General features: G+C 43.6%; 1 protein-coding gene across 1 annotated transcript; it reads left to right on the forward strand.

The window, feature by feature from the left end:
- The first annotated feature begins 24,123 nt into the window (after positions 1–24,123).
- RAB8A (RAB8A, member RAS oncogene family) lies at positions 24,124–119,519 on the forward strand. The gene is made up of 8 exons (XM_073596236.1): positions 24,124–24,422; positions 53,790–53,850; positions 83,874–83,934; positions 94,547–94,624; positions 98,975–99,064; positions 99,886–99,951; positions 109,214–109,264; positions 114,819–119,519. The coding sequence occupies exons 1-8, from the start codon at positions 24,299–24,301 to the stop codon at positions 114,909–114,911; spliced, it is 624 nt and encodes a 207-aa protein (XP_073452337.1). The 5' UTR covers positions 24,124–24,298; the 3' UTR covers positions 114,912–119,519.
- Positions 119,520–144,179: the final 24,660 nt, after the last annotated feature.

Here is a 144,179-nt window from a genome sequence, read left to right on the forward strand (position 1 = left end):
CCGAAGCGGAAGCAGGTAGGACAGGAGAAAAACAAGGGTGGTACCCCAGGTTGGCACAGAACGGTGATTGCTTAGTGGTAGAATGTATTGCGTTGTACGCAAATTCTGTGCAAGGAAGTAGGGACGCCCAATTATCTTGGACAAAGGTGGAGAAGCAGTGAAGGTACTGTTCAAGAGTTTGGTTTGTGCGTTCTATTTGTCCATTGGTCGGAGGGTGGTAGGCGGAAGAGTAGTGGTTCTCAATGTCTAGAGCAAGACAGAGCTCCTTCCAGAATTTAGAGGTGAATTGGACCCCATGATATGATACAATATTGCTGGGGACCCCATGGAGGCGTATGATCTCCATGATAAAATCCGGAGCGTTTTCTGCAGCAGAAGGAGTGCCACTCATAGGAATAAAATGAGCCATTTTTGTAAGGCGGTCCACAACAACAAATATGGATGTAAACCCATCAGAGGGTGGTAGCTCCGCTATGTAATCCATGCTGATCTGTTCTCAGGGTCTGGAGAGAACAGGCAGGGGGGGGCATAGAAGACTCCATGATTTATTCTTTTCCGTTTTGTTGTGATTGCATACCGGGCAGGAATTGATGTAAGCGTGCCAGTCTGCTTTGAGGGTAGGCCACCAAAAAGGTTTGCAAAAGCAGAACGGTGGTTTTAGTCACCCCAAAATGCCCTGCTAACTTGTTGTCATGGCAGAGTTTGAGCACAGGAACTCTCAGTTGAAGGGGCACAAACACAGCATGGTCGTGGAAGAAAAGTCTCTCCTTTTCTTGCAGATGTTCTCCTGAGGGCAGTTGGTCTAGAGAGGAGATCAGTTTTATCCTGGACAAGGTCATCTGTAAGTAAGTAGGAAGAAATTATAGGCAGGGAGTATCGCATCCGTTGTTGGCGAGTTATCTGATATGGGATACATGCGGGATAGAGCATCAGGTTTACAATTCTTGGATCCCGGACGGTACGTGATATGCATTTGAAAATCGGGTGAAGAAGAGAGCCCATCTGGCTTGTCTAGGTCTGAGATGTTTAGCTGTATTGAGGTATTCCAAATTCCTATGATCAGTGTAGACAAGTATAGGGTGCAAGGCTCTTTCCCAAAGATATTACCATTCTTGCAGGGCCAGTTTATTAGCAAGGAGTTCCCGATTCCCTACACATACTGTAGTTCCTTTCGGCTGGGGACAACATCCTGGAAAAGAAGGCAACAGGATGCAAGATGACTGTGGTTTCAGGTCACTGAGAAAGGACTGCCCCAACCGCAATCTCTGAAGCATCGACCTTCAAAATGTAAGGCAGGGCTGGGTTGTGATGAGAAAGGACCGGGGCAGAGGTCAATTGCTTGTTGCGTTTGTTGAAAGCGGTTTGTGCTGAGGGAGACCACAGAAAACGGCAGTTTTGCTTGGTGAGTTGTGCGATAGGTGAAATTATTGAGGAAAAGCCTTTGATGAATCATCTATAAAAACTGGTGAATCCCACGAACATCTGGACGCTCTTACAGTTCGAAGATACTGGCCATTCAAGAACTGCAGTTACCTTCTGGGGGTCCATGGAGATGCCAGAAGTCGAAATAATGAGGCCAAGGAATTTCTATGTTGTTCTCTTTCTCAAACTCACATTTTTTTTCAAGCTTGGCCGAGGTCAAAGGCAAGCAGCAATCAAGAGTAGTCAAACACGTTTCCAGGTCACAACAGGTTCAGACAGATCACACACACTAGCACAGGAACAAGGGGGGACGGAACATAATCCAACAATTTGGCAGTGTCTGGGCTGGGCTTATATAGGGAAATTTGAGGTCACTTCCTGTGCGCCTCCTGGGTATTTTCCTGCCTTTTTCCATCAGGTTGAGGTCACTTCCTGTGCGCGTCCTGGGCATTTTCCTTCCCTTTTCCATCAAGTCTTCTGCGCAGGTGCAGGTTGGCGCCCTGAGGTGTTTTTGGCGCATGCTCAGTTGGCACGGATTTCCTCTTGTGGCAATGTGCCATTGGTGCATACGTAGTAGGCCCTGGAATCTTACACTCCCGTTGTCTGTTATCACTGCAAGGATCTTCCTCTTTGGTATGTCCCACTCTTGCAAGCATTTGTCCACACCTGAATTGATTGACTGTGCAGTGTGTGGCTACTTGTTGAAGAGCCAATAATATGTGTTCAGGTTTATGTTGTTCAACACAAAAGTAGCCTGCACTTATGGCAAGGAATGAAGCTGAGAGTCCTTTTTTGGTCCACAAATCAGTGCAAATAGATACTATCTGAGCAGCAGCCAGTCTCTTATTTTAGTTTTCTTTGGAACAGTTAGCTTCCTATCTACTGTCTCCATCATGCTAACAAAGTCCTCATCTTCAATTGTTCTGACTGGTAATCCGTTGTTCCCAATCCATCTTGCTATGGTCTCCTCCCTGGCATGTTGTTCCTTAGAGTCAAATTTGTATTTTGAAGCACCTAAAAGAGCAGTGCAAATAGTTTGCTGTGGTCGTGCACTGGCTTGACTTGGCCCATCATTTGAGGTTTTCTGTATCTGTGGGGTTGAATTAGGGGGAAAATTTTAAGATTTTACGTTCTCTCACCCCACACAGTCAGCTCCAAGTTGTCTCTCTATAATATACTACATGTATAGCCCTTCCCAGAGCCAGCCTTAGGCCTTTAGGTGCCTGTGCTGTGACAAAATTGACAGCGCCCCTCCCAGTAACCACTGACCACATCCTCCTACATATATTTTGGCAAGACACTTCTATTCAGGGAAAGCAGCAGCTGATAGATATTATGAAATCAAATCAAATCACTCGCTCCTATTAAAATTCTGTGACTAAAGTGCACAACATAGACAAACAGCTATTACTTCAGAATAAGAAAAAGGTATGAAATGTGACAAAAAATCCCTGCAACTTACATAAGATTGTTCCCAACAAAAGTGGAGTTAAGTGCTGCTGTGCTTACCTTTGTATGAATTTCAGGATGAGTTGTCCGCAAATGACGCTTCAAGTTTGTTGTATTTTTTACCAGTGAGTGTCACTCCACATGGTTTACAAAGCGTCTTGTTGTCCTTAAAGCAGTCTTCTAATCACCTCCTCCCAAATATTAAACCTCTCCCCAGACATACTTCTAAGCTAGCCTCTCAGGGATTGGCTAGATTGGCTAAATAGTCATAACTGCAAGGTTAACCCTTCCATACTATGTGCTGGAACATTCGTTCAACGTTCAGCCCACCTGCTGAAGGAAAAAAAAAAAAAATCATCTATGACCAGCTTAAACCTCTAGTACAAAACATTGTGAGCGGACAGCTTTTTATTGCAGAAGAGACGTACTATGTCCCTTCTGCAATAAAACAAACCCTCCTGTCTGACTCTGTTCGCAATTCTCTATTGAATGCACATTGATCTGCGCATGCACAGCTTAGCATACATTCTAGGCACTGTGGCTGTGCGCAGAGATGAATGACTCCTGTACACATCCACTGGAGTCATGTCATCCCTGGCAGCCAATCAAAAGGCTGAAAACCCAGCACCTAGAAGACAGTCAGCAGCTGGCAAGGGATCCATTGGTTGGAAAGAAGGTGAACATTGTGCAGACTTTAGTTCCACTTTCACATTGCATAGAAGAGAACAGTCAGGTTAAAAAGCAAGTAAAGCAAGCAGAAATATTTAAAGTGTCATTAACCACTTAAGGACCGGAAGGATTTGCCCCCTTAATGACTAGGCCATTTTTTGCGATACGGCACTGCGTCGCTTTAACTGACTATTGCGCAGTTGTACGATGCTGTACCCAAACAAAATTTACGTCCTTTTTCCCCCACAAATAGAGAGTTTTCTTTTGGTGGCATTTGCTCACCTCTGAGTTTTTTTTTAATGTTTTTGCAATATAAACAAAAAAAAGCGACAATTTTGAAACAAACAATATTTTTTACTTTTTGCTAGCTATAATAAATATCCTCCCCAAAAAATCTAAATTTCTTCATCAGTTGAGATATATAGATAGAGTGTGTATATATATATTTTTTTATAGCCAGTGGTGGCTGGTGTCTTTTTTGGTGGGGGGCACTTTGAGCGGCACTACCTCCCCCGCGGCACTAACACACTCCCCACCACCACCCGATGTCCTTACCCTGGATGCGGGATGTGAGAGCGTGGTGGGCTCAGGGAAAGCTGCTCCGGTGTCCCCTCCTGGAGCAACTTCCGCGGACTCTCTTCTCTCCTCCTCCCGGCACTAGACATCCAATAGGATCACCAGACATTTTGGCCAATCGCGAAACAGGTTTCTTGACTTTCATTCCCTGTTGCAACACAGCTGGGTGGGCTCCAGACGCAATGTCCACCCTAATTTGAAGCCTATTAGAGCCTATGGCTCTAATCAGTGCTTCAAAAAAAAAAAACCCTGGCAGCTGTAATTCATATGCCCGGTGACCCGAAAGGGGCCGGACACATGAATGGGGGGCAGCCTTGGCGGCAGTGGACAGATTCATGCTACACATGAATCTATCCATTATGCATATAGGGGGTGGCTGCACCCGGGCACCCCTAATAGATGGGCCGCCCCTGGCTATAGCGTCTACAAAATAGGGGATAGATTTATGGCATTTTTATTAGAATTTTTTTTTTTTACTAGTAATGGCAGTGATCAGCGATTTTTAGCTGGACTGGACATTGCGGCAGACAGATCGGACACTTATGACACTTTTTTGGGACCACTGACATTTATACAGCGATTAAAGCTAAAAATAGCCACTGATTACTGTATAAATGTCACTGGCAAGGAAGAGGTTAACACTAGGGGCAATCAAGGGATTAAATGTGTTCCCACTGTGGGGGTGGGACTGCCTGGAGAAGGAGACCGATCGCTGTTCCTAATCTTTAGGAGCAGCAGATCTGTCTCTCCACCCCTAACAGAACGGAGATCTGTCTGTTCACATTGACAGATCTCTGTTCTGTCTGTCAGAAGCGATTGCGGGTGGCCGGCGGGCATCGCGACCGCTGTCCACACGTATCGGCTCCAGCGTCGCTTCACAGGCACACACGTGCGCCTCCTAGAGCTCTTAAAGCGGCCGACGTACCATGAAGGGCGATTCACCCAGGGGAGCCAACCTGCCGCAGTATAACTGCGGCAGCTGGTCCTTAAGTGGTTAAAGCCAATTTTTATTTTTTTTAGTTTTGGATAGAGTGGGGAGGGATTGTACCTTTGTTAGGGAAATTCACCCTATTTGTCCTGTTTACCATTATCATTGAAAGTTTAAGTAAAAGAAAACCCCAAATTTTGGGTTGACATCAGAACAGTAATAGAGGGGAAATCTTCCAATGGGGACACTAGTTGTGGTCACAACCAGGGATCCCTTCGCTATGGGACAGGAAATGAAAGGAAATTTCCCTAATGGGACACAGATGGCAAAAAAAAAATTGACAGGGGTTATAATGTTCCCTTATGCTGGCCATACACTATACGAAAAAAAAAAAAAAAAAAAAACACACGGGCGAAATTTAGTCATTTAGACAGTTCGTTTGTTTTTCAGCCAGTTAATGGACACAAAATCGATAATCGTTGGGACGTTTTTGAGCCGAAAAAACGAAGGACAAGTTTGGAAATTTTCTGCCGAACGAACGATAAATTGAAAGGTTAATGTGTTTCCCATCTGAACTGTCTGCCCTGGGTATATGTAAAAAAACAAAAAAATGCATTCATGTCCACTGAACGATTTATTGGTCATTACATGATGGCACTATCGTTTGCGCTCACGGCCCAACGTTCGTTTTTGGAAAATGGGTTTGACCGATTTTTTGTATAGTGTGTGGCCAGCATTACTCTATCCAACATGGGAAAAAAAAAAAAAAAGGATTGCCTTTAGTGACACTTTAAATATATTTTTTAGAAAATATGCTATGTGAATGGGAACATGTAAAGAAAGACACTCTTTACATCAGGTGCCCGTGAAGCCTTGCCCAGCACAAAACAAGGCTAAAAGCCACTTTTTTTTTTTTACATTTCTTCAGCTACTTACAGGCCTAGGCAAATGATGTCATACATTCCAGAAGTCTTCAGGAGGGGAGGGGGGGTTTTCTCAGCTAAGCACACCCTTGCCTGCATGCCTGTGCTAAGGACAGATGGTTTCCAGGTTGTAAATGCTACACGAGTCATCTGCTCAAGATGGCCATGGACAGAAATGCTGTTTTTCAAAGTGATTTCTCAGCTAAATAAAGCATGGAGACCTGGATGGATGGGTGAGTTTGCTTTGAATATTACAAATTAGTAATATTAAAAATGAAATAAATAGCATTTTTGGTTTGTTTTTCTCAGATGCAATGTGGTTCCGCTTTAAGCACTTTCAGCATCTGATTTAACCGTTTACTGAGTATGCAGCTTCTTCATCTTTGACTCCTTGCCTATATTTCAGTTTAAGCTGCTGCCATGATGCAGGTTCCTATTTCAGGGTGGCCACTTTCTCTTTCACAGCAATCTATGGAGCCAGCCACCCTTGTATTCAGGAACTAGAGCTGTATCCTCCTACACTGTACCTCGTAGCCTAGAATGAAAAGGCACTCCCTGCTCCTCTCCAACAGACTGGAGACTAAGGATGGGCTCAGGCGTGTTCGCAACTCCACGTACCCGCGCCCACCAGGAACCTGACACTGCGCAGCGCTAATCCCAGGCAATGAGACATTTCCCGATCCGCAACTGCACAGATTGGGAAAAGTCACACTACCTGTGATCAGCGCTGCGCAGTGACAGCTTCCTGGTGGGCGCGGGCACATGGATTTGCGAACACGCCTGAGCTCATCCTTACTGGAGACTGCACTGTCCACTGTTAAAGAGGACCTCCCCTCCATCCCTATGCTATAAACCTGTCAATGATCAGTAGAGGGGAAATCCCACTTACCTACAGTGCCTTGAAAAAGTATTTGTACCCCTTGAAATTTTCTACATTTTGTCATGTTACACCCAAAAAGGTACATTTTATTGGGGTTTTTTGTGATAGACCAACACAATGGTGGCACATAATTGTGAAGTGGAAGGAAAACGATAAAAGGTTTTCAATTTTTTTTACAAATAAATATGTGAAGTGTGGCGTGCATTTGTATTCAGCCCCCTTTACTCTGATACCCCTAACTAAAATCTAGTGGGACCAAGTGTCTTCAGAAGTCACCTAAAAAGTAAATAAAGTCCACCTGTGTGTAATTTAATCTCAGTATAAATACAGCTGTTCTGTAAAGCCCTCAGCGGTTTGTTAGAGAACCTTAGTGAACAAATAGCATCATGAAGGCCAAGGAACACACCAGACAGGTCAAGGATAAAGTTGTGAAGTTTAAAGCAAGGTTAGGTTATAAAAAATATCCCAAGCTTTGAGCATCTCACGGAGCACTGTTCAATCCATCATCCGAAAATGGAAAGAGTATGGCACAACTGCAAACCTACCAAGACATGGCCGTCCACCTAAACTGACCTGGCAAGGAGAGCATTAATCAGATGCAGCCAAGAGGTCCATGGTAACTCTGGAGGAGCTGCAGAGATTCACAGCTCAGGTGGGAGAATCTGTCCACAGGACAACTATTAGTCATACACTCCACAAATCTGGCCTTTATGGAAGAGTGGCAAGAAGAAAGCAATTGTTGAAAGAAAGCCATAAGAAGTCCCATTTGCAGTTTGCGAGAAGCCATCTTGGGGACATAGCAAACATGTGGAAGAAGGTGCTCTGGTCAGAGGAGACCAAAATTTAACTTTTTGGCCTAAAAAGCAAAATGCTATGTGTGGCAGAAAACTAACACTGCACATCACCCTGAACACACCATCCCCACCATGAAACATGGTGATGGCAGCATCATGTTGTGGGGATGCTTTTCTTCAGCAGGGACAGGGAAGCTGGTCAGAGTTGATGGGAAGGTGGATGGAGCCAAATACAGGGCAATCTTATGCCGTGTACACACAACTGGACTTTGACAGCAAAGGTCCGACGGAACAAATCCGGACGATTCGATCGCGTGTGGGCTTCATCTGACCTTTTCTGTCGAAAAAAGCTGACGGACTTTAGAAATAGAACATGTTTCAAATCTTTCCGACGGACTTGAGTCGTATCGAAAAATCCGTTCGTCTGTATGCTAGTCCGGACGGACCAAAAATGACGCAAGGGCAGCTATTGGCTACTGGCTATGAACTTCCTTATTCTAGTCCGGTCGTACGTCATCACGTTCGAATCAGTCGGACTTTGGTGTGATCGTGTGTAGGCAAGTCCGTCTAGTTGGAACTCCGTCTGAACTCCATCGAAAAGTCCTTCGGAGTTCAGTCCATCAAAAAGTCCGCTTGTGTGTACACAGCATTTGAAGAAAATCTGTTAGTCTGAGACTAAGACTTGAGACTTGAGACTGGGGCGAAGGTTAACCTTCCAGCAGGACAACGGCGCTAAACATACAGCCAGAGCTACAATGGAACGGTTTAGATCAAAGCATATTCATGTGTTAGAATGGCCCAGTCAAAGTTAGACCTATATCCAATTGAGAATCTGAAAAAAAATTGAAAATTGCTATTCAGACGCTCTCCATCCAATCTGGCAGAGCTTGAGCTATTTTGCAAAGAAGAATGGGCAAAACGGAAAATTGAATTCAAATACTTACTGTAATTTTCCTTTCCTGACGAGCTCCATGGCAGCACAGCTGGGTATAAGCTCCGCCCCACCATGCCTCCAGGGCTTAACTCATAGAAATTTGAGCCGACCTACAGCCTCGGCATTCTGTAACTAGTCCTACCAAGCTGGGTGGGATCTGTGCTGCCATGGAGCTTGTCAGGAAAGCAAAATTACGGTATTTGAATTCAATTTTCCGTTTTCCTGACGGCTCCATGTCAGCACAACTGGGAACTAACTAGCCAAAACAGGAGAGGGATAATGCTACACACTCCTCAATTCTGACAAAAAAAAAAAACACAGAAGCCAGGATGCCTCTGCCAAACAACTGTCATTAAGCCACGAATATGAATATTTTGGTGCTCACGTAGCTGCCTTGCAGAAAGTTTCAGACACTCACCCTGCTGCCACTCTTAATGTCGAAACCCTTCTAGTGAAGGGTGCCGTGATTCTCCTGGCACTGCCAACCCTTTCAATTTGTAGGCCAAGGAGATGAGCTTTATCAACCAAGAGGCAATAATCTTGCTGGAAGCTGTAAAATCATTATGTGTTCCACCTGGACTGACAAACAGATGCTCAGCCTTCCTGATGGCAGAAGTCGCCTTGATTAAACATTTTAACGCTTGGCCCATATCCAATGGGATAATTTCTTGAGTACTCCCCAAAAGGAATATAGGAGGACAACCTCTTGTGTGATATGGACTCTGAAGGTCAATTCAGGCACAAGATTTGAGCACTGGCATGAGTACCACCCTGTCTGGGAAGTACACAGGTATGGGTTTATTAAACCTCCAAGGTCATGCTGACTCTTCTGGCTGATGTTATTGCCACCAGTAAAGCAGTTTCCAGTGAGGTACCACAGGGTCATTGAAGGCATCTAATGCAATAACATCCAACAGCAATGGGAGATCCCATTTCAGAAACAATTCAAAGTTTCAACCAAGTTGCATCTTGAAAAATAGTATAATTAGGTGTTGGATGCCCACTGTATGCCAGTGAAGGCGGAGATAGCCAAAATGTGTGCCTATAGCATACTTACCCATAGACCTAAATCAAGCCATGCCTGCAGGCATTTCAGAACAGACTTCTGAAGAATTCAGCGTAAAATCTTGATCAGCAATAATACTGGGAATTTATGCCATATTCTACTATAGGCACGGTTAGCGCTGTCCTTTGTTTTCGTAAGATTATTTACAATCTTCACAGAGCATTCAAATCCATTAGCCTCTGCCTCTCTAGACCCATCAGCCTGAGCCTGTCGGATGCTGGATGAATGGGACTTTGGATAAGATTTGATCTTACATACAAAGGGAGTCAATCCTTGACACTTATAAGGATGAGCAAAGTGTACCAAGGCCCCTTCGGCCAATCTGGGATCACCAGAACTGTCACCTTCCCCCGCTACAGCCTCAGCTGGAAGCTGAGAATCAGAGGGAGCAGCAGAAAGGCATAAGCTATCTTGGAGATCCACTCTGCAGTCAGCACCTCCACCCCGATTGCTTGTGGATTCTGGGCCCTGGAATGGAACTTCAGCAACTTGGTGTTGACTGGGGATGTGAGTGGTCTACCTCTGGAAGATAAATACCAAGCTCTGTTCTCTAAAGACTCGCAGTAGTCTGGACCATTCATTGTCGTCCAGACTTGTCATGGACAAATAGTTTGCCTGAAGATTTATCTGACCAGGCACATAGGCCGCAGATAGCTGCAGAAGATAGACTTGGGCAGATAATAGAATTAGAGAAATCTACTTCAGAAGGGAGAGACTGAGCCTTGTTTCCAGATGTAGGCGACAGTTGTTGCGCTATCCAACTTTACCAGGACAGGCTTACCCCAGCACATTTCAGACAATTTAGTTTCTTCATCCATAAGTTTAGGCCACTGGTCCAGAAACCCAACTTGAACGGAAGCGACAGTTAAACTGAGCCTACCTGAGCTCCTGGAGTGAGGCGATTTCTATGGCTCAATCTGAGACGTGAAGGATGAAAGATCTCCAAATATGGCCTAAAATGCTTGCCTTAATGGACCACGTGTCAATCACCAAAGCCGTACCTATGTCCACAGAGGAGCCACATAGTGCCCAGGCATGTATGGGTGGCACAATCCCAAAATGACAGAAAGCATCCTGACCATAGGCATGCACACGGGGTGTGCCGGGTGTGCCTGGGCCCACCCTAATCCCCCTGTGACAGCCAGGGCTTTTTTCTAGGGAAAATGCTGGGTTTGCTAATGGATACTCACTGGCAGTGACAGTGCTGCCAGTGAGACAATTTTGATTGATAAGTATACCCCCTAGACTCCCCTTATGAGAACTGCAGCCGCAGAGTAAGCTGACAGCTGGCCGCATTTCCCGATGCTCCCTCTATAGTTCCGGCAAGTGATCTCTTAGACCCCTTTCACACCGAGCCGCCTATAGCGTCGGCGGTAAAACGCCGCTATTTATAGCTGTGTTTTACTGTCGGATTTGCGGCGCATTTCGGCGCTTTTACCCCCACTAGCGGCCGAGAAAGGGTTAAAACCGCCCGCAATACGTTGCAATAGTGGCATTTTGCCGGCGGTATCCCAGCGCTGCCCCATTGATTTCAATGGGGAGCAGCGGTGGAGGAGCGGTAAACACACCGCTCCAAAGAAGCTGCTGACAGGATATTTCCTGACGTCCTGCCAGTGCAGTGCTCCGGTGTGAAAGCCCTCGGGCTTTCACATGGGAAAAAATGCTGCTGCTGTTTGAGTTCGGATTGCAGGCGCTATTTTTAAGGCTATAGCGCCTGCAAAACGCCCTCGGTGTGAAAGGGGACTAACTGTAGGTGGCGGAGTGATACAGCTGCACTCCGCATTCCCTCCAGTGCCTCTTCTGCTGCCATAGGATAGGAGGTAAGCAGCATCTAGTGGGGAGCATGGGCGAATCTAGGAGGGTAGCGTTTACTTAATTTACAAGACTCTGCCAGCAGAAATCCCCCCCCCCCCCCGCTCCACACTGCCTGAACAGAAGAGGAGAAAGGGCTCGATCCTCTCTGGCTCCTCCAACCCCCATCCCCTGTGTCTGCCCCGCCCACACTGCAATCCTTGTGTGCAGCCTGTGTCTGAGAAAGGAGATGTGTGAGGGGCGGGAGAGTTTATGTACAGCAGCTGGAAGATCCGTGGGGGCTGCTACACTTATTCTCCTGTGTGATCCTACAGATACCAGCCAGGTGAGTGAGCAGTCCCTCATCTCCCTCCCCTCTCTCCCCCATCTGCCCCCCCCCCCTCCAGGAGCTGCCAAGTTGCTTTCTTGTCCAGCTAGCACGTAGGGATGACTTAACTGTTAAGTCAGCTGTCACTGTGCGATGCTCTGATGTCAGCTGGCACACTGTGCCATGCTCTGATGTGACGTCAGGGGACACTGTGCCATGCTCTGATGTGACATCAGGGGACACTGTGCCATGCTCTGATGTGACGTCAGGGGACACTGTGCCATGCTCTGATGTGACGTCAGGGGACACTGTGCCATGCTCTGATGTGACGTCAGGGGACACTGTGCCATGCTCTGATGTAAGGGGCACTGTGCAATGCTCTGATGTAAGGGGCACTGTGCATAGGCGTGCGCACAGGGTGTGCCAGGTGTGCCTGGGAACACCCTAATCACCTCATGTGGTGCAGATTCCCCCTGTTTAGACCCCTGATATTTCACCAAAGCCTCCTAATGGGGTTCCTAAAAAATTGTAAAAAGAATTTTAAAAAATTATAAAAACTACTGACACCAAACTATGCCCTATTGACACCATCTATTGCTCTACTGACACCGCCTATTGCTCTACTGACACCGTCAGTATATATACACATGCACACATATGTGTTTGAGCTTTGGGGTGCACACCCTAATGCGATAGGCTGCGCACACCTATGGCACTGTGCCATTCTCATATGTAAAGAGGCACTGTGCCATGCTCTGATGTCAGAGGGCACTGTACCATGCTTTAATGTCAGGGGGCACTGTGCCCCTCTGTGGGCAATCTGGTACTGACACTGGCTAGCGGGGTCACGAACTGACACTGATGTCACTAGGGCAGTGATAATACAGTGATAATACTGTACTAATGACACTGGCTGGGAAAGGGTTAACATCAAGGGGTTAATTGCGTCTAACTGAAAAAGTGTGCTACTTTTACTTACTAGTCTGGCTGTTTTTTTCTGAAAAGGGAGAAATGGCGCAAGATCTCAACCAAACATGAGGAAAAGACAAGGAAATCAAAATAATGACCAAATGTACAAAATATCCAAAAAGACAGTATGTGGCTATGACAAGGCGTATAAGTATAGGCAATACAGGACACATATACGTTATACCTAGGAAGTCCCAAAAATAGCAATGAAATAGTATAAAGTTCAAATGGGAATGATACTATATAAAAGCCCATCTATATAAAGGACACCTGCCCCATCAGCCTATCAGATCTGAAGAAAATGCGGATGCATTGAAACGCGTCATCTGACACGTCCATACGCCATTTCCGCTGCTCTGTTCTTAGTGTAAGGTGCGCTTCACGCTGGTTTCCATCTGGTTCCTGCTTCCGGTCCTGGTTTTCAGTGCCCGATTAGATGCCGGCTTACCTTGTGGACGCCTGGGTTTCACCGTTTTCCCCACAGCCAAGAACCCATCAGCGGAGATTGCCACACTGCGGACTGCCTCTCCACCCTCTCCCCAGCGCCCTGACAACATCATTTGAAGCCTGCACCATGAACAGCTGAGATGACGTCTCTGGACTAGCTACATGTTCTTATGTGCCTTATTTTTACCTTGTCCTTGTGAGTAGCCACTTGGCCGTCCGTTTTTATATTTTTAATAAAGTTAGATTTTGATACTGCACTTAGATTGGCGCTTCTTGTTTTCTATCTCCACATGGCTGTTTTTTCTCCCTGCTCTTGAGGGACAAGAAAGGACCAGATTCCTATGTACACAGTTCTGTGCGTTTGTTTTGTGTGAAATATTATATATATATATATATATATATATATATATATATATATATATATATATATATATATGCACGTGTGTTTAAGCTTCTGTTTGGGGTGCACACCCTAATGCAATAGGCTGCGCACACCTATGATCCTGACATGGAACTCTTTACTGACTTCTTGGTTAATGCGTTGGTTTCCTAGTTTTTTGGTCTCCTTTAACTCAACAGACATTCATCTTAAGGCCAAACTGCAAAAAAAATGCAGTGCTAGCGTTTGTCCTTGAAGGCCACAAGATCTTCTGATGGTAAGGTCATGTATATGGCCAATCCCACAAGGGACACACCAGGGGCGGATCCAGAGTCTAGTCTCGGGGGGGGGACTGCCAGAAAATATATTTTTTGGGGTACATCTATCTGGGAAATGGCTGGTGTTGGCGCTTCAATCATCACGGCACCATTGTTGTTTTGGTGTCAGGATGATTGAAGCGCAATATTACTATTATTACATTGTTATAAAAAATTAAATAGTTCAACTCACCTTAATGCAGAATCAGTGGGAGCCCCGAGTATGTCACTTGCCACGTCGCCTGTCACCAGATGCAGATTGTCACTTGCCACGTCGCCTGTCACCAGATGCAGATTGTCACTTGCCACGTCGCCTGTCACCAGATGAAGATTGTCACTTGCCACGCCACCTGCCACATGTTGCGGATTGTCACTTGCCACGTCGCCTGTCACCAGATGCAGATTGTCACTTGCCACGTCACCTACCACATGTTGCGGATTGTCACTTGCCACGTCGCCTGTCACTAGATGAAGATTGTCACTTGCCACCTGCTAAGGTGGTCTCTTGTGTCCCAGAGACAGGCAGCAGAAAGATGATGTAATCTCTCTGCTGCCGCAGCTGCCTGCATTGTGGGGGGGAACTGCAGGGATGCAGGGCGGGCGCCGGGCGGTGAGAGATGATGTCATCTCTCTGGTCCCCCGCCCGCCGGCTCCCTGATTGGCCAGCAGCCCGCCCACAAACACATTGAGCGGCACATGTCAGCGGCGGCTCTCTCACTCACGGAGCCACCCGGCGGCTCTCTCACTCACGGAGCCGCCGGGCGGCTCTCTCACTCACGGAGCCGCCAGGCGGCTCTCTCACTCACGGAGCCGCCCGCCGGCTCTCTCACTCACGGAGCCGCCCGCCGGCTCTATCACTCACAGAGCCGCCCGCCGGCTCTCTCACTCACAGAGCCGCCCCTCTCACTCACAGAGCCGCCCGCCGGCTCTCTCACTCACAGAGCCGCCCGCCGGCTCTCTCACTCACAGAGCCGCCCGCCGGCTCTCTCACTCACAGAGCTGCCCGCCGGGTGGCTCTCTCACACACAGGGCCGCCCAGCGGCTCTCTCACACACAGGGCCGCCCAGCGGCTCTCTCACTCACAGAGCTGCCCAGCGGCTCTCTCACTCACAGAGCTGCCCAGCGGCTCTCTCACTCACAGAGCCGCCCAGCGGCTCGCTCTCTCACAGTCACTCACCCGCATTTCTCGGAGGGGGAAATTGCCCCGTTGCCCCCCCTGGATCCGCCCCTGGGGCACACACGGACCAGAGGGGTGATCCCAACCGCTGGACATCTTTCAGTTCAAAAGGGCATAACTTTCTGACAACATACTCCACTTGATCCATCCAATATAAGGGAATTGTCAAGCCGTCCTCTGGAGGTACTTCAAATACTTCCAAAGCTTCACTTTTATTTAAAGGCATTTCACCAACCTTACCAATCAGGACAAAGGTTGCCCTCATCTTCCTGTTCAGAAGAGACTGAAGAGGATTGATTGGCTTGTGAAGGCCCTGAATAGAAGACTGGACATTGCCAGAATAGATGGCCCTTGCGGAAGATGAATTCAGCAATTCCTTTAGAGTGTCTTGACCATATGCTTAATTGTGACAACTTGGTCACCATCATCTTAATCACAGACTGCCTGAACAAAGTAGGAATCATGTGTTCATTCACCTCTACTTGGGAAGAAGCTGACAAGGTTTACTTTGCCTGAGGAGGTTCTGAGACTACTCATTGGCACCATATATGACCCCGTCACAGAGTGAGTGGAAACGACTCCTTTAGAATGTATTGACCACATGCTTAATGAATGCGACAGCCGGTTAGGTGTCGTCGTCACCTTTATCCTTGGCCGCTTGAACAAGACAACATTCTTGCAGTCATGCGCGTCTGTCTTCTCTTTGGAAGAATCTGAAGCAGATTGCTTGCCTGGGAAGGCTGGAGATTGCTCGGTAACCCTTTCACAGGGTGAGCGGAAACACTTCTTTAGAGTGCATTGACCACAGGCTTAATGAATGTGACAACCTGTTAGGTGTCGCCATCCTTATTCTTGGTTGTTTGAACAAAGCAGAATTATGCAGTCGTGTCCATCCGGAAATTCGGAAAATGGTCCGTTTCACCTGGTATGCATGGTTGCCACCTCATCCCTTTAAACCTGAATGCATATTAATTACACAGGTTTTGTGGCTAATTAAGGTGGTAATTAAACTCACTTGGTGCCCTATCTGCATTTAATTAGCCTCAGAACCTGTGTAATTCAAGGGTGTTCGGGTTAAAAGGGATGAGGTGGCAACTCTACTGGTATGGCTAGGCAGCTTCTCATTACCAGAGCAGATAACCCTTTCAAAGGGTGAGCAGAAAATACTCCTTTAGAGCAGTGGTCATCAACCCTATCCTCAGGGCCCAATAACGGGCCAGGTTTGCAAGATAACTGAAATAAATCACAGGTGATATTTGCTTCTTGGTAATTGCAGTATTCTAGTCTGAATCTCCCCAAGGTAATACATAAAACCTGGCCTGTTAGTGGGCCCTGAGGACAGGGTTGATAACCACTGCTTTAGAGTGTATTGACAATGTGTTTATTGAATGTGACATCCTAATAGGTGTCATCATCCTTATCCCTGGCTGCCTGAGCCAGTGAGATACATACTGTCATGCCCATCTGTGTATTCCTCTTATAGAGAGTCTGAATAGAGATGTTTGCTTGGGAAAGCTGTGAGACTGCTCCTTGCCAGAGAATTAAACCCCTTCACAGGGTAAGGGTCGGTTCACACTGGGGCAACACGACAGCCGTCCTACTTTGGATCCGACTTTGCCCTGCGACATGTGTCCGACTTTCAATGAACGGGGATCCGACTTGGATCCCCGCCACTGTGTTTGGTATGAATCTTTAGGGGGAACTCTGCGCCAAATTTTAAATTAAAAACCGGCATGGGTTCCCCCTCCAGGAGCATACCAGGCCCTTGGGTCTGGTATGGACCTTGAGGGGAACCCCCTACACTGAAAAAACGGCGTGGGGGGTCCCCCCAATCCATACCAGACCCTTATCCGAGCACGCAGCTCGGCCGGACAGGAATGGGAGTGGGGACGAGCGAGCGCCCCCCCCCCCCTCCTGAACCGTACCAGGCCGCATGCCCTCAACATGGGGGGTTGGTGCCTTGGGGGAGGGGGCGCGTTGCGGGGGCCCCCCCCTCAAGCACCTTGTCCCCATGTTGATGAGGACAAGGGCCTCTTCCCGACAACCCTGGCCGTTGGTTGTCGGGGTCTGCGGGCGGAGGGCTTATCGGAATCCGGGAGCCCCCTTTAATAAGGGGGCCCCCAGATCCCAGCCCCCCACCCTATGTGAATGAGTATGGGGTACATCGTACCCCTACCCATTCACCTAGGGAAAAAGTGTCAATTTAAAAAAAAACACTACATAGATTTTTAAAGTATTTTATTAGACAGCTCCGGGGGTCTTCTTCCGACTTCGGGGGTCTCTCCGGTTCTTCTCCACGCTCTCCGGATCTTCCTCCGGGCTCCTCCGCTCTCTTCTGCCGCTCTTTTGCTAAAGCGGAGGAGCCCGGTCTTCCGTCTTCTGCCCTCTTCTCTTCTTCTGATGTTGACACGACGCTCTCTCCGGCTAGAATGCTCTCTGTGCGCTCTGCTCTGACTTATATAGGCGGTGACCCCGCCCCCTTATGCCGTCACAGTCCCTGGGCATGCTGGGACTATGACTGCATAAGGGGGCGTGGTCATTGGGTGATGACCACGCCCCCTAAAACGTCACAGTCCCAGCATGCCCAGGGACTGTGACGGCATAAGGGGGCGTGGTCACCACCTATATAAGTCAGAGCGGAGCGCTCAGAGTGCATTCCAGCCCCAGAGAGCGTCGTGTCAACATCAGGAGAAGAGGGCAGAAGGCAGAAGATTGAAGACCGGGCTCCTTCGCTATAGCAAAAGAGCGGCAAAAGAGCAGAAAATAGCGGAGGAGCCCGGCAGAAGACCCGGAGAGCGCGGAGAAGAACCGGAGAGACCCCCGAAGTCGCAAGAAGACCCCCGGAGCTGTCAAATAAATTACTTTAAAAATCTGTGTAGTGTTTTTTTTTAAATTGACACTTTCCCTAGGTGAATGGGTAGGGGTTTGATGTACCCCATACTCATTCACATAGGGTGGGGGGCCGGGATCTGGGGGCCCTCTTATTAAAGGGGGCTCCCGGATTCCGATAAGCCCACAGACCCCGACAACCAACGGCCAGGGTTGTCGGGAAGAGGCCCTTGTCCTCATCAACATGGGGACAAGGTGCTTTGTGGTGGGGGGGCCGCAGCGCGCCCCCCTCCCCCAAGGCACCAACCCCCCCATGTTGAGGGCATGCGGCCTGGTACGGTTCAGGATGGGGGGGGCGCTCGCTCATCCCCCACCCCCATTCCTGTCCGGCCGGGCTGCGTGCTCGGATAAGGGTCTGGTATGGATTGGGGGACCCCCCCACGCCGTTTTTTCGGCGTAGGGGGTTCCCCTCAAGGTCCATACCAGACCCAAGGGCCTGGTATGCTCTTGGAGGGGGAACCCATGCCAAGGGAACTGTAGACCTCAAACATTTTTTTTTTTTTAATGAAAAACTTGAGAGCACATAGAAATATAAAGGATATCCCATATCTCAATCGGGCCAGGGCTGGCTCCAGTAGTCATCCACAGGTGACTCCTCTACCTTCTCTGGAAATGCTGGTCTTTTGAGGGGGTTGGCATAATGGCACAACAGTAAAGCAAACATGAGAAGCCACCAACAGGTTATTGCCATGTGTGAACAGACAAAGTATTATTTTGTGTACCTGTTATGCAGAGTACTCCCTGTGGAGGAGCTCAGGCTATGCATAGAGGCTGCAGGGAGCATGGCACAACAATACCCAGCAATGCAGAATTCATTTGGATACAAAGCATTTTTCTAATTTAGCTCACCCATCCTCCGTCATCGGACCGTAAACACCGGCACAACGCGGGTGCGCGTGCATAGGGGAGACTCTGCCAACACCGCTGCCCACTTTGCATGGACCCAGCGGACCCCAGACAAGGCTGTTAGCCCTGATAAAAGCCACCCCCAAGGACCAGCAGCGGGGCTCCCTGGATTATGGGTCATTTAGCCGAGACACCAGGGACTGCGTCCAGCCTAATCCACACGCATGGGCGGATGGCCAGACGACCAGCCAGGTAGAGGAGCACACCTAGGTCCTGCGCGTAGGAGGAAAAAAAGAAGAACACCTAGGCTGTAGGTGGGCTCAAATTTATATGAGTTAAGTCCTGGAGGCATGGGGGGGGCGGAGCCTATACCCAGCTGTGCTGACATGGAGCCGTCGGGAAAAATGTAACTCTCTAGATGTGCAAAGCCGGTAGAGACACACGGTGGTTCTACAAAGTATTTACTCAGGGGGGCTAAATACAAATGCACGCCACACTTTTCACATATTTATTTGTAAAAAAATTTTAAAACCATTTATCATTTTCCTTCCACTTCACAATTATGTGCCACTTTGTGTTGGTCTATTACATAAAATCCCAATAAAACACATTTACGTTTTTGGTTGCAACATGACAAAATGTGGAAAATCTCAAAAGGTATGAATACTTTTTCAAGGAACTGTATATCCTTGTGACTTGTCTTCATATTTATGGATTTTTCTGTCTTGTCTGTGTGCTGCTTTGGTCTCTGTTCCTGTGCCGCCATTTTAAAAATGTTCGTGACATTGCGCATGCACGAGATGAAACACATGATGCCACCAGCTTCATTGTGCACATGCGCCATACAACACTATTGTACAGGCACCTGTTGGGGAAAAAAACCTTCCCAAAGATCTTGCGAGATCCTATTATTTGTTTTGTCACTAGCAAATAATGTAATTTCATACAGTGCATGCACTCTTTTTTTGGAAAAAATTCACTTTTTTGAATAAAAAAATAAGACAACAGTAAAGTTAGCCCAATTTTTTTTCATATTGTGAAATATAATGTTACGCCAAGTAAACTGATACACAACATGTCACGCTTCAAAATTGCGCCCGCTCGTGGAATAGCGTCAAACTTTTACCCTTAAAAATCTCCATAGGCGACGTTTAAAAAATTCTACAGGTTGCATGTTTTGCGTTAAAGAGGAGGTCTAGGGCTAGAATTATTGCTCTCGCTCTACTGGTCGCGGCGATACCTCACATGTGTGGTTTGACCACCGTTTTCATATGCGGGCGCTACTCACGTATGCGTTCGCTTCTGCGCGTGAGCTCGTCGGGACAGGGCGCTTTAAAATTTTTTTTTTTTTTTTATTATTTATTTTACTTTATTTTATTTATTTTATCACTGTTTTAAAAAAAAAAAAAAAAAAATTTGGATCACTTTTATTCCTATTACAAGGAATGTAAACATCCCTTGTAATAGAAAAAAGCATGACAGGTCCTCTTAAATATGAGATCTGGGGTCAAAAAGTCCTCAGATCTCATATTTACACTAAAATGCGCAAAAAAAAAAAAAAGTCGTTTAAAAAAATGACACAAAAAAAATTGTGCCTTTAAGAGAAGTGGGCGGAGCCGACGTAATGACGTTGCTCCGGCCGTCCTATGGTATAGAGACGGGTGGGCGCCATCTTGGCCTCACTCGTCTCTATACCCAGGCACAGAAAGGACCCAATCGCCTCCACCGCTACCAACGGCTCTGGTAAGCGGCGGAGGGCGCGGGAGAGCGGCGGGAGGGGGGGTGGCACCTCTCCCGCCGCCGATAACAGTGATCTCGCGGCAAACCTGCTGCAGAGACCACCATTATCGTACACAGAATCGCCGGCCCTAAAGATGGATACCTCGGTTGTGGCAGCAGCTGTTGCTGTTACCGAGATATCCATCTTTAAAGTGATGACGTATATGTACAGTGGCCGGTCCTTAAGTGGTTAATATGGTTGTAACATGTTACAAAAGGTGAACTTATCCTTTAAAAAATGTTAGTCAATTTCAGATCAGCGTGCAGAGATGCATGCTGATGTCAAATTTAGGAAAAGGGGGGGGGGGGGAAGGTCTGCTTTAACTATTTCCTGTGCAGACTAGGAGTTCAGGAGGGGCCAGCAGATTTGAAAATATAATATATCGTTTTGGATAAAGTGGAGAGGAATTAGAGCCCCTGTCAGGTTTTCATTGCTGTCTGTGTCCCTGTTAGGGAGAGTCACCCTCTCTCTTTGTCCTGTTTATTGAAAGTGAACGTAAAATACAGTTTTACAATTAGGGTTGTCACCAGAACAGAAATAGAGGGAAAATCTTCCAATGGGGACACTTTGGAGAGATTTCCTCTCACTTCCACTTTTGGCCATGGGGCAGGAAGTGAAGGGAAATCTCCCCAATGGGACATAGATGGGAAAAATAAACCTGACGGGGTTATAACCCTCCCTTTCTCTATCCATTTTTTTTTTTAAAGGTTTTGTCTTTAGATACACTTAAAAGTTGTAAACTGTTGGGGTGAAAGTTTGAATAGTTAGTAGGAATGTTTATTTTATTGTGCTCAGCATGTTAAAGTATAACTAAAGACAAACTTTTTTTTTGTTTTGGATAGTGGAGAGGGATTAGAACTCTAGTCTGTTTTTTTATTGCTGTCTGTGCTCTCTTCAAGGTTGATTTACCCACTTAGTTTGTCCTGTTTACCAATATCATCAAAAGTGAAAGGAAATCCTCAAATGTTGGGCTGCCCCCAAAACAGTAATAAAGAGGAAATCTTCCAATGGGGACTAGTTCTGGTGATCCTGGGATTCAATCACTTTGGAGGGATTTCTTTTTGCTTCCTGTTTTGGCTATGTGATAGGAAGCAAAGGGAAATCTCCCCAATGGGGACACAGGTGTAAAAAATAAAAATTGACAGGGGTTATTACCCTCCCTCTTAGATTGTAAGCTCTGATGAGCAGGGTCCCCTGATTCCTCCTGTATTGAATGGTATTGTAACTGTACTGTTGTCTGACCTCATGTTGTAAAGTACTATAAAGCAAACTGCTGGCGCTATATAAATCCTGTATAATAATAATAATAATAATAATAATAATAATAATAATAATAACCCTTCCTTACGCTATCAAAAAGGATAATAATAAAAAAAAGTTTTGCCAATAGTTCTACTTTAACTGCTACAATACTGGGCACTTTTATCCTCTTCCTGCCCAGGTCAATTTTCAGCTTTCAGCGCTGTCACACTTTCAATGACAATTGTCATGCTACGCTGTCCTGAATGAAAATTTTATCTTTTTTTTCACACAAATAGGCATCACTTATGGGCAATGATAGGCACTGCTGGGCAACGTTGGGGCTGCACTGATGATCAGTGCCCTGATTATCTGTACAGGTCTCCCCTGCGAGGTGATGCCACTGATCTGCTCTCCTCACTCTCTGTCAGTGTGAAGTGAGGAAAGCCGATTACCAGCACTTCCTTGTTTACATGAGATCGGCTGTGATTGGACACAGCCGATCACAGCCGCATCATTAGCTCTTTACCGAGATCGGGGTCAGGGAGACAGTGCGTCCACGATTGCTGCGCTGCATGCCCCCGCAGGCACGCGAGAACAGTGAGACAGTGGCAAGGTCATATGACGTCATCAGAACGAGAGGGGATCCCCCCGCGGCGCTAGGGTTGCCACCTCATCTCTTTAAACCCGAACACGTATTAATTACACAGGTTCGGTGGCTGATTAATATGGTAATTAAACTCAGTTAGTGCCTTGCCCGCATTAAATTAGCCTCAGAACCTGTGTAATGCACGTGTTCAGGTTTAAAGGGATCAGGTGGCAACTCTACGCCTGCCGCCATTTGACTAGACAAGCAAAGTTTTCCCCAGAGAGGGCGGGACTTTAAAGGCATAGATTGTCAACAAAAAATTGATAAAAAAGAATACATTTTATTTAAACAATATGTCAAAGAAGTGTTACAGAGAAATTTTTTTTGTTTGTATCACATATCATAGGTACAAAAAAATAATTTTAAAATGTTGCTAAATATGCATAAAACTTTTGGAGTGTACGGTGTCTCCAGAAAACTCAGAGAGACAAGATACACCCAAAGTGTAATAACATGTAAGCATTCGATAAATCCTACGCGTTACGGAGTGTTCCACACTCCTTCTTCAGGGATAGTCCGATATGCATTAATTTTGTGCATGTAACCATCTAAAATATAAAGAAATATATATTTTATCAACAACATAGCTAAATCAGTACTTATATCCATCAGATGCAGCAGGTGGTGCAGAAGATACGTCTGTGAAGCTACTGTACTCACGCGTCCAAAGAGCAACCAGAATCTGGGCAATAGAGCCAAGGGCCAAACTCGAATGAATCAATGGATTGAGATAAAAGAGACCAGTTCCAGTCTGATGGGAGAGGTGGGCACGGAAAGCAGCTGGACGCAAACCGGGACCGCAAACAGCTGGAGGCTGAGAATGAAAAGGAGCAGAATATAGAGAGGTCACCAAGAAAAAGGGATTTGGCCAAAGAATCAAAAAACATGGCCAATCATAGAAAATCTCTCTCTCTCTCTCTCTCTTTATCGAATGCTTACATGTTATTACACTCTGGGTGTATCTTGTCTCTCTGAGTTTTCTGGAGACACCGTACACTCCAAAAGTTTTATGCATATTTAGCAACATTTTAAATTATTTTTTGTACCTATGATATGTGATACAAACAAAAAAAATTTCTCTGTAACACTTCTTTGACATATTGTTTAAATAAAATGTATTCTTTTTTATCAATTTTTTGTTGACAATCTATGCCTTTAAAGTCCCACCCTCTCTGGGGAAAACTTTGCCTGCATTGAAATTTGGGATGCTGGCTGACCCTAGCAGATGAGTTATTATAATTACACCTCCAATCTTTTTAATAGCCATTTTACTATACGGCGAGCAGGAGATGGTTATGATAAAAATCGCAGAGGGTTTAATACTATGTTGAGCCACGCCCAAAATTTAGCGCAGTGTAGCCACTCCCATTCCTTGCTGCAGACAATATGCATGTTGTGCTTCATGGTAAATGCTGGAAGTTGAATAAAGTTCTCTATAAAGAAGGATAAAATGAGACGAGGGAGCGTGCTTGGTTCTGTGCATCCTCCTGCAAGCTGTACAGATAATTGAAATCTTCTCCCAGTGTAACATAAGCTCTCACCAAGGGACTGCGCCTTTAAACGATAACCCCATGACATTACAGAAACTTCATCCTCCCCACCAGCCAATCACAAGCTGCCGCTCTGACGTGCGCGCAGCCAATCAGCTCGCTCTTCTCAGTTTGACTCGTCCGCTTAGCCAGATAAACTTTATGCTGGGATCGGCCCCGGGGGTCCCCGGAGATGGGCTGGGCCAGAGTGACGTCAGAGGGACAGTAACCAGTCGCGTCTTTCGCCGCGCTAGATTGATAAGCCCGCCGGCCAATAGGATCCGAGCGCTGGTATTTCCTGTATAGTAGTTTTTAATATGGCGAAGACTTACGACTATTTGTTCAAACTGCTTCTGATCGGGGACTCGGGGGTCGGGAAGACGTGCGTGCTGTTCAGATTCTCAGAGGATGCCTTCAACTCTACCTTCATCTCCACCATAGGTGAGAGGCGGGGAGCAACTGGTGGGACTGACAGGGGAGGCAGTGCTGGGGCCAGCCAGCCGCACACTCAGGAAAGTCAGGGCAGGAGGCTACGTGTTCAGGCTGCTGGGGAGCTAAGGCAGGCACCTTCACATACAACCAGACGCTAAAGGGATTCTGTTGCTTGAAGAAGAATTCTTAAAAAAAAAAAAAAATTGTTTTGCAAAAAAAAAAAAAAAAAACCTACTATATGCCTTAGTGCATGGGTACACAACCTGTGACCCTCCAGCTGTTGTGGAACTACAAGTCCCATGAGGCATTGCGGTTACAAGCATGACTCCCAAAGGCAGAGGCATGATGGGACTTGTAGTTCCACAGCCGAAGGGACACAAGTTGAGTACCCATGTTAGTGGGTTCCTTGCTGCTGAATCTGACACTTCCTGGAGTGTCAAATGACCCAACGCCTGGTACCCTACTGAGCCCCCCCCCCCCCATGTCTGCGTGTGACAGATGGAGCATCCTTTTCAGGGTTTCTTTTCAAGTCACAGCGTTTCTTAAAGGGTTTCTACATACGGAGAGGTTTTTTTATGAACTAGCGCAAATTTCCCCGCACACATGCTGCTGTACGCAGCCTTCCATACAAGTGAATATCTGTATGCAGCGCTATTCTTGTCTTTGCATCCAATATATTTCCTGAATGCGATACTTCTACATTTGGGAGATGCATCAGGTGTGCATGCGCAGGTAAACCCCAATGAGAAAAAACTTCAGTGTTTACAAGAGTAATGCTGCATAGAGCTATTCACGTCTATGGCCAGTTGTACAGGGCACATGTGTCTCCCCAGGAAAGTAGCAGGACATTTATGTTAGGCATTAAACATATCTGTTTGCAGGAACCCTTAAGGCTCCTTTCACATCTGCACCTTGCGTGAACATGTGTTGCATTTGTGGTGCCATTAATTGTTAATGGGGGTGCCCCCCCCCCCAAACGAACAAAGTTCAAAGAAGGTGCAGGAGCTTCTTTGGCACATGCAGGGCATCCCATTCCAATGATTGGGCTGTCCTGCGTGTGTCAGGCAAAAAAAAAAACCCACCTAGTTTCATGGCACAGAGGTGTGAATGGGGCTTTAAAGTATATCCAAAGTCAAAACGTTTTTTTTTTTTCTTTCATTTTAAATAGCGGTAATGAGTTATACCCCATTTTAGGTGTTTGTTTATTTTATTTTTTTGGGGGACATTAGTGTCTCAGATGGCAGATACACCTTTAGGCTCAGGTCACCGTTGGCCATTGGCTCCTGCTGTTGTCAGTCACAGCCATGAGAAGAGAGAGGGGACGGGCCAGGGCTATGTGTGTAAATGGACATGCTCGGGAGGGGCGAGGAACCCGCGAAGACGAGAATTGGGGCTGCTCTGTGCAATACCGCTGCATAGAGCAGGTAAGTATAAGGGCTCTTTCACACGAGGGATCCGTATGTCCGTTTTTCATCCTTCCGTTTTCGGATGAAAAACGGACATACATGTATCCCTATGGAGCGTCGGATGTCAGCGGTGACATGTCTGCTGACATCCGACCCGCTCCGATCCGAAAAGTGTAACGGAGGAAAAACCTACTTTTCCATCCGTTATCGGATCGGGTGACGACGGACACTAAGGTCCGTCATCATCCGATCCCCCCATAGGGGAGAGCGGCGCTCTGACAGGTCCGTCGCTGCACAGTGTGCAGCGATGGACCTGTCATCTTTCTGCTCAGTGGGGATCGGCGGAGTGATCCCCGCTGAGCAAGCGGGTGTTCACGGGGCGGATCATCACTGATCATCACTGATCCGCCCCGTGTGAAAGAGCCCTTAGGCTTCTTTCACACTGAGGCGCTTTGCAGGCGCTAAAGTGCTAAAAATAGTGCCTGCAAAGTGCCCTGAAAGAGCCGCTCAGTGCAATCCAATGTGAAAGCCCCGAGGGCTTTCACACTGGAGCGGTGCGCTTGCAGGGCGGTCTAAAAAGTCCTGCAAGCCACATCTTTGGAGCGCTGTAGGAGTGGTGTATTTACCGCTCCTAAAGCGCCACTTCCGATTAAAAACACTGGGAGAGCGCTCCAAACCCGCTTGCAAAGCGGTGCGTTTTAACCCCTTTTTGGCTGCTAGCGGGGGGTTAAAACCACCCTGCTATAAGGGCTCTTTCACACGAGGGATCCGTATGTCCGTTTTTCATCCTTCCGTTTTCGGATGAAAAACGGACATACATGTATCCCTATGGAGCGTCGGATGTCAGCGGTGACATGTCTGCTGACATCCGACCCGCTCCGATCCGAAAAGTGTAACGGAGGAAAAACCTACTTTTCCATCCGTTATCGGATCGGGTGACGACGGACACTAAGGTCCGTCATCATCCGATCCCCCCATAGGGGAGAGCGGCGCTCTGACAGGTCCGTCGCTGCACAGTGTGCAGCGATGGACCTGTCATCTTTCTGCTCAGTGGGGATCGGCGGAGTGATCCCCGCTGAGCAAGCGGGTGTTCACGGGGCGGATCATCACTGATCATCACTGATCCGCCCCGTGTGAAAGAGCCCTTAGGCTTCTTTCACACTGAGGCGCTTTGCAGGCGCTAAAGTGCTAAAAATAGTGCCTGCAAAGTGCCCTGAAAGAGCCGCTCAGTGCAATCCAATGTGAAAGCCCCGAGGGCTTTCACACTGGAGCGGTGCGCTTGCAGGGCGGTCTAAAAAGTCCTGCAAGCCACATCTTTGGAGCGCTGTAGGAGTGGTGTATTTACCGCTCCTAAAGCGCCACTTCCGATTAAAAACACTGGGAGAGCGCTCCAAACCCGCTTGCAAAGCGGTGCGTTTTAACCCCTTTTTGGCTGCTAGCGGGGGGTTAAAACCACCCTGCTAGCACCACTGAAGCGATGGTAAAGCGGCGCTATATTTAGCGCCGCTGTACCGCCAGCGCCCGCACGCCTCAGTGTGAAAGTAGCCCAACATGTTTGTTATTTAAAAAAAAAAAATCGCTTGCCTTTTTAATATCACTTTAAATGTAGAGTTGATTGTACTGTATATGATGAGCCTTAGATAGTAGTCACCAGAAAATGTTTCCTTCTTTTCCTGTGTTCCAGTGGAACTTTAGGCTACTGAATAAAAATTGTCAGACAGGCTTTTTAATGCAGAAGAGACATACTTTGTTTAAAGTTACTTGCCTGCCTGTCCGCCTTTGTACTGTGAGCCACCCACACGCAACTCACTGTACAAATCTGGCAATGCTGAATCTGAATGGACTCCTGCGCACGTGTGTGCGTGACGTCATCCCTGCCCAGCCAATGACAGAGGCTGTCAATCAAGCCCCAGAAGCCAGCCGCCGGAAGATGTCTGTGGCCAAGCGGGGAGCTCAGGGGTGCCACATCGCTGGAGCTGAGGTGAATATTGTTCTGCTTTATGCTCACAACACATGTTACAGTCTGATTGCAAAGCCTCCATTAGATCTGTCAACAGCTATGTAATGTAAGGGTCTGCCTGATTGTATACAGAATGATTGGATAGTTTAGGTAAGTCCACATGATACATAGTTTTGATAGCTGTAAAGTTAATTGTACAAAAATTGTAAGGTCAGATTGTAACTTGTTTTTTTTTTTTTCGTCATAGGGGGTTCCCCTTAAAATCCATACCAGACATAAGGGCCTGGTATGCTCTTGGGGGGGAACCCATGCCGGTTTTTTATTAAAAATTTGGCGTGGAGTTCCCCCTCATGATTCATACCAAACACATGTCAGTATTGCTTGTCGCTCATTGGGAAAGGAAAAAACACATTTTTCCTTTCCCGATGAGCAAGCCAGCTGGCATATCGCGGTCGCTCTTCCTGGGTAAATCCTTTTCTTCTTCCTGTAAAGTTGCCCCACTATGAACGGGCATCCGACTTATAGGCGACTTCCATTGAAATCAATGGGTACAAGTTGCCTAGAAGTTGGATTGAAGTAGTGCAGGAACCTTTTCTGAAGTCGGAGCGACTGCAGTAGTGTGCATTAAGACTGATCCATTCACTTACATTGATTTTTTTCATGTATCGCGACTTGAGGCGACTTGGGGAGACTTTAAGTCAGATCCAAAGTTGCCCCTGTGTGAATGGGCTCTCAAAGGTCTACCAGACCCTAAAAAATGTTTTGTAACTGAAAATCTGGATTTCCTAAACATTTTTTGGTGGACCTTTTTGCACCATTGCCATTGTCTGTGTTCTAGCAGCTACACAATATATTCTAAGCATAAAAGAGAAACAAAAGTACTGATCTGCATACCAGTGGTAATGACTAGGAAATGTATAACACAGCACCTGATATCCTCCTCAATAAAACTAAGCAGCAAGTCCAAAGTTTAGCAAGTCATTCACACAATCAGAGCAACGTTGGCATTTTAGATCTGCTCTACAATGTCATCCATTCGAATAGATGCAATAAGTCGCCCTGCACACAAGTTTACTATGAAAATGTTTATAGAGGAAAATGACATCCTAGAGCAGTGGTAATCACCTTTCTTGATAAAGGGGGCTTTGGGTGTGGTCCCTGTATCATCCAAGGGCCACATATAATATTTAGTGAATATAAAACTTCAGAAAGGTGTTGTAAACCTGCAGACAAGCAATATGATACAGTCAGAGACTACCTGCTTGCTACAAGGGATGGCCAGAGACTGCAAAGTTGCTATAGTAGTTGTTGAGGAGTGGGGGCATACTTCAGGAGACATAAAGCACAATTCACAAAGCTAACAGCACAATAAGGCCCTCTTCACACATACATATATGCACATACACTGGATTTCTGACTGCATCTACGCTTGGGCACCCATTCCTAACCAAAGGTAACCACTTGGTGTGCGGCTACATGCCAACAGCACCAGCTGCTGTCTGCCTGTCAATACTTTATAAGGCTGGGTGGCTGCCACTATTCAAATAGACCTGTCAGTGCAGCCGCAAGAATCACCAATTACATTACAACCTGATTGTACAATCTCTGTTGGATATTCCCAACATAAAGTTAGTGCAAGGGCCTGCCTGACTGGGGATAAAATAATTGATAGATTAGGGATGCAATTGCTCAAATTACATTGCTTCGGTCGATCTAAAGTTGATTGTGCATCACACCATGTACTATACAATCGGATTATACAATATCCTCTAGATCAGGGGTCTCAAACTAACAGCCCTCCAGCTGTTGTGAAACTACAAGTCCCATGAGGCATTGCAAGGCTGACAGTTACAAGCATGACTCCCACAGGAGGAGGCATGATGGAACCTGTAGTTTTGTAACAGCTGAAGGGCTGCCAGTTTGAGACCCCTGCTCTAGATCTACCATCAACTATGCAGCACAAGGGTCTACCTGACTGGATATGGAGTGACTGGATAGATAGGTGTGTCCACATATTACATAGTTTTGGTCAACCTAAAGGAGATTGTACAGAGATTATACATTCAAATTGTATAGTGCATGGCCACCTTGAGGCTCATCATAAGCGTTACAATCTTTTGCTAGCGGTGGCCCGGTCTTCTCCATCGTCTTCTTCCCTCTTCTCTTCTTTAGATGTTGACACAGCGCTCTCTCCCGCTGTAATGCCATGTACGTGGTGCGCAGCGACTTATATAGACATGGGGCGTCACCGGGTGATGTGACTCCGCCCCTTATGACATCACAGTCCCATCATGCCCCAGGACTGTGACGTCATAAGGGGCAGGGTCACCGGGTGACATCACCCGGTGACCAGGCCCCATGCCTATATAAGTTGTTGCACACCGCATACATGGCATTACAGTTGTGTCAACATCTAAAGGAGAGAAGAGGGAAGACGACGACGAAGCCTGGGCCACCGCTAGCAAAAGAGCGTGGGGGACTGGGATCTGGGGGCTCCCGGATTCCGATAAGCCCCCTAGCCCCCGACAACCGTGGCCGTTGGTGCTTTGGGGTGGGGGGGGCCGCAGGGCTCCTCCCTTCCCCCAAAGAACCCACCCCCCCATGTTGAGGGCATGCGGTGCAGGAGGGGGGGGCACTCGCTCGTCCCCACCCCCGTTCCTAAACGGCCGGGCTGCATGCTCGGATAAGGGTCTGGTATGGATTTTGGGGGGACCCCCACGCCGTTTTTTTTGGCGTAGGGGATTCCCCTTAACATTCATACCAGACTTAAGAGCCTGGTATGTTCAGCTCCCTGTCCTGGAGGTGACTTCAAGTTGTGTTGTAAGTCACGCTGAAGTCGCCCCAAGTCGCGCAGTGATTCATACTCAAGTTGTGTCCAAGTTGCCTCCCAAAGTTGCGCTGGAAGTCGTGTTGCCCCTTTGTGAATGGGCTCTGAGGTTTCCTCTTCCTCCAGCTGAGGTTAGAAGCTGATTGGCCACCATGCACAGCTGCGCCAGAATGTGAGCGCTCTTCCTCTTACCTTGTGGTCCTAAGCACAGTCCTACTCGTTCATTATTCATAATGTAAAGCCCTGTAGGCAATGTCTATTTGTTTTGCAGCACTTTGTCCAGAACACTAAACTATTAAAATACCTTCTCCTCTCTTTGAAGGTAAAAATCTCATGTCCTTCCCACAGGGTCTGTTTTGTCAGAAGCCTGTTATTTCTTCAGCTTGGATTTTGAAGGCATAGTTAATCATTTTTTTTTTTTTTTTTAGAGATGATTCCTTTAAATCAGAGGTTGTGTACTGTATACACAGTGTTTCACTTTTTCCACATTTTGTTTTGTTACAGCCTTATTCCAAAATGGATTCAATTCATTATTTTCTCAAACTTCTACAAACAATACCCCATAATGACAACGTGAAAGAAGTTTGTTTGAAATCTTTGCAAATTTATTAAAAGTATAAAACGAAAAAATCACATGTACATAAGTATTCCCAGCCTCTGCCATGCCACTCAGACCCCTTTCACACTGGGGCGTTTTTCATGCGCTTTAGCGTTAAAAAAAGTGCTTGTAAAGCACTTGAAAGAAGCCTCATCTGCAATGCCAATGTGAAAGCCCGAGTGCTTTAAGAGCCCTTTCACACTGCTAGTACCCGAAAAACGCTGGTAAAGTGCCGCTTAAACTAGCAGCGCTTTACCAGCGTTTTTTGAGCGCTAGCGGGGCGCGTTTAACCCCCGCTAGTGGCTGAATAAAGGGCCGCTTTGCAGGCCCTTTCCATTGATTTCAATGGGAAGGGGCGCTTTAGGAGCAGTGTATTCACCGCTCCTAAAGCGCTGCAACGAAGCTGCTTGCAGGACTTTTTTTTGACGCCCTGCCAGCGCAGTGCCCCAGTGTGAAAGCACTCGGGCTTTCACATTGGGATTGCAGATGAAGCGTCTTACAGGCGCTTTTTTTTAACGCTAAAGTGCCTGAAAAACGCCCCAGTGTGAAAGCACTCGGGCTTTCACATTGGGATTGCAGATGAGGCTTATTTCAGGCGCTTTACAGGTGCGTTTTTTTTTTTTTTTACACTAAAGCGCCTGAAAAATGCCCAAGTGTGAAAGGGGTTTAAAAATTGAGCTCCAGTGCATCCTGTTAACACTGATCATCCTTGAGATGTTTCTACAACTTGATTGTAGCCCACCTGTGGTAAATTCAGTTGCTTGGACATGATTTGGAAAGGCACACACCTGTCTACAGTGCCTTGAAAAAGTATTCATACCCCTTGAAATTTTCCACATTTGGTTATGTTGCAACCAAAAACGTAAATTAATTTTATGTGATAGACCAACACAAAGTGGCACATAATTGTGAAGTGGAAGGAAAATGATAAACGGTTTTCAACATTTTTTACAAATAAATATGTGAAAAGCCCCCCCCAAATCAATACTTTGTAGAACCACCTTTCGTTGTAATTACAACTGCAAGTCTTTTTGGGGATGTCTCTACCAGCTTTGCACATCTAGAGAGTAACATTTTTGCCCATTCTTTGCAAAATAGATCAAGCTCTGTCAGATTGGAAGGAGAGTGTCTGTGAACAGCAATTTTCAAGTCTTGCCACAGATTCTCAATTGGATATAGGTCTGGAGTGTGACTGGGCCATTCTAACACATGAATATGTTTTGATCTAAACCATTCCATTGTAGCTCTGGCTGTATGTTTTGGGTTGTTGTCCTGCTGGAAGGTGAACCTCCGTTCCAGTCTCAAGTCTTTTGCAGACTATAACCGGTTTTCTTCTAAGATTGCTCTGTATTTGGCTCCATTCATTTTCCCATCAACTCTGACCAGCTTCCCTGTCCCTGCTGAAGAAAATCATCCCCACAACATGATGCTGCCACCACCATGTTTCACGGTGGGGATGGTGTGTTCAGGGTGATGTGCAGTGTTCTGCCACACCTAGCGGTTTGCTTTTAGGCCAAAAAATTTTAATTTTGGTCTCATCTGACCAGAGCACCTTTTTCCACGTTTGCTGTGGCTTCTCGCAAACAGGAGTTTTTATGGCTTTCTTTCAAACATGGCTTTCTTCTTGCCACTATTCCATAAAGGCCAGATTTATGGAGTGCACAACTAATGCCTCGTACACACGGTCGGACTTTGTTAGGACATTCCGACAACAAAATCCTAGGATTTTTTCCGACGGATGTTGGCTCAAACTTGTCTTGCATGCACACGGTCACACAAAGTTGTTGGAAAATCCGATCGTTCTAAACGCGGTGACGTAAAACACGTACGTCGGGACTATAAACGGGGCAGTAGCCAATAGCTTTCATCTCTTTATTTATTCTGAGCATGCGTGGCACTTTGTCCGTCGGATTTGTGTACACACGATCGGAATTTCTGACAACGGATTTTGTTGTCGGAAAATTTTATATCCTGCTCTCAAACTTTGTGTGTCGGAAAATCCGATGGAAAATGTGTGATGGAGCCCACACACGGTCAGAATTTCCGACAACAAGGTCCTATCACACATTTTCCATCGGAAAATCCGACCGTGTGTACAGGGCATAATAGGTGTCCTGTGGACAGATTCTCCCACCTGAGTTGTGGATCTCTGCAGCTCCTAATGTTCTCCTTGCCCGACCTGTCAGTTTAGGTGGACGGAAACATACAAACAGGATGGCGCACCGACCTTGTGCATTACCAATGATAGAATTTATTCATAAACTATAACAAGAAATCTACTCACAAACGAGCTTTAAAACAAGGCTTATCAATACTCCGGCAATTGCAAGCAGTATCTCTAATCGCCTACAATCTGGACCAGATATCGGGAGGGACCAGATGGTTCTAACCCTGCTTTAAACTTCTCCACAACTTTATCCCTAACCTGTCTGGTGTGTTCCTTGGCCTTCATGATGCTGTTTGTTCACTAACAAACTTCTAAAGGGCTTCACAGAACAGCTGTATTTTATACCGAGATTACACGCAGGTGGACTCTATTTACTAATTAGGTGACTTCTGAAGGCAATCAGTTCCACTATATTTTAGTTAGGAGTATCAGTAAAGGGGTCTGAATACAAATGCACGCCACACTTTTCAGATATTTATTTGTAAAAAATGTTGAAAACCATTTGTTTTTCTTCCACTTTGCAGTTATGTGCCACTTTGTGTTGGTCTATCACATAAAATCCCAATAAAATACATTTACCTTTTTTTGGTTGTAACATGACAATGTAAAAAATGTCGAGGGGTATGAATGCTTTTTCAAGGCAATGTGTATATATGGTTCCTCAGTTAACAGTGTATGTTAGAGCACAAATCAAGCCGTGAAGTCCAAGGAATTGTCTGTAGACCTCTGGGATAGGATTAAATCCGGGAACAGATCTAGGGAAGGGTACAGAAAAAATGTCTGCCGTATTGAAGGTCCCAATGAGCACAGTAGCCTCCATCATCCGTAAATGAAAAGAGTTTGTAACCACCAGAAATCTTCCTAGAGTGGCCAAATCTGAGCAATCAGGGGAAAAGGGCCTTAGTCAGGGAGGTGACCAAGAACCTAATGGTCACTCTGACAGAACTCCAACGTTTCAGCGGGATGTTTTTCAGCAGCAGAAACGGAGAGACTAGTCAGGATTGAGGAAAGATGAATGCAGCAAAGTACAGAGACATCCTTGATAAAAACCTGCTCCAGAGCGCTCTGGACCTCAGACTGGGGTGAAGGTTCATCTTCCAACAGGACAACGACCCTAAGCACACAGCCAAGATAACAAAGTAGTGGCTACAGGACAACTCTGTAAATGTCATTGAGTGACCCGATTGAACATCTCTGGAGAGATCTGAAAATGGCTGTGCGCCAACGCATCGGCACAAACCTGATGGAGCTTGAGAGTTCCCGCAAATAAGAATGGGAAAAACTGCCCAAAAATAGGTGTGCCAAGCTTGTAGCAGCGTACTCAGACTTGAGGCTGTAATTTGTGCCAAAGGCGCTCCAACAAAAGCTTTGAGCAAAGGCTGTGAATACTTATGTACGTGTTATTTATTTCGTACTAAATCTTTGCAGATTTAATAAAAATAAAAAGCAAACTTCTTTCACATTGTCATTATGGGGTATTGTTTGTAGAATTTTGAGGAAAATAATGAATTTAAAGAGGAACTGCTGTCTGCTCACATAATTTGTAATACAAACATCTTTGCCATTCTGAAGCTTCCCTCCAACCACTTTGCATATTTTTATATATATACTGTGATTCTGTACTTTCCAAACATTCTGAAGAAATCTCCCTCCACTGAGTTTGGCTGCAGCCATTTTAACTGTGAACAGCTTAAAGTGGTGTTCCGGCCAAAATTATACTTTTTAAATAAAAATACCCCTATAATACACAAACTTAATGTATTCTAGTAAAGTTAGTCTGTAAACTAAGGTCTGTTTTGTTAGTTTATAGCAGTAGTTTGTTCTTTTATAAACTTACAGCAGGCCGTGGCCATCTTAAGGCCCCTTTCACACTGGGGCGGTGGGGGCGTCGGCGGTACAACAGCGCTATTTTTAGCGCTGCTTTACCGTCGTTCTTGCAGCTGTATTCGGCCACTAGCGGTGCGGTTTTAACCCCCGCTGGCGGCCGAAAAAGGGTTAAATTCACTCGTACAGCGCGGCTATAGCCGCGGTATAGCCGCGCTGTCCCATTGATTTCAATGGGCAGGAGCGGTTTAGGAGCGGTGAATACACCGCTCCTTCACCGCTCCAAAGAAGCGGTTTGCAGGACTTTTTTCACCGTCCTGCCAGCGCACCGCTTCAGTGTGAAAGCCCTCGGGCTTTCATACTGAACAAACAGCGGAGGCTGTTTAGGGGCGGTTTGCAGGCGGTATTTTTAGCGCAATACCGCCTGCAAACCGCCCCAGTGTCAAAGGGGTCTAAGTGTGGGCATCTGAAGCCAGACTGTATTTCTTCCTGGATCTCATCCTTGCAGATCTCACACATGCTCAGTGCAGCACAAGCAGTGTAATAGGTTTCAGGTCAGGTTTCCATAGCAACGGCAGTGTCAGAGGAAGTTGCCGCCCCTTCCCAGAAGGCATTGCAAACAGGAAATGATGCGATGGGCCACGGCCAGGGAGGAGGAAGTGAAAAATGAATACAGCAGATATACAGTAGGTGCTGAGAAAAAAAATATCCAGTTCGTTTTACAGTGCACAATTTAGTGAGGGATGCTGAAGAGTTGTAAAAGTGGGTGGAACTCCACTTTATGTTCTGTTCACTTCCTGGATTTACACAGGCACACACACCTCCAGCTCTGCAGCTCTCATTGGCCCTCTTATGACTCCCCCCCCCCCCCCCCCCCCACACACTTCCTGGTAGACTCGAGAGAGAGAGCTGTGCATGATGTCATAAGCCTAGGCTTTTTACCAGACAAACAGGAAGTGGGCTGTATAAGGTATTTACTGGCAGAAAAAAAAAATTTTTACTATCCAAAGTTAAAACAACAAGAGCAGAAGATTTAATAGATGGAATAATCCATTTTGGAATAAGGCTGTAACATAACAAAATGTGGAAAAAATGGAGTGCTTTGAATACTTTCCGGATACACTGTATACCTATGCTCGAAATTACTTAGTGGGCCATGGTTAAGTGCTGATTTAGTGTGAAACATATTAGCTGGTTACACTGTTCCCTCATTTCTGTATTGTGGAGTTTCTTTTATGAAGAATGCTGCAATAAAGGTATTTTTTAATCAGCCAACCAGAATTTTTCTTACACCAAGGGGATACCATGGTGTACAATCATGGCACTAAGAAATCGATCCTGAACGATCTTTAGTCAGCATTTCTTTATTGCTGCTGAGTTCACAAGCAGCAATACTAGCTTTGTTTACTTTGCAAAGGGGCATTTTGTTTTACTTATTTTTATGTCAGTTACGTTACTGACATGGTCTTAACTGGGCTTCACAATGACTGTGATTAGCACATGTCTTAGAATACTGGGGTCCTCTGTTCAAAATCAGGTGAGCACACTACCTGCAAAAAGGTTGCATGTTCTCCCTGAGCTTGCTTGGGTTTCCTCCCACATTCTAGTGACACACTGGTAGGTCAACTGGATCATGTCTTAATTGGCCCTAGTAGATTTATGTAGGACTGCAACTAATGATTCTTTTTATAATCGATTAGTTGGCCGATTTTATTGTTTCGATTAATCAGATAATAACCTTTAAAAAAGTGTGGTGTATAATTTCGTTTAATATGTAAAGTTTTTTTTAAAAAAAGACAATTTATTCTTAATCTATATGCGATGGTACTGTAAATATAATTAACCAACAATATAGTTAGGGAGCAAAATCTCTAATCCACTCTGAGAAGAACAGACAGAAGAGGTATACTGTATATACTATTAGAGGTTAAATCTGGTAAAGATCATCAGACTCAGATCACATTTATAAAAAAAAAAAAAAAAAAAAAAATTAAAAGACTGTTTTGCCGATTTTCAGACAGAGCTGTAATATAATATGTATAACAGACTCCCTTGTCATAGGCAGGTTCAGGTGGCTTGGTAAAAACTCACTGCGCCTGCTGTCACTTATGCTGGCCATACAAAAACAATGTCTTCCTTCAAAAAAAAAATTCATTTTAAGAACCTTTGTTTAATTTTCTAATCATTGCTGGGGTCAAATCGATGTTTGTTTTTCGACCACGGTGATGGGAAAATTCAAAGGAACAAAACAGAAAACTTATTGGTCAATGGAGTTTTCAGACAGTATGCGGTTTTCATTCAGAAATGACATTCATTTTAAAACTGAATGTTAAAAGCAAGTGAATTTTTTTTTAAATGACATTCTTTCATTCGGTAAATGTACAAAGATTTTTCAGATGAATATTCTCGTCTGAAAATCGATGGCAAGCATAAGGCTCGGTTCACACCAATACGCTTTTTTTTTTTTGGCCAAATTGTTGGGCAGATTAAAAAACGCAAATTGCTGCAAAAACGCACTACATACTTTTTCTGCAGCTTCTCTATTGAACCAAACAAGTAAGAAGAGAAAAAAAAAAAAGCACCGTTTTGCGTTGAAAAAAAGTCCCTGACCCTTTCCAAATACGCAATGGTTTTACACAGAGCAGCCCTGATTCTCTTCTTCTGGGGTCCCCCACCGACGGTTCTGGCTCCTCCTGCCATCAGAGTGGATCAATAGCAAACTGCAAAGTATAGTATAGAGCTCCCCTTTAGCAAGGTAAAAAAATTCTGCCTTTAGAATCTCTCACTTCCTGCCTAGGACTACATGTCCCATGAGGCATTGCTCACACATTCGCAAGTTCTTGGGCACTTACTGACATGTATAGATGGGGTACTGAGCTGTATGTGTGCTTCACTGTATTTCCTGATATGTAAGCATTCTGTATGCAGGCCAATTATTCGATTATGAAAATAGTTGACAACTATTTTCATAATCGATTAGTTGTTTCAGCTATGTATGTATGTACAGTTGTGCTCATAAGTTTACATACCCTGGCAGAATTTATGATTTCTTGGCCATTTTTCAGAGACTATGAATGATAACACAAACCTTTTTCTTTCACTAATGGTTAGTCTTTGACTGAAGCCATTTATTATCAATCAACTGTGTTTACTCTTTTTAAATCATAATGATCACAAACTACCCAAATGACCCTGATCAAAAGTTTACATACCCCAGTCCTTAATACCGTGTATTGCCCCCTTTACCATCAATGAAAGCTTGAAGTCTTTTGTGGTATTTGTGGATGAGGCTCTTTATCTTCTCAGATGGTAAAGCTGCCCATTCCTCTTGGCAAAAAGCCTCCAGTTCCTGTAAATTCTTGGGCTGTCTTGCATGAACTGCACGTTTGAGATCTCCTCAGAGTGGCTCAATGATATTGAGGTCAGGAGACTGAGGTGGCCACTCCAGAACCTTCACTTTGGCCTTGACTTGGCCTTGTGTTTTGGATCATTGTCATGTTGGAATGTCAAAGTATGTCCCATGCGCAGCTTCCTGGCTGATGAATGCAAATGCTCCTCCAGTATTTTTTGATAATATACTGCATTCATCTTGCCATCAATTTTGACCAAATTTCCTGTGCCTTTTGTAGCTCACGCATCCCTAAAACATCAGCAATCCACCTCCGTGTTTCACAGTAGGAATGGTGTACCTTTTCATCATAGGCCTTGTTGACTCCTCTCCAAATGAAGCGTTTATGATTGTGGCCTAAAAGCTCAATTTTGGTCTCATCACTCCAAATGACTTTGTGCCAGAAGGTTTGAGGCTTGTCTCTGTGCTGTTTGGCGTATTGTAAGTGGGATAATTTGTGACATTTATGTAGTAATGGCTTTCTTCTGGCGACTCAACCATGCAGCCCATCTTTCTTCAAGTCCCTCCTTATTGTGCATCTTGAAATAGGCACACCACATGTTTTCAGAGAGTCCTGTATTTCACCTGAAGTTATTTGTGGGTTTTTCTTTGCATTCCGAACAATTTTCCTGGCAGTTGTGGATGAAATTTTAGTTGGTCTACCTGACTGTGGTTTGGTTTCAACAGAACCCTTCATTTTCCACTTCTTGATTAGTTTGAACACTGCTGATTGGCATTCTCCATTCCTTGGATATCTTTTTATATCTCTTTCCTGTTTTTATACAGTTTAACTACCTTTTCCCGCAGATCTTTTTGATAGTTCTTTTTTGCTTTCCCCATGACTCAGAATCCAGAAACGTCAGTGCAGCACTGGATGAAAGATGCAAGGGTCTGTCAGGAGTCCAGAAACCCATTAACCTTTTATGCACACACTAATTACAAGCAAACAGAGCCCAGGTGAGGGTGGTTACCTTTTTAATAGCCTCTTTGTGTCAACTTGTGTGCATGTTATCAGGCCAAAATCAACAGGGTATGTAAACTTGATCAGGGTCATTTGGGTAGTTTTTGTTGTCCTTATGATTTAAAAAGAGTAAACGCAGCTTATTGATAATGGCTTCAGCCAAACACTAACCATGAGTGAAAGCAAAGCATTTGTTTTATCATCCATATTCTCTGAAAAATGGCCAAGAAATCATAAAATCTGCCAGGGTATGTAAACTTACAACTTACAACAAAGCACAACTGTATGTATGTGCATCTTAGATTGAAAGCTCCTTAAAGGCAGGAAAAAGAGACACTGCTCCAGGTGAGACAATAAACCTTCTGCAGTCCTCCCATGCAGGTGCTTGCCACCATGTACACTGGGATAGGAAAACAATGAATGGCTGCACACCACCAAGGAACTGTTCAATAATTTATTCCACTAGGTATCAAAGACAGACCGCACACTAACAAAGGATACAGAGTAGCTGTTGACGTGTTTCACGTAATTCTGTGCTTACCCATAACCAATAACCAATTCTGTGCTTGTGAGTATTAAAAGAGGTATGAACTATGGAGAGAGAAACCTAATTTGCCCCTGTACAAATCATTAGTAAGACCTCATCTGGAGTATGCAGTTCATCCTATTGAGAAGAGGAGATTAAGGGGGGATATGATCAACGTGTAAATACATAAGTGGTCCATATTGTGAACTTGGTGTTGAGTTATTCTCTTTAAGGTCATCACAGAGGACAAGGGGGCACTCTTTACGTCTAGAGGAAAAAAGATTTAATCTCCAAATATGGAAAGGTTTCTTCACAGTAAGGGCTGTGAAAATGTGGAATAGACTCCCTCCAGAGGTGGTTCTGGCCAGCTCAGTAGATTGCTTTACAAAAGGCCTGGATTCTTTCCTAAATGTACATAATATAACTGGGTACTAACATTTTATAGGTAAAGTTGTTCCAGGGAAAATCCGATTGCCTCTCGGGGGATCAGGAAGGAATTTTTCCCCTGCTGTAGCAAATTGGATCGTGCTTTGCTGGGGGTTTTTGCCTTCCTCTGGATCAACTGTCGGTATAGGATTGTATGATATATATTTTTTTTTTTCCCTATTTTATTGCTTGAACTAGATGGGCTTGTGCCTTTTTTTTTTTTTTTTTTCTTTCCAACCTGGCTAACTATGAAACTATGACAATATAGGTGAAGTACCGCTGGTTTGCTTCCTCCCTTCTGCCTGTACTCTGTACCTGAGTTAGAGTTTTTTTTTTTTTTTTTTTTTTGGGGGGGGGGGGGCAGAAAGAGTACCAATTTTTTATTTTGTACCCACTCCCACTTCAGCAATCCTTGCATAGGCGAGCATTATGTTGCTTGCCCTGCCCCTCCCACAGATTCCTTCTTGGCTTCTTCCAAGTGCCAGTCTTTGGCTGTTTTTGATTGGCCTGTGCGGGAGTGCAGTCATCATGGTGCACTCCGCAGAGCATTGCGAATAGGCAGGTAAGTGTTCTTCACTGGAGAAGAGACATTCTATCTCTCTTCTACAATATACAGTAAAGCCTGCCTGATCACAATTTTGTAATTTTTTTTTCTTTCGGGTATTTCTACTTTAAACATTTGTTCCGCTACGTTTAAACAGAATGTATTTTAACAATTAAATTTAAAGTGGTATTAAACCCAAAACCAAAAATGTAATCTTTTGTAGCTTACCAATAGGATCTTGTGGCTGCATTTATTTTCTTTTTTAGGCTTTTTTTTTTCCCTCTGTTTTCACCTAGTGACCTGTGAACAGTGTAGCCTTTTATGAAGGAAAGAGACATCAGATTTTCTGCTGTATTTGTGATGTAAGGCTATACCTTTTTAATGTGATTTTAAATGAAAGCTTAAAGTATTACTAAACCCACAACTGTAAAATCAGTCTGTATATGCATATGCAGTAAAGCATGCTTGTTATATTCACTGTCGGGGGTTAATCATCTGCATTGGGTAAAAAGGCTGTTTGATCCTTTATGCACAGATCCTCCCCTTCTTGCATTGCCCCCAAAACATGTCCGCATAAGACAGAGAGGAGTCGGGCTGCACATGCTCAGTTTGGTGTGTATTGCTAGAGAGGTTTTTTTCTTGGGGGAGAGCGTGTGATCAGCACAGAGCCAATCAGCACTATTTAGATAGAGGGTTAGGGGTTCTGCATCCTGATAGGACAGCCAGTGCAGTATGAAAACTCCTCCTCCTCCTCCTCCTACAAGCTTCAATCAGACACTGATAGAAGTCACAAGACTGCTCTAACTGCTGATGAGAAAAGGTATTTAGCAGTTTATATTTACTAAAACAATTGCCTTTCCATGTTGTGTGTACTGTGGGAGACCATATATAGTGAATGCAGGGTCCTGGGTTTAGTAACACTTTTAATAAGAATGTACAAAAAAAACTTTTTAAATGATCTGTATTGTCTTAAAAATCCCATATACACTTCAGACAATGCTGACAGGAGAATACCCCCTGCCTAGCAATTGTCTGCTCCCGGCAGGGGAAGTCCTTAACGTATTATTGCTAGCAGCTATAGTAGCCGTTAGAGGTAATCGCAAGTGAGTCTGACAGGCTGGTTGTACAACTTGGTACATTTAGGCCTGTTTATACATGGTTTGAATCCCAGCCGTTTCCTGTCAAACAGTCTATGGCCAGCCTAACTCGGTTATGCCCTCCCGCCCCATTTCCTTCATTGCCATTGCTCCTCCCTAAATGGGAAGAAGATGCACAAAAAGGATTAAAAACCCCACCCATCCTCATTCAGTGTTCTTCCTGTCCCTTTCATGATAGGATCGAGCTAGACATGCACACTTAGATCCCTTTCATTAAAGTAATTGTAAAGTCTCGTGTGTGTGTGTGTGTGTGTGTGTGTGTGTGTGTGTGTTTTTTTTTTATTTTTTCTATAAAAATTAACTAACATGTTATACTTACCTGCTCTGTTGTAGTAGATTTGCACAGAGCAGCCCAGATCCTCCTCTTCTCAGGTCCCTCTTCTAAACGCCTGGCCCCTCCCTTCTGTTGATTGCCGCCACAGCAAGCAGCTTGCTAAGGGGGCACCCGAGCTGATCTGCAGCTCCCTGTGTTTAATCAGCCTTGGTGCTGCGGTTTGGCCCGCCCCCCTTTCTCTCTCCTGATTTGCTAACTGCTGCTGTGTCTCGGCCAACCAGGAGGGAGAGTCCTGGATTGCTGAGGTTCTCGTGGACATCGCTGGACAGAGAGGGTGCTCAGATATATATGAGGGGGCTGAGGGTGGCTGCTGCACACAGAAGGCTTTTTATCTTAATGCATAGAATGTATTAAGATATAAAAACCTTCTGCCTTTACAACCCCTTTAAGCACCTCCATCCATGCTAGACAGTGCAGATGGAGGAATCTACACTGCTGGCTGTTGTGTTCTGTCAGCCATGGCATCCAACCCTGCCTGAATAACCAAACAGTCACTGTATTTTGTTGGATGCTTTTATTCAGCTGACAATTTTCCACCAGCTCCTTCAATTTTGAAATCTACTTTTGTTGAACTAGAAGATGATGCTGACAGGGTCACTCGAAGTTCGAATTTCTTGTTAAATCCAGTTGAAATTCAAGCCATTTATGACCAGCCTATAATAAGATGTTTTTCCAGCCGCAGAGCATTGAAGGGTTTCTCTATACCAGGGGTGTCCAACCTTTTGACCTTCCTGGGCCACATTGGAAGAAGAGGGGCAGATCACAAGTTAATGTTTACTATTATAGATAATGTACCTATCTGAGTAATGTTCATTTTATTTGTTTTTTTTGTTATCCTTTTTTTACTTTTATAATAAAAAAAAAAAGGGGGGGGGGGGGCAACAGTGCGATATTTGACACTGTGTGTTGAAATGAATGCATCAATATCAATGGAAGTAGTAGCAATTCTCAAGGTGTTCATCAGATATTTTGGTTCTAATTTTGCCCTTCTCCGTGTGCTTCATCCTTCAAAATAGTTGCTCACAAATATAGGTGCTTCCGAAAACTGATGACATGAATAAGAAGTTATTATGAAGAGTGGGAGATTGTTCTTTGGGAAGATAAAAACTTATAAGTCCAGTAAAGAGACACTGTTTTTTTTCGCACGTGTTCGCTAAGTGTAAACACATTTTTACAAAAAAATTCCCCCAAAAATTCCACATTTTTAAGTAAGTTTACGATTTTGTGTTGAGCTGCAGTTATGGCTCTCTTGAGTTGCAGGTTGGGCACCCCTTCTCTATGCTAATCTCTCATGTTGAGTATTGCTTGTCTTTCCATCTTTCCATTCCTTCTTTTATACTATGAAGAGAGCTCAGGTGCAGTGGTAACGCTTCCAGTAGAATACCAGGTTGGTGTGTAGCTGGGTAGCAATCAAGGAAGGTTAGGCTGGAGTCTGAGTTTTACCTGTGATCTTTATTTATTTTTTCACCACAGGGTATGTAAATCCAAAGTTTTTCACAAAATTCTGTGGACTGTTCATTAGGGAATTGTCATCTTACGGTAGATCTCCCTGTATACACATAAATTGTGAATAAGAGAAATGTAATTTCTGTAAGCTATTTGAACTGTAGCTTTCAAGCAGGTCATTGGAGACTCCCTTCACACCATATGCTTTGGGCTGGGCTTGGCTGAGCAGCCTTGCTTAACACATTCCCAAGGCATAGACAAGGCACTATGCCTTGAGTCCCATATGTTCACTGCAGTGTTGTGTGCTGAAGAAAGGAAGGAAATGCGGTACCTCCTTCCTTTTTTTTTTTTTTTTTTTTTTTTCACTGGATCACAAAACGTTGCAAAGAATGAAGGTGAATAAAATGTCAAATTGTGACATTAAAATAAAGTTGAAAAATCAAAGTAGGAAAAAACAAACTGTCCCATGACACATTGGCATTGCTCCCTTTACAGCCCATATCAGTGGCCGCTGGGGTGAATTTGTGCAATATTTGTGTCACCTACGTAAAAAGTACGGTACAAGCCTCAATTTCGTGGGGGTTAGGGACGTGATGTTGGCGCTACCCAGAAGTCTCTACGCGTTTTGCATCAAATTATGCATCATCAGGAAGATTCCTGATGACACATAACTTGATGAGAAACGCGTAGAGGCTTCTGGGTAACGCTGACGTCCCGTCCTGTCCTTAAGGCCCCTTTCACACTGGGGCGGTTTGCAGGCGTTAAAGCTTGAGGGCTTTCACACTGAAGGGGTGCGCTGGCAGGAGAAAAAAAAACTCCTGCAAACTGCATCTTTGGAGTGGTGAAGGAGCGGTGTATTCACCGCTCCTAAACTGCTCCTGCCCATTGAAATCAATGGGGCAGCACGGCTTTAACCCTTTTTCGGCTGCCAGCGGGGGTTGAAACCGCACCACTAGCGGCCGAATACCGCTGCAAAAACTATGGTAAAGCAGCGCTAAAAATAGCGCTCTTTTACCGCCGATGCCCCCACCGCCCCAGTGTGAAAGGGGCCTTACCCGCATGAAACTGAGGCTTGCACCGCACGTCGGTTCCTGGAGATGCATTCCAACGAGAGAAGTAACTGATTCAGGCATAAACTGAGGCTTTTTGATTATTGCTTTCTAGTGAGTGTTCATTTTGGAAGGTGGAGGTACATCGCGGATTGGTGGAAGTCTTTTCAACACGGATTTAGATTTGTGCACGGGGTTTGGTTACCCATCTTTGAAGAGGACCACAGGGCCTTTTTTCTTTAATTATCTCTCTAGGTTTTTTACAGGTGTTTTTATTCTTTTCATGTTTTAACCCCTTCACGACTGACGCACGATGATATACGTTGGCAGAATGGCACGGGTGGGCAAAAGGGTGTACAGGTACGTCCCCTTTAAGAAGCGGCATTGTGAGTGCGCGCACCTGCCGCGTGCTCCGTGACAACAGGTCCCGCGAACTCAATGTCTGCTGGGTGCCTGCAATCATGTCACGGAGCAGAACATGGAGATGCCTTTGTAAACAAGGCATTTCCCCTTTCTGCCTGGTGACATGACAAATCACTGCTTCCTGTCATCGGGAGCAGTGATCGCTGTCATGTGAGTAGTAGCCCATCACTCCCTAGGACACACTTAACCCCTTGATCGCCCCTAGTGTTTAAACCCTTCCCTGCCAGTGTCATTTACACAGTAATCTGTGCATTTTTATAGCACTGATTGCTGTATAAATAACAATGGTCCCAAAATAGTGTCAAAAGTGCTCGTTGTGTCCACCATAATGTTGCAGTCACAATAAAAATCACAGATCGCCGCCATTACTAATAAAAAAATAAAAAAAATAAAAATGCCATAAAACTATCCCCTATTTTGTAGACGCTATAAATTTTGCGCAAACCGATCAATATACGATTATTGCGATTTATTTATTTATTTTTACCAAAAATATGTAGAATACATACTGACCTAAACTGAGGGAAAAAAAAAAATATATATTTTTGGGGGATATTTATCATAGCTAAAAAATTAACACATTAAGCACAAAAAATAAAACCACAGAGGTGATCAAATACCACCAAAAGAGAGCTCTATTTGTGGGGGAAAAAAAGGACGTCAATTTTTGTTTGGGTACAATGTCGCACGTCCGCGCAATTGTCAGTTAAAGCGACGCAGTGCCGAATCGCAAAAAGTGCTATGAATTATATATAATTGATGTAATTAGTATTCACTGCCACAGGTATATTTATTAATTGCTGGGGTGAATAGGCCCGAATTGTCACCACCATGCTCTCCTATATGCTGTGTTAGTGTGCTTCAGCAAACTTTCACAAACAAGACGTTCTGAATCCTGCTAGCAGCCTGTTTTAAAGTGGATGTAAACCCGAATTATTATTATTATTATTATTATTATTGTTTTTTTTTTTTTTTTTTTTTTTTTTTATGTCATAATATAGAGTTTAAGATTTCCTATCATTTCAGCCCAGTCTTGCCACAAAGGGTTAATCCATCTCAGAGCAATCCTCTTTTATTGTTCAGTGAGATAAATCTTGACAAACAGAGAAAAACTTTGTCAAATCCCCCCCCCTTGCTGTGAGTGACAGGTGATTTACATCTTGTGCACTAGCCTAAGACACATGCATGATTTTTTAATTCCCACCCCCACTCCTTTCTTCAGCAGCTCTGCAAGGATTGGCTGTTCCACACCTCAGCATGATTTGACATGCTGAAGTCATGTGGTTACTTTCCTGTCTTTTCACTGGATGTTAGAGATCATAGCAGAAGTTCAGTGTAAGAAATGCACAGGAGAAAATGCATATTGACAAGGAGTGTAGAGATGAGCGGAGAGGCTACTGACATCACGACTCCACCCACCGAGCTCCAGACAACAGACCCACCCACAGAATCTGCAGTTTTTCGGGTCTAATAACAGACAGAGGGGAGACATTTGACAGGTAAAGATACATGCAGGAGGCATGTATATCCTTATAGATAACCCCTATGGCAGTAGTTTAGAAAGGATGACATTGGGTTTACATCCACTTTAAAGGGTATATAAACCCAAAACAATGAACATCTTTAATTTGGTCCATCAAAGATACCATTGGAAATGTTATGCTGTATCTCTTCAGTAAGTGCCAAAAAGTCCCAGTTGATCCTTCTAGAAATCCTGTTAGCTGATATCTTCCTGAGCTCTCTGCCTGTGTTGACTTTTACCTATCACATTGTTTACAGTTATCCCTGAGGACTACAGAACACCTCCCTTCTATATTATGGAGAAGGGATGTTATTATAGACCTGGAGAGGGGGCAGTTACTGTAGTCCTGCAACAGAGGACGGGGGAAATTTTTGTAACCCTTTCCTTGGGTGACCATGCTGCTTCTCCAGTACAATAATTAGGCGTGTGTTGCTGGCAGAATTGTAAGCTAAAAATAAAGCAACTATCCGCCACATCTAAGGACTGGTAAGTCGCAACAGAATACACTTTTGGTCTTGGGTTTGGATAAATAAACATTTTTGATTTCTTTAGGCCCTTTCACACCAGCGTACCGATCGTGTCTGCCTGTCCGTTTTTCCAGACAGACCCGATCAGACCACCCATTGTTCTCTAGGGAGCCGGCATCCGATCTGGTCTGCTAAAAACAGACGGCTGGGGATATGTTTGCCATCCGTCCTGTGGATCAGATGACAGTTGGATGTAAACAGACAGTCCGTTTCTATCCGACCGCTCCATAGAGAACAGCAGGCTGTGTCCACTCTGCATAGTAGAGCGTACACGGACCTGTTATCCGCCTGCTCAGCGGAGAGATCCCCTGCTGAGCAGGCGAATCCACTTAACAGATTCTGCTTCATCTGAAAGGGGGCCTTATGGTGATTTCAATAGCTTCCAGTAGGACCCTAGCTTTTGTTTTGTAATCATTATTGGAAAAAAAGTACTGGATATGAAACCATTGCCATGTTCTACTTCTGTGCTGTTTTGGGGAAGGATTAGAACAGACTTTCTCAAGCTTTTTATCCTAGAGTAACTCTTAAAATATTTTTCAAGTCTTCAGGAACCCCAGCTTAAACAGATCCATTTGGGGGTCAGTGGGAAAAATGACCATTACATTGGTGGCCATTGGGAAGAGAATGCACCCAAGGTGGAAGAATGCTTCTCAGTGTAACCTCTCAGTGATGATTTCATTGCTGTCTGCTCCCTACCTTCTTGGCCAATGTATATCAAGAATGAAGGATAAATCTTCCTAGTGTAGTCCTTCATATTCCACTAAAGACATTTTTTTTTAGTGCCTGAATGTGTCCCCTTTGATGAGATCACTTGCTGGCTGAGTACTGCCCCCCCACCACCACCGCCCTGCCACGGTGATCTGAGTGAATGGATCCCCACAGCCTCTTGGGACACGTCACAAGTCCCACCAGGAGACTGCGGGGCTGTTCACAAGGTGCAGTATGGCCTGCAGTTGGCTGCCCACAGTTAATATGCAGGCGCCTGCACCCGAAGACTGGCAAAGAGCTGGGTTGGGTGAGGACATCGCTGAATCCTGGTACAGGTAAGTGTGTGGTGTGTGGGGTTTTTTTTTTTTTTTTTTTCAGCTACAGTATTTGTAGCTGCTGACTTTTACATTTTTGTTTACAGGGTGAAGCTCCTGTTTTAGCACTATGGGCAATCTGGGAAAGAAGGTCTATAGAAAAATGAGCAGCAACAATACTGTGCACTGTATGGGGTACTCCTCCTTTTGGTAACATTTCCCTACTACAGTACATAGGTTATAATACAGGTATAGCTGATAGCTTTTACAAGCAAACTTGCTTGTAATATTTGCTGTAGTGCATGGTTCATGTATGCAAACCCGGTTAATTGTCCACATAAAATACATTTGAGTTATCAGGTTATTTTAGTATTTTTCTGATTACTACATACACAACATAATGTCTATAGGGGTGTTGCCATGAAAGCAGATTCAAAAGGGTTTGGATGGGTCTGGTCACTTCCTCCTTAGCTGCAGTGTCAGCAGGAAATGCATAGTTAGCAGAAACTGCAACGTGTAAAGTGAGTAGCAAGCATCTACTTGTCCATATATTTTGTCCAAGCATATATGGCTTTGAGGCAAGGAATAAAGTATGGAATGAGTATATTTAATAATAAATTCATATACTTTCCCTGCATTGAAAGCTTTTCCAAAACTAAATTATGGCTATTTACACCAGCTAGAGCAAGCTGGAGCTATTTAATTGAAGATAAAGGCCCATTCGTGCTTTGCATTTTAAAAACATGTTTTCACTACTGTACAGTTGTGCTCATAAGTTTACATACCCTGGCAGAGTTGATGATTTCTTGGCCATTTTTCAGATAATATGAATGGTAAAACAAAAACATTTCTTTCACTCATGGGTAGTGTTTGGCAGACGCCATTTATTATCAATCAACTGTTTACTCTTTTTAAATCATAATGGCAACAAACTACCCAAATAACCCTGATCAAAAGTTTACATACCCCAGTTCTTAATACTGTGTATTGCCCCTTTATCATCAATGACAGCTTGAAGTCTTTTGTGGTATTTGTGGATGAGGCTCTTTATCTTCCCAGATGGTAAAGCTGCCCATTCCTCTTGGCAAAAAGCTTTCAGTTCCTGTAAATTCTTGGGCTGTCTTGCATGAACTGCACGTTTTGAGATCTCCCCAGAGTGGCTCAATGATATTGAGGTCAGGAGACTGAGATGGCCACTCCAGAACCGTCACTTTATTCTGCTGTAGCCAATGACAGGTCGACTTGGCCTTGTGTTTTGGATCATTGTCATGTTGGTATGTCCATACGCAGCTTCCTGGCTGATGAATGCAAATCTTCCTCCAGTATTTTTTGATAATATACTGCATTCGTCTTGCCATCAGTTTTGACCAACTTTCCTGTGCCTTTTTGTAGCTCACACATCCCCAAAACATCAGTGATCCACCTCCGTGTTTCACAGTAGGAATGGTGTACCTTTCATCATAGGCCTTTTTGACTTCTCTCCAAATAAAGTGTTTATGGTTGTGGCCTAAAAGCTCAATTTTGATCTCCTCACTCCAAATGACTTTGTGCCAGAAGATTTGAGCCTTGTCTCTGTGCTGTTTGGCGTATTGTAAGTGGGATACTTTGTGGCATTTGCGTAGTAATAGGTTTCTTGCGATTTCAACCATGCAGCTCATCTTTTTCTTCAAGTGCTTCCTTATTGTGCATCTTGAAACAGCCACACCACATGTTTTTAGAGAGTCCTGTTTTTCACCTGAAGTTATTTGCAGGTTTTTCTTTGCATTCCGAACAATTTTCCTGGCAGTTGTGGCTGAAATTTTGGTTGGTCTACCTGACCTTGGTTTGGTTTCAACAGAACCCCCTCATTTTCCACTTCTTGATTAGAGTTTGAACACTGCTGATTGGCATTCTCAATTCCTTGGATATCTTTTCATATCCCTTTTCTTGTTTTATACTGTTCAACTACCTTTTCCCGCAGATCCTTTTGACAATTCTTTTGCTTTACCCATGACTGAGAATTCAGAAATGTCAGTACAGCACTGGATGAAAGATGCAACGGTCTGTCAGGAATGCCAGAAACTCATTGACCTTTTATACACACACTAATTAAAAGCAAACAGATCACAGGTGAGGATGATTACCTTTTTAATAGCCATTCAAACCCTTTTGTGTCAACTTGTGTGCATGTTATCAGGCCAAAATCACCAGGGTATGTAAACTTTTTTGATCAGGGTCATTTGGTTAGTTTCTGTTGCCATTATGATGTAAAGAGTAAACACAGTTGATTGATAATAAATGGCTTCAGCCAAACACTAACCATGAGTGAAAGAAATGTTTTTGTGTTATTATTCATATTCTCTGAAAAATGGCCAAGAAATCATAAATTATGCCAAGGTATGTAAACCTATGAGCACAACTGTATATTTTATTGTTTGTATTTATCATGTGTTATATGCATGTTATGTTTTAAAAAATGTCCTTACAAACATATGAAATCTGAAACTTAAAATGTATCCCTCACAGTGGGGCTGCGCCTGCCCTGTAAGGGTTAGTTACTTGTTTTGTCTAGGGGAGAGGAGAAACCCTTTTACTTACCTGACCTTCTGCTCCCTCAATAGATGGTATTCCCCTAGTCTCTGGTGGTGGTAGACTGTTCTTCTTCTGCAATAACACATCCAGATCTGGACCAGGGACCCTGCATAAATCTTCATGTCAGGATCTTAGACCACTAGAGTGCGAGGGAACGGTCTATCGGCCGGAAGGAACGGAGGGGCAGTTTCAGCCTCACTACAAGGGATCATTTTTTAATTGCCTGGAGTTGGGCAATTCTCCTGTTTCTTGCTTACAACACTGTTCATTTATTCTTTTCCTTCCCTTGGTATCAAAGCGTTTTAACTTTTGTATTCGGTGATTGTGAAGCTCATGCATTTAGTCATTGGGAGTTACTGAAGCACAATTTCAGTTTTATTGGTGTGAATGATATAGTAGATGGCATTTACCATAGACGTTTATTAGCTGAAAACTGAAGCATAAAATCTCAACACTTTCCCATGCCCATGGAATCACAGGTGCTGTGCACAGCCACCAATACACAGGAATAGCTGTATTCGCGTGAACACCGTTTTTGCGTTTGGGGAAATGCACCGTACGCAAATGTGCAGGTAAACACAGATTTAGAAATGATCAGCATTTGTATGATTACAGCTGCTTATAGCCATTTACTTTCATTGTAGCTATACACGGCAGCTGTGACTCCCTGGGAGTGGGAAAGCACTTTACCTTTTGAGATATTTTCACTTAATAAACATCCATGTGCATGAGTCCTTATTGTTCACTGAAAACACTTAAAAGCTACATTATGGTTGCTAATAAAGTGTTAATATATAAAAAAAAAATTGTATGTATACTATATTATGAGTTGGACCGCACCGCCTTTGGCATCCAAGATGGCCTGAATTCTCCTGGGAATGAGTCTTGGATGGTGGATAATGGAATCTGATACCACTCTTCGTGCAAAAATCCGGGTGACAATCTTGCGCAATGTCCTTTTTTTTTTTTTTTTTTTTTGGTCTCTTTCAGTCAGCTGACCATGTCATCCACGCTTATGCTTATCGGATGACGTTTTCCTGGAAACTGTATATACTGTCATAATCTTTGATACTGTACCTTGCGACACTGCAAATAAATTGATAACTACAGTCATAGAGGCACCAGCTAAGCGGGCACCAACAATTTGCCCTCTTTGAAACTCGGTAAGCTCTGACATGACTCCATATCACTAGCAGCGCACTCAGTGATTGACGAAAGTGAGGCTTCCCACCTGTTAGCTAGGCGTCTCATCACACAGTGGAAGCAAAAGAATGTTACATCACTTCCGCTTTGAGCCTGGGTTCCAGGAATCGTGCTGGTTCCCGCATCTCATCTCCCTCGCAGGCAGTTCACACTGCCCTCTGCAAACCGCTGCAGGTGTCAATACAAAATTAACACCCCCAGATCGGTTCGCAGATCACAGTGTAAACTGTAAATTCAGACAGGAATCGGATCGCATGAGTGTGAACACTCATGCGATCCGATTCCAGTGCGGGGAAAAAAATGGTTCCTGCACCTTTTTCGTGCGTGTTCAGCCATACAATTGTATGGCTGAATTGGCATTGCAAAGACCTCACATGTGATCTGCACAACAATGCAGTGCAAATCACATGCAATGTCTGTCTTCGCAATAGTGTGAACCCAGGCTTATCGTGAAACATGTCCTCACTTTCACACACTACATATCATGTAGTGTTTCCATACTTTTGTCCAAACCCTGTGTATATATCTATATATCTAATCTCTATCTCTTTTCTTTATGTTGTGAACTTCTTTGGAAGTTGGGAACTAGGTCCAAAACTTAGAAAGCTGTGAATGTATTCTGTACATTTTGTTGAGGCTACATTCACATCTGAGCGTGGCGACGCGTTGCTACTCCGCCAAGCTTGTTTTGTCATGTCGCTGCTACCCATGTTTGGGATGCCATTAAGAAATGGCAGCACTAAAATTGGCTGATCGTTTCCTACCATACATCTACATCAAGGTTAGATACTGGAAACAAGAGCCCAGCAATGGTTCACTCGATAATTACCACAGAGAGCCCTAACGTTATATTGTATTATACTTATTGCTGAAATGCTATATACAAATTATTTGTACTAATGTTAATATAACTGTACAATTGCTCTTCTTTTTTTTTTTTTTTTTTTGATCCTACAATAAAAACTTTTTTGACAATAATAAAAAATAAAGAAATGGCAGCACTGCAGGTGCATCGGCGGTAAAGCGCTGCTATTTTTACTGGTATTCGGCCGCTAGCGGGGGCGGTTTTACCCCCCGCTAGCGGCCGAGAAAGGGTTAAAAACCAACGCAAAGCGCAGTGCCCCATTGATTTCAATGGGCAGGAGCGGTGTATACACCGTTCCAAAGATGCGGAGCGTCCTGCCAGCGCGCACCGCTCCAGTGTCAAAGCTCCGAGGCTTTCACACAGGAGACACAGCAGCGGCTGTTTCAGGTCGGTTTGCAGGTGCTATTTTTAGCGCAATAGCACCTGCAAAACGACCCAGTGTGAAAAGGCGTCTAAGCTGTCCTGAGTACCTGAATTGACACTATAAAAAAAATCCATAGACCCCCAATTGTTTGGGCATGCAATCAGAGGCTGTAGAAAATGTTTGCCTAAATTTTCAAGTCAACTTTAAAAAGTCTATGGATTCCATTTTGGTTGTAGTTTATTAATGATGATATTTATTTCTTGCAGGTATTGACTTTAAAATCAGAACTATAGAATTAGATGGCAAGCGAATTAAGCTACAGATATGGTAAGTTTTAGTTTACATGTCTTCACTTCAAAATAATACAAATATTTATTCTTCACATGTGTCAAGGATATTATGGCAGACTTTGTCAGGTTTTATGCTACAGGATTTCAAGGCTGCAGTGTTAGAAGCTGCATAATTTTTCAGAAACATGTTCTGTGTACTGTGCTTTTGCTAGGGAGTGTTAATTTACACAGGGAGGTTACAGTGAAAACGATCATAGTTCTAATGATGCCAGGTCATTTTTGGTGTTTGGCCTAATGTATGAGCATGTGTGTTCACATATGCGCAAGTGCTATATACCCCTTCCTTGCTTTTCTTTCAGCCAGGAATGTCTGATGTTCATACATCAGTACATTGTGCAAGTATAAAGTTGATCTAATCGAGCCAGCTGGTCTAGGAGGGCAGAGCTGTCCTTCAGTTTTGCATGGGGAGCTAGCCACAGATGGCAGCATTATGTGGTTCCTACACTAAATAAGTCCGGGATTGTTTGCTCATTGCGTGTTAAATAATCAGTAAGGGACATGGACAAATCGGAGACCAGTACACGATCCAGGAGGAGAGCATCATTTCTGGTGGTTCTGGTTCCAAGCCTCATTCACGACGAAGAGCCAGCTGATGCTTTAATGGCGGTTCCTTCCAGCAATGGCTGTCAGAATGCTACAGGTGGAAAAGCTAATGCTGCATTTTGGATTCTTCTATTCAAACTGCAGCTCGGGCGGATACAGGCGCCCTTGTCACCAGCAGGACACAAGCTGAAGGTTGCTGTACCTACTTGTTTTCATTTGTTCCTAGGTTTTCACCTATCCTGTAATCTGTCACCTGGGGCCCCTTGGTGTTGGGCTTAATGTGGCAGGGCACTGTTGAGCTCCCTCCTTTCTAGGGCTTCTTAAAGGAAATTTTGGGGTCCTGACTGATTTCCTTTCTAGACTGGTTAAATGTGATGACTTCTGTACCACTATTCTCCACCACAGATAAACTGTGCATTTAAAGGATAAGTTCTCCTTTTTTTAAAAAGAAAATAATAAATGCACATATTATATATTTTTTTTATTTTTTAGGGAGCCTGGAAAGCATTGCAATCACAATTAGCAGACGCAGAGCCCCGCTCGGCAGCGTTCTTTCCGGAGGGGGGGTTTAGGGTTGGTTTGGAGTCCAGCAGATTTGTTACATGTTACACCCTGAATATCGATGTAACATGCCAAATCGCAGTGGCACTGTCCGAATTGGTGCAGCGCCATACTACTTTTGGTGACTTCGGGGGCTATTTGAATAGACATCTGCATGATCCCGCACAGATGCCTGTCAAATCGCCCCCGAAGTTGGACTGCATTGCCGGTTTGAAATCGTGCGAGTTCAGCTGAACTTGCTCGATTTCTAACCCGCAGCAGTGTGAACCTAGGCTCATATACAAGTATGTAGGTGATGGGAAAGTTGCTGGCTGTATGCTTCTGAAGCAGACCTTTCCTATGTGCTTATTTTTATATATGGTGTTTTATATCCCCACCATAGCTCAGACCTGGTCAATGTTCAATTGTGGCTAGTCTTCTTCAGTTTGCACTTAAGTCTTCATATATAGTTTCCTTTTGATGTGCATTTTTATTTATTTTTTGCAGTTTAGATACACCAGTGAGCACAAGTATCTGAACGAAATAAATAAGTCAATAAAATTCTTCAGGTACCCTGCCCTGGTACATTGGCCATACAGGCTTTAAGGGCATTCATTTGGCCTTATTTGACCAAGGCCTCACTAGGGTTGGGTTTGGTTCTTTTATAACTGATGTGGATATTTTGGAATTAGTCATGTGTAGCTTTGAGGAGTTATTTTCTAATATGGCTTAGATTTTTCCCTGCAGTTTGGTCCTGCCTTGATTTTCTCTCTGTTGAGAATTTATCAGCACAGGATCCACCATATATGTGATATTTATGGTCAGAATTGTGGGAGAAAGTCTCTGAGCTATTTAAAAAAAAATTGTGAGGCCCCCACCCCCACATATACGATTGTACCAACGTAAACGCACGCGTCGGGGGCACCTACTCATGAAAACGTTGATTGTGATACACATGTTACATATCGCTGCGCATGCCAAAATGAGAGCAATAATTCTAGCACCAGATCTCCTCCATAACACTGAACTGATGACCCATAGAGGGCTTTTAAAGTGTCCCCTATAGAAAATATAGGGTTTTGAAGTTTGTCCCATTTTTTTTTTTTTTTTTTGGGTGCACTTCAGGCCTAAAAATTTTTTTACGTGTGCAAAAAACGCAAAAACTGCTCTGGCAGCAAAAGGGCTAAAGGATAAGTTCACCTTCAGGAACATGTTACATGTTCAACCCACTTTTAGGGTGACACATGTGACATGCTCCTGCAGCTGTCTGTGTGACAGCAGTATGGGGAGAAGTTCCCCGGTACCAGCTGTCACTTTTTGAAAAGAACACTACCGTGTGTTCTGTGAATTAATTAACTACAATTACCAACATCCTTTTTGGATGTCGACTTGTAGTTCTCAATGAACTACCATGGCACTGTTGAGCGCAATGTTATAAATATTAAAAGTTTAAGTCGCCAAAAAGTCCCTTTCCTTTTTAAAAGCCTCAGACATTCCTAAAAGCACCTCAGATTTTAAATTTTGATTCACCACTTCAGCCCTGGAAGGATTTATCCCCTTCCTGACCAGAGCACTTTTTACAATTTGGCACTGCGTCGCTTTAACCGCCTAATTGCGCGGTCATGCAATGCTGTACCCACACAAAATTTGCATTCTTTTCTTCCCACAAATAGAGCTTTCTTTTGATGGTATTTGATCACCTCTGCGGTTTTTATTTTTTGCGCTATAAACGGAAAAAGACGGAAAATTTTGAAGAAAAAAAAAAATATATATTTTCTACTTTTAAAAAAAAAATCCAATAAACTCAATTTTAGTCATACATTTTGGCCAAAATGTATTTGGCCACATGTCTTTGGTAAAAAAAATGTCAATAAGCGTATATTGGTTTGCGCAAAAGTTATAGCGTCTACAAACTAGGGTACATTTTCTGGAATTTACACAGCTTTTAGTTTGACTGCCTATCTCATTTCTTGAGGTGCTAAAATGGCAGGGCAGTACAAACTGCCCCCAAATGACCCCATTTTGGAAAGTAGACACCCCAAGGAAATTGCTGAGAGGCATGTTAAGCCCACTGAATATTAATTTTTTTTTGACCCAAGTGATTTATTGAATAATGATTAAAAAAAAAAAAAAAAATTACAAACAGTTGTCACTAAATGAGATATTGCTCACACATGCCATGGTTATATGTGAAATTACACCCCAAAATACATTCAGCTGCTTCTCCTGAGTACGGGGATACCACATGTGTGGGACTTTTTGGGAGCCTAGCCACGTACGGGGCCCCGAAAACCAATCACCGCCTTCAGGATTTCTAAGGGCGTAAATTTTTGATTTCACTCCTCCACTACCTATCAGTTTTGAAGGCCATAAAATGCCCAGATGGCACAAAACCCCCCCAAATGACCCCATTTTGGAAAATTGACACCTCAAGTTATTTGCTGAGAGGCATGTTGAATCCATGGAATATTTTATATTTTGCCACAAGTTGCAGGAAAATGACAAACTTTTTTTTTTTTTTTTTTTTTTTTTTTTTTTTTTTTGCACAAAGTTGTCACTAAATGATATATTGCTCACACAGGCCATGGGCATATGTGGAAATGTGGAATTGCACCCCAAAATACATTCTGCTGCTTCTCCTGAGTACGGGGATACCACATGTGTGGGACTTTTTGGGAGCCTAGCCGTGTACGGGGCCCCCGAAAACCAAGCACCGCCTTCAGGATTTCTAAGGGCGTAAATTTTTGATTTCACTTCTCACTACCTATCACAATTTTGAAGGCCATAAAATGCCCAGATGGAACAACCACAACCCCCCCCCCCCCAAATGACCCCATTGTGGAAAGTAAACACCCCAAGCTATTTTCTGAGAGGCATGGCAAGTATTTTTTTTCCGCTCTCATTTGTTTTTGAAAATGAAGAAAGACCAGAAAAATGTATTTTTTTTTTTTTTTTTTTCTTTTTTCAATTTTCAAAACTTTGTGACAAAAAGTGAGCCTGCAAAATACTCACCATACCTCTCAGCAAATAGCTTTGGGTGTCTGCTTTCCAAAATGGGGTCATTTGGGGGCATTTTGTGCCATCTGGGCATTCCATGGCCTCCGAAACTGTGATAGGCAGTGAAGAGTGAAATCAAAAATTTACACCCTTAGAAATCCTGAAGGCGGTGATTGGATTTCGGGGTCTCGTACGCGGCTAGGCTCCCAAAAAGTCTCACACATGTGGTATCCCCGAACTCAGGAGAAGCAACAGAATGTATTTTGGGGTGTAATTTCACATATTCCCATGGCATTTTTGAGCAATATATCATTTAGTAACAACTTTGTGCAAAAAAAAAAAAAAAAAAAATGTGTCTTTTTTTTTTTTTTTTTTCCCGCAACTTGTGTCACAATATAAAATATTCCATGGACTCGACATGCCTCTCAGCAAATAGCTTGGGGTGTCTACTTTCCAAAATGGGGTCATTTGGGGGGGGGGGGTTGAACTGTCCTGGCATTTTTACGCACAACATTTAGAAGCTTATGTCACACATCACCCACTCTTCTAACCACTTGAAGACAAAGCCCTTTCTGACACTTTTTGTTTACATGAAAAATTTTTTTTTTTTTTGCAAGAAAATTACGTTTAACCCCCAAACATTATATATTTTTTTTTTTCTAAAGCAAAGGCCCTACAGATTAAAATCGTGGGTGTTTCTTTTTTTTTTTCACACAGCATTTGCACAGCGATTTTTCAAACGCATTTTTTTGTGGAAAAAACAACTTTTTCTAAATTTTAATGCACTAAAACACACTATATTTCCCAAATGTTTGATGAAATAAAAAAGATGATCTTAGACCGTGTACATGGATACCAAGCACGACATGCTTTAAAATTGGGCACAAACGTGCAGTGGCGACAAACTGAATACATTTTTAAAAAGCCTGTAAAAGCCTTTACAGGTTACCACTTTAGATTTACAGAGGAGGTCTACTGCTAAAATTACTGCCCTCGATCTGACCTTTGCGGTGATACCTCACATGCATGGTGCAATTGCTGTTTACATTTGATGCCAGACCGACGCTTGCGTTCGCCTTTGCGCGAGAGCGGGGGGGGGGGGGGGGGACAGGGGTGCTTTGCTTTTTTTTCTTCTCTCTTTTTTTTTTTTTTTAATCTTATTTTTAAACTGTTCCTTTCATTTTTTTTTTTTTTTTTTTTTTTTTTTTTATTATTGTTATCTCAGGGAATATAAATATCCCCTATAACAATAGGTAGTGACAGGTACTCATTTTCAAAAAAAAAAAAAAAAAAATTGGGGTCCCTATTAGACCTTAGATCTCTCCTCTGCCCTCAAAGCATCTGACCACACCAAGATCGGTGTGATAAAATGCTCTCCCAATTTCCCAATGGCGCTGTTTACATCCGGCAAAATCTAAGTCATAAAATGCTCGTAGCTTCAGATTTCTTAGGCCATAGAGATGATTGGAGCCATTCTGGTCTCTGATCAGCTCTATGGTCAGCTGGCCGAATCAACGGCTGCATTCTCAGGTTCCCTGTTGGGACAGGAGAGCTAGAGAAAAACATGGAAGACGGTGGGGGGGGGGCATTCCCTCCCACTGCTTGTAAAAGCAGTCTAGAGGCTAATTAGCTGCTAGGATTGCTTTTACATGAAAGCCGACCGCTGGCTAAAAAGAATGATACCAAGATGATACCTAAACCTGCAGGTATCATTCTGGTATAACCACTCAAAGTCCAGCAACATACCAGTACGCTGCTGGTCCTTGTTGGGCATATATTGTAAACTTTTTTTTCATGCAGCCTGTGGGCTGAACGAAAAAAAGAGATTGATCGGTGGGTATGCCCACCATTAGAATACCTCCCTTCATCCACCCACTTCTAATGATGGGCATACATGCACCGTTTATATATGCCGAAGCATGGGGGCATCCGCCCCAAAAGGTAGGAGCAAATCGCTCCTCCGCCTCTGCTGCCCCCATGCTTCGGCATATGCCCTTTTTTTAACTGTGGTGGTGAAATCACCTGCTACAGTGCTGGAGTCACGGCTTTATGTATCGTGGGAGCAAACGCTGTTGCTGTCAAGATAGATAAATCCGCGCTGCAACTGAATGGCGTACCTGCTAAGCAAATGATGGTTAACAATAAAACAAAATAACATTACAGTATATCAGTAAGACTTACTGCAAAGCAAATACAAAAAAAAATAGTAAAAAATAAATAATTTTTTAACGCAACCTGTGCCTAAAATATATGTATGTCGAAGCTTCGGCATATATGCTGAAGTATGTAACTGTGGTGGTGAAATCACCTCCAACAGCGCTGGAGTCATAGCTTTATGTATCGTGGGAGCAAACGCTGTTGCTGTCAAGATAAATAAATGTGCGCTGCAGCTGAATTGCGTACCTGAAAACGAAAAAATGGTTAACCATAAAACACAGTAAACAGTAAAGTATAAAAAAATTGTATATCTGAAAAGAAAACATGATAAAACATAGTAACAATAAAACATTGCACAATAGAATACAGTAAAAAAGAGCATAATAATAGAGAGAGAACAATAAAACGACAACTATTTTTTATTTTTATTTTTTATATATATATATATATATATATATATATATATATATATATATATATATATATATATATATATATATATATATATATATAATACTCAACTAGTGTATGGTAGCGTTCAAAACATTCACCAATGCAAAGACCAGGATTGTCAAGACAGGAGGGACAATGATAGCGGGTGTCACGCCTATATCCGCGCTTGCTGCAGACACGACATCTTCTTTGGGGGGCTCGTTGGGTAGGGGTACTTGGGAGGACATAAGGAAAATGCCTCTCATGCAACCGGCTTACTGCATTTGGTTGGGGAAGGTGAGGTGGAGCACCGTCTGGAAACAGAAGGGCTCCGACGATCTCTTCCTAGAATTTAAGGAAGGATCCATTCCGTCCTGAAGCTCTGTATAGCACATGAGCGTTCAGCAAAGCCAATTGAAATAAACAGACACTTTCTTGTACCAGCGTCTGGCCTTAAGGGCAACTAGGTACGGCACCAACAACTGGTCCACCCCTCCCATGTTAAGGTTATATTCGTGGACACAGAGGGGTTTCTCTACAACACCAGTCGCCGTAGGAATTTGGACCGTCGTGTCTGCATGAAGGGAGGTAAGAACGAAAACATTCTTATTATCCCTCCACTTTATAGCGAGCAAATTATTACACTGCAAGCGGGCTCTCTCCCCCAGCCTAAGACGAGAATCTACAAGCCGCTGGGGAAAGCCCTGGCGATTAGGTTGCATGGTGCCACATGCTCCAATCTGATGATCAAACAGGTGATTAAAAGTGGCACGCTTGTGTAATAATTGTCCACGTACAAGTGGTACCCCTTTCCTGACTATCTCTTCCCTCGTAAACCATAAAACTACATGTATAGCCTGTGCCCTGTCACAGAGCTTATTCATCTTGACCCCATATCTGGCACGCTTGCTGGGAAGGTACTGTTTGAATGACAAGCGACCAGAAAACTTAATCAGAGACTCAACGCAGTCAACTTGATGGGGCGTAAACAAGTCTGCAAAACGTTGGTTGAAGTGGTTTACGAGGGGCCGAATTTTGTAGAGCCAATTGTATCCAGGGTCTCCACGAGAATGACAGAGTTCATTGTTGTTGAAGTGCATGAACCGCAAAATCTGCTCGTATCGTGCCCTGGTCATGGAGGCAGAGAACAAGGGCATATGGTGAATTGGGTCAGTGGACCAATATGACCGCAACTCACTCTTTTTAGTTATGCCCATGTTGAGGGAAAGGCCCAGAAAGATCTTAAATTCGGAAACCATAATTGGTTTCCAATCTCTGGCAAGGGAGGACTAGGGAATAGTGGCGATGTGTTGACCAGCGTACAAATTGCTTTGGTCCACAATAGATCTATAGAGATCTTCGGTGAAAAATAGCGAATAAAAATCAAGTGATGTAAAATCAACTGTTTCCACCTGAATGCTGGGTTGGCCAGTGAATGGGGAAAGTACGGGTGCTGCAGAAGTGGTGGGTTGCCAATTAGGATTGGCGAATGCAGCAGGAAGGGCACTATGGGCCTGTGTTCGTCGTCTTCTTGGTGGCAACGGGACACTACTTGTGCTTGCCACCTCACCAGCTTGAACTGCACTTATGGGACTCGCCACGTCACCAAGTGTTACTGCAGTGCTGGATGTACGACCAGGGTGTACTAGGCCGCTGGTGCTTGCCAGTTCACCAGAAGGAATAGCGGCGCTAGTACTGCTCTGCTCCATACGAGGGACCTGCGATTCTTGCACCTCAAAAACAACAGAAGAAGATCGGGGTCTGGTATGCCTGACCTTGGCAGGGACCACAACTCCGCCGTCAGAGCTATCTGTCATGGAGCCGCTGTCCTCTACAGGATCATATTCTGAGCCTGAATCTGACAGATGAGTGACTTCCTCTTCACTACCTGTCATGCTCAGAAACGTGTAGGCCTCTTCGCTACTGTACCTTCGATTTTGCCATTTTGGGCTCTAAATTTAGTGGTACACTAGTGAGACTCACAGGTAAAAAAGCTCCTGACTGTTAGCGACTGTATCAAAACGCTACCAAAAAACTGTTAGCGATCGCAGGGATCAGGCCTGACTCTGTGAACGCTGCAGTTATGTGTGTTTAGTGTTTTGTAAGTGACAGTGATCGATCGATACTGCACTTGGGTGGGCTGGGCTGGGTCGAGGGGCAAAACGCAGGCGCTAGCAGGTATCTGGGCTGATCCTGCTAACACTGCGTTTTTGGGAACCCTAAACTGCTGGGGACGCTAGTATAGATCTGATCAGATCAGATATTGATCCATTCAGATACTATACCACTAAGGGAGGTGTATGCTGCAGCGTGGGTGTTAGCGGTACTGGCACTAACCTGACGCTGCCTGGGGCGACGCAGACCCTATCTGACCCTAAAACGTAACTTATATTGCCCACCGGGCGATCAGGGGGTTAAACCTTTGTTGGGTAATAAACGGCGGGTGCCCTGACACTATAAAAAATAAACTAACTAACCAGCGTCACCCGTAACAGTTATACAGTGATCATAGGTGAAAGGGTTAACTAGGGGGCAATCAGGGGGTTAAAACCTTTATTAGGTAGTATATGGGGGGTCCCTGACGCTATAAAATGCTGATGGCGAACCTAAATACTTGCCTCCCTAACTAGTGTTACCAGTGACACTAATACAGCGATCAGAAAAACGATCGCTTAGTGACCCTAACAAAGACACAAACTGACACCAATGCAATAATCAGAAAAAAAAAAAACTGCTATTGGTGTGACAGGGGGTGCAGGGGGGGTGATGGGGGGGGGGGGGGGGGTGAAAAGTGTGCCTAGAGTGTTAGTGATTGTTGCACTTACTTGGATGTCTTCTCTCCTCGGCGCCGGAACGAAAAAGACCAACAACATCACTTCCTCTGCCGCTGTTTACATTTCAGAGGCAGAGGAAGATTGTCCTTGGCTGGGAGTGATCGCGAGGGGGTGGCCACGAATGGATGGCCTCCCCCTCACCTCGGATTGCTCAGGGAACGATGCTGACCGCCTCAGGCACCTGGGGGGGGGTCTGGACAAGTAGTTTAAAAAAAAAAAAAAAAATTCCACACCCCTGCAAACATACCAATGTAAGTGGGCTAGATACCCGTTTCCGCCATATTTTATTGAAGAGGTTAGGGCTCTTCTTGGGTTCAAAAGTACATTTTATACAGAGGAAGACTGTCATTTTAAGCCAGGTGGTCAAAGTAGGGCGGGTTGTTCCTTTCCAGGATAAGAGTATGGTCTTTTTAGGAAAAAAAAGTACAATCTACGTAACAGACCTTTTGACATGTGCAGAGACAGGAAGCTCGCCAAAAATATCCAGTAAACAATTTTTAGGATCTAATATATTAGGTAGACCCAACACAGTGGAAGGAAAAGAATACACCTCAGACCAAAACGCATGGACTACAGGGCAGGACCAGAAACTGTGTATGAAATTGGCAGAGTCTCCATCCTCTAAAGCAGGGGTCTTCAAACTACGGTCCTCCAGTTGTTCAGGAACTACAATTCCCATCATGCCTAGTCATGTCTGTGAATGTCAGAGTTTTACAATGCCTCATGGGAAGTGTAGTTCTGCAACGGCTGGAGGGCCGTAGTTTGAGGATCCCTGCTCTAAAGCATTCAGATGTGGGGTGTAGTCCCATCTTGCACATCCGGAGAGGAGTAAGGTGACTGTGATTAAATCTTTTCAGTTGTATAATTTTATCCCTGGTGGATATCACTGAGCTCCTATAGGTGTTGATAAATTTGGTTCAGTACTCCTCTGTAGGTTGTGTAGTCAAAGTTGTCCAGCAAACCTAGAATCAGCCATTAAAGTAGTATTCAGAAATTAGTTTAGTGATGTCTGGCCTCCTTGGTAATTTCTCCAGTGGAGCTAGGGATAAATAGGGCGGGTTTCAGACCAAGGGCCTGGCACAACTGATGATAATAGAATAAAAAGGAGGGAGGAATGTTAAATTCTTCTTGTAATTAAGCAAAGGGCTTAAAGCGGAGTTCCAGTCATTTGTTTATTAAAAGTCAGCAGCTACAAAAACTGTAGCTGCTGACTTTTAATAAACACACCTGTTTCACGATCCAGTGGTGCACTCACCCCAGCTGTGTTCTCCCCGTGTACTCCCTACTCCCATCTCTACTATGGGCACCCGGCTATGGTGGCCTGCGTACATAGCCGGGTGTCCACTGCACATGCGTAAGTCGCGATGCGCTCTGTGACTGGTTCTGAAGTCTTCTAGGACCTGTCGTGTCCCAGAAGACTTTGGGAAGGGGAACTTTCGCTTACATTTGCCTAAGGCGACCAGAATGGAAGAGGACGCAGGTACCCGTCAAAATCGGGCACCTGCTCCTCCCTCCTTCTCCCCCTCCTCAAAATCTCATTTTCACAAACGGCCTTAAAGCGGAGCTTCCACTTTTGGGTGGAACTCTGCTTTTAAGGCCCTGACCAGTATACAAGTGACTGATGTATTTGATTCCTTGGGAGATCCAATGTTTGGGATCAGGAATCGTGAGGAGTTTAGAGAAGGGTTATGCCAAAGTGGATTATTGGGTGAAGTAGACCACAAAGCTTTCATGAAGCGAGTCACTGTAGTAATAAAAAGGGACAAAGTAGTCTGTATCATAATGGTCTCAGAACAGGAGGGGACTTGTCTCCTATATACAATATAATGCAAGGATTCAAAGGGGTAGACTATAGCAGCTTCGGTAGTGGTTAGCTTGAGAAGGGTGCATCCAGTCATGCATGACTACCAATTGAGAAGCTAAATGAATAAAGCCAAAAATTAGGGAACGTCAGAACCGCTGAATGGGAGGGAGGTTTTAAAACTTCCAGAGCAATTTTAGGGACTCGGCGATAATCCCGTGCAGATGGTGTCCATTTGTTTAAAGTGGGATTTTGGTACTTTACAGGGAGAGTTACCACTCGCATATGATGGCTTCAGAAGAAATTACTCTTCACCAGGTTACCTCTACTTATAAGATCTAAAGGGAGATCCATCCAGTTTGGTTCGCTGCTGCAATTGAGTGTTTAAGCTGCTGCAATTGAGTGGTTATGGGGCACAAATGATTTGCGGTGTAGAAGTTCAAGGGCAACTGCACTAAAACCCCTAAATAACGAAAAGAGGGAACCACCTGGAGTTGATGAGTCAGATGAATCACCGGCTCCCTCTCCTGGGTCTAAAGGAAAGAGACTGGATTTAGTCCAGTTTACTCGGAAACCTGAGAATGAGCCTAATCTTTCATTTCATGTAACAAGGAGCATAGAGATGTGTCAGGATCCGCTAAATATATGAGAGTATCATCAGCATATAGTGAAATTGGGGCAGCAGTCTCCCCCAAGGCAAGCGGATAACAAAACAACAAAATGGTTGTGGAGGAACGTAGGTACAAAAACTCTGGTAAGGAGACAAGCCAAAAAAAATGGAGAAAATAAATAGGGGCAAATGAAGACAAATGTCGAGGAGAGGCCTTATAAACAATTGGGCAATGAAGCCATCAGTGGATCTGGGCGAAAAGCCTGGAATAGGGAAGATGCAGATGGGCCAGCCGGCTGCCATAGGAAATAAATCTCTTGAGTGTCTCTGTGGGCGACAGTCACATACAGTCAGGAGGAGGCTTGCTTTGAAAAGGTCAAGAAATGGGCCTTGCTCGCTGAGATGACCCAGAGTCTGGCTGGTTACAACATGACATACTGACGATCCTGCTCCCGCAATCTGGCTTTAACAGTGGTAAAGGAAGCTGGCTGACATTGCACTTCAGCAGAAAAATCCAGAAATATGAAGATCAGGTTGCCATTGAAGCGGAGTTCCCTTCGCACTTCAGCAGCTCTTAGAATAACTACTTTATCCTGGAAATTGAGGATACAGGCTATGAACGGCCTAGGTAATGCAACCTCTGGAGGGGGGTGCAGAGGTGTATGGTGTGCACGTTCTATAGCAAACAAAGCAGGGATAACATCTGACCCCAATGTCTCCTTTAGCCAGGTGTACAGGAAGCGTTCAGGAGAGGTCACTTCAGATTTTTCAGGAAAGCCCACAAAGTGTAGATTATTTCGGCAGGACCGATTTCTCAAAATTATCTATTTTAGCCCAGAGGGCTGCCAGCTCACTTGAGGCCTCACGCATGAAAGTGGTAAGAGAAGCGAGGGTGTCCTCCATAGTACTGGTACGCTCCCCCATAGCCCAGTGCGTTCCTGCAGATTCTGCACATTCTCGTTTGAGTAGAGAGAAGTCAATGTGTATAGTCTCTATCTGCGCAGTTAGAGCAGCCTTGCAATCATGTTTGACTGACGTGTTGTGATAAAGTGGGATCAGATGAAGGAGATTCAGGCTCGCCTACATCATCAGGATCAGTAGCGGGACTGGAGCAGGCAGTGGAGCCGATTTGGGAACTGAGGACCACAGGATCCGGAGGTTGAAACAGGAAAGGTGAGTCTTTCTGTGTATCCAACGGGAGGGAGGAAGCAGCTGCAGAGCTGCCTGTGCCAACTTGCCGAAAGTACTGATCTAGCTTTTTAGTCACCGGGGGCGGCTTTTTTCTGTCCCATTTTCAGCATAGCCACGGTTCAGAAGGTGCATACAGCCCAGAGGCAGCGATCGGTGCCAAAAGTGAGTGGATCAGGGCAGGATAACTGATAGGATGGCGGAAAGCACGGAGCTCCGGGATCAGTGAACCATTTGGTCCACCATCGAGCCACGCTCACGACTTGGTGGGCTTGCCGCAATTTTCACACTACTGAGATTTCTGATGGAGAAAGAGAATATTTGGGGGCGGGGGGAAGAAATGCACTGTTTTTGCTGTGTTTCCATTGAAGTCAATGGGCACTGCATCGCACCAAACTAGCACAGGACACTTCCCCAAAGTTGCATTGGATTGATGAGAACGGGCACCATTGAAATTAATGAGACTTCCATTGTCATGCAATTCTGTGCTACCCAAGTCGCATCTGAAATCGCACCAGTGTAAACCAGGCCTTACTGTCCCTCCCTAGACTAGTAAGTTCTCACTAATCCTCTCATGTGCTGTCCTGAAAGACGATTTGGGAAAGCCGGACTTAGACTTTCCGGTAATTCTATTCCCATGAATCTTCCAGGACAGCAGGTTTCCCGCCCTTGTGTTATGTTCTTTTTCTGTTTGCTTATGCTTTGTTCAGACTTTGTCCTTTCGTTCTTGTTTAAAACTGACCAGTTCAGCAGAAGGACTTCTTTTTAAAGTGTATTTGGTGATGTGTTTTTGTTGGAGGAGGCACCTATATCTCTTATGCTGCCCTGAAAGGCTTATGGAAATAGTTATCGATTAAGTCTAACTCCGGCTTTCACGTACAAATGTTTGAATATGTTAACCCAAGATTTTATATTTCTGATATGTGCCTACTGTACCATGTACTTGTGTTTTAAAGTATCCTGTTCTCTTTGTATTGCTTTCTTTGTGTGAAATATCTGGTGATCCTTCCAGTCCCCCTGCTCTCCTATTTCAAACTGACCCTGCTAGGCATGAGGGCACAGTGTGGTCAGTTTTCTGCCTGTGCTGGGAACTTGGCCTGCTCTCCAATTATCAGACTTCTGCTGACAGACAGCCCCCCCAGCCAGCCTAGATATATACACACACACTATATTACCAACTTACACACACATGGACTTTAATGGCATCCCAGTCTTAGTCCATAGGGTTCAATATTGACTTGGCCCACCCTTTGCAGCTATAACAGCTTCAACTCTTCTGGAAAGGCTGTCCACAACATTTAGGAGTGTGTCTATGGGAATGGTTTTTGACCATTCTTCCAGAAGCGCATTGTGAGGTCGGGCACTGATGTGGACGAGAGAGCCTGGCTCGCAGTCTCCACTCTATTTCATCCCAAAGGTGTTCTATCGGGTTGAGGTCAGGACTATGTGCAGGCCAGTCAAGTTCCTCCACCCCAAACTTGCTTATGCATGTCTTTTTATGGACCTTGCTTTGTACACTCCAGTGAAGGGAACTCCTTTAAAGCGTTTGCAACCCTAAAAAAAAAAAAAAAAAAAAAAAAAAAAGATTGATCCTGTTCCTTTTAAAGCATGTTATACAGCACAGTGCTTGTGCTGTGTAATTTGGCCCCCTTTATTACCTGACATACCTGGCTGATCCTGCCTGGTTCTGTCCCCCACCCCCCTTGTAACCTGACCACGGTGTATCATGGCTGCTGAGCCCTCACACCTTGGTCAGTTTACGTGCCTCCGTCATCCGGAGCTCTTTTCTGTCCTCTTCTTCCCCCTCCCTGCCTGTCAGCTAGTGACAGTGCTGCCCCTCCCCTCCTGCTGCTGAAATGACATTCCTACCATCCCCCTCTGTAAATGATTTGCTCCAGTGTATGGTGTTTTTTTATTTATTTTTTATTTTTATTTTTTTTAAATAAGCCATTCTATCTTTTTCATAGTGCTGCTCATGTGACCGGCCGCCTCTCTCCTCCTCTCCTCCTCCTGGCTGATGTCAGCAGGGGATTCTCAGCCCTGCCCGTTTGTTGCTGTCAGACCTGGAGAGGAGAGAAGCGGCCGGTCACGTGAGCTCCGATCGCAGCTATAAAATAAGGTATATAGTGGTGTATTTTTTTAAGAAAAAAAGACACACTGGGGTAGAGCTGGGTGATTTACTCCAAAAAAAAAAAAAAAAAATCTGCGATATTTATTTATTTTGATGGACACCGCGCCGGTCCTGAGGAGCTGCGGGCAGTAGTTTTTAGGTGAGGCTTCGGCCTAGTCCGCGGCGTCCGGCGTGTCAGCGCCGGTCCTGGTGGAAAAAAAAAAAATTGATTTGCTGAAAATCTGAATCGATTTGACCTCTCAACTCGATTCAAGATTCAAATCGATTTTTTTCCCCAGCCCTACACTGGGGTCTAGAGCTGCACGATTCTGGAAAAAAATAAGAATCCAGTATTGTTGTGGTGTGTGTGTGTGTGTGGGTTTTTTTTTTTTCCCCATTTGAAGTGTATTTTTCCCAAAATTGCGTTTGAAAGACCGATTTGCAAACACTGTGTGACATAAAATAGTGCAACGATTATATCACTAATATACTCGAGTCTAAAAATGTATGTACAAAATCCCAATCCATGCTGGCATGGGAACAGGAATTAGGAACAGAGTATACACCCCAACATTGGGGGAAAAAACACTTCGCCTTATACACACCTCTACAAAAAGTACCAATTTAGAAGAAATGCAACAAAAGATATCACTAAGATGGTACTAAACTCCACATAGGACAGCAAAAATATCCCCAGGTGCTTCTTCAGATTTCTGAAGGGAATGTGGAAATATGGGCACACTAAAGCAGACCATACACGGTCGAATTTCGAACGAATTTTCTTTCAAAATCAAAGTTTTTTTTTTTTTTTTTTTTTTTTTTTTTTTTTTTTTGTGATCCGATGATGCCACCATTGATTTTCGAAATTCGGCCGACCAAGCCTTCAATTTCACCGCTCGTTGCTACAGAAAATAATTTTCTTGGCCGGGAATCTTCTTTTCTCTCCGTAAATTTTCTTTTCTTATTACATTTCTCGCATGATTCTCCCATCATTGATTAGAAAATCGTTTTGTTTTTCTAAAGATTTCCAACATGTCCGATTCCTCAAATTTGATTGCCGCACGAAAATCGGTCGTTGTTGCAGCCCACTAATGGTGCGAAATTCATATGAAAATTCTTTCATACGATTTTCGAAAGAAAATTCTTACGAAATTCAAACCGTGTATGGCCGGCATAATTCATATACTCTGGTTTTGCCCCAAACTAAGAGCACCGTGGTCCCAAGTAGAGAAGTTAATGATGGATATCACAAGCATAAAACAATCATTATCTCCAAGAATGGCAATACTGTCCTTAGAATTACACGCTATTCCCCCAGCTTATAGCGTGGTGATCTCTCACATTTTACTGGCTGCCAGATTATCTATCCTAAGACGCTGGAGGGGAGTGCATGCCCCTACAATGTCGGAAGTAACTCAATCCATAAACCTAATGGATCATATGAAGTACTACATGCATCAGCTATAGGGAATTATGAAAGGGTTAAAAAACATTGGGATCCATGGAATGATTGGTACAAGAGGAGAGATTAAACTAGATATATAGGTAAATGGTACAACTTTGTAGCTCGCAAACGAAATGACCAATCATCATCTTGACTGTTCTAAGTTCTATGTTATGGTTATGTTGATATTATATCTCTACAGTTATGTTGTCAGGCACAGGCGAGCAATTCCGTGCCATAAACTACAGATAGCTAAATAGTGAGGGGCTGATGTAAATAACTAGTGTAATATCCACGGCGACAAAATAGAGTGATCGCAAGTGGGTATTCATTGAAACTTGTGCAACAACACAAGAATAACACGCTAATTCTTACTTAAAAAGGTGACTATTAATACTAATGTAAGAATACAATGCAATACAAGTTTACATGCAATGTAGCATAACAAAGAATGTTAATCTTTACAATGATGACACTGATTACAATGTACTGTACATTTTGTTGATTTTTTTTGTTTCTGTCAACTAAATTCAATACAAATTATTAAATTATTAAATTGTTCAACGACCACCATTTTATTCTCTAGGGTCATATATAATGTGTGTGTGCATGTATAAATGTTTGAGTATACTGAGTAAGTTTCTAGCAGAAAATACTGATTTTAACTTGTAACCAACAAGTGTCAGAAACAGGCTTGGTCTTTAAATGGTTAAGCTGCCCTCATTTACAGACCGAAGTCCATCCCTTTGATCTAAAAGAACCAAATGTTACATTGTTTCCTTTAATCTCCCAGCGCATAGCAATTTTGATTAACATTTGCAGGATAGTTTGTTTTTTGTTTTGTTGACAGCTGTGAGTGAGCAGAGAACGGCTCTGTACTTGTTACATGAATGATTTGTGGAAATGCCGGCTTAAGATCGTGAGGGGGGTTGAATCGAGATCACAATTTTTTAACGATTAATCGTGCAGCTCTACTGCGGTTTTTATTTTTTGTGCTATAAACAAAAAAAAGCGACAATTTTGAAAAAAACGCATTATATTTTACTTTTTGCTATAATAATAAATATCCCCAAAAATATTTAAAAAAACATATTTTTTTCCTCATTTTAGGCCGATACGTATTCTTCTACATATTTTTGGTAAAAAATCGCAATAAGCATTTGTCGATTGGTTTGCGCAAAAGTTATAGCGTTTACAAAATAGGGGATAGTTTTGTGGCATTTTTATAATTTTTTTTTTAACTAGTAATGGCAGCGATCAGCGATTTTTATCATGACTGCGACATTATGGCGGACACATCGGACATTTTGACACATTTTTGGGACCATTGTCATTTATACAACAATCGGTGCTATACAAATGCACTGATTCCTGTGTAAATGACACTGGCAGTGAAGGGGTTAATCACTAGGGGGCAGTGTAAGGGTTAAGTATGTCCTGGGGAGTTTTTCTGACTGTGGGGGGGCGTGGCTACGTGTGACACATTGCTGATCTCTGCTCCCGATCACAGAGAGCTGTGATCAGTGACACTGTCACTAGGCAGAATGGGGAGATGCCTTTTTTACATTAGCATCTCCCCGTTCGTCCTCGCCGTGAGGCGATCGCAGGTATCTCCGCGGCGATCGAGTCTGCGGGACCCGCGACCCTACTCACGGAGCTCCTGGCCGGCGCACGCAGTGGCATGGCGGCAAATTTGCCCAGCCGTGCCATTCTGCCGACGTACATCGGCGTGTACCGGTCGGGAACTGGTTAACAATCACTTTAAGGTGTCAGCATACCAAGACATTTTGGACAATTTCATGCTCCCAAATTTGTGGGAACAGTTTGGGGATGGCCCCTTCCTTTTCCAACATGATTGTGCACCAGTGCAGAGCAAGGGCCATAAAGACATGGATGAGCGAGTTTGGGGTGGAGGAACTTGACTGGCCTGCACAGGGTCCTGATCTCAACCCGATAGAACACCTTTGGGATGAATTAGAGTGGAGACTGCGAGTCAGGCTCTCTCGTCCACATCAGTGCCGACCTTACAAATGCGCTTCTGGAAGAATGGTCAAAAACCATTCCCATAGACACACTCCTAAATGTTGTAGACAGCCTTTCCAGAAGAGTTGAAGCCGTTATAGCTGCAAAGGGTGGGCCAACTCAATGTTGAACTTTATGGACTAAGACTGGGATGCCATTAACCACTAAGCCACCGCCCACCGTCATATGACAGCGGGACGAGGCTTCTATTGTTCTGGGAGGACGTCATATGACGTCCTCGCCCTCCCGAGCCACTAGGGGGCGCGCGCGCCCGCTGCGTCGCTCGGGACCCGGTGCGCGTGCCCGGCGGCCGCGATGTCCGCCGGGCACCCGCGATTGCCGGGTAACAGAGCAGGAGCGTGGATCTGTGCATGTAAACACAGATCCACGTCCTGTCAGAGAGGAGAGGAGACCGATGGCGTGTCCCTTGTACATAGGGACAGCGATCGGTCACCTCCCCCAGTCAGTCCCCTCCCCCCACAGTTAGAATCACCTCCTTAGGTCATACATTAACCCCTCGAGCGCCCCCTAGTGTTAACCCCTTCCCTGCCAGTCACATTTACACAGTAATCAATGCAATTTTATAGCACTGATCGCTGTATAAATGTGAATGGTCCCAAAAATGTGTCAAAAGTGTCCGATGTGTCCGCCGCAATATCGCAGTCACAATAAAAATTGCAGATCGCCGCCATTACTAGTAAAAAATAAATAAATAATAAAAATGCTATAAATCTATCCCCTATTTTGTAGATGCTATAACTTTTGCGCAAACCAATCAATATACGCTTATCGCAATTTTTTTTTTACCAAAAATATGTAGAAGAATACATATCGGCCTAAACTGAAAAAAATTTGTTAAAAAAAAAAAAAAAAATTGGATATTTGTTATAGCAAAAAGTAAAAAATATTGTGTTTTTTTTCAAAATTGTCCCTCTTCTTTTGTTTATAGCGCAATAAATAAAAACCGCAGAGGTGATCAAATACCACCAAAAGAAAGCTCTATTTGTGGGGAAAAAATGATAAAAATTTAATTAGGGTGCAGTGTAACATGACCGCGCAATTGTCATTCAAAGTGCGACAGCGCTGAAAACTGAAAAATGGCTTGGGCAGGAAGGGGGTGTAAGTGCCCTGTATTGAGGTGGTTAAAGTTCATGTGTGTGTAAAGGCAGTTACTTTTGAGGGAGTGTGTGTATATGTACAGTGCCTTGAAAAAGTATTCATATCCCTTGAAATTTTCCACACTTTGTCATATTACAACTCAAAACGTAAATGTATTTTGTTGGGATTTTATGTGATAGATCAGGGATCCTCAAACGATGGCCCTCCAGCCGTTGCAGAACTACATATCCCAGGCATTGTAAAACTCTGACATTCACAGACATGACTAGGCATGATGGGAATTGTAGTTCCTGAACACCTGGAGGGCCGCAGTTTGAAGACCCCTGTGATAGATCAATACAAAGTGGCACAAAATTGTGAAGTGGAAGGAAAATGATGAATAGTTTTCAAAATTTTTTACAAATAAATATCTGAAAAGTGTGGCGTGCATTTGTATTCAGCTCCCTGAGTCAATACTTTGTAGAACCATCTTTTTGTGCAATTACAGTAGGGGTGCGTATCTTCACTGGTCTCACGATTCGATTACGATGATCTGGTCAACGATTCGATTCCGCGATGCATCACGATTTACAGACAAGCTCCCACTTCCGCTTGGGGCGCCTAGGCGGCCCTTCCACCCTGCAATCTTCTGGGACACATCACAGTTCCCAAAAGATTGCCCGGCTATGCAGGAAAGCGCAGTGAGACATGCGCACCCGGCTGTGAAACTGCAAGCTGTCACAGCCGGATGCCCACAGTAGTATTGCCAGCGCCGTGGACAGCCACTTGTGCCCGTCAAACGCAGCCACTTGTGCCCAACTGCCCGTCAAACGCAGCCACTTGTGCCCATCAAACGCAGCCATCACTTCACTAATCCCCCCCCCCCCCACAATGCAGGGGCCACCTCTGGTGCTGACAGTTCTTTGGCATTCCTATTTGCACCTTCCAGCACACTAGGAGTTAACAGTTGAATGTGCACAGGATAGCCAGGGACCTTTCAGCACGGAGCCAGAGGTGTAAGAGTACACATTTGTACTCTACTTACTGTTTTTAAAATGACTTTCTTTTAATAAATGCTGTGTTACAATGAATGAAGTGCACCCCGCTGTCCTGTATGTGCTTTTTAAAAAAAAAAAAAAAAAAAAAATCACTTCATACCGGATTTCACAGTAGTACGATACATCCCGCTCATGTGACTCCCGGCCCCCCGCCTCTCTCCGCTCTCCTCTCGCGTCTCCTGAGTCCTGACGTCAGCGGGGAATTCTCGGTCCCGCCCGCCTCTTTTCTGATACGATAGCTATAGTCAGCGGGCGGGGCTGAGAACTCCCCGCTGACGTCAGGACTCAGGAGATGTGAGAGGAGAGCGGAGAGAGGTGGGGGGGGGGCGGGAGTCACATGAGCGGGATGTATCGTACTACTGTGAAATTCGGTATGAAGTGACATATTTTTTTTAAAAAGCACATACAGCGGTGCACTTCATTGTAATACGGCATTTATTAAAATAAAGTAATTTTAAAAATATGCTCCGAGCGCTTTCCCGGGAGGGGCGGGGCTAGTCGCCATGATGTCACCTGCAATCGATTTTCCAGTCCTTATGCATCGATGCCGCATCGGGGACACCCGAATCGCAATGCAACGATTTATTTCAACACCCCTAGATTACAGCTGCAAGTCTTTTTGGGTTTGTCTCTACCAGCTTTGCACATCTAGAGTGAAATATTTGCCCATTTCTATGCAAAATAGCTCATGCTCTGTCAGATTTGATGGAGTGTCTGAAAAGCAATTTTCAAGTCTTTCCACAGATTCTCGATTGGATTTGGGCTTTGACTGGGCCATTCTAACACATGCATGTGCTTTGGTCTATCCATTCCATTGTAGCTCTGGCTCTTTGTTTAGAGTCGTTGTTACATATAGTTACATAGTAGGTGAGGTCGAAAAAAGACATAAGTCCATCAAGTCCAACCTATGTGTGTGATTATATGTCAGTATTACATTGTATATCCCAGTATGTTGCGGTCATTCAGGTGATTATCTAATAGTTTCTTGAAACTTTCAATAAACCACCCCCCTGCTGAGACCACCACCTGTAGAAGGGACTTCCACATCCTTGCCGCTCTTACAGTAAAGAACCCTCTACATAGTTGAACCTCTTTTCTTCTAATTTTAATGAGTGGCTATGAGTCTTGTTAAACTCCCTTCCGCAAAAAAGTTTTATCCCTATCGTGGGGTCACCAGTATGGTATTTTGTATATTGAAATCATATCCCCTCTAAATTTGTCTCTTCTCCGGAGAGAATAAGTTCGGTGCTCGCAACCTTTCCTCATAACTAATATCTTCCAGACTCTTTATTATCTTTGTTGCCCTTCTTTGTGCTCACTCCATTTCCAGTACATACTTCCTGAGGACTGGTGCCCAGAACTGGACAGCATACTCTATGTGCGGCCTGGCCAGAGTCTTGTAGAGTGGGAGAATTCTCAATTTATCTCTGGAATTAATCCCCTTTTTAATACATGCCAATATTCTGTTTGCTTTGTTAGCAGCAGCTTGGCATTGCATGCCGTTGCTGAGCCTATCATCTATTAGGACCCCCAGGTCCTTTTCCATCCTAGATTCCCCCAGAGGTTCTCCCCCCAGTGTATAGATTGCATTCATATTTTTGCCACCCAAATGCATTATTTTACATTTTTTTCTACATTGAACCTCATTTGCCATGTAGTTGCCCACCCCATTAATTTGTTCAGATCTTTTTGCAAGGTTTCCACATCCTGCTGAGAAGTTATTGCCCTGCTTAAGTTAGTATCGTCAGCAAATACAGAGATTGAACTGTTTACCCCATCCTCCAGGTCATTTATGAACAAATTAAACAGGATTGGTCCCAGCACAGAACCCTGGGGGACCCCACTACCCACCCCTGACCTTTCCGAGTACTCCCCATTTATCACCACCTTCTGAACTCGCCCTTGTAGCCAGTTTTCAATCCATGTACTCACCCTATGGTCCATGCCAACGGACCTTATTTTGTACAGTAAACGTTTATGGGGAACTGTATCAAATGCTTTTGCAAAATCCAGATACACCACGTCTACGGGCCTTCCTTTATCTAGATGGCAACTCATCTCCTCATAGAAGGTTAATAGATTGGTTTGGCAGGAATGATTCTTCATGAATCCATGCTGATTACTGCTAATGATACCGTTCTCATTACTAAAATCTTGTATATAGTCCTTTATCATCCCCTCCAAGAGTTTACATACTATTGATGTTGGGCTAACTGGTCTGTAATTCCCAGGGATGTATTTTGGGCCCTTTTTAAAATATTGGTGTTACCTTGGCTTTTCTCCAATCAGCTGGTACTATTCCAGTCAGTAGACTGTCAGTAAAAATTAGGAACAATGGTCTGGCAATTACTTGACTGAGTTCCCTAAGTACCCTCGGGTGCAAGCCATCTGGTCCCGGTGATTTATTAATGTTAAGTTTCCCAAGTCTAATTTTAATTCTGTCCTCTGTTAACCATGGAGGTGCTTCCTGTGATGTGTTGTGAGGACAAACACTGCAGTTTTGGTTACTGAAGCCCCCCGATTCCCTCATGAAGACTGAGGAGAAGAATAAATCCAATACCTTCGCCATCTCCCCATCCTTTGTAACCAGATATCCTTCCTCATTCTTTATGGGGCCAATATGGTCTGTCCTCCTTCTTTTTTTTTTTTTTTTTTTTTTTATACTGTTTTTATATACTTAAAGGGGTTGTAAAGGTAAAAATTTTTTCACCTTAATGCATTCTATGCATTAAGGTGAAAAAACTTTTGACAGTACCGCCGCCCCCAGGCCCCCCGTTTTACTTACCTGACGCCTCGAATCTTCGCTGCTCGTCCTCGTCAGCTTCATTGCAGCTCAGCCTGGTCGCTGATTGGCTGCAGTGGATGGATTGAAAGCAGCGCAGCCATTGGCTCGCGCTGCTGTCAATCACATCCGATGACGCGGCGCGCCGGGGGGCGGGGCCGAGTGATACAGCGAGCGGCTATAGCCGCCGGCTGTATCACGGGAGCGCGCCCGCAAGCACTCACCACCGTGCGAGGGAGCTCGCATGAAGGTGGTAAATGCTTGCGGGGAGGAGCTGAAACAGCCGCCGAGGGACCCCAGAAGACCAGGTTCAGGGCCACTCTGTGCAGAACGAGCTGCACAGTGAAGGTAAGTATAACATGTTTGTTATTTTAAAAAAAATAAATAAATAACTTTACAACCCCTTTAAAGAATTTCTTGGGATTTTTTTGCTCTCCTCCGCTATGTGTCTTCCATGTTCTATCTTAGCCGTCCTTTTTTTCACTGTTACATTTCTTGTTGCATTCTTTATAAAGTCTGAATGCTGATAATAACCCTTTTAACCTTGTATTTTTTGAAGGCCTTCTCCTTTGCTTTTATATGCATTTTTACTAGAGGTCGACCGATATATCGGCCGATATTTGGCATCCGCGGATTGTGCTGATAAAAAAGGCCGATTGTAACTTCAGCCGTGACTTGCAAATGACTTCTGTAATAGAGTCAATGCAAGTTGCCTGAAAGTTATCTTCTCTCCTCCTCTGGGCAGCCTGCCAAGTCTGATAAGAAGATACATTTGTATCTCTTCAAGTTCTTTTTTATCAATAGACTGAACTCCGTGTAGGAATTCTCAGTTTAACCATTTAAAGACTAAATCTTTTCTGACACTTGTTGCTTACAGGTAAAAATCCAGTATTTTCTGCTAGAAAATCACTTAGAACCCCCAAACATTATATACATTTTTTTTAGCAGAGACCCTAGGGAATAAAATAGCGGTTGTTGCAATATTTTATGTCACGCGGTATTTGCGCAGCGGTCTTTCAAACGCAATTTTTTTTTTTTTTAAAATACAGTAATGAATTAAAAAAAAAAAACTAAGCAGTAAAGTTAGCCCATTTTTATTTTCGTCCAAAAGTTTTGATTACCAGTTTTTGTGTATTTAATATTAGTTTTTTTTTTTTTTTTTTCTAAATTATACATACAAGTGAACTGATTGGAGGTTTGTTTTGTTTAATGTTTAAATGTAAAAAATTTTCCGTATCACTTAAGGTTGCTTTTACACTGGAGCGGGCATGCGTTGATGGTAAAACGCTGCTAGTTTTAGCGGCGCTTTACCGTCATTTTAGAGGCACTATTCGGCTGCTAGCGGGGCGCTTATAACCCAGCTAGCGGCCGAGGAAGGGGTTAAATGCGCCCCTGAAGCGCCGCTGCCAAAACGCTTTGCAGGCGCTTCGGCAGCGGTGCGCATTCATTTCAATGGGCAGGACTGGTGGTATACACCGCTCCAAAGATGCCGTTTGCAGGACTTTTTTTTACATCCTGCCAGCGCATCGCCTCAGTGTGAAAGCACTCAGGATATCACACTGAGACTGCAGGGGAGCCGTTTTACAGGCGCTCTTTTTAGCCCAAAAGCGCCTGAAAAACGCCCCAGTGTGAAAGGGGTCTAACTGTTAGATTTTATGAGATGAAGGGGAAAAAAAAAAAAAAAATCGGCCAAATATATCGGCCCAAAAAAAATCGGCATCACATATCAGAATCGGCCACCGCGATTTCTAAATATCGGCATCGGCCAGAGAAAAACCCATATCGGTCGACCTCTAATTTTTACATTGGAGCTAAGCCATCCAGGACTTTTGTTCGCTCTTTTAAATTTATTACCCAATGGGATGCATTGGCTAATGCACTTATTTTAATATGCTCTTAAAGCAAACCCATCTCTCCTCCGTGTTCTTTGTTCCTAAGATTTTATCCCAATTTATGCCTTCTAGCAAGGTTTGTAGTTTAGGGAAGTTGGCTCTTTTGAAATTCAGTGTCTTTGTATTCCCCTTATGTTTCCTATTTGTGTGATTTATACTGAAGCCAATTGACCTGTGATTGCCGTTGCCTAAATTGCCCCGTATTTCCACATCCATGATCAGGTCTGTATTGTTGGTAATCAGTAGGTCTAGTAACGCTTTATTTCTAGTTGGTGCATCTACCATCCATAAAATTGTCCTGCAAGACATTTAGGAACTGGCGAGCCTTAGATGAATGCATGGTTCCCTCTACCCGGTCTATGTCTGTATAAAAATCTCCCATTATGATAACACTTCCCATCCTTTCTGCTAATCCAATTTCTGATAGGAGATCTGTCTCCCCTTCCTCCCTCAGGTTAGGGGGCCTATAGCATACTCCCAGTATTATTTTCCCCTTAGCTTCATCCCTTTGTAGCTCTACCCATAAGGATTCCACCTCCTCGCTAGCTCTCTTAGTGATGTCATCGCTCACATTCACTTGTACATTATTCTTGATATATAGGCATACCCCTCCCCCTTTTTTCTGCCCTTTTTTGTTCTGCTGGAAGGTGAACCTCCCTCCCATACATTTTTGCAGACTCAAACAAGTTTTCTTCTCAGATTGCCCCGTATTTGACTCCATCCATCTTCCCATCCACTCTGACCAGCTTCCCTGTGCCTGCTGAAGAAAAGCATTCCTACAACTTGATGCTGCCACCACCATGTTTTACGGTGGGGATGTTGTGTGCAGTGTTAGTTTTCTGCTACACATAGCGTTTTGCTTTTAGGCCAAAAAGTTCAATTTTGGTCTCATCTGACCAGAGCATCTTCTACATGTTTGCTGGGTCCCCCACATGGTTTTTCGCAAAAGTGCAAATGGGACTTCTTATGGCTTTCTTCTAGCCAGTCTTCCGTGAAGGCCAAATTTGTGGAGTGCACGACGAGTTGTCCTGTGGACAGATTCTCCCACCTGAGCTGTGGATCTCTGCAGCTCCTCCAGAGTTACCATGGACCTCTTGGTTGCTTCTCTGATTAATGCTCGCTTTGCTTGGCCTGTCTGTTTAGGTGGACAGCCATGCCTTGGTAGGTTTGCCGTTGTGCCATACTCTTTCAGTTTCCTAATGATGGATTGAACAGTGCTCCGTGAGATGTTCAAAGCTTGGGACTTTTTTTTATAACCTAACCCTGCTTTAAACTTCTCCACAACTTTATCTCTTTATCTCTGACCTTTCTGGTGTGTTCCTTAGCCTTCATGATGCTGTTTGTTCACTGAGGTTTTCTATCAAACCTCTGAGAGCTTCACAGAACAGCTGTATTTATACTGAGATTAAATTACACACAGGTGCCCTCAATTTACTAATTAAGTGACTTCTGTGCCAATGTGTTGGTCTATCACATAAAATCCCAATATAATACATTTACGATTTTGGTTGTAACCTGATAAAATGTGGAAAATTTCAAGGGGTATGAATGAATACTTTTTCAAAGCTGTGTGTGTCTATATGTGTATTTCCATTTAAAACCTGATTTTTTTTTTTTTTTTTTTTTTTTTTTATATAAGGTAAGGGTTCACATATGCTTTTGTATAGGTCAGTGTAAAAAAAAAAGTTTTAAACTGTACATTGTGCAGTCAATACTACAAGACAGATGTAAACCCTTTGCATACTGGTTTTAATTACAAGTGGCTCATCAGATTACTTATACAGCCGTGTGAAGTCATAGTGGTTTCAAATTCAGCAACATCAGGAAGTGCTGTAACTGATGAATGCTTTGTGGTATGGTAAATTCAAACGTATATCATTCAGAATTGTGTTTTTTGTTTTTTTTTTTTCTTTCTTAAACTTTAGTTGTATAAAATGAACATCCTGTAGTTGAACTACTAATAATGTCCATATAAGGTATATTCTGTTTTGTTTTTTGTTTTTTTTTCTTTTTATTGGAATTAATTAATTTGGATGAGTTTGTGTATAATATGCACAAAGCTGTATGAGAACACTGAAAATGTTCACGTGGTGCTTTTCTTGACCTTTTTAAAGGGCAACTGAACTATGGGAGCTGTAAAAAAAAAAAAATAAATAAGCAGAGGGTATTGCCTGTAATCTCTTCTTAATTACTTAGTTACCTAGTACCTTGTTCTGCACAGTGTCGCTGTGTGGAGGCAGCCATATTGGTAGAAGCAGGTTTTGATCCTCACATCAGAGCCTCTAGCAAGAAAAACAGAATAGTAGTGACATCACTAAATGTCACTTCAAATCTCGTGAGAATAGCAGATGCAGCAGCGCCTTACATCTCACACTGCATATATACAGCAATGAGGCTACAGAACAGGAGTGCCTAAGCACCGAAATGCATGGCTATTTCCAGCAGGAGTTCCATGAAAAGTTTATTTTTAAAGGTACTGCTTGGGTGCATTTGAACATTTCTAATTGTTCTCTGCAACAAAATAGAACTTCACTTTTTTGTGTTAGGGCCACAGTGGGTTGAATGGGGAAAAAAAGACTCTTCTACCCCCCCCCCCCCCCATCCACACACTCGATGTGGATGGGCCTACCCGCTGTCAGAATACACTGATCAACACTGCTGGCTATATCTGACGGTGCTGGTCGAGCGCTAAAATCTGAAAGGGTGGTTGTACAGGATTTGATCAACTTCTGTACAACCTCCCTGCCCATACTTGGATCGAAATTCATCCATGGGCGGCACAGTGGTGTGGTGGTAGCACTCTCGCCTAGCAGTAAGAAGGGTCGCTGGTTCGAATCCCAACCATGACACTACCTGCCTGGAGTTTGCATGTTCTCCCTGTGCCTGCGTGGGTTTCCTCCGGGTACTCCGGTTTCCTCCCACACTCCAAAGACATGCTGGTAGGTTAATTGGATCCTGTCTAAATTGTCCCTAGTATGTATGAATGTGAGTTAGGGACCTTAGATTGTAAGCTCCTTGAGGGTAGGGACTGATGTGAATGTACAATGTATATGTAAAGCGCTGCGTAAATTGACGGCGCTATATAAGTACCTGAAATAAATAAATAAAATAAATCCAGTCGCTGCTGGACCAGCTGGCTTTAGAGTGTGTTTTGATACACTGTAGATACTAAACCTAGGCAGAAGAGGAGTCCATGGCAGCCTTCGTCTGACACTAGGATGACTGTTTTTTTCTGATGGGAGGAGAAAGCGATTGAGACACACCTATCAATGAAAGACAAAGCTACACTGTTATAACAAGGATGGTGTTTCAGAGTCTTACAAATGCCCATTCTGAGTTATTATGCATAGCACAAATCTTGTCTCTGTCCAGTAATTTCCCTTAGGTACCTTTTTTTTTTTTTTTTTTTTTTTTTTTTTTATAAAGAACTTCCTCCTCCTTCACATACAGCAGTCTGCTCAGACTTTGATAGAAAAAGTATGATGGCGCAAAAACCAACTGACTGGTAACTATATACAAAAAGGGGGTAAATACAGTGAATATAAAAGGGAATAAAAGTCAGTTTAACATTAAAACAGTTTCAGTTCAAATTCCAATAGCACTGGCGGCTGCAACCCTAAGAGTAGAAGCACAACTCTGGAAGACAAAATAAAACAAAAACAAGGTGCGCCAGACTCAGTGCAGTATTAAGGTATTCGTTTAATAGGACAAAACAAGCTAAATGGCTACTCACAGCAGGAAAGTATTCTCAAGCAAATAAATGATCTGGGGCTTGGGGTCACTCTGTGGTCCAAGCCGCTATCCGTGTAGTAAATGGCAAGCCAGTTCTGAAGAACCAGTGGAAACTGTGAAATGCGTTATTTGGCTACCAAAAAAAGTCACTTCCGGTCGTCGTAGCTTGCGTTTCACGCTGACACACACTTCCGGTTCTGGGTTCCGGCTGCCGTTCTTCTATAGACAACTTCAGCGTGCTGGTTTCCAAGCCTCCCGGACATTCTCGGAGGCCTCATCGCCATTCCATCTTTCCGCAGTTTACCACCTACAGGCTTGCCATTTACTACACGGATAGCAGCTTGGACCACAGAGTGACCCCCAACCTCCGGATCATTTATTTGCTTGAGAATACTTTCCTGCTGTAAATAGCCATTTGGCTTGTTTAGTCCTAATTAAACGAATACCTTAATACTGCACAGGGTCTGGCGCACCTTGTTTTTGTTTTATTTTGCTCAGACTTTGATGTATATTTTAAAACTGTTATTACTTACTGTTGAAAGTGGTGGTATCTTGGTCATGCAAGTCAACTGTATACGGTTTTAATGCTAATCAGTCCATTATAAGAAAATTTTAAGTTTTTGGTTCTTGACCTCTTTTGCTGTTTTTTAGTATTTTATTCCCACTACTAACTGACTGCTTTGTAGTGAAATATTAAAATTATATTGTCATATAATTTATTTGATGTGTTTTCATATTCACGATGTTCCTATTTTTCAAGGGATACTGCTGGACAAGAGAGGTTTCGTACAATCACAACGGCATATTACAGAGGAGCAATGGTGGGTGCCAAAACTTTTTTAACCAATATGATTTATGTTCATGCTGAGCTGCATTAAAGCACCATTTTAGTGCACGAACTTGCATAAGGCCCCTTTCACACTGGGGCGGTGGGGGCGTCGGCGGTAAAACGGCGCTATTTTTAGCGCCGTTTTACCGTCGTTTTTGCGGCTGTATTCGGCCGCTAGCGGTGCGGTTGACCCCCGCTGGCGGCCGAAAAAGGGTTAAAACCGCTCGAATAGCGTGGCTATAGCCGCGCTGCCCCATTGATTTCAATGGGCAGGAGTGGTTTAGGAGCGGTGAATACACCGCTCCTTCACCACTCCAAAGATGCGGCTGACAGGAGTTATTTTCTTCTCCTGCCAGCGCACCGCTTCAGTGTGAAAGCCCTCGGGCTTTCACACTGAACAAACAGCAGCGGCTGTTTTGGGTCAGTTTGCAGGCGGTATTTTTAGCGCAATAACGCCTGCAAACCGCCCCAGTGTGAAAGGGGTCTTACAGGGCCTATAGGAATAAATGTAAGAATATGAATACATACATTTTTGTGCTTGGTAATGCACTTTTTAATACTTGGTTGAGGAATCCCTCTCATAGAGGAATCCCTCCTATAGAAACTATTCTAAGCTTTAAAAGAACCTATACAAAAATGCAATTTAAAAATGTGCATAAACAAATATTTTAAATATGCATCAGTACACAAAAATGCATGTTAAAATGCACGTTTGAAACACACACCGATGCAGAAATGTGAATAGGGCCTTATAGCTTGGCTTGACATTAACTCACAAAATACATTATAGGACATTTTTTCAAGCAATTAACCACTGGAATCGGGCATCTATTGTAAATTGGGCTGCATCCCATTTTGCAAAGGATTATAAATTCTGTAAGCATTTGTGACGTGCCAACAGTTGTATTTGTTATACGTTTCCACTTTTAACTGGTGCACACTTAAAGAAGTAGTATCACCAGCAGACTAAAGAGTTTGCTAAGCCTGGCATGGGATCCAGTGCACACGGTACTTGGTCTCTTTCAAATCTCTGCCAGGATTGTTGAGCAGCATTGTTGCTTGTTTTCTCCCAGGATTTTGGTCCTATTGGCAGGAGACGCCAACTCTTGAAAACCCCCTGTGCTTCTGACTCTGTCCTCCTTCCCTGTGGGAAGACATGAGCGTGACCCTGGGACGCATGGCAGCCGGCCACTCATTTCCATGATGGACATTCAGGACGGAAAAGCAGTGGCCGAGACTGCCCAAACTTGAGATCTCAACGGTGACTCCTTTGGAACTCTGTGCGGCAGTACATCTTTTTTAGGGAACACCAAGGGGGCTTGTGGGTGGCTGAGGGGTTTTCACTCTGGTAAAGGATGGCGGCTGTAGGAAGGTGGTGTTTCAAGTTTCTTCAAACCCACCTATTACCTCGGCCTCTAACTACTCTAAGCATTGTGACTTTTTTGTACTAATAGAGTTTTATGCCTAAGTGACCTCCCCAGAAGCCTGCTTCATGTGGCTAATAATGCAAGTGCAGCGACGTCACCCATAGGCTTGCTACTGATGCCCCTTATGCTTATAGGGCATCCATTGTTAGCTGTCCCTCCTCACCCCTGAAGCCGCCAGCGCTGGGAGCTGATCTGGAGCGCCCTAAAAATAGGTGAATATAAGCATCTTCCTTTCACAGGGCAGTTAGAATAGATTTTAGAATGGGGGTGGGAGCAGGTTTAAAGCGACATTAAGACCCCTTTCACACCGAGCCGCCTATAGCGTCGGCGGTAAAATGCCGCTATTTATAGCGGTGTATTACCGTCGGATTTGCGGCGCATTTTGGCCTCTAGCGGGGCACTTTTACCCCCCACTAGCAGCCGAGAAAGGGTTAAAACCGCCCGCAATGCGCCGCAAATAGAGCTTTCTTTTGGTGGTATTTAATGTTGTTTTTTTTTTTTTTTTTTTTTTTTACTAAAAAAAAAAAAAAAAAAAAAAAAAAGACCCCCAAACAACTAAGTAATTTTTCTCCTTCACTGATGTGTGCTGATGAGGCGACACTGGTGGGGCACGGATGGGCGACACTGGGGCACGGATGAACGACTCTGATAGCCAGCACTGACTGGCATTGCTAATGGGCACTGATTGGTAACACAGTTGGCGATATATTGTAATCAGGACACTGATGATCAGTGCCCTGATTACATGTTTAGATGTCCTCCTGCGTGGAGAAGCCGCTGATCGGCTCTCCTCACCACACGCTCTGTCACGCTCTGATTGGCTCGACTTGATTCCACGTCTTTAATGTTGCCTGGAAACAGGTGTAACAGGTGTAACAGCTCTGCCACCTTCTCAATCCATGGCTCCAAACCCGGTGCTCAGACTATGAGGTTTCCTATACGATTCCAATGCAATCCACTGGAGAAAGTCGGAAACCATATTTCTTGGACCTACCCGGTTGGAGGCTTTTTCGCCAGTGCACTGTGTTTAATGTTGCCTGTTTAGACAAAAACAAAGACCAGGTGGACAGGAAGCCTACAGCCTTTGAGGTGAACTTGGGATGTTCGTTCTTCTGCTGTGGTACCGGTCTTCACGTCTACTTGCATGGGCAGGAATGTTGAATGCTGGCTTAAGCCCATGTCTCAGCATGTGCCCCAAAAGGCCACAAACAAGCAGGTTTTAGATTCTTTGTCAGTGGTAGGTAGGGCAGCTACCTACCTGGTATGTAGCAGTGGAACAGTGAATGCTTCAGATAGATCATTAGCTTTGATTAAATAGGCCAGGAGAGCGGAATGGGGATTAATCTTCAAAATTCAGTTCACTAACCTCAAACAGGCAAAGGTTAGGAGCCAAACAAATGACTATTTATTAAAACAAATGCAGGGGCTGGACTTCTTTATTTCCTCTGAATCTACCAGAGATACAGTGAGGAGAGGCTGTCCAAATTTTATCCTCCTTGGGAAGAGGTTTCTAGAGCTTATAAAAACAGAAAATTGTACCATACTTAACGTAATTTTCTTTTCCCGGTGCCTATCCATGGCAGCATACCTATGACAAGCTCCGCCTTGGCTCCTCCCTCAGGATCAGTGAATATTATAAAAGAATAGAGTTAGAGCACCCCCAGCATTCTCCGTTATATAGAATACTAAGGGTGGGTTTGTATGCTGCCATGGATAGGCACCAGGAAAAGAAAATTACGGTAAGTATGGTACAATTTTCTGTTTTCCTGGTGCCTCCATGGCAGCATACCTATGACAAATAACTAGCTGAGAATGGGTGGGTTGATGCTTAGAAAGTAATTTTTATTTTGAACAAAAGGTTACTCCTTTGAGTAGGTAAATGCTGACTTGATGGCTTGCCTGCCGAATTCTACCGAAGAGAACCCCCGGGTCTACTCCATAGTGCTTCAAAAACGTATATTGAGAAGACCAGGTTGCTGCCCTGCATATGGTTTCTAATGACACATTTGCTCTCGCTGCCCAGGAGGCAGAAACAGATCTGGTGGCATGAGCATTGACCCCTGAGGGGGGTTCAAGGCCCCTTGCCCTGTACGCCTTTTGAATTGACTTCACTATCCAGGAGGCTATTGTTCTAGAAGTTGCCTCCTTACCCTTATTTTTGCCCCAGGGTATAACCAACAGTCTGGAACATTTTCTGAAGGGAGCCTGCAGATAACATGTATATCGCATCCATATTAACATGCTATGAAGGGAGCCGGATTTGGGGATCTGAGAATGTTTGTAGAGCCCAAGGTTCTGGGATACTAGCGGTAGAGGCTGTCTTGGGGATGAACCCACGAACTGTCCTAAGCTCTACCCTGTCCGGAAAATACTTGATAAGATCATGGTCTGCACCCAAGGCCTGTAGATCTGATACTCTTCTACCTGACACCACAGCGATTAGGAAAGATAACTTCAAGGTTAAATTCCACAGAGATGTTGATTCATTTGGAACAAACTGTTTGTTAAGGAATGCAGGACGACCGAGAGGTCCCATATGGGGAAGTTCTGTACTTTAGGTGGACGTATTTTCTTGATGGCCTTGAAAAACTGAATTATAGAATCCTCAGCCCATCTTCTGTTGGTGGCCGCCGAGATGGCTGCTACTTGCACCTTGAGAGTGCTTAATCCTAGGCCTAGGTCTAGGCCTGTCTGCAGGAAATCAAGTATCTGGAAGGGAGCTGGTAAGGTTGGATCAAATTTTCTACCAACCGCAAAAGATTTAAACTTATTCCACACTCTATCGTACAAGCCGTTTATCAACGGTTTTCTGGCCTTGAGCAGGGTTGAGATAACGCTAGATGAGCATCCTAATGCCTGCAGCTTCTCCCATTTCAGCATCTAAATGTGAAGGTTTAATCTGAGTGGGTCTGGGTGGACTTGAGGACCCTGTGAAAGAAGGCAAGGTAGCCATGGTATCATGATCGGAGGTTGGGTACTCGGGGACATTGCAGTCGGGAACCAAGGGTGCCTCGGCCAGTATGGAAGGACTGCTATTACTGTTGTGTCCTCTATTGTAAGCCTCACAAGGAACCTGGAGATAAGCAGCCGGGGAGGGAATGCATAGGCTAGACTGCATGCCCGTGGACTGGAGAGGGCATCTGCTGTCTCCGCCGGAGGGTGTGGGAAACGTGAGATAAATCTTGGTAGCTTCGTATTGCTTGCTGCGGCAGAGAGGTCCAGCTCTGGAAGACCCCAGAGGTCTACTAACCAATCAAAGGCTTTTGGATGCAGTGACCATTCGTTCGGGTCCACCAACTTTCGTGACAAGAGATCCGCTTCCGTGTTCAGATGACCTGGGAGATAAACTGCCCTCAGATCGAACAGATTCCTCTCTGGGCTCTACCTCTCTCAGGAGGGAGCTGCTGTGAATTCCCCCTTGACAATGAATGACACTGCAGCCTTGTTGTCCATTCTCAGCAATATCGCTTTCCATCTGATCTGTTGGGACAGGGCAATCGGGGCGAGTTACGCTGCCCGGACTTCCAGGACGTTGGACACTACTCCTGCTAAATTGAAGGCTCATCTCCCCTATACTGCAGTGTGGTTGCAGTGAGCCCCCCAGCCTACTGCGCTGGCGTCGGTGGTAAGCGTGATCCAAGAGATGTGACCCAAAGGGTGCGGTTTTACCAGCATCACCCTCTTCGTCCACCAATGTAGGCCCCTGTGCATTGGGTTTGTTAAGCGTATATGTTGGGAGAGATAGGACTTGTTCCATTGGTTCAGGAATCCTGATTAAAGTGCCAGTGGGCCCAAGGGACCATTTTAATACAGGATGATCGTCCCCAGTAGGCTCAGGCGATTCGACGCTGACAGGTAGGACTGTAGTCTCACTCTCTTCATTTTCTGGGTGATGGCTGACACTTTCTGTGGAGGAAGGGATACTGTCCCTTTTGGTGATATCGAAATGAGCGCCCAGGTAAATCATTTCTTGGGTAGGAGTGAGGTTACTTTTTTTGCTTGATTTACCACCCAGCCGAATTCTGCCAGGGTTGACAGAAGAAGTGTCTTTCAACGGCGCTGGATCTCCTGCTAAGAGTAGAATGTCTAAGTAGTGATACACTTCGAGACCTCTTTCTCGAAGTGGGGCCAGAAAGGAAATCAACACCTTCGTGAAGACTCTGGGTGATGTACAGAGACCAAAAGGGAGGCTCTGGAGCTGCAGGCGAGCCCTACTGCAAATCTGAGGTACTTTTGAAATGATGGAAGTATAGGGATGTGCAGATATGCATCCTGTAGGTCTACTGATATCATCCAGTCCCCTGGTTGGACTGCACGGATTATGGTCTGTAATGATTCCTTCTTGAACTTCTACTGACGTATGTGGAAATTTAAACATTTGAGATCTATTACAGGCCTCCAGGCCTTTTTGGGTACTAGAAAAAGGGTGGAGTAAAAAAACGAAAACTTCTGGTACTGGGGTACTGGTATGGCTGCTTGCTTTTTCTGTAGAGAATAAAGGAACTGATAGAGGGCCTCTGTTTTTTGTGGGGCCCCGACACACTTGAAGGGGTGATGAAATCTTTTGGCGGCTGGCTTGAGAATGTCCGAAAATGACCATACTGATATATAATATTTTTTTTATTTACTTACCTTTCCTGAACTTTGACTAATCCCAGGAGCTCTGAGTGGAAACTGCTGAGGAGAAGCAGGCCACCCTACTGAGGCTCCGACACCGGGCAGGTAAAGAAAAGACGGCGCAAGGCGCACGCTGCCCCTATACACACTGCCCTGAAGAGACCGAGCAGAACACAATTTAAGAAACCAGGAACCAAGGCACCTGCAGAGGGGAAAGACAAAAAGGAAATGGGGAAAGGATAGCTGCTTCCTCCATGCCCCACAAGCTGAAGCCTCATCCTCATAGACAGAACAAATGCCCCTGGTTAGGGTCCGCTGCATGTCCCAAAAGACCCTCAGAACAGACTTCCTTGCTTTTTAGCACCTTTAGCAGCCCGAGCCAAGGGACTGCAAAGGCTGAGACCGGACGGAAGCTGCCGACTGCAGAGGTAAGGACACCCGACCAAACATTCACTGACCAAAGGTATAATATAATAATAATATTCACTGATCCTGAGGGAGGAGCCAAGGCGGTGCTTGTCATAGGTATGCTGCCATGGATAGGCACCAGGAAAGGTTATTGCCTCGACTTTTAGCTCCTTCCCCTCAAACATGTTTTCTGACCATGCTTTCAAGAGATCCCTGCAAGGTGGCTGCCTTGACGCACTGCATTCAGATGTTTGCCCTTCAGAATATGATTGAAAAGTTGAACTTTTGAAACCAGAACTAAGGTTTTATTCCCATGTGTCCTTTGTCCAGAAACAGGGAAACAAAGCTTGAGGAAGTTTAACCATTTTTTGGAATACAAAAAGCATTTATCAGTCCACAGGTCCCTTTTTAAATAAGGTGTTCGTGATCACCATTTACTTGCAAGATGCCTATCTACATGTACCTATCGGACATATCAAAGGTTTTTTTGTTTTGTGATCCTTCTGGGTCAAAACATTTTCCTGGCAGTTCCGTGCCTTACTCTTCAGCCTCACAGCAGCACCAGGTATCTTTACCATGATTCTGGCCAAGTTAAAGGGGCTGTAAACCTTCTGTCAGCGCCCCAACCCCCCCCCCCGAGCCCCTGTTATACTTGCTTACCTGTGTTTCTGACGACGGGAATGAGCACACCAGCTCCGGCCGGTGTGTCGTGTTGGATATCCTGATATCTATCCTGATTGGATAGATTGATGGCGGCGCAACCATTGGCTTCCGCTGCTGTCAAATCGAATCCAATGACGCGTCTGCACGGGTGTCGACGAAGGAGAGCGCTTCTCCGACGGGGCACTTGAGAAGAGGAGGAGCCAGGAGCACCGCTGAGGGACACCAGAAGAGGAGGATTGGGGACACTCTGTGCAAAACCAACTGCACAGCGGAGGCAGGTATGACATATTTGTTTTTTTGTTTTTAAAAACCCTGAACCTTTACAACCCCTTTAATGTCTTATCTGAGGCTGCAAAAAGATATCTTTAAAGTGGTTGTAAACCCACTTTGAGGAAAAAAAAAAACACCTGTAAGACAAAGGCATATTGAGCTAGTATGCGTAGCATACTAGCTCATTATGTAATACTCATCTGAGATCGAAGCCCTCGCTGTGGTGCCAGTACACCGCTCCGGGGGTTACTTCCGCGTATCGCAGGTCCGACGCTGTGATTGGCCAGAGCCGCGATGACGTCACTCCCGTGCATGCGCGTGGTAACGGCAGACACGTGTCATTGCTTCAGTTTGTGTCAGTGCGCATGTGCCGATGACGTCGGCACATGCAAATACAGGGGATATCTCCTAAACCGTGCAGCACAAAGTGCTCTGTAAGGGTTTATAACCACTTTAATCTCCTAGCTGGACAATATTCTCCTGTTTGCGCCAACAGAAAAGTGGTGGTCCTGTTGACAGTGGAGCATTTGGGCTGTCTGATGAACAAAGAGATACAATATCTATAATTCTGGGCCAAACCAGGCCCTTTTTAGGTTACTACATCAATTCAGTAGCCCAAAAGATAATTTTTTTTTTTTCTCCCCAGATGAGAAACTTTTTCCAAGATACTAGCCCAATTTCTTAGTCTCAGCTGTAGTAGTCTCACTGAGGGAAATGTAATCTTTTGGAATTATTGACTTCTACCCCTATCTTGGGCCCAGTTGCATTCAAGAACCCTTCAGCCGTTTCTTTTCTCCACTTGGGATCGCAAGACGAGTTCTCTTGATCTCGTTGTTCTCCTTCCTTTTGGAGGTATGTCAGTCTCTTAACTGGTGGATAGATCCACTGAAGGTGCAGAAGGGCCGGTTTTGGGCCCAAATGTTTATTAAAGATCACTGATGCCAGCTCATGGGGTTGGGTGAGAGAGTCGGCAGCTACTAATACTGTAGCTGCTGACATTTAATAAATATGCAATTACCAGTCCAGGAATTCAGCGCTGTCCTTGACCGGGCCAGTTGCTGATCTTCGAGTCCTTGGTGCCGCTATTTTGGATGTAGGAAACCTGTTGTGACTTTGGGTGCTTCGCAACGGGCTTCCCACTGTGCATGAGTAAGTAGTGCTGCACTTACCCAATGGGTATAGATATAATTAGAGGGATCCTTTCTAGACCGGATCAATTAGATCTGAGGGGGAGTAGGGTTTTTAGTGAGATGGAGTGGGGGAGGGGAGGAAAATAGGGAGTGGGGTGGCAGCTTGGGGATGGAAGGAGGGTTCCATTTGGAGGGATGGGGATTGATTTAGAGCATCCCTAGGGGGGATTGGCATTTGTAATGTTTTTTTTGTAATATATATGTCCAATAAATGAATAATTTGGTAGCCTAAGAAGGTGCTATATTCTCTGTGGTGTTTTTGTTTGAAAAGCAGAACTCCCCTTTTTAGGTAAAGTTCCGCTTTAAGCTGCCAGGTGATTAGTCGGAGCAACTGAGAACAGAACAAAAAGGTTCTTGGGACATAAATGTCCTGTCCCAGGAATGGGATTTCATGCTGGGATATGCTTTCCCTCCTCTCTCTCTCTCTGGGTAGATTTAGATGTGCATTTAAATCGTCCTTTCCTTAGTAGCCTCTGAAGCGCAATCTAAGCACGGACCAAGCTTCAGACAGGCTGTGAGGATGCGATGCGACACCAATTCATCGCCTGTTTTAACTCAATTTTTGCTGACAAACATGCCATCATGCATGCGGTTGTGGAACAGTTACAGTGCTTCCCCATTTGCTTGAATGTATAATGATCGCTGCAGGCCAGGTGTAGAGATTGCTACATGTCGGGTAAACTTTGCCGCGGACTTCAAGCATTGCAAGTGCAGCATGTAAACACCCTTGTACACTGCCTATTGCAGCTTAAGGGGTGGGTGGCAAGAACATGGCTCAACCTTGCATTTTTGCAGCCCATCTCCCCATCCGCACGTCTAAATGAAGCCTTATTCCTTGAGTCTTACCAAAGCTAAATCTGTCCAAGTACAGCTGAAGAGCTTGGTTCTCGAAGATGCAGAGAATAGCTCTTCTTTTGCCATGACCTCTCCTGGTCAGGCTGGACCTTCTTTGGCGGAGGCCTATGCGCCACCCAAGGACAGTTGAAGACCTGGATCTTAAAGCAGAATCCTAAAGAAAAAGAGAAGTTCAGACCGAGTTAGTGACACCATCCTCCGTAGTAAAAGATGGTCACAAAAAAATGTACCCTGTTGTACGGAATATATTTATCTTCATGGTGCAAAAACAGGGGTTTTCTTTTCCCTCAACTTTATCATTTTGGAATTTCTTCAGGAGAGGGAGTAAAGCAAACACTTGGAATAGTGGGGGGGGGGGGGGGGGTGATTGGGAGAGGTGTACTTTTAATAGCCATGTAAATATATCTAGAGTAGCCTGAATCGCTCTTACCTGAAACTGATCTCTTAAATATCCATTACTGCAGAGAAATAGATTTAGAAGTTGACCTTTGGAGCTGTGTCTAAAGGGGTTGCTATAGATGTTGTGTGGATGCATCGAGAAATATAAAAGTATTTGCCATGGATGGATGGTATTTGTGGGACATTTTACAGTGCTTGCTTGTTATTTGGAGCTCTGTTTTGTTACTTCAAAGAAGGGTACAGAGGAGAGATGAGGAGGAAGTGGTTGCAGACTGAAAGGGGTACATGCTCAGTGCTGATTGTAACTCCCCAAAAGGAATGCTCATATTTTGGGCTTCAGCAAGGGGTAGCACTACAGCCAGCACTGACAGCAATAAATAATTGTATATGAAAATCCATGCATAGGTTTGAATAGGACCATGTCCACTGGATCCCCTGGGAGGGGGAGGTTAACCAGCATCTTTATCTTCTGGTAATACTTCTTGAAGCAGCTAAAACCATGTTTCATATTGGCACTGTACTATTTTAGAATTATGCTGTAATCTACTTCCTTCTTTATCTGTTTCTTTTGTGTAATGAAAACCATGCACTTTAGAAAGTTTAAGACATATTGGCATATAATCTGTGCATTTTATTGATCCACTGTGTGTGTGTGTGTGTGTGTGTGTGTGTGTGTGTGTGTGTGTGTGTGTGTGTGTGTGTGTGTGTGTGTGTGTGTGTGTGTAGATTTTATATAAAAAAAATTATTAACTATTGCATGTTTTTTTTATTTTAGGGTATTATGCTGGTATATGATATTACCAATGAAAAGTCATTCGACAATATAAAAAACTGGATACGAAATATTGAAGAGGTTTGTATGAAATAGCAGTTAAAAATGTTGAGAGAGCTTGTATAAAGACTGGGTGCCATCTCTTCCCAAGGGAATAGACAGGGGTATCCTCTTGCCCCAGGGATCTTTGCACACCTATGATGGAACCTATACCGACTGCGCTACGATCATCTTCTGAAATGTGATGGCTGCAGTTCGGTGGTATTGGTGGTATTGGAGGGCGGCATACGCTACATGCGAACTATCTTCTTTTTTTTCTATGGGTCCCTGGACCAACTATGATGGTGCCCTACATATCCTGGATTAATATGCTATTTGTTCGGGCCTTAAAGGTTTATAAGTTCACTGTAGTAAAAAAAAAAAAAAAACCCATCTTTTTGCAGGTAAAAAATGTATTTAATTTTTTTTTAAAACTAGGAGCCTGCGAAGCATTGCACTGCGATCCACAGATTGTGGATGCAATGTAGGGTTCTTGCAGACTGTGTAAGCTGTCTGTTCAAACTGGCAGGCAGCTGCACACTGATAGGAAGCATCAATAAACTACCAGAGCACTCAGAGTGGTAGTTCAATGAGAACTACAAGCCAACAGCCGCAAAGAACTTTGTGAATGAATAACGTGTTTTGGTTTTTTGTGTGTTTTTTTTTTTTGTTTTTTTTTTTAAATTATGACAGTGGCCGTCGCAACGGGGGGGGGTTGAGGGGAGTGGGGTGAATACAGGTGTAACATGTTACAAAAGGTGAACTTATCCTTTAAAGTAAATTGGACCAATTTTCAGATTATGCCTTTGGACCCAGATGCAGAAGCACTGGCAGATCCATCTGTGTCCTATGAGGGGGTTACACCTTTACATACTTGTGTGTCAGATTACCTACCGTAGTTCCTGATTACATGGCCTTGAATCTTCAACCGGTACTGGTATACATATACAGTATCTCAAAAAAGTAAATATTTTATTATATGTTTTCATGTGACGACACTGAAGAAATGACACTTTGCTACAATGTAAAGTAGTGAGTGTACAGCTTGTATAATAGTGTAAATTTGCTGTTCCCTCAAAATAACTCCACACAGCCATTAATGTCTAAACCGCTGGCAACAAAAGTGAGTACACCCCTAAGTGAACGTGTCCAAATTGGGCCCAATTAGCCATTTTCCCTCCCTGGTGTCATATGACTTGTTAGTTTTACAAGGCCTCAGGTGTGATTGGGGAGCAGGTGTGTTAAATTTGGTGTTATCGCTCTCACTCTCTCATACTGGTCACTGAAAGTTCAACATTGCACCTCATGGCAAAGAACTCTCAGAGGATTTGAAAAAAAGAATTGTTGCTCTACATAAAGATGTTCTAAGCTATAAGAAGACCCTGAAACTGAGCTTCAGCACGGTGGCCAAGACCATACAGTGGTTGAACAGGATAGGTTCCACTCAGAACAGGCCATGCCATGGTCGACCAAAGAAGTTGAGTGCACGTGCTTGGCGTCATATCCAGAGGTTGTCTTTGGGAAATAGACATACGAGTGCTGCCAGCATTGCTGCAGAGGTTGAAGGGGTGGGGGGTCAGCCTGTCAGTGCTCAGACCATACACCGCACACTGCATTAAATTGGTCTGCATGGCTGTCATCCAAGAAGGAAGCCTCTTGTAAAGATGATGCACAAGAAAGCTTGCAAACAGTTTGCTGAAGACAAACAGACTAAGGACATCGGTTACTGGAATCATGTCCTGTGGTCTGATGAGACCAAGATAAACTTATTTGGTTCAGATGGCATCAAGTGTGTGTGGCAGCAACTAGGTGAGGAGTGCAAAGACAAGTGTGTCTTGCCTACAATCAAGCATGGTGGTGGGAGTGTCACGGTCTGGAGCTTCATGAGTGCTGCCGACACTGGGGAGCTACAGTACATTGAGGGAACCATGAATGCCAGCATGTATTTTGACATACTGAAGCAGAGCATGATCCCCTCCCTTCGGAGACTGGGCGGCAGGGCAGTATTCCAACATAATGACCCCAAACACACCGCCAAGACGACCACTACCTTGCTAAAGAAGCTGAGGGTAAAGGTGATGGACTGGCCAAGCATGTCTCCAGATCTAAACCCTATTGAGCATCTGTGGAGCATCCTCAAGCAGAAGGTAGAGGAGAGGGTTAAGGCAGTGCTGGAAAGTAATAATGGCCACACAAAATATTGACACTTTGGGCCCTATTTGGACATATTCGCTTAGGGGTGTACTCACTTTTGTCTGCATTAAAGTTCCATATACCTGTCTGACTGCACTATACACTGAGCTGCATGAGCCCAGCTCGGTGTAGAATTTAGACACTGTCGGGTTGACTGAACACCCACACATGCACGGAAGCTGTGTCATCTCAGCCTAGCCAATGGAAACAGCCAGGGATTGGTACCTGGAAGTTGTCAGATTGAAGATTACAGCGGCCAGCAGGGAGCTCTGGGAGATTAGAGCTGGAGAACTGGTGAGTATACTTCTGCTTTAAGACCAACAATTCAGCTGTAATATTAGAGATGGCACAATTGGGTTCTTTTGAAGACTCGCAACACCTCCTTCGAGCTGTGAATAGCCCCATGCAACCTCACTCTAATGCCCCGTACACACGGTCGGATTTTCCGACGGAAAATGTTCGATGGGAGCTTGTTGTCGGAAATTCCGACCCTGTCTAGGCTCCATCGGACATTTTTCATCAGAATTTCCGGTGCACAAAATTTGAGATCTGACAACAAAATCCGTTGTCATAAATTCCGATCGTGTGTACACAATTCCAACACACAAAGTTCCACGCATGCTCAGAATCAAGCAGAAGAGCCGCACTGGCTATTGAACTTCACTTTTCTCAGCTCGTCGTACGTGTTGTACGTCACCGCGTTCAGCGATCAGCTTTTATGTATTATGTAAAACCGTTCTCCCAAAAGGAAAAACTGTTGCTATAACTGCTTATAAAGTATTAGCTGGATTTCAGCTTCAATTTGTTAGTGTATCTAAATCTACTAGTGCTTCTCGCACTCCCCCCAGACAAACCATGCTTCAGTCCAAATGTGCCCCCTGTGCTCCTTCATCCAGAATGGGGGCACTCTAATACAGGAGGTGTTACTGGCCAGATCACCAGGTGAAAACAGAGGGGGAAAAAAACCCTTAAAAAAAAAAAAGAAAACGAATGGAAATACTTTTAACGTGGACTTTTGCTTAAGTGGTAACTTGGAGCTATGTCGGCAATCTTGCAGTATGGTTTGGGACACCGAAAGATGGCAATTCTTGACAATTAGGTTATAGGTACTTGCCTCCAGGAGGTGGACACTGGCAAACAGAAAAAAAAACAAAGACCAGTTTCTGTATAACCCCCTTTCATAACATTTATGCGTCTGTTTGTTTTTTGCTAGTGGCCTAGGAGGTTAGGTGCTTTTTTTCTTAACTCTGAGGGAAAACTCTGTATTTTTTTCTTTTATCAACATTATCAGTATTTCTTGGATGCTTTGTCTCTTCAGTAAAGATGTTTCTCACAGTGCTTGAGCTGGTGTATACACAGCAGCGATCTGAATCCACATTAGGATTGAAGGTTGTACTGCTGGGCCTAAAATTGAGGGGCCTGCCTGGAAAGTGACCTTTGGGCACAAGGCTTTGCTTGTGGTGCTTTCCATACCTTCGTGTACTGTGTTACTTGGCTGCAGAGCTCTTTCCAGGTCCAGAGCCATAGCACAGCCTCTGGTATGACCCAGTCTCTGAAGAATCACTCTGTGAGTAGACCAATGGATGGAAGAAGATAAACAGGATTGTTTGTGACCTTCAGGCACTGCGTTCTATATTGTGGTGCTTCTTAGACCCTTGTGTACTTTTACCTGCAGGCTACTTTCCAATTTCAGAGTCGTGATACAACCTTGACCCAGTCTCTGTAGGCTTTCTCCCTGTAAATAAGTCTGTTTTGCAGTTCCCACATCTTGATGTGTATATTGTTTAGCAAACCACACTTCTTTGTAAACTCCGTATATAAAAGCTATATGCTGTGCATTCACACACATTAGGGGGTATAGTAAATTCAACGAGCATACAATTTAATAAATTGGCTCCTATGTGTAAAGTTTATTCTGAATTTTGTCTTAAGCTTTCTTTAATGCTGGCCATACATTATACAGTTTCCTTATTCAGTTTCCTTTAGCTTTGCCTTCAGCTTTGTAACGCAAGGGCCAGCCTGATTGAAAGTGTTTAGGTTTGACCTCATTATATGGTTTTGGTAAATCTAAAGAATAATTGTACAAGAAAATTGTAAAATGCATGGCTAACCGTAGCTGTCCTTCTTCCTTCCCCCTTTTTTTTTTTTTTTTTTTTTAATAGAATGGAAGTATGACTGTTGCTTTTGTATGTTTTGCAGCATGCCTCCGCTGATGTTGAAAAAATGATTCTTGGAAACAAATGTGACGTGAATGAAAAACGGCAAGTTTCTAAAGAGAAGGGGGAAAAGGTAGGAGAGGAGAGCCTTGTTAAAAATCCATTTGTAAGACCCAATATGTATATGCAATCTAAACAGTCCAAATCAAACTATCCTTTTTTATTTTTGTTTCTATTATGTAGTATTCACAGTTTTATACAGTGAAAAAAAGGTTGCATATTTAATTACAGCAGCCAGATTTTATTCTGTACTACTTCTGGGAAGGTGAGACTCAGAAGCTGAATGGTTGCTAACGGCAAGTTTAGTGTTGCTTTAAGGCTTTTTCTGTTGATTTTTCTTGCCATCAATTAGATTTATTTTTACATCTTCTAAATATGCCCCGCAATTGTACGGTTTCATTCTTCTCTTACTGCCGGTTCACACAGGGGCAACACAACGTACAGGCCGACTCACCGAGGCGACCTGCACACGACTTCAGGGGTGACTTGCAAAACGACTCCTGTATAGAAGTCAATGCAAGTCACCTGAAGTCGCCCCAAAAATAATACAGGAACCTTTTTACTAAGTTGGAGCGACTTGCGTCACTCCTATTAGAACGGTTCCATAGTACAGAATGGGATGCGACTTGTCAGGCGGCTAAGTCGCCTGACAAGTCGCCCCTGTGTGAACTGGGGCTTAGACTAGGAAAAAAAAAACGTTGCCAATTTTTAACTGGAAATCTGTAACAGCCTCTATAGTGCAATAAGCCAGTTCAAGGCCTACTTTATAAGTTCAACCAGGGGTGTCTAGATTGTTAAATCGATGTAAATCAACTGTAACCTCATATGGACATTTGCTGTTATAAAGGGAAGGGCTCTGCTCCAGTTATTGAATGTTGTTCATTTTTATTTCAGCTGGCACTTGAATATGGAATAAAATTTATGGAGACTAGTGCAAAGGCCAATATTAATGTGGAAAATGTAAGTAAAGTGTTTGTTTGTTTTTCTTCTGTAGGATTTTCATTGCTGTATCTCCATTGAGAAGATTTTGCCTTCTTTTCTGCCCTGCTGAAGGGGATTAAGAGGACAGGAAATCATGGGAAATCTCTCCAATGGGGGCAGAAATGCACTTTCTTTTTTTAGTAAAGTGGGAAAAGTTTGGAAACAGTTAGGTTTTTGTTGCGGTCATTGCTATCCTTTCCTGGTGACTCCCATTCTCTGCATTTCCTGTCCTGTGTCACAGGAAAATCCCATTATTGGAGTCATAATCAGCAATAAAAACCTGACACATGTTGTAACCCATTCTCACTGTACCTAAATCTAAGCATTGGTTGAAACTGGGCTTTAAAGCTGAACTCTGATATGATCTGTATTGCATACTTACATTGGTCCAGCTTGGTCCAAGGTAAGTGTGAATATCCCATACTTGATGGGCTGCTGGGGTAGTTGAAATTCACTGCAGTAGCTAGCTCTACTACAGTGCTATTTGTGACCTTGTGAGTGGCTGCCCCATTGCACAGTGACCAAAGGACGTCCTGAACTCTGCATTTGTGCCATTTATATAATGTCTTTTTTTTTTTTTTTCCCAAGGGGTTCTCTGGTCGGACAAGGTGGAGAAGAGCAGTGGCGATGTCATGATCTCCACCTTGTCCAAACAAAAAACTCCTTGAATACAGTGGAAAAATACAAGGCGTTCCATGAATTGTGGTGGTGCTGAGCAATCAACCACCCGTGTTCTTTGTGCAGAGGGAGAAGCCACTTGCATAGAAACTGAGTAGGAACTGGTAGATCGTGGTAGTACTGTAGTAGTGTGGACTACTCCAGTGATTTCCAGCTTCCCCAGCCAGCAGTCCATCAGGTGTGAGATATGCATACCTGCACTGTGCCAAGCTGGACCAATGTAAGTATGCAATACTATATGTAAATATATAATAATTTATATATAAATAATTCCTGTAGTTATGCTGTAACAAAGTGTTAGAATGTGCCAGCTTTTATGACACTGTATAAAACCCCAGGATTAGTGCTCCAAACAATGCCGGTGTTGTAGAATAACCACTTCAAGACCGCAATATGTACATATATGTTGTGGCTTTGAAGTGGTGTACCGGGATTATGGCTGAAGATATCGGCCATAACCCCGGTATTGTTTTTACAGCCGGCGGCTGGCTTTCTCATGAAGGCATTCCAAGCAGCTCATGAGCCGCTGGAATGCTTTTCAGAAGCGGCAAGAGGGGACGTTCCGCAGCACGCTTACCGGAGCTCAGGATACCATAGCAGGGTGTAGGGAGCATCGGGTGGCAGCCCAGGACGAAAGTTCTTGTCATGGCAACCTGGTGCCTGGGGTTTGAGAAGTCCCGATTTACTCAGGGTAACATCTTTCACGTTACAATAAAAAAAAAAACAGGGTATATATTGTGTTTTTGGGGGTTTCTTTCAATTTGTTAAGTGTATTTTATTTTTTCCCCAAAAATTTTTTTGCAAAATTTTAAATTAGTTTGCAAATACCTTTTGTGACATGAAAACAATTGCAACAATGTTATTCTCTAGGGTCTCTGCTAAAAAAAAAAAAAAAAAATATATAATGTTTGGGGGTTACAAGTACTTTTCTAGAGAAAAATAATAATTTAACCCCTTCCCGCCGAGCGTACGCAGATGTGCGTACTCGGCTTTCGGGGGTTATACCAGGATGATGCCTGCAGCTGCAGGCATCATCCTGGTACTGTTTTGTAGAGCGGGCGATCGGCTTTCCAAGTATAGCAACCGATGCGGCTAAAAGCCACTCGGCTGTTATACCGGAGGAGCGGGAGGGGACGTCCCCTCCTGCTGCCTCCCGCCGCTCTTACCGGGCCTTCTGATCGACCGGGACACCTGGTCGCCAATCCGCCGCCTCCGGCGGTTACTGACAGTCTGGAACTAAGCCATGAGCGGCTTCGTTCCAGCCTCCTAATCGTAAACGCGGAAGCGATGTCATGACGTCACTTCCCGTTTTACTTGGCTGCCAATGGCGCCGGTTTTAACAAAAAATATACAGTATTCAGAATCGCCGAAAACGGCGATCTGAATACTGTGAAGTGCAAAGGAGCTATTGGGGGGTCTTTTAGACCCCGATCCCTCCATAAAGAGTACCTGTCATCACCTATTACTGTCACAAGGGATGTTTACATTCCTTGTGACAGCAATAAAAGTGATCAAAATTTTTTAATTTTTTTTTAACACAATTTATAAATATAAAATAAATAAGAAAAAAAACTTTTTTTTTTTTTTTTCTTAAAGCATCCCCGCGAGCTTGCGCAGCAAAGAAAGCGTATACGGAAGTCACGCATATGTAAACAGTGTTCAAATCACACATGTGGGGTATCGCTGCGATCATCAGAGCGAGAGCAATAATTCTAGCACTAGATCTCCTCTGTAACTAACCTGGTAACCGTAAAAAAAATTTAAAGCGTTTGCCTATGGGGATTTTTAGGTACCGTAGTTTGTCGTCATTCCACGAGTGCGTGCAATTATAAAGCATGACATGTTTGGTATCTATTTACTCGGCGTAACATCATCTTTCACATTATACAACAAATTGGGCTAACTTTACTGTTTGTTTTTTTAAAAATTCATGAAAGTGTCCCTTTTCCCAAAAAGTTGCGTTTAAAACACCGCTGCACAAATACCGTGTGATAAAAAATATTGCAACAATCACCATTTTATTCTCTAGATTCCCTGCTAATATATATATATATATATATATATATATATATACTTGCATAAAAATAATGACATTGACTAATTTATTAATGATTACATAGCCACAATAATATAGCTTTTCTATGAGCTTGGAGTTCTGCTTAAAATTTATTTGATTACATGAAGTCTCCACTAGGGAGCACTGATAGACAATTTAAAGTTTTGCATGAGCATTCTCTGTGATTACTTTAAGCTCCTGAAATTCCAGCTATGTACAGATTTGCTGCAGCTACAAATGCACTTGATTAGATGACGTGTTTGCTTCTTTTTGCACATTGTACTATCTGCTTACACTGACTGTTAATTAGCAGGCATCCAAAATGGATAACATGGTTGAAAAAAAAGAATGTCTAGTCACTCTATAAAGTAAATCTTGTGGGCATCGTTCTTATTAACATTGCATATGTCATTGGACCATCTCGGTGAAAACCTAAGGCCTTGTATACATAACATTTTAAAGGAGACAATCCACCCGAAAGTTTTATCTGTTATGGGGGGGTGGGGGGAGTAGTATGATTGCTTCAGTCACTCCTTTAGGATATTCTTATTAGATACTCCACCAACAAGTGAGTGGTTCTCTTCCTATTTTTGGTGTTAACACTTCACCTATTACTTTTTTTTATTATACAAAATTTATGTGTGTGTGTGTCCATATGTATGTGTGTGTATATGTATGTGTATATATATATACACACAGTGTATGTATGTATGTATGTATGTGTGTGTGTATGTGTATATATATATATATATATATATATATATATATATATATATATATATATAATTTATTTAGTGTGTGTGTGTATGTACAGTTGCAATAAAAAGTATGTGAACCCTTTTGGAATGATATGGATTTCTGCACAAATTGGTCATAAAATGTGATCTGATCTTCATCTTAAGTCACAACAATAAACAATAACAGTCTGCTTAAACTAATAACACACAAATAATTAAATGTTACCTTGTTTTTATTGAACACACCATGTAAACATTCACAGTGCAGGTGGAAAAGTATGTGAACCCTTGGATTTAATAACTGGTTGAACCTCCTTTGGCAGCAATAACTTCAACCAAACGTTTCCTGTAGTCACAGATCAGACGTGCATAACGGCCAGGGGTAATTCTTGACCATTCCTCTTTACAGAACTGTTTCAGTTCAGCAATATTCTTGGGATGTCTGGTGTGAATCGCTTTCTTGAGGTCATGCCACAGCATCTCAATCGGGTTGAGGTCAGGACTCTGACTGGGCCACTCCAGGCTTTTTCTTCTGTTTAAGCCATTCTGTTGTTGATTTTACTTCTATGCTTTGGGTCGTTGTCCTGTTGCAACACCCATCTTCTGTTGAGCTTCAGCTGGTGGACAGATGGCCTTAAAGCGGGATTCTGACCTAATAAAAATAAAAGTCAGCAGCTACAAACACTGTAGCTGCTGACTTTAAATAAGTACTTACCTGTCCTAGGTGCCCGCGATGTCGGCCGCCCAAGGCCAACCCGTCCCTCGGCTCTCAGGTCCCAGCACTGCCATCCTAGGTAAGGGAAACAGGCAGTGGAGCCTTGCAGCTTCACTGCCAGTTTCCTACTGCGCACGCGCGAGCGGCACTTTGTGAATGGCCCCGTGGTGTTCTGGGAACACACACAGTTCCCAGAAGACAACGAGGCCGCTCACCGAGGAGCAGAAGACGCCGAGGAAGAGGCAGATTAGGAAGACTGCCTAGCAACAAGGGTTTAGGTAAGTTTAAAATTTATTTTTTCAATTTTTTTTTTTTTTTTTTTTTTTTTTTTTTCAGCATTTTTGGTGTAATTTTTTTTTTCAGGGTGGCCCTCCACTTTAAGTTCTCCTGCAAAATGTCTTGATAAACTTGGCTATTCATTTTTCCTTCGATTATACCAATCCGTCCAGGCCCTGACGCAGCTAAGCCGCCCCACCACCGTACTTCACAGTTGGGATGAGGTTTCGATGTTGGTGTGCTGTGCCTCTTTTTCTCCACATATAGTGTTGTGTGTTTCTTCCAAACAACTCAACTTTGGTTTCATCTGTCCACAGAATAATTTGCCAGTACTGCTGTGGAACATCCAGGTGCTCTTGTGCAAACTAAACGTGCAGCAATGTTTTTTTTTGGACAGCAGTGGCTTCCTTTGTGGTATCCTCCCATGAAATCCATTCTTGTTTAGTGTTTTACGTATCAGAGATTCGCTAACGGGGATGTTAGCATATGCCAGAGACTTTTGTAAGTCTTTAGCTGACACTCTAGGATTCTTCTTCACCTCATTGAGCAGTCTGTGCTGTGCTCTTGCAGTCATCTTTACAGGACACCCACTCCTAGGGAGAGTAGCAGCAGTGCTGAACTTTCTCCATTTATAGACAATTTGTCTTACCGTGGACTGATGAACAGCAAGGCTTTTGGAGATACTTTTATAACCCTTTGCAGCTTTATGAAAGTCAACAATTCTTAATCGTAGGTCTTCTGAGAGCTCTTTTGTGCAAGGCATCATTCACATCAAGCAATGCTTCTTCTGGAGCCTTCTGGCAGAATAAACAGACCATCAGTCTTTCGTATCTGAGCGGTTGTCTGCAGATAGATACTGACTGCTCTTACAACATCTAGAGAGTGTAACAACTCCTCTTCCGTAGACTGCGGAAAAAAGGACGGTAGGACCACATCTTGATTCAGATGGAATCCTGAGACCACCTTAGGTAAAAAAGTCGGGTGAGGACGCGACACCACCCTGTCTTTGTGAATAATCAAATATGGTTCTTTACAAGAAAGAGCTGCTAATTCTGATACCCTTATAGCCGAGGAAATGGCTACCAAAAAGACCTGTTTCTTTTTCAGAAGAAATAAAGAAGCATGGTGCAATGATTCAAGGGGTTGTTTTTGCAAAACAGACAAAACTAAATTCAGATCCCATGGGCACACAGGAGATTCGACTGGCGGATTCAAGCGCAGTGCCCCCTGGACAAAGGCCCGGACCAGGGAATGTGAGGCAAGTGGCCTTTGAAAGAATACTGATAAGGCCGAGATCTGGACCTTGATGGTGCTCAAAGCCAGCCTCGTTTTAATGCCCAATTGAAGAAAAGCAAGAATCCTGCTAATGGCATACTTTCTAGGATGCCACCCCCTGAATTCACACCAGGAAACATATGCCTTCCAGATTCTGTAGTAGATGAGCCTGGAGGCCGGCTTCCTAGCATTAACTAGAGTGAAAAGGACTGATTCTGAGAGCCCACGGCTTTTCAGAATGTGGGTCTCCGCAGCCTAACCATCAAATTCAGATTTCGTAAGGCAGGATGGAATATTGGACCTTGTGAGAGTACATCTGGAGACGGCAGAAGAACCCAAGGTCTTCCCACTGCCATCTTTACGATCTCTGCATACCAAGGTCATCTGGGGCAGGTCGGGGCCACCAGAATGACCGACTTTGCTTCCCCTTTGACCCTCCGAAGGAACCGCGGAAGAAGTGGAATTGGAGGAAAGGCATAGATCAGTACCGATCCCATGGAATTGTTAAGGCATCTGACCCTTGTGCTAGCAGATCCTTTGTTCTTGACACAAAGCTGTCCAGTTTGTTTGTTGAATCTGGACGCAAACAGGTCTACATCAGGGTACCCCAATTTTGACATATGGTCTGAAATATGTCGGGGTGTAGAGACCATTCTCCTGGACACAGCTGCTGGCGGCTTAGAAAATCCGCCTGCCAATTTTCTACCCCTGGCATAAAGACCGCAGACAGGCAAGGAATATGCCTTTTTGCCCAGAAAAAAATGTAATACTCCTCCTTTTGGGCATCCAGGCTCCTGGTGCCTCCTTGGTGATTGATACAAGTCACAGCCGTGGCATTGTCGGACTGTATCCGGACAGGATGACCCTGTAGTCTGAAAATCCAGACCTTGAGGGATAGATGAATTGCCCGAATTTCCAGAATGTTGATGGGCCACAGCCTTTCGGCTCTGGACCATCTTCCCTGGGTGGAAGCTTCTTCCAGGACTGCTCCCCAGCCTATTAGGCTGGCATCTGTGGTTACGATTTTCCAAGTAACTGGGACAAAGGAGGCTCTGGCGCACCCCTGGGGATAGGCACATTGGAAGATCCAAGGCTTGAACCCTCTTGTTCCAGGCAGAGAGGATGCTGCTTTGTAAAGGCCTCGAGTGAAACTGGGCGTAAGGGACAGCCTCGAAAGAGGCGACCATTTTCCCCCATAGTCTCATACATAATCATATGGAGGAATTTCTCCTTGCTGAGACTACCTGAACCAAATCATTTATGGCCCTGGCTTTTGATCTGGGTAAGAACACTCTGCTTTGGACTGTCTATGACCATGCCCAAATACTCCAGCCTTTTTAGGGGCTGCAAGGAGGATTTCTCTAGATTGAGGACCCAGCTTAGGTACTCTAAGTGCCTTACTGTGCAGAGCACATTGTGGCTTAGGCGTGTTACGGACTGTTCTATGAGTAGCAAATTGTCCAGATAAGCTGTCACAGTTATACCCTGATTTAGATTTGCCAGGGGCGGGGCTAGAACTTTTGTGAATGCTCGAGGAGCGGTAGCAAGACCAAAAGGAAGGGCCACAAATTAAAAGTGGCACGATCCACCGCAAACCTTAGGAATCTTTGGTGAGCGGGAAATATTGGCACATGCAAAAATGCATCTTTGCTGGTAACAACGTATATATTTGTCCAGATCATCCCCAAACAGGCGTTCTCCACAAAACGGGAACCCGGTTAAATATTTTTTGGGAGAGGCTGCAAAACCTGACAGGGGTACAGACTCATCCTGTGAGGCTGCCTCCAGTTTTGCAGGGGGGATGGTATCCTGCAGGCATGTCCAGAACCCCTAGATGTAGGCAGTGAATTTCTGGTGCCTCTCTTGCCTCCCCCTGAAGCCCTCTTACGAGGAGAAATAGTCCTAAGCTGCAAAGCAGAGGTACTAGTGTAAAGTGCAATCACTGTTGTGCTAGAGTCTTACAATATAAACATTAGCTACAAACTGCACAGCCTTAAGCCTAGTAGGTGTCTTAGGTTTGCCAGGATCTGATCCACTGAGGTGCTTACTGCCCACAGCTGTGTCTCGCCGCTTACAGGAACTCTGGCGCCTTGGGCTTTAAAAAAAAAACGGGCGCTTTGCACCTGCTCACTGGTGCGCCGTGCACGCCGCCGCATTCATGCCCCCCTCCTTCCTCACTGATCCTGCCGTAAAAGCGCGCCCCCTACGCGTGCGTGCGTAGGACCAACATGGCGGTGGCTGAGGCGAGGGGGGAGAAAGGAGACCCCTTGAGGACTGCGTGGGATCCTCCCCTTTCAGTTTATGTGGCAGAGCCTGCAACGGAGGAGTTGAGCGGCTTCACAGACTAGCTTCACTGAGCGTGTAACCTGGAAGGCATGTAAGTATACACCAGGTATGTCTTACTCCCTCTAGTGGCGGAATCCAGGTAAGACATACAACTACTCAGAAGATAATCCATAATGTGTAAACTTTAGGATTGTCTTCACTTACCTTATCCTCCCCACAGGAACTGCTGAGAACAGAAAGATTCCAGCCTTCACCCATCACGGCGGGTAACGTTGTGCCAACCTCCAGGGTTCTGGGTTCCTACTTGCAGGATCCTCTTCCATGGACTCTGCCAGAAACTTTTCATGCCACTGTTATGTTAGTACACCAAAGCCTGGATCCCAGAGCCCAGACCTTCAAGGAGAGACATCACAAGGCCCGGGTACCATCCATCTTAGGCGTTTTAGTATTGGCCCAAGGTATGGATCTGGTTGTATAGCTCCTAGGTCCTCGCAGAGACCATCAAACAGAGCTTTCTTCTTAGCACATCTTCAATATGACCAACCACCTTAGACACTGGCGAAAAAGCTGAGGTACTCTCCATATGGGGTTATGTAGGGGAGGAACTCGCCTTGTAATTAGGGTTACCAGTGTCCAATCACTTGAACGTACTATCTAACCCACTAAGTAATTACCAAGCCTCTGTGCCCTGTGATGTATGAACAAGAAATATATAATTGTACATACCTGATGGCTTCAGAACTCAAGTCCTGAAGTCTGTCCAAGTTCAAGAGAGCAGTAAGAAATGATTAGATGTGTTCTCTCCTGCAGCTAAAGAAAACTCAAATTACTAGCAACCAATCCCCCCGCTTTAACTTGAAAAAGGCCCACTCTTTGTTCAAACCAGTTGTGCTTCCTGTCTTGTGTGAATGAGGTTGGACAGTGTGGGAAGGGGGGAGTGCTGGGATGTTATGAAAGGGGACAGACCTGCCGCGCCTCCCATTTTGTGCCCTTATTTGAAGGGGGTGGCAGCAGGGAGAGGACACTCAGGCAACTATTTAGTTTTGGCTACGGTCCGGATAGGACTGTTACTGGGTACAGATCCGGACTGCAGTCCACCATTTAGTGATGCCTGACCTACAGTTGAGTATTAGTATTTTTTTATATTTCCCTTTCTTTTTGGGAAACATGAGAGATATACACATGCTTTAATACCCAATAATAATCATTCTTTTATAGGCTTTTTTTACGTTGGCACGAGACATCAAATCAAAAATGGACAAAAAAATGGTAAGCAAAATTTTTGTTTTCCAAATCACTTTTAACTGCTCGAGTACTAGCCTGTAATACCCTTTCATTACCAGGTCATTTTGAATGCTGTGATACTTTGACAATTATTCAGTCATGCAACTCTGTTCTCAAAAGAATTTTATATTGCTGTTTTGAGACCGAGCTTTTTTGCTGCTGTTAATAGCTTTTAGTTAATCTTCCCTATGTACCAATATAGCAGTAATGTTCCTCTATTGCAGCAATAATAAAGCTGTCCCTATGTTCTGGAGCAGGCATCACCTCAGCAGTTTCTTGAATAGAAAACTCCTCCATGGCTTCCTGTAATCTGTTCCAAGCAAATTGCAGGACAGCAGTGCTGTTAGTAGCGTGAGAAAGCTCTGCAGCCCCTGATGTAATTTTAAAGGGCAACTCCACTGTCACGGGGAAAAAAAGTTAGCAAATGAAAAAAAAAATATTAAAGCATATACAATATGACACAAGACCTATTGTAATTGAATGTTCTTAAAAAATTACCTTTCCTTTTTCAATCTGCAGCACTGTAATTTTCTATAAAATGCAATCTGGCTACCTGGAGGTGTTCTGTTCACAGATCGTGTACAGAACATCTCCCAGATATGTCATTCCCTGCTTGCGTGATTGGCTTACTGATTTTCCTAGAAGTCTGCTCTAAGATGCAAATAAGATTTTGGCACCCCCTGCAATAAAAATTTCATTTTTGGAGATACTGTCAAAGGGAAATCACGTCTAAAGGGAAGCATACCCTTGTCAATTTCCTCATTGGAACCCTGCAGATGCAGCAGCCAACTGATAATTATAAAACCACTCCCATACAAATTCACTCAGCACATTCCTTCAGAATAACAAAAGGTAGGAATCTGCAACAAAGTTTGTTAAAATCTCTGCAGTGTACATCACCCAGAGGGGAATGTGTTTGTTGTTTTTTTTTTTTTCCCCTCAACAAAAGGAGTTACTTCAGAGCAAAGTTGTTTAACCACTTGCCTACCAGACACTTACACCCCCTCCTCCCATTTTTCAGCTTTCAGCGCTGTCGCACTTTGACAATTGCTCGGTCCTGCTACACTGTATCCAAACACATTTTTTATTATTTTCTTCACACAAATAGCTTTCTTTTGGTGGCATTTAATCACTGCTGGGTTTTTTATTTTTTACAAAAAAGACCAAAAATTTTTGGAAAAAAATGTTTTTGACTGTTTTTTTTTTTTTTTTTCTGTCAGTAAATTTTGTAACCAAGTAATTTTTTGCCTTCACTGATGTGCACTGATGGGGCAGCACTGTTGGGCACTGATAGGCTGAACTGGTGGGCATTGATGAGGTGGCACGGATAGGCGGCACTGATGGGTACTGATAGGTGACACTGATGGACATTGATAGCAGTGATGGGCATTGATGGGCAGCACTGATAGGCGGCACTGATTGCCAGCACTGACTGGCATCGCTAATGGGCACTGATTGGTGGCACTTGTGGGCAGTGGTGGGCACTGTATGCTGGTATTGGTGGGCACTGATTTGTGACACTATATTTCTTTATTTTAATCAGGGCACTGATGATCAGTGCCCTGATTACATCCCTAAATGTCCCCCTGCGTGGAGATGCCGCTGATCGGCTCTCCTCACCACACACTCTGTGAGGCGAGGAGAGCCGATTACCGGCACTTCCTTGTTTACATGTGACTGGCTGTGATTGGACACAAGCCAATCACATGGTTAAAGAACCGCGGACGTGGCTCTTTACAGAGATTGGGGTTGCGCTGCGTGAGAGCGGCCATTCTGGGACGCCGTCTTATGACGTCATCCCAGAACAAGAGCCGCTCCGCCGTCATTTGACGGTGGGCGGGCGGCAAGCAGTTAAAGAAACAGCCTCATGGTCTCCACCTCTCCAACATCTGAGTTCCATCAACCACTGAAGTACTTTGCGCTTTTAAGATTAACAGTTTTGGGGCACATTCAACAGCTGCTGCATCTGCATACACTTCTATGGGCTGCCTGCTCAGAGCCCTGAAGTGACCAAATTGCAATAACAGTGGGAGGGTCTTAAAGGTGCATTGCTAAATATCAGGATGATTTTACCGTGAGACTCTGTGCACATGTGCTTGTTCTGGGAAGAAATGCACAAAGGTATGTTTCTGCTTGCGTTCTTGGAACACACAGGTTGTGCCTTGTTAATTGCACCCCAAATCCGGAAGCAAACGCACATTTTGTCACACACAACTCATGGCAAATGCAACAAAATGCACAGTATAAAAAAAAAAGTGCAAACTGGAACGTGGCAAAATGCTACATGGCCACATTTGTCACTCATAGGGTAGCCCAATAAAAGCAATAGGCTTCCCTATGCTTGTTGCAGGAAAAACAGGCCGAAAAAGTGTACTCTTGCTACGCTAGGTGTGAATGGGGCCTTAACGTTTAAATTGGAGTGTTTTACACCCTCCCTGACATGGAGCTGGATTGCAAGAACAATGAAAGCTGAGTGTCTCCGCCCACTTCCTCCCATGTACTTGTATAAAGCTGGCCGTTTTCACTTTGAACTTGATTTTCACCAAGGTGCTAGCCCCTGTTCTTTTCTTGCTTTTCTCCCAGGACATCTTTGTAGTGGGATATCTGAATGATGAGACGGTTCTCTCTTCATTGTTCAGAATATCTGGGCCTAAACTTTATAAGGCCCAGTCTAAAATTTTGGTCCCCCAGGACAAGCTCCAGACCTGCCTGGATCCTGCAGTCCAGCAGCAACCAACCTTTCGCTTTTGCATGGGGGTTCTGGGCTTAATGGCGGTCTTCTTTAAGACTGTTATGTATGTCCAATTTTACTAAAGACCTTTGCAACTCGATAGTCTGGCTGTGTGGGGCAGAAGGGCTTAGTTCCTTGACGGTTACATAGACTTGACTCGCCAAACCAGGCTTGCCCTGGGGTGGTGGGTCACAAGTCCAGCGCTGGAGTTGGGAGCATCCGTTCTCCCTTTTGGTCTAGATCTAGAAGGTTCTCCTAATGGATGCCAGCCTGTTGTTCTGTAGAGCGCTGGATACCCTCCCAGTACAAGAAACTTGGTCACTGGCGGAAGCTTGTCTCCCAGTCAATATTCTGGAGCTTAGAGTAATTTGTTTGTCCTTGCAATGCTTGCCTTTTTGACTGCAAGGTCATTCAATCCGTATTCGATTGGACAATGCTGACAGTGGCGTACGTTAACCAACCAGATTCTCTCTTGGGAGTAACTTCATGTTCCTGGCTTGTCTGCTGTTTATATTCCAGGTGTGAACTGTTTTTAGGCCAACTTCCTCAGTCCACATTTGGAATCCCAAGTGTTTAAGATGTATCTTAGGTGGGGAACTCTGAGTATAGACCTACTGGCAGAAAATTGATCAAGTTCGTCTCCCAAGTCCAGGGATCCTCTAGCCATCACAGTGGATGCTCTGATGGCTGAGTTGGATCAGTTCAACCTGATCTACGCCTTACCTCCTTTACAATTGCTTCCTCGTTTAATCTGTAGGATCGAGATGGGAGGGCTTTCTGGTGTTTCTCATTGAATCAACCTGGCCCAGGAGGACATGGGACCTTGGAAGACTTCAGGCAGACTCTGTGGCTCTTTACATATTGTCCTAGGGACTGATTGCTGGCCTGCTTCTCAGTCACTGGCTTTAATGGCTTGGCTGCTGAAGCCCAGATTCTAAGGCACAGGGGCTGTCTGCTTGGTTATACCTACACTCATGAAAGCTAGGAAATTGACTCTCTGCAAAGTTTTTACCCTTGTACCCGGACGGTATATTTCTCTTGGTGCAAGCCCAGGAAATTTCATCCTCTAAAGTACTCCTTGGGATGAATCCCGTCTTTGGTGTTTTGGCCATGTGTAGCATCAGGGGTCAATCTTATCCTTAGCAGTTCCTTTTCGGAGACCATTTGCCTATCACTCCTCAGTAAAGGCCTTTGTGCAGAGTGTCGCTCACATTTGTTGCCCAGTGACTCCCTGAGATCTTGGCTTGGTTCTGTTGGTTATTCAAAAACTACCCTTTGTATCTATACATACATACATACATACATACATACATATATATATATATATACACTCTGTCCACCCTTACTTGCAAGCTTGCATACATGTTGCCATCACTTCTGGGTGCAGAGCATACTTCACTAGGCCAGTTTCCTAAGAAGTGATTCTTGGGCTTTTCAACATCAGACAGTTGTTTCAAATATTAATAGGACTGCCACCTTGTCTGTTCTTAACATGTTTGTTAAAGTGGTATTAAACTGAAGGGCAAATATTTTATTCTATTGCAGCTTACCAGTTCTTAGATGTTAGTTTTCTTATTTAGGCTAACAGAACAAGCAATCCTGCAAATGTAGCAGTTATAGTATTGCGATAAACCATACACCACTGACTGGTGCTTAAAATGATCAACTTTCATTTACTTACGTAAATCCTTTGTCCCAAAAGGAAAAAAATGTTGCTGTAACTGCTTATGAAGTGTTAGATAGAGTTTGGCTTCACTTTGTTAGAGTAGCAAAATCTGCTAGTACATCCAACACCCCTGTCTCCCCCAGATTAACAATACTGCTGTCCATAGGTGTCTCTGTTGTGCCTTCATCCAGACTGGGGGCACTTTAATACAGGAAGTGTGTTACTGGCCAGTTCACCAGGTGAAAACTGAGGGGGGGAAAAAAAGGAAACTAATGCAACCACCACATCTAATGATTGGAAAGCTGCAATATAATACATTTTTTGGTTTTTAGTTTAATACCGCTGTAAGTTTGTTTTTGTTTTTTGTTTTTTTACCAGGTAGACATCTAACCCTCAGTTGATGTCAGCTCCAATGATGAGGTTCTTCAGGATGTTGTGTAGAATCTATTGAGCCCCCTCGGTTTACCTGTTGGTTATCATGGGCCTCTTAGTCTGTCTAAAATTCTAATTTATTTTTATCTTTTTAAATATATACTATATGGCAGTGATCAGCAACTTCTAATGGGACTGCGATAGTGCAGTGGGCAATCTGACACTGATGCGGGGGGGATTGAGTAACTATCACTGACATCACCAGTGACACTAATTCAGTGATCAGTGCTAATAATAATTAGTGTCACTGTACTAATGACACTGACTGGGACACTGGGGAGGGGTTAACCTTTAGGGGCAATCAAGAGGTTAACTGTGTGCCTAACAATATTTAGTGTGTGTACTGTGTGGTGTTTTACTAAGCAATGTGCCAGTTTTTACTCCCGGCTTTTCAGGGAGGAAAAAAAGGCACTTTGCTGCTGTCGGAGAGCTATGTGTTGTTTCTATTATTTGTTCAGCTGATCAGTGGGTTCTGGCCATGAATCAAAGGCCGGGACCCGCTGTTTGGCTTGTGCTGTAGTGAATGACAGCACAGCCTGGGTGGACAAATCACTTGTATTTACATGATTCTGCACAGCTGAGCTGCCCTGTACCAGTAAAGCTACAAGAGGTGGTTGGCAAGTGGTTAACAAAGCACATGATTTTAAATAAGGGGACTACTGGAAAGATTGTGATGAGTCTAAGTCTAACACCTTTATATTTTTTTCCAGGAGGGAAACAGTTCCCAGGGCAGTAATCAAGGAGTGAAAATAACCCCAGAACAACAGAAGAAGAGCAGTTTCTTTCGATGTGTTCTTCTGTGAGGGACCTTGCCTTAATGGAGTTTCTTGCTCCATCAAACTGGACTGTGCCTGTATTTGAATTCCTGTTATCACAGACCTAGAACCTTAAAGCACCAGCTCTGCCAAACCTTGGCTACCTGAATGAGAGTGATGAGCTCTGCTTTACTAAGCAGTTCTGGAATATGTTCTAAGTTTGTACATTTCTTCATTATTTTCCTTTTTTGAGATGAAAACCAGCGTTTTTTATTTTAATTCCAGGCCTGTTGTCTGTAAATCCAAGCATTCATATAGAGCCATATTTCCTTTTTTTTAACTAACCTCTAAATGTAATTGCTTTATATTTGGGTACATGCATATGATCTTTACACGCACAAATACAAAGGTGTGTGTTATCTACCCATACATGCACATATGTGTATGTAGAAATGTGCACCTTTTACATTGTATTTCAAAACTAGTCTTCCTTGTCCATATCTGATCGTAGAACCAAAAGTTATTTTTTGCTTTAATTTAAGGAGATCTAGACTTTTGTGTAAATAATTTAAAGAAATAATGCACATAAATAAGACCCATTTAGTTGTGTCTCAAGTGTATCCCTCTTTTAATGTAAATTGGCATTTGTACAGGGATAAGTCATATGGTTTGTCATGTTTTCTTATCTTTCGATTTGAAATATGACCTGTTAAGTTGACTTTCATAAAAGCTTTTACGTCCAGAAAATAAGAGTAATGGTCATTTTCATAATCTTGACTTTTACTTGAAAGTTCCAAGCAAGCAGTGTAAAAGCTATAGCTAATGAGAGGGTCAAAGATCTCTATAAATGTTTTTTTGCCATATACTGTGACTAGGACGATTACTTCCCCAAATTTTAGATGTCTTAAAGAGTACTAACAGATGTTTGAAGTTTACAGAGCTTATTTACAGACTGGCAATATCAGAATCTGACATTTATGTGCATTCATTTGTAATATGACTAACTATAAATAACCCAGAACAAAATGTTAAAATTGCTGCAGGTCCTTTCCTTGTAATCTCTCTATGGCTATGACGCACAAAGAAGGCTGCGAGGAATAGATATCCTTTGTTATAGAATATTTCCAACCTTCTGATCAATATGGTATTGGAAGGAGAAAAGGCAATGAAAAAAGTGGGTTTGCAAATTGTATGCATTACAAATCATGTTCATTCAGACATTGAAGTACTTCCTCTTTTTTTTTTTTCCCCCATTTCAACGATCGACAACTGTAAAGTGATCTTCAGTTACTTCTGACCTTTTTTGTAAAGACACAGCATTTTACAGTAAATGCAAACCTTTCTCTCTAGGGGAAAATGCATACGTCAGAAGCATTTTCTAGTGTAAGCAGACCTAATACAGGTGTGTACAGTGATTATTTTATTGCCCTTGCTTTCATCTCCTAGTGGTTAGAGAGGCAGATAGGAACTTAAATGCACAGCTAAATTATATATATATGCACTTCCAGAAAAAAAAGTTGGACTTGAGTTATATTTTAAAGCTCCAAAAACTGTTTTAGTTTTGGATAGAGTAAAGAAAAATGTAATCTGTCAGGTTTTTACTGACATTCTGGGGATCGGTTAGGGAGATTTACCCTAATTTCCAGAAAGGAAGCGAGGAAAAATCTGCAACGGACAGAGAACAAAATCATTTGACACAATTTCAATATATTTTTTTTTTTCATGTTTCTATGGAAGTGTTTTATTTCTGCTGGTGTTGCTGATGGAGACTTCCAGACTTCCTCCTTCCAGACTTCCTGTCTGGTAAAAACCGGACATATTAGAATTCTTCCTCCAATCTTTTAAAAACGAAGAAGTATTTGGGCTGAACTTTAGTTTGAATTGGCAAAATATTCTCTTTGAACACATAGGGGTCTTTAAATGTTTTATACAGGATTCACAAAACTTTTTTTTTTTTTTTTTTTTGGAACTGGGTTCCAATTTAAAAAAAAGTGTGAATCTGGGTAAAACATTTATAAATAGACCAACAATGGATCGTTGCAATGGATTCTTTAAAAAATTTGGATTGTTGATTCACAATTTGAGTTTTCCACTTTCAGGTGACTTATTTATTGGAATGGTTTTCCTGAAAACTGTTAAAAAGTAACCCGTTTCCTTATTTTTTAGTAAAGGTTGTACATCTTTTATGACCTAGTAAGTCATCAAAAGAGGAAAATAATCTTTAATGTATACCTTCTGTATGTAATTAAATTGGCACGGTGTATTATTTTAATTAAATGCTTGTAATATGAAACAGAAATATTAACAGCCCTAAAATATAGAGGATATGGATGTGGTCACATTTCATTTGTGGTATGGTGGTCTAATTCATTACAACTGGAGGAAGAAAATGAGAAAAAAGTGGAATTGCATTCATAACCATTCAGTCCTTTGCTCAGAAAGTCAAAACCTGACTGGTTGCTGCGGGCATTGCTCTTTTCATTTTCTACCGTTGCAGTGAATAAGCCCCAAAGCTGGAAATTAGATGATTCCTGCAGCTTTTTTTGGTGCTGTCACTAACGACTTCCATGAAAGTTGATAAACTTTAACATCATGGTCATAACATCTTTTGTCCCTTGTAACCTTCAGAAATCTGAGGTGACTACCATTCCTTCATAAAACTTCCATCTGTATAAATATTCTGTCTGTATGCGCATACTTTAGGCAGAAATTTTGCTGATGAATGTCATAAATTGCCATTTTCTACAGAGTGTTCTGTGCAATGCTCAGGAAAAATATATTTTTATTAAAAAAAAAAAAAAAAGAGAGCCCGACCTGAATCCCTAGAGTCTAGAAATATCACTTTTTTATAGCACAGTAACCTAAACCGCTCCTCCCTTATAGCAATGTTCAAATGCTTTATTTTTAGTATTTTCTTTTCTTGAATGTTTATATCCGTTCTCAATATTGATGGTTATCAAAATGTCATGGCTGCCCATGGCTCAGGTGTATAGTATGTTGCAATTACAGATTTTACCTATAATGTGTCTTGGCTGTGTATGAAACCGCTAACCACTCCAGTGATTTCACTGTGTACTTCAGGCTGTAAAGTGCTATAACTTATTTTTTGTATTCATTCCATACACCACATCTTGTATGTAAAAGGTGTTTGGTGTGCATTATACCAAATGATATGTTTGATTACCATGACCAAAGAGTGGAACTGGTGGATTTACAGCCTCTCACAAGTTTATTTTTCTTGCTTTATCTTAGTATAGGACCAATACCAATGCTAAAGGACCAGTTAATCTAAAATACATATGATGAATTGTATTTACATTTGTAGTAAAGAGGAGTGCAGCCTGTTCTATATTTTCAGGCATAGGCCACATTCACACCTGCGAATGGGCTCAACATTGTTTACATGCATGAACCCCAGCGGAGGTTCCCAGCTATCAGCTATTGGAGGCAGCCCTATTGAAAGCAATGGGAGGCTGTCAGCTCCGCAGCTAATCCAGACCACTGTATGTAAACGTTCATGAGCGATTTTGCTCATGACAGGTTTACTTTTAAATACCTGAAAGAATGAGTTCAGTTTACAAAAAAAACCCAATCTCGCTAGCCCTCTAATATAACCCAGAACCCTCCCTCCCAGGTGTTTACTTACCACTCCATGATAGCAGCAGCCTTCTCCAGTGTTTCCATTCTCATGCCCACCCTGCACAGTAAGTCCTCTTAAACTTGAAAGCCACTATACACTAGAGATGCTAGTACAAGTCCCCATTCGTGTATATGGGGAGTTACTGTACAGGTGCAGCCAGCATCTGAAAAGATTTCAGGCAAGAGGATGGCAAGCACTAATGAGGGCCACAGAGATCATGGAGAGGTTTGATAGTTATTAGTTAGATTTGATTTAAGTGAACTTTTACTTCAAGTGTCTGCTTACAGTGACATTTCATAGAACCGCTGGAAGTCTGCCAGTGATATGTCAAAAAATTCACAGTTTTATCTTTGCCATCTATCTTCAGTTCTAGAACCCTTAGGATTTTTCCATACAGCCATAAATGTTGCTAATCGCTATACCTTTAAACACACTGGGGGGAATTTACTAAAACCTGGAGCAAAGAGAATTTGAATTGGCTGTACATAGTAACCAACCAGCTTCTAGCTTCAGTTTGTTCAGTTACATTTTGAAACCTAGAGGCGGATTGGTTGCCATGCATAGCTGCTCCAGCCTTGCTCAGTTCCCCTGATTGTATTTTAGCTTTACTGGCCCTTTGATTAAACACTCCTTGCTAAAACACACTTTCTAGGTATTCCTTCTAGAGTGGCATTCACATGTGATGTGTACTTTATTCACACTGACCAAATAACCTAATTATTCCATATCTGCTTGGCAGCCTTTTTGCAGTACTAGAATCTACATGAGTCAGTCTGTTTTTTGTCTAGGTTATTGTTTGAGAACTGCATGCACCTATATTTGTCTTTCTCTTTAATTTTATTTTCACCAAATGTTTATGGCTTTCATCACAGTAACACTGCAGACTGTTGAACTATGCCAGATAGGGTAACAAGGTTCCCAGTTAGCCGTACAGCAGAATTTGCAATACATGCAGCTTGCACTTCATGTTTATTGCCTATTGTTTAATAGATAAAAATAAATATTTATAACAGTGATTTGGCTATTGAAGTTTCTTTAGTAAAAATGATGGATATGTTTTGATATTGATTACTTGTTCACAAATTAAATTTGTACAACCATATTTGTTTTGTGCTTGTTTAAATTGCAACTCTAGCCAAACTTTTGATGTGAAAAAAGCTAGAACATTTATCAAGCTTATTCAGTAAAAGACTGTAACTGGAGTTCCAAGTTAAAAGGAAACTTTCTTAATGAGAAATGTGTGAAGGCTGCATTGACGGAGCTTTTCTTTTAAACATTCTAGTTGCCTGGCTGTCATTTTGTTCCAGTGGCCTGTTAAATCGCTGACCTGGAAGTGTGCCGATCAGAATTGGCAGACTGCATATTAAAATCCTTAGAGAGGTTGTAAAGGCTGGAGGATTTTTACCCTTGTGTATTCTATGCATGAAGGTAAAAAAAAAAAAACCTGTGTGCTGCTTCCCCCACAGCCCTACTAATACTCACCAGAGCTCCCTTTTTGTTCCAGCGATGTGCACGGGAGCCTCGGCTGTCCCGGGACTCACTCTCCTCATTGGCTGTGACAGCAGCGGGTGCCATTAGCTCCAAATTGCAGTCAATGAGAAGAGAACCGGGCCGAGCAGCGGCTCTTTGTGACTTATGGACTCAGTGCAGGACTCAGGAATAAGCACAAGCTATTGGTGCCCTGGTCAAGGGGGAGGAGCCAGGAGCATTTGTGGGGGACCTGAGGAGAAGAGGAACTGGCTGCTCCGTGCAAAATCATTCCACAGAGCAGGAAAATATCATGTTTGTTTTTTTATAAAAAAATGAACCTTTAGAATCGCTTCAATGTGCACATTCTTTTGTAAATTTCTCTTCGATATACCTAAAGTATAACCAAAACCCCCTCCCACTCATTATTGCTGTCTCTTTCCTTGTTGGGGAGATTCTCTCTCATATTGGACTCTCTGTAAGTAAGGATAATTACAGTTTTTGGGTTAGCCACCAGAACAGAAAGAGGAGAATTATTCCACGCTGGGTATGCCTGTTGCTGTGACATTTAAGGGGAAGTGAAGGAAAATCTCCCTAATGGGGGGGGGAACCAGCAGTTTTAACTTTACTCCAGCCAAAAAAAAAATTCCTATAGATAAACTTTATACACCTCCAATTTTTCTTTGCAGTCATGCAACATGCTTTGTGAGAGCTGGTTAAACAGTGACAACTATTGACTGCTATTTAATGTGTCCTTAAAGTCCTGAATTTTCAGCCATACTAAGAAAGCTCTGCATTTTGACCTTGGTTTGGTCAGTGTTTTGGAACCACAAAATGTTATACAGCACCTTTTAGGTCACTTTTTCCCTTATCGTCTTTCAGGACAGCACTTGAGAGAGTGACTCCTCCCCTTGCCAACAGGAAACACCTCTTCCACCAAACTTTAAAAGGAGGCTCCTTTCCACACATTGTCAGTTTTTGTGTTTCCTCCGGAGGGAACACTTCGTGGGGAAGTCAGGGCTCTCAGGTGCTGTCCTGGGAGCTCAGGTTTCCTGGTTTTTTTCATCAAACACTTTTTACCTCATGAGAGCTGTTCCTCCCATTCCACAGCTGAGGTGAAGTGCTGCTGGCTGGGCTCCCTCTCCCTCTTCATATGGGCTCAGGGTGAGTCCGACTGTCGTGGGCATCGCTCCTAGGCGGCGGCAAGACAGGCGGTGGCCGTTTACTATATTTTTCTCTCAGGTCCACCGCCTGTTGCTCATTGCACCGCCGCCATATTGGGGATGGCAGCGGGGCTCCATCCGCCGGAACAGGCGTGCGGCGTCATTTCCGCCGGAAATCACAGAGGGAAAGGGGAGGAACGGGGCTGGTGCCTATTTAGCGGTTCTGGTCCGGCGCACTGGCGCTATTGGAGTCCGGAACCGGCGTTTAGCCACACAAACACAGCAAGCGCTCCTCGATGGAATCGATGGCGGCAGCGAGTGGGACAGGCACAGGCACCAGCAAGGCCCAGGTAAGGTGCAGTTGTATACTGTCTTCCCTGTACTGTGGGGTCTCTCTCTCTCTCTCTATCCCCCCCCCCGGTGGCAGGGGCCTGTCTGGGCACATAAAGCAGTTAGCTCTTACTGTGCACCTGTGGTGAGCATCCTTGGGTATAGGACAGGTTGTCTCACTGGGATGGTTTCTTCTTTTGTCTCATGGCAGGCCAAGAGCTCTGATCCAGTGGCAAAAAGAAAATGTCCTTCATGTAAATCCAAGCTACCTGAAGGATGGAAGAAGACGTTATGTCAAGCCTGTATTGATTTGCTAGTTAAAGAAGAAGCTTCTTCCGCTTGCAGCGACTTGATTGCATCAGTTAAAAAGGAACTTGATGCGACTATTCAATCATTTCGCTCTTCCCTAGCAAACCCATCCCTGAGTCAGCCTACTACCTCACAGTCCTCCCAAGGCTCACTTATAGTCCCGGTGATGGAGACTGAGGCATCTCCTACCCCAGAGGGACATTCCCCCTCTCAATCTGAGGATTCTGATGAGGGTGAGGAAGAAGAAAATTTACCTTCAAGATTTAAATTGTCTTTAGAACAGGTAGATGGCCTGTTAAAAGCAATCTATACCACACTGGGTCTGGAGGAGGAAAGAAAGGAGTTATCTCTGCATGATAAAATGTATGAAGGGCTTAGCGAGCACAAAAATCGCAATTTCCCAGTACACTGTTATTTCTGAAGCTATTAAGAAAGAGTGGGCAGAGCCAGAGAGAAAGCCTTTCTTTCCCAAAGCCTTAAAAAGGCGTTTCCCTTTTGATAAGGATCCAGCGGCGGTTTGGAACAAAAACCCCAAACTAGATGCCGCGTTTTCCCAGGTCTCGAGGTCTACAGATTTGGCATTCGAGGACATGGGGGTGTTGAGAGATCCCATGGATAAAAGGATGGACCAGCTACTAAAGAGGGCTTGGCAATCCATCATGGGAAATCTTAAACCTACTATGGCAACTACAGTGGTATCCAGAAATATGGAGTTCTGGTTAGAGCAACTTAAGGCCCATATCTCAGCAGACTCACCAAAACAAGAAATTTTGGATTCATTTTCAACTCTGTCTGCCGCTGTCGCATTTATATCGGATGCTTCAGCGGAATCAATTAAAATGACAGCTAGATCTGCTGCCCTAGCCAACTCAGCCAGAAGGGCTCTGTGGTTGAAAACTTGGCCGGGGGACGCGGCATCCAAAAACAAGCTGTGTGGGATACCGTTCCTGGGTGACTTGCTTTTTGGACCTGATTTAGATGCGGTTCTAGATAGAACTGCTGATAAAAAGAAGTCTTTTCCCATCAAAAAGAAAAAGCAGCCAGTTAAACGTTTTTTTCGTTCCCAAAGGGCTCAAGAACAAACCAAACCCCAGGAGAAAAGAAAAAATTGGGCATCGCAGAAGGGTAAAGGCAAAGGAAATGTCCTTTTCCATCCTCCTGCAGCCTCCGGTAAAGCACAATGACTTGTGCGTACCAGTGGGGGGAAGGCTTCAAAGTTTCCTTCCCCTTTGGGCCAGCATGACAGAAAGTCTATATATTTTGGACATGCTATCCCAAGGTTACAGGATAGAGTTTTCGGATCGCCCGCCAGAAAGATTCTTTGTAACAAACCTACCAAGGGATCTAACAAAGGCTCTGGCCATGAAGAACCTTTTAAAGGATCTGAGGCACCAGAGGGTAGTGATACCAGTATCCCCAGAAGAACAGGGTCAGGGTTTCTATTCACACATCTTTCTGATAAGAAAACCATCCGGAAACTTCAGTCTTATCCTCAACTTAAAACCCCTGAACAAGCCAGTCCTATACAAAAAGTTTTGTATGGACTCAATTTTCACGGTCAGAAACATTCTGACAAAAGATTGTTTTATGGCATCAATCGATCTGAGGGATGCTTATCTTCATATTCCTGTAGCACCTCAGTCCCAGAAGTTCCTGAGGTTTGCGGTGAATATGGGCAAGGAGATTATACATCTTCAGTTCAGGGCCCTTCCCTTCGGCCTGTCGTCAGCTCCTTGTATTTTTACGAAGATAATGGCGGAAGCTCTCGCCCCTCTTCGACTCCAGGGGATTGCGGTAATTCCATATCTGGACGACCTCCTCTTTTTTGCCCCATCCAGGGAAAAGTTGCAGGAGGATTTGAACAAATCCCGCAGTCATTTGGAGTCACTAGGGTGGATAGTGAATGTTCAAAAATCAAATTTCATCCCAGCTCAGCAAGTACTGTTTCTGGGTTATTTGATAGATTCAGTGGAGCAAAAGATTTTTCTCCCAGAAGAGAAAAAGATCAAGGTCCAAAGGGTAATAACGGCACTACAAACAAATCAACTGATTTCAGTCCGAAAGGTTATGTCGGCTCTGGGGACATTAACCTCTTCAATGCCAGCCATCCAATGGGCAAGGCTGCATTTCAGGACTCTCCAGAGGTTCCTTCTAAGGACATGGAACCACAGGACGGAGAGTTTGGATACAAAAGTAAAGATTCCCACCAGAGTCAAACGTTCACTTTGGTGGTGGAAAAGTCAGGTGGTACTGCAAAGAGGTCTTCTTTGGTCTTTTCCGACCGGGAAAGTGGTCACAACAGACGCCAGTTTGCAGGGATGGGGGGCCCACATGGGTCAAGCCTTAGCGCAGGGAACATGGTCCCAGTTCGAGGCCCAAAGATCCTCAAATTGGAGAGAGCTGAAGGCAGTTGCCCTAGCATTAGCTTTCTTCTCTCAAAACCTCATAGGTTGCCATGTCCAGATTTTGTCGGACAATGCCACGGCCATAGCCTACCTGAACAAACAGGGAGGCACAAGAAGCAGGGCCCTTCACTTACTGTCAGTAGAGATTCTGGAGTGGGCGGAGAACCACTTACTATCTCTATCCGCAGTCCATCTAAAAGGCACATTGAACGAAGTAGCGGATTATCTGAGCCGACAAAAAGTTCAGGAATCAGAGTGGAGTCTGAACAGGAAGGTGTTTGCATTAATCACCAGTGTTTGGGGCCTTCCGCAGGTAGATCTGTTTGCTTCAAAACAAAACACGCAGCTCCCGAATTTTTTCTCCCTTCAGAGAGACATTTGCTCTCAGGGGATAGATGCTCTGGCACATCCGTGGGATTTTCACCTGGGGTATGCTTTTCCTCCATTTCGATTAATCCCTCTAGTGTTGAGGAAAATACTGAAAGAGAGAGTATCAATCATTTTGATTACTCCATATTGGCCAAAGAGAGCTTGGTTTTCCACGATTCTGCAGTTGGCAATCAAACCATGTTGGCATCTCCCGCTCAGTCAGGATCTGTTGATTCAGGGGCCAGTGCTTCATCCAGGGGTAGACAGGTTAAAGCTCACTGCCTGGTATCTGAGGAGCAATTAATGAGAAGCAAAGGCTTTTCAGAACGTTTAACTGCTACGTTGCTTTCCAGTAGGAAAAAGGTAACCAGGGATATTTACGCCAAAGTATGGAAAGTCTATGTTTCTTTCTGTCATTCCGAACATAGGGGGGTTAAAGACCTAGTTTCAGTGCTGGAATTTTTGCAAAAGGGTGCAGACAAGAATCTGGCGGTCAGCACTCTTAAGGTGCAGGTGGCTGCCTTGGGAGTTTATCTGGAGAGATCCTTATCTTCAGAAACTCTGATCATGAGATTTTTCAAAGCACTTTCCAGGTCGAGACCGGTACCGGTGAAGCATTTCCCAAATTGGGATCTCTCGGTGGTTTTGCAGGCTCTGGCAAAAGAACCATTTGAGCCTTTACAGGCCATATCCCTAAAGAATTTAACTTTGAAGACTATTTTCCTGGTCGCAATTACTTCAGCAAGAAGGATTAGTGAACTGCACGCCCTATCAGTAAAAGAGCCTTTTTTGTCAGTTTTTCCTGATAGAGTTGTCCTTAAAGTAGATCCGGGGTTTTTGCCAAAAGTGGCAAGCTTTAGTAACAGGTCTCAAGAGATTACTCTATCAACCTTTTCTGCTAACCCTTCGGGTGCAAAGGAAGAGCAGTTTCACAATTTAGACGTAAGACGTATCCTATTACAGTATTTGGAAGTAACAGGAGGGTTTAGAGTTTCAGATTCATTATTTGTTCTTTTCTCTGGAAACAAGAAAGGCCAACAAGCATCAAAAGCATCATTGGCTAGATGGCTTAAGACAGCTATTTCTGTAGCCTATTCTCAAATGGGTTTATCTTCCCCGCTGGGAATTAGGGCTCATTCAACAAGAGCCCAGGCCACTACATGGGCAGAAAGAGCTGGTGCCACCCCAGATCAGATTTGTAAGGCGGCTACGTGGTCAAGCTACTTAACGTTTGTCCGTCATTACAGACTGGATCTCCTATCAGCAGGTGATCAGGCTTTTGGCAGAAAGGTTCTGCAGGCTGTGGTCCCTCCCTAGGGGGGTAAGTCTCTATTATCCTCTCAAGTGCTGTCCTGAAAGACGATAAGGGAAAATTCAAGTTAGACTTACCGGTAACTTGTTTTCCTTGAGTCTTTCAGGACAGCAGCATCCCGCCCTATTGTTTTTTCATATATATACTGTGACTAATCATATCTCGATTATGTGTTCCAGTTTGGGGCCGGAGGTTCTCTACTACTACTGACAATGTGTGGAAAGGAGCCTCCTTTTAAAGTTTGGTGGAAGAGGCGTTTCCTGTTGGCAAGGGGAGGAGTCACTCTCTCAAGTGCTGTCCTGAAAGACTCAAGGAAAACAAGTTACCGGTAAGTCTAACTTGAATTTTTTTCTGTTTTAGTGTCTTTGGTTTACAGCTTTGTTCATGGGAAGGGCTGGACACGTTGATTCAGACCAGCAGACAAGAATGTTTTTTTTTGTTTGTTTTTTGTTTGTTTTTTGTTTGTTTTTTGTTTGTTTTTTGTTTGTTTTTTCTGTATGTTTACTTTCCATTCGTGAAAACTAACCTCCATATCCTGCTTTGTTTGCAATGACAACTGCACTTCAGCAAAAATTGAATGCTCATTAAAGCTAATTTTAAAGTTTAATTCCAATTTTATGTGTATGGCTTACCGACCCAGTTAGACCCAGACCTAGAACAAATTAAGACTAAATTGTGCTGCTAAAAGACTGCTGTTCTTGAGAAAGGAGTTTTACTATATCCTGCTGCATTTAAAAAAAAAAAAAGGCTGCTTCGACGTATTAAAATGGTCTCTTAGTGTTGTAGACCTGTTGCTGCTATTAAAGTATCCATGAGCAAAGAAATATTCTGAGGCAGAGCTGCATAATTGGTCCTATACTGTAACACAAGACTATGTGATAACCACATCTGACCATTTATGCAACTTTCATCAATACACAGTCAATGGGGGGAGTGGTCCGCAAGTGGTGGTTCCAGACAGGTTTCACAACACTAGCTTCTTTACTTCTCAAAACGCACAACACATTTCTTTTTATTGCTGTTTGTGCATGTTACATCAATATCTTTCCTTAAAAGAGAAATATGGGGGGGGGGTTCCCTTTTATACTTGGGTGGATGCAGCATGGAACTGATGCTGCATCTGTCCCCCGGTGTCTAGACTGAGAACAGAGTCATCGAACATTACCGATGGCTCGGTTCTCGCAGATCCCTGAGAGGAGAGCTGCTATCTGTCAATCAGCAACTCTCCTCCTCCTTGCTCACTGGATCGCTGAGCTGTGGAAGGGTGGAGAGTGGCAGCCTCAGGCTCTAAGGTTCACTGAGACAGGCATCAGTCCAGGCACCTGGCGGATCCAGTCTTTGTCGTGCCTGGACTTATTCCTGTGACGTCAGCAGAGATGAACTTCAGCCCACTCTCTGCTAAAAACGGGTCACAAGAGTGCGAAACGAATTGCACTCCTGTGAGCCATAGGAGAATGGAGCAGGGCAATTTTTGCATTTCTGCTATGGGCCTATTTATTTTGCGATAACGTCATAACTTAAAGTGGAATGTTACTCATAACAACTTGATAAAGAACCATTTTAATTTTTTTTTTTTTTTAGCAAGGAACATACATTTCACATTAATAATTTTGCTACCAAATTAGTGCATGTGGTAAACTCTTCCTGTTTCTTCTTGCCAGGGGCTGCCATTTTGCTGAAGCCCGGAGCCCCTAAGCAGCAGCACATTTTTAGGCTGTCAGCTGATCTACCTCTAGTGACTGATTTTCAACACAATGACAAAAATGGAAAGCAAATGAGCATGTGCACAGCAGGGTGAGATCAGTACAGGCACTTATTTTTTTTTGCTTGAAGGTCATAATACATGGTTCCTGCAAGGCTTGGAATGTTTAGGATCATTCATACAGGGAAAGTTAAACCACGAAGTGGTAGTTTAGAAATATTCATAGGCATAGTCTTCATTAGACAGGTCAAGGTTATCCGCTTGGGGGGTCCCCCCTGAGCCCTCTAGGTCACATACCCATCTGCCGGGAGAGTGGAATTATTATCCGGGACCCAACGATTCCAGCCATCTGTTCGCTTCCTTAGGTGACATGAAGAATTGTGTCTGCCCTTTGTGTACAACTCTCAGCTTAGCCAAGTAAAGCATACTGTATGGCAGGCTACATTCTGTCAGGCGCTGCTTCACACTCTGGAAAGCTGCTCTTTGTTTCTGTGTGGCAGCAGAGAAATCTGGAAAAATGATTATGCGTTTGCTGTTGTACACCAGTTCGGGTAAACTTCATGCCTTACACAGTATGGTTTCCTTATCTCTAAAGTAGAGAGAGCGTGCCAACATGGGTCTAAGATATCTGCCCGGGGGGGGGGGGGGGGGCTCTCAGGGGAAGCCTGTGTGCCCGTTCTATGGCAAACAGATGAGAGAAACTGTCAGCTTCAAAGGTTTGTTTGAGCCAGGACAGCAGGAATTCCTCGGGATTTTTTCCCTCCGAGCTTTCTGGGAAACCAAGGAATCTGAGGTTGTTCCTTAGGAGTCTGTCCTTAATGTCACCCAATTTGGCTTCCTGGGCCTTGTTCTCTGACATATCTCCCACTTGTATCAGCAGAGGGTTGAGGTCATCTTCCACTGCGCTTATGCGTTCTGTCTGCGTGACCCTCTGTCTCACCTTCTGCATATCATCTTTGAGGATAGCAAATTCCACTCTGATGGTTTCTATTTGTGTGGACAAGGCCGCATGGCAGCTTTTGATAGTGTCCATAATCTGCAGCAACGTTGGTTCTCCCGTCTGTGTCCTGGAGCCGCCCTCCTCCGAGTTTGACCGGGGAGAGGGCAGGGGATTCGCCAGAGGATCAGTCGGATCCAGCCAGTCCGTGTCCCCCTCGGTCCACCAGCGATCCGGAGGAGCAGAAGCAGCGCGCCGCTCCGATCCCGAGCGGGCACCATCTTGGGAATCTTCATGGGCGAACTTTGCCAGCTTTGCTGCAGGCGTAGGGTCCACACTCGGGCCGTATTTTACCATAGCCATGTTCCCGGTGCTTCCCTCAATCGATGCCGGTCAATATGGGGTGAAAAGTCCAAGCCTGGAACCTGTCAGGATAATGAAGGATGGTTTCACAGTCGGAGCTCTGTAGAAAAGCCTCCTCACATACCGGAAGTTGGTCACGCCCCCCAGGCACTTAATTTTTAGGTACACTGCATGCTTCTGACTTTTTTTCTCCTGCAGGCATTTAGCAGCAGCAAAAAAAGATGAATGGCTGCGTTTCGCATGGGCGTTAATGCATTCTATTGGCCAGAATTCTGGCCTTTAGAATGCATTAACACGAGACTGTGCCTAGCGTTCGTGCACGTTAATGCACTTTTGAGCGTTTTTAATGCTCAAAGGCTCTTCTCAAAAATGCACAAGCGATTTTTGTTTTTCTTTCGGCTTGTAAATGCCCCTGCCCAGACATTACTGGTACGCAGTGTGGCAAATGCATCACTTATTCACATGGATCTGTGCATAAATAAACTACAAATCTTATCTGCCATGAGTGTGGCACTCGTAATCCATTGAATCTTCCTCCAGCTCTCTGACAGCCCATATAGAGGTATGGGCAGAGAGCTAGAGGAATGGTCTGCAGGAGCCTGACATTGCACTTATGATCCATTCATTGAGGGTGCAATGCTTTAAAGGCCCCTGTAAAAAAATAATAATTTATATAATAATAAATGCACTTTTTTTTTTTTTTTCCTGGCAAAAACATGCATTTATTTTTTTTTCATAAAGGTGAACCTTTGGCCTCACGCATACTGGACATTAAAATTGCTGCTTATACAGGAGTTTCTTCTTTAAGCTTGTAGAAGCAACTCTGTTAGCCTATGTGTCCATGCACATTTGGTGTTTACAGGCATATTTTAAAGGGGCTTTACAGGCTGAAAAAAAACAACCCCAACACAAGTGCGTTTTTGAGAGGAGAGTTTGGGCAGAAAAGTTGCTTGATCCGCCTAAATGCAGTATTTAGGTGCATGAGTCATTTTTAAGTTTACATTTTTCCAATGTTTTAGGGAAAAACACTTCTGAACACAAATGTGCTTTAAATTATGCTGCTTTTTTTTTTTTTTTTTCCTGCTGCTTAGTGTGCATGAAGCCTCAAAGTGGATCTTCACTGCATCTGAGCACCACAAACCAAAAACACTACAAAGCAAACTTCTCCCATCCATCCATGTCTCCATGCTTTATTTTGTTGAGAAATCACTTTGAAAAACGCTTCCCTAGCATTTCTAGCCGTGGCCATCTTGAGTAAGGGGAAATGATTCATGTAGCATTTTCTTCCTGGACTCCATCTCCTGTTAGCACAAGCATGCATGCAGGAGAGTGTGTTTAGTTGAGAAAAAAACCCTCTTCCTCTCCTGAAGACTCCTGTATCACATCATCTGCCTGGGCTAGAAACCAGAAAGTAACTGAAGAAATGTAAAAAGCAAAAGTTTAAAACATGCAAATAATATGATTTACTTTCCTATCTTTTTACTAAAGCTAGCAGCATGAGGATTAGCAATAATCAATACTAAAAAAATGATGAAAAAATGAATAAAAACCAAGCGCTGATGTGGATAGATATGTGTGATATAAATAAATTGTGCTTAAAAATATATATATACCAATATAGTTAATGCTATGATAAAATCAGTAGTTAAAGCTGCTATCAATATAGGGTGATCAGATAACCAAACAAATAGTACTAAGTATAAAATTGATGCGCTTTAAATAAATAGTGCACAATATGCTGCTGCGACTAAGCTTAAATCCAGGAATAAAAAATTCATACATGTGAATAAAATACATAAATAATTATAGTGCTAATACATGTGTTAAAATTGCCAAAATAAATCTTCAAATTGGTGATGTGACGGTGAATATAAATAAAATAATAATGACACTCTGAGTACAATGTCCAGGCAGAGATAAATAGTGGGGGAAAGTAAAAATAATTAAACAGTTCCTTCCCTTAATCCAGATTGATTGACTCACTGGGTTAGATCGTTTGTATCCGGATATTTCGTTTTTCTTGCATCCCACTTTAGCCATAATACTGCTGGTGATTCGGCTCTCAGGATAAAGGTTTTATGTAGATAGTACATAAGCAAAACAGGGACAAGAGATACACTCACAAACTCCCGGTCTATTAGAAGCATTCAAATATGCAGATTGCAGTCAGCCGCTGTGGACAAGGTTTCCCATAGAGAAACAGCTGCTGTTAACCTCCAGGTGTATTGCAGCACTGAACGTCCTAAGCTCCCCCTGGTGGGAGTGTATCTCTCAATCTGGATTAAGGGAAGGAACTGTTTAATTATTTTTACTTTCCCCCACTATTTATCTCTGCCTGGACATTGTACTCAGAGTGTCATTATTATTTTATTTATATTCACCGTCACATCACCAATTTGAAGATTTATTTTGGCAATTTTAACACATGTATTAGCACCATAATTATTTATCTATTTTATTCACATGTATGCATTTTTTATTCCTGGATTTAAGCTTAGTCGCAGCAGCATATTGTGCACTATTTAATTAAAGCGCATCAATTTTATACTTGGCAATAATCAATGTTGCTTGGAATAGTGAAGTTCTACTTTCTTTTATTTTATTTATTTCAGGTACTTATATAGCGCCGTCAATTTACGCAGCGCTTTACATATACATTGAACACTCACATCAGTCCCTACCCTCAAGAAGCTTACAATCTAAGGTCCCTAACTCACATTCATACATACTAGGGGCAATTTAGACAGGATCCAAATAACCTACCAGCATGTCTTTGGAGTATGGGAGGAAACCGGAGTACCCGGAGGAAACCCACACAGGCACAGGGAGAACATGCAAACTCCAGGCAGGTAGTGTTGTGGTTGAGATTCGAACCAGCGACCCTTCTTACTGCTAGGGGAAAGTGCTATCCACTACACAACTGTGCCTTTAAACAATTTGTGTAATTTCTATATTGTCCTCAGAGCCATATAAAAAGGGCAATTTTCCTATTGTGCTCTATGGGATGTGATCTTCATTAATCATGAAATTTAAAATTAAATCTGTTAGCAGATGTGTGTAGCTTTACAGCTTTAATATCACATGGCTGTAAATAGTGGGGGTGGCGTATGGACCTTGCAATGATATCCGTTTAGGGTGGCCACAGGGAACACATGATTTTGATTGTCTGCCTGCCCATCAAAGTAACCAACAAAACCAAAACAAGTTGGGACTCTTTTTGGTACTGACTAAACATGTCACCTGCAAAAGAACATTTACAAGTAAAACAACAATTCTTCATTACTGGTCATAAGTCACAATGTGAAGTAAAATGTGAACCGAAGAAAAAACAAGTATGATGAAACCATGATTAGAAAATATCAGAAGTTCATCTTCCGTTACGTTATGGGAAGCATATAAGGCAGTCCTAAGAGGCCACATTATCCGCCTGGCGTCCAAACGTAAAAAGGAAAGGGAGAGGGTACGCCATGACCTGGAGGATAAATTGGAAACAATAGCGAAAACCTTTAAACAAACCCACTCTTCAGCTAACCGCAAACTCTTAGATAAGGCCCGTACAGAGCTTGACTTAAGTTTGACGGATGAAGCGGAACGTACATTAAGATGGACCCGACAAAAATGGTATGCCAAATCCAATAAACCAAATGCAATATTCGCAAACAAATTGCGTACATTTGTTCCTAAGTTTGCTCCCATTGCATTACGTACCCGCCACAACACTCTTACCGGTAACCCACGAGTACTGGAGGAGTTTCGGTATCGTCTTACTAAATTATACTCTGCACCCGACCCTTCTCCTGCCCATGACCCAGAACCTTTTTTGACTAATTTATCTCTACCTTCCTTGTCTGAAGCCCATACATCCTTGATGGACTGGGACATACAAGTCTCGGAAGTCCTTCAGTGTATTAAAGAATTGAAGGTAGGTAAAAGACCTGGTCCCGATGGCTTTACGGCATTGTACTACCGGAAAACAGCAGATGTTATTGCTCCCCATCTAACAAATATGTATAACTCAGTCAAGGAAGGTCACCCATTTACGCCTAATTTGCTTACCGCCAATGTTGTCATGATCCCTAAACCTGATAGAGACCACTCATCTTGGGTAATTTCCGGCCAATTTCACTAATCAACATCGACATGAAAATTTTAACCAAAATATTAGCTAATCGCCTTAATTATTTTTTACCACGTTTAATAAAAAAAGGATCAAGTGGGCTTTGTCCCGAGGAGACAGGCTAGTGATGCCATTTGCCACCTCCTTCGAATCAAACACATCATCCACAACAGATCCCTGGAAACAATGTTTTTGTCATTAGATATCAACAAAGCTTTTGACACTTTATCGTGGCCCTACTTGATACAGGTACTTAAACGCTATGGATTCGGGGCCTCCTTTACGAGGTGGGCTTCCGCTATATACGATTCTCCTCAAGCTAAAGTGAAATACTGTGGGTTTGAGTCAAGCATTTTTCCTATTACAAGGGGTACTCGTCAGGGCTGCCCACTCTCCCCACTTTTATTTATCTTAGCACTGGAACCCCTAGCGGAGGCCATACGATCCCATCCGGACATAGCTGGAGTCGAGGTGGCAGGCACCTCGCATAAGTTGTCACTATTTGTGGATGACATCCTATTGACCATCACTAAACCCAGGATTTCCCTCCCAAATCTGTTTTCTCTCTTAGATACCTTTGCCACCTTCTCGGGCCTAGCAGTCAACCCCACTAAATTCAGAGCAATGTCAATCAACCTCTCCGCCTCAGTGATGGAGGTCCTGCAATCCACATTCCCTTTTCAGTGGATGGAGGCATTACCCTACCTTGGGATTCGGCTCACTTCAAATTACTCAGCTTTATACCAGGCCAACTATCCTTTACTTTTCCGCAAATTATCGGCCCTCCTGTCCTGGGCCACCCTTCCGCTGTCATGGTTCGGGAGGATTGCAACCATTCGCATGACGTATCTCCCAAAGTTGCTTCACTACTTTCGGGTCTTACCGATTCAGGTCCCTTCCCATATTCTTCGTATACATCAATGAAAAATCATGCAATTCATTTGGGGCCCAACAAAACCTAGAATTAAGAGACAAGTGTATGCTCGTAGAATTAATGGCGGCCTCTCGGTGCCCAACCTTCAAGCTTATTATACGGCAGCGACCATTGCCCCATTATCCCATCTCCACGAGGAACAGCAAATGCCATTATGGGCCACCATCGATATGGTGGACTCAGATCCGATACCATTGGCCTCCCTCCTTGGCTTCCTCAAGCCCACCGTCCTACCACTATAGGCCCATGTTTAGCTCACTCACTGCGTGCATGGGACTCCAATGCCCATTATTCCCACCTGGATGTGATAATCCGTTACAATTTTCTTGGTGGACTGAAAATGGCTTCACTGATGTCCATTCTATGTTCTCCTACCAAAATCATATCATTTGCAGCTTTACGTTCTTCCCATGACATTCCCCTTAGGGAACACTACAGTTACATACAAATTCGACACTTCCTTCAATCCTTAATAAGATATCAACCAACCCCCTATACGTTAACTCCGTTTGAAAGCATTTGCAGATCGCGGCCCCAGTCCCCGGGTCTGATTTCCTTAATATATACGGCTATAATAGGCTCCAAGAGACCACCCCTGAGACCCTATCACCTTCAATGGGAGGCGGAGTTGGTGAGGAGATTGGACCCGGAGGACTGGCAGATCATGACCATCTCACTCTCCAAATGCTCCAAAAATGTACTCTTTTTGGAAAACGCCTGTAAGGTACTTTATAGATGGTATTACACTCCAGCCAGATTGGCGAGTTTTATCTCAACATATTCCCCGCTGTGCTTTCGTGGGTGTTCTCATCAAGGTACAATGGCATGCATTTGGTGGCAGTGCCCCAGGGTTTGTAGGCTATGGGTCAGAGTTTATGCATTGCTTCGTAACCTCTTCAATACTAATATAAAGAGGGATCCTTTTGAAGGTCTATTGGGGAAACCGATTGCTGAATTATTGAGGACAGAACGCCATTTGGCATCACATATCTTTACTGCAACTAAATTAACCATAGCAAGGGCATGGAAGACTCCAGCTCTCAGTTTCGAGGCTGTCAAAAACCGGGTAAATGATATTATGGTTAACGAGAAACTGACGGCCGTGGCATCTGATTCACATGATAAATTCCTCCAAGTTTGGCAGCCGTGGGTAGTATACTCCCATCCATTTCGGTTTGATTCCAACCTACTCTTTCTCTAACATGGCTCCAGCCTCCCCACCCCGTGGACTTCTTTTCTTTTCTCTTTTCTTTTCTTTTCTTTTCTTTCTCTCCAAATATCTACCTTTTTCTCTATAACCTATCTTTCTATTTCATTCTTTTTCTCTTTTTCTGGTCCCCCCCCCCCCACCCCGCTTATTCTCTCCTTTCTTTTTCCTCTTCCCTTATTCAGTTTTAAGGGCCCACGGGATATGTTCTGTGGGCCATCGACACATATTGTGAGCCCGATTGGAAATATTTGTATTTATTTATTTTATTACAATTTGTTATATCTCAAACATACTCATCTCTTTTTACAGTTCTCACCACATTTCCTATATAATATTAGGCATTTAGTTTTATAATGGTGACGTAATTTAATGCCTCGCCATGGATTTGTTTGTTGTTACCACAAGAAGCCAACTGTAGTTTGGAGATCTGATACGGATCCTAACGTCATTTAATATTATGTTTGTGATGTCATAAGCTGTCTCAGTATGTTCACATAATGTGTCTTTCATTATTTACCTGTACTGACATGTTGATATTTCTGTTCAATAAAAACATTTGTACAAGAAAATATCAGAAGTTTATTTTCCTCACTAAAGAGTTATGTCGTTTAACATTCTTACTACTGCACCATACAAAACAATTTTACCTACAGAAACTTCCCTTTGTCATATTTTCCTTATTCCCTTTTCTGCTAACTGGAGAGTTCCAGACATGAAAACTAGATCAGCAAGTTTCAACTGTACCTATGAAAATAAGAAAACTTAAAGTTTATAATAAAACTCTATTTCTTTACTACAACTTATGTAGTTGAAGTTGAAGCAATAAATCATATTTTTTGTATTGCCATTGTTTCTGTTTTTTTTTTTTTTTTTCCCCCCCCAAGTGTGTATATTGACTGTTGTATTAACAAAAAAACATCTGCAGCATTCTGGAGGCCAATGCCTTCTTTTCCTCCCAGCTGTGGTAGGGTAGCACCTTTTGGTTTCAAAGCACCAGCTGAGCAGTAAGTCATGCTAGACACTTAAGGCTGGGTTCACACCAGTGCGAATTGGATGCGGAGAATAATTGGCATGGCAGGAGATTGATCGGCTCTCTATGGAGCCGGTTCACACATCTCTGGAGTGGCTCCGGTGCGAATTGCACAGGAGTCCTGTGTGTTTTCTGGTCCGTTTCATGTTCAAACTCAGCCACTAATTCGGGCTGAAATCGGACCTGAAACGTTGAATGGAGACACATCGGACCCCCTGCTCTGTTCCTCAGAGTGAACCTAGCTAGCCTAAAAGAACCAGCCCTGATCCTTTACATGGCTTTTGCTGCTTTCACATACCAGTGAGAACAACTGCTGCAACAACTGTAGAATGTTGAGTACATGAGAGGGATACCATACCCAGAACACCAAGTAATGGAATGTTCCTGTGGACCTTCCAGGCAATTGGTGGATCAAGCTTGACATGGAACCCTCTAACACAGACAACAAAAAATGGGGTGATGGAGTTCAGTTTACCGATTGAGTTTAGGAAAATAATTTCAAGTCATTGCTAGAAGCTAGAATTATTGGTGTCCCCCCCCCCCCCCAATCTAATTTTATTCTTTGCTTGGTACCATCCACAACTCTGCCCCAAGTTGCATCACCAATCTTGTCTGCAAAGTTCACCCAAATTGTCCTCAAGACATGCTCTCAAACTCATTTGTGTCCTCCTCCCATACTCCTCTCCAGGACTTCTTCAAAGCCTCTCCCATCCTCTGGAACTCACTATCTCAATCTGTTTATCTATCTCCTACTCTGGCTACCTTTAGGTGATTTCTGAAAACTCATCTGTGCAGGGAAGCCTATGATGCCTCCAATTAACTGAACTTTTATCTCTTACATCAGCTCATCCCCACAGTTGTACCCTTTTGTACCACTTGCCAGGGACAGATTTATGAGGGGACAAAAGGGGCAATTGCCCTGGGCCCCTCTAACAGAAGGAGTCCCCCTCTATACAAAAAATAATAAAACGTATAATAAACAATTTTGTAATACTCTGGACTGTTATAAACTGGTATAAAAAAAAAGGTTTATATATACCGCGCTGTCCCTTTAAAACTAACCAAGCAGCCAGCACAGCAGAAGATCAACTCTTACAGAAAATAACATACACTATAAAAAGTGCAGCGCTGAAATTATGAGGATCTCAGATATAAACTGAGAATAATTCGACCAATAATTATACAAACAATATACTGGAAAATAATGAAGGTGAATAATATATAAATCCAAAAGCACAATAAAATACAATAATAAAGGTGAAAAAATCTCTGGGATAGTGAAAATGGTGTAGATGACTTAAATAACAGTCACAATCATGCTATATAAGTCCATAAATTAAAATGACAAAAATGGCCCTCAATGTAGTGAAGATGATAAATTCTAAACAAATATATACCGCGCTGTCTATAAAAGAAATAAAAAAAAAAAACGAAAGCAGCCGCCGCGTTTCGACTTAGAAGTCATCACCCCAGATGATGACTTCTAAACACGCCGGGAGGATATGCTGAGACCACTGTCTTCTTTTATACAAGCGCTTGATTTTACTACTAAACACATGAGTGTATTTCCTTTGCTTTTCATGTAATAAAATTTCCATACGGAGTTACCCTCTTTCTTTTAATAGTGGGGCTGACTGCCTATATCTACTGAGTCCATCCATACCTTACACCTGTTCGGAGGTCCATCTGGAGGTCATATCTGGATAGAGCATCTGATCCCCTTGGTATATTATACCACAAAGCTTGATTGACTCACTAGGTCTACACCTATTCGAGTTCAATCCCTCTGGTAAGCAGCTTCTGGTGTCTTTGGTGGTGGATCTACTATCAACTGTTATTACATCATACATATTTGAAGTTAAAGACTGTCACTATACCCACATGTGGTTGAGGATTATCATCACACATGATTGAAGCTTGTCACTGACTTTTTTCTTTCTTGGACATCACACGTCCAAGTTCCTCTGTTTATAGACATCACATGTTATAATAGAGGACTGCTTGGAGTATTTTTGAGCACATCGTTTATTATTCAGGTTTTTTGTACTCATATTATTTGCTATGGTTTATATGATCACATAAGCGCTGCACATTTTACCCAATTTGTCAGTAGTGAAGATGATAAGCAGTGTTTGGTGAAAACATTTTGATAGAAGATCCACCACCTTAATTTCTTAAAAGGCTTACCAAAAAGATTGGACATAGATGGGTATACACCCACTGGGTCAATCAGGCTTGAAAACCAGTGGTCCTGGATTACAGCTGCCGCAAGAGACGCTGATTCCAGGGGGTCGAGGAACTTGCAATGATGTGTTAACAAGATTGGTCCAGAAAAACATCAATGGTGTATAAAAAGGAAAATAGGAGAGCACATAGTGTGATTCCGCAAAAACGTTTTATACTGTATGGTATAATGTATCCTTTTTCAAAAATGAATTTTGGCGGCTCAAACAAAACCACACATAGAGCACTATGACTGCGTGTTTGTGGTCATGTGTGACCTCAGAATGACGTTGTGTCATGCATTTTAAAAATGCAAAAACCGAGAATGTAAACCAACTCTGTGTGTATAAGGGGTCCCCCGAACCTGAAGTGCCCTGGGCCCCCAAGGTCTAAATCTGGCTCTGCAATTTGTCCCAACCTATTAGATTGTAAGCTCTTATGAGCAGGGCCCTCTTAACACTCTTGTATTGTAACTGTACTGTCCTCCTTTAGATTGTAAAGCTCTGCGCAAACTGTTGGCACTATAAAAAAAAATCTTGTATATTAATAATAATACTTTCTCTGCAGCTACAAAACTTTGATATGTGACATTTGTCCTGTGCATTGAACACACCCCTACAATATATAAAGGATTACTTTAAGGGTTTTGATCAACATTATTAACTTAGCAGTATTGTGTTTTTGGCTTTAAACATCTCTGCACATCAAAATGCAAATTTTGGACAATGTTCAGTAACACCAAATACCTAGTATTACTTGATTATAGCATAGTTTCAGTCTGCAGAAGATTCAATTGCGTACCTGTTACATTTTTTGTTTGCAGTTTCTGTGCTGTTCCATTGCTTTGCATTGACTATTGCTGCATGTGTAGGAGGAAGCCTTTACAGTGTAATGTGTAGGAAGGAGAGGAGGGTTGGATTTCCATCACTAGTGCCTAAAGACAACCTCCTATTTTTTTAAAGCTGGTCATACACCGAAATACAGCTGGTCCAGCAGGGACCTGGCAAATTTCAATCAGTGTGTGGCAGGTCTCGCTCAACAGAAGTGGATTGTTTGATTGACTTCTTCCAAAGGAACTCATTTTGCTGTGCCCACTGATCAGTGTATTCTCACAGGTGTGGTGCCACCATCAGAATACAATGTCCCGATGGGGGATTCTGCCATCCATCTCGTTTGTGTGGGTGGAGGGATCTGTTTGTTTTCTTTCTCTTTTTCTCATTCAGCCCATTGAATTGCAGCATGAATTGACAAACCTGATGTATTGTATTTAGTGTTGTTTCTCCCTTTTGTCACCTCTTCTGCTTAGAACACTCCATCTTGTATCATTTACAAATGTAGAATCCACTTTTAAAACATTTTGTCCAGTTGCTTTCTCATGGGAATACAAAAACTGTTACACTCCTAAAACATTGTTCCAGGCTACTGACACGTGATCTAACTCTTATCTCTTAGCTGTACAAGAGTCTTTGGCAACTTTAGAATAAACTCAGAAACCTTCTAACCATCATTGTGTGTGCCTTCTCTCTGTGTACATAGCTTGGGCTTTTATATATTTTGGATATATTTTTATAGTAATAGTATGCAACAGACAGATTCTCACTTTTGATAATGTTTCTTCTGTTCCACTACTATCATAGGTTTATATAACATTTTCTCATGAGCTGTTCTCTGTAATACAATGGTTTATCTGCAGTAAACTGAATTTTACTTGTATTCTTTTGGGTTTTTTGGGGTTTTTTTTTTTTTTTTTGGTCTGTCAGTCAAATCAGTCTATGTGAACTGTTAATTCTGTAACCATCTGAAACCCCATTACACCAGTGTTAATTTAATTGGCAAAAATATTGCTCATTGGTGAAATTAACACTATTTAAGTAGACTAAAATACTACTAAAACTATTTAGATGACTTAAATACAACTAAAACTAAAATGGCTCTTTAGTGATAAGGCTATGGGGTTTATTTACTAAAGGCAAATCCACTTTGCACTACAAGTGCATTTGTCAGTGCAGTCGCTGTAGATCTGAGGGGGACATGCAAGGAAAATAAAAAACAGCATTTTAGCTTTCACATGATTGGTTGATAAAATCAGCAGAGCTTTCCCTCATTTCAGATCTTCCCCGTAGATCTACAGCACCTGCAATTTCAAGTGCACTTGCAGTGCAAAGTGGATTTGCCTTTAGTAAATCAACCCCTATGACTACAACTAAATCGAAATTTGACATCCAAATTAAAATTTAAAATTTGACGTCCAATTAACACTGCACTACCACATAAGAATAAGGGGGTATCTATTGAGCTGCTTAAAAAAAAAAGAAAATGAAGAAAAAGGCTTTTCTTATTTTTTTTCTTAATATTTAATGTTGGTAATAAATTCAGGTAATATGTGCAATTGGATTACAGCCAATAGAGTTTACAGTTTTTTGGGGGGTTTTTTTATATTTTAAAGGTGCACTTCTGTTTGTCAAAAAACATTATAAATTAAACCATGTTTCGTAAACAAACAAAAATAAGGACGTTATATACTCACAATAGCTAAATCTGTGTCTGTAGTTCATGTTCAAACCTTGATACCATAAACAGTATGTTGTTAGAACAACAAGAGTATATAATGAGCTTGAAAATTCTAGAGAAATGCTTTAAAGGGGTTGTAAACCCTCAAGGTTTTTCACCTTAATGCATTCTAGTGCAGCACCCCCCCCCCCCCCCAGAGCCCCCCTTTTACTTACCTGAACCCGATCGTTCCTGCGTTGAGGATGAGCACAGCAGCTCCAGCCTCTGTCTCGGGTCCTCATTGAATGCCCCTATGGAATGCGGCTCTCCGTGAGGGCACCCGACGAAGAGGAAGAGCCAGGAGCGCCACTGGGGGAACCCAGAAGAGGAAGATTTGGGCCGCTCAGTGCAAAACCCTTGCACAGAGGAGATAAGTATGACATGTTTGTTATTTAAAAAAAAAAAAAAAAAAAAAAAACCGAACCTTTACAACCCCTTTTGACTATACCCATTCGATTTTAGTCAACTAAAATGTACTGAAGATTTTAGTCGACTAAAATAGAACTAAAATGGCATTTAGTCAAGACTATGAATTATAACTAAATCGAAATTTGACGTAAAAAATGAACACTACATTACACACAATCAAGTATATACACGTATATTGGTGGTTAGCACTAATGGTTATAGGGAACCAATTTGCAACCCACATACTGTATCTTCAGTGTCTGTACAGAAATTGCAACATATTTAAAGCCAGCCTTCTCTTCAGTCTTTCCAAGTTGTACAGGCTTCTCTCCTGTACTGAAATGTCTTATGCCCTGTACACACGGTCGGACATTGATCGGACATTCCGACAACAAAATCCATGGATTTTTCCGACGGATGTTGGCTCAAACTTGTCTTGCATACACATGGTCACACAAAGTTGTCGGGATTTCCGAACGTCAAGAACGCGGTGACGTACACCACGTACGGCGAGACTATAAAAGGACAGTTCAATACCAAGCGCAGCACCCTTTGGGCTCCTTTTGCTAATCTCGTTTTAGTAAAAGTTTGGGGAGAGACGATTCGTTTTTTTTCAGACTTGTGGTTTTCAGATCGTATTTCTGCTGTTCAGTTTGTGCTTGTGGGTTTGTATCTGGTCTTCAGTGCGTGCAGCGAGTTCCCATTGATTTGTCATTGTGTTCTTGTCCATTCGTTACTGATTTTCAGGTCGCTCTTCACAGGCCTTGCTGTTCTTTAGTGCGTTCTGTTACTTCGTTCTGACCAGCCGACCGTTTTCTAGCCATGTTACGTGTACGTACTCATCGTAGAGTTCGTGCTGTGTGGGGGCTTGGTGTTGGGGTTCTTACTTTGACACAAGCCCAGTCCATGAACAGGGTGGGGAGGAGTTCATGGACCAAGAATTGGTTGTTCCAGTGTGACCAATTCTGTCACATGCCTTTGTTCCGTGAGATCCGTGAGAATAATCCTGACGATTTCAGGAACTTTCTCCGGATGACGGACCCCGTATTTCACCGTTTGGCTTTCCTGACCCCATATATCAGCAGGCAGGATACATGCATGAGGCAAGCCATCACTCTGGAGCAGAGGCTCGTCGCCACCCTGCGGTACTTGGCGATGGGGGAGAAGCCTGCAGGACCTCAAGTTCTCGACAGGCATCTCCCCCCAGGCTTTGGGGATCATTATCCCGGAGACCTTTTCTGCCATCGATCAGGTCCTGCAGAAGGAATATATTAAGGTAAGATTTTTATCCTTTAACATCACATTTTATTGTATTTAATGTTTGCTAATGTAATGTATTTCTTTCCTTATTCCCCAATTACCATAATTGTAATATGCTGTGAATGTCCCCTTTGTCCTCATGCATGCTGGTTTTATTTGACATTTTTTTGTCCTGCATACATATTTGCCTTCACTTACCTCTCCAGCATGCTCTCCTGGGCTTATATCCACCTCACCTAGTCACTTAACAATGTATTTTGTCAGCTTCATAGTAGTGCTTTACCCTAAACACACCCTAAAATGTGTAAAAATGTTATTTGTGCTTTAAATTCAGGCAGAGTGCCAGAGGCTTTTTTTTTGGGCTCCCAAAATCATTTGGAACCCTCCTTCCCCCCAACCGCTAAGTCAGCTGATACCAATCCTCTATCTGCTGACTTTGCCAAACCCATACACACTATATGTGAGACAAAAAACACTGCGCTAAAATAAAGCTAACAAGAGCTGCAGTTTAAATGTGCAATACACAATAATGGGACAAAAACAAAGAAAAAAACTGCGCTAAACCCTCATAACATATGTTAGGGCATATATGAAAAGACGCCCAATTGATTATGGAAGTGTATGTGAATCCTCGAAAATTAAATTGAAAAGCACACAAATCAATAGTGAACAGTCAATATCATGAAATAAAAATCACAAAAATGTCAAAAACACAAGATAGTGAACCATAAATAAAAAAGTCCCAGAACCAAAAGAGGAAATCTTCTAAAGGATGGGAAGAGTCCCCAATTAGCTCTTCATAGGGATCAGTGTTTAAAAGTGGAAAATGAAAATGACACCCCTTGCAGTGATCCTCCACCTTTAAGAATGCATGCTTACCAGATAGTAAGCTCAATAAGCTCATAGATAGACCAAGGGCCAGATAACCGGAGGAGGAACACGTCGGTATGGTAACTACTAACTGAATCAAAGAGGCTGAATGTAGTTACCATACCGACGTGTTCCTCCTCCGGTTATCTGGCCATGGCTAGAATCCCCACAGCGGGGAAGAGCCTCTCATTGGAGGAGGAACACGTCGGTATGGTAACTACTAACTGAATCAAAGAGGCTGAATGTAGTTACCATACCGACGTGTTCCTCCTCCAATGAGAGGCTCTTCCCGCTGTGGGGATTCTAGCCATGGCTCTTTTTTGTTGGTGACTGTGGTTGTGGCAACCCCCTCCTTCCCCATGCACGTCTGTGTACATTGACGGAGTGATGTCCTGATGTTATTGGAAGCCTGAACACAAGGTCCTGTTACTGTATAACACCTGGTTTGCCTGTCATCTGCCACGTCAACAGAGGGAGGTTCCAACACCTGCCGGTTATCTGGCCTTTGGTCTATCTACGAGCTTATTGAGCTTACTATCTGGTAAGCATGCATTCTTAAAGGTGGAGGATCACTGTAAGGGGTGTCGTTTTCATTTTCCACTTTTAGACACTGATCCCTATGAAAAGCTAATTGGGGACTCTTCCCATCCTTTAGAAGATTTCCTCTTTTGGTTCTGGGACTTTTTTATTTATGGTTCACTATCTTGTGTTTTTGAC

Source organism: Aquarana catesbeiana, linkage group LG01, assembly GCF_042186555.1.
Source record: "Aquarana catesbeiana isolate 2022-GZ linkage group LG01, ASM4218655v1, whole genome shotgun sequence".
NCBI lineage: Eukaryota > Metazoa > Chordata > Amphibia > Anura > Ranidae > Aquarana > Aquarana catesbeiana.

What these genes read in the sequence shown, in the direction of transcription:
- RAB8A (XM_073596236.1), top strand. Translation starts at nt 24,299, where the DNA reads ATGGCGAAGACTTACGACTATTTGTTCAAACTGCTTCTGATCGGGGAC. An exon ending in TACCTTCATCTCCACCATAG is followed by an intron (nt 24,423 to 53,789) that starts GTGAGAGGCGGG and finishes TATTTCTTGCAG; the next exon opens with GTATTGACTTTAAAATCAGA. An exon ending in CTAAAGAGAAGGGGGAAAAG is followed by an intron (nt 99,065 to 99,885) that starts GTAGGAGAGGAG and finishes TTTTTATTTCAG; the next exon opens with CTGGCACTTGAATATGGAAT.